Consider the following 143,418-nt stretch of genomic DNA (forward strand, 5'->3'; position numbering starts at 1 on the left):
TATCCTTCCCTGAATTCCTTCACCGGCTGAATATCAAGCTGAAACTTCTCCTATTCAATACCCTTTACTACTATACTGTTGCTGATGTTACTGACCTTGCATCTCACTAAATACCCTGAGCTGGGCAACATTTCCATCCTCTTCTTGGCTGTTGTATTTGTAGGTCCCTTCTGGGCATTAAAGTCATATTGAAGGGCTGGCTGTGTGAGAAGCTGCTGAAGAGCGTCTCCCTGTGACCTCTTGAGTCCTCTGTATTTTTTCCTTGGTGGCTCCAACTAGGGTACGCAACAGCTTTTTTTCATGTGTGCAGCAAGGACTTGCGGACTTGTGGAATAGGTGACATCCGTCGGGATAGGAAGGTGTCCAGCTCTTTTTGGGTGCTCCGCTCGGGGTGCCCTGAGCTCCTGAGGCACCCTGAGCACCATCACATGGGCATTTCTCAGGAGGGCTCTGAAAGACAAACCAAGATGTGGCCACTGTGCATTAAGTCACTGCCCTTGCATTCATGTGTGGTCTGTATGAAAAGAGTATTGATGCTGGAGTACTTTTGTTCTGTAGGTGTATGTGCACATAAACACAGTCAGTCACTCGGGGCCTGCATGGTGCTGTGGTTGGTGTAGAATTATACGTGTTATTTGGGTTGTGGCTTTGCCAGTTGTATGGCTTATAAGCTATATGGATTTTCCTAGAACGTAACTCAGTAGAAGTAATCAAGAACTATTTTAGACAGATTGGGAAAATATGTTGGAACTGGTTTTATCTGTTCATAAAGACAAATGCTTTACTTAAATGTTCTAATTTTTAGTGTTAAAAAGTGACCATAAAATCCCAGAAAAAGTTAAGTAACCTCATAACACTAAATGGAAGCCTCAGGACTTTCCAGGGCCCCAACTAAGTCCTTTCTGCTTCCTGGAAAAACTGAAAATTCCACATGTCCTTTGTCACAGAGCTTTTATTTCAGTGTTGGTAGGATGGGAGAAGAGGAAACTACCAAAAAGTCCTGATTCTTGGGCCGTAGGGTAGGCAGCTTATTTAGAGCAAGAAGGAGAGCAGCTTTACCAGGTTGATTTATAAACCACTGCTATTTGGAGTTACCTGTAGAATTGGGATGTGTTATCCTATAAATCGTAGAGATAGATGACTAGACAGAGGACAGGGGAAACCGCAGGAGAGATTCACTTATTAAAAATCTCTACGATTTATTGTGCGGTGATCCCAGCTAACCTGATGGACATCATGGTAGCAAGGGTCACATAATATACAACTGAAAGGTTCCTGCAAATCTGCAAGGGACTGTTACTAGCCATTTTCCTCTCTGATTTACAAACATTTGCTCAAGAAAAGGAAGTAAAGCTCTATTAAGTGAAGTCCTTTTATCTGTAGCAAAATATTTTAAGAAAACCTGTTTGGAGCAAATGCTGTTCTAAATCTCTCTGGGTTATTTTCTTTCTTTTGTGAGATGATTTTATTATCTTCCTGGGTTTTTTATCAGTATAATGGTTGTGGTTGGTGTGAAGGAAGGGTCTTATGGTTAATATTTTATTCTGGCAAAGATCAGATCAATACATTGTGCTCTTTTTAAAAAATTTAATTTCATATAGGCAGCTGCTTTTCCAGAGTTGGCAATTTACTCCACAACCTTTCTGCCTGCAGGTCTTTGAAACTGATGTGAATTTGTCTCTCTCAACTTTTGACTTAATATTGATGTTGTGACTCAGAACAAGAGCTCCAGGAGAGGGCACGATGAGGTGTCCAGCCTTTATTTTCTGTGCAGCCTTTTTTGGCCTGTGAGTCTCAGCTCTCATAAATTATGTAGACTCAGGCTTGAGCCCAGCTTGTCAGGAAAGCTGTAACCTTCCTGCACCTCGTCATCACCTCGAAGAATACTCAGGAGGAAACACAAGTAGGGAAAGAGAGTAAGAAATCTTTGAAGGGCACAAACACGTGACCTAGTTTTCACTGCCTTTTGGTGAAAAGTGTGTGTCTGACTTCTATTTCTAAGTTCATAATACTTTTTTCCATTAAATAATGGTCCAAATCGTGTTACAGAAAAACCCTTTTCCTGATGCCTGCTTGTACATCTACCTGGTGGAAAACTTTCTGTTGTGGTGTTCAGGTGACAAACTGAAACGTTTCACAGAAACATGTATTGGCTCCATTGACAATTTCATTTCAGATATATTATATTCCATTCATTTACGTAAAAGTCAAAAAGTTAATGATTTTATCCAAACAGTCCTTTTGGGCTTTCCAAAAAGCATTCAAATGAAATATTTATAGAGGATTTTGTTTCATAAAATATTTGGAAGTTTTGACTTTGAAAAGTTTTTAAAAGGTTTTGGTTTTTTCCTTGAATCAAATCTAGAAGTTGGTATCTTGGAATTTATTGCATGATGGAAAATTCATCTTTTAATTAGCTATATTTGTAATGAGGAAATTTCCCATCTCTTTTTCATACGAATAATAGTGCTCCCTCCAGCTAAATGACTAAATTCTACTCTGCATCTTTCAGGTTGTGAGAAGTATTAATTGAATGTGACATTCTTCTTTGCTTTTTGACCTATGATTACGCGTAGTCAAACAACAGTGTTGTTTTGCCCTGGAGTTGAATGCATTTTAATTCCAGATTAAATGAGTCATTCTACATGGTGACACAGAAATGTTTGTATTCTATAGGTGTTAATAATACTGGTATACTAAAATGCAGAGCTGTGTAATTATGTGCATTTATCCTGCACCATTAAATACCTGACTTTTACTCAGTCTGAAATTGCTAGTTCTCTCAAGAATCCCTGAATATCCAGAGCAAGAGCTAGAAATGGAAGTGTAATACTGCTGAAAAGCAGAGCTTACCAGCATTACAACATGCTGTACAGCTTTTGATTCACACTAGAAGATTCTGAAATTAAAACGTCTTTTGGCTCATTTTTTGTGATGTTTCTTTAATTATCTCCCTTTTGCTCCTTCTAAGATCTGTAAGTTGGTACAAGCAGCATGTTTCAGAAATCATCCTAGTAAAACAAAAGCGATACTCTAAAAAACTTGTTTAGGTTAGTTCTTACAGTTACGTATCTGCAATGTGTGTATAAATTGAGGTGCAGCTTAAAAGTTTGGGCAATTGTTTGGGGTCCCCTTCCTAATGGGTTGCACTCCTGGTGAGAAACAGGATCAGATATCATAAACTGATTGCCAATAACATTTTTCTGAGATTCTTGGTCTTGGGGACCACTACTACCGGCCTCATGCAATGACAACCCTCTGGCCCTCTACTTTGTGCTACAAAAAGAAGGGATACAGTGGGTTTCCCTTTTGCTGGGAAGGTACCACTGAAGAGAATCCCAATGTGAAAAAAAAAAAAAAAAAGACGCTTTCTACAACTCTAAGGAGTGTGGCTGAAGGGATTGGTAAGCTCTCAGGAATGTAGTTCTTGAGAGCTTGTGTGTTTTTCCATCATGAAGAACAGCTTTGTAGTTTTCAGAGGACGACCTGCATGCAAGCAGATGTCAAAAACTGGCAAATGTTTGCCTGTGACCTTCCTAGCTAAACGTCAGGCTGGGCTTCTGCCTCTGATTCTGAAATAGACTCTGCTGGAAGATGAGCCAAAGGACTCTGCTTCTCTTCCTGATTTTTATCTCCTTTTGCTGGTTTTGTCATATGAGGATCTTTCACGCAGATTGCACTGCCTTGCTGCACCTCAGTGTAGCAGGAAGACCAGGGCAGGTCTCAGATGTAGGCTGCTACTCATCTTGCGCCTTTGTCTCCTCAGAGCTTTGAGGAGCAGCCTAAGAATGCCCACAGAATGTCTGTGGCTTCATCCATGTGAGGACCTGTGTTGCATAGACAAGCTGATGAGATTTTTAAATAAATGAAGTAAATATGGGTAATGATTGTTATATTTTAGCTTCTGAAGACCATGAAGGTAAGAGCAAGATGCAAGCATCAACAGTTTTAAAATATGCATACTCTAAAAGAGCACAGGTATTTGTGTGCTGAAAGGAACCGGAAACTTATATGTTCACTGGTATCCTAAATATCCCTTGTAAGGTTATAAATTACTTAACTGGAATGGACCCTGATCCTTGGCTGTCACTGACTTCCCTGGAAGCAGGTTTGGGCTTCTGATCCGGAACAATATGCAAGGTGGGCTTTTAAGCCAGCGATAAACTGCAAATTTATCAATTTCTTAGTTTCTCCCCCCCCCCCCCCCCCCCCCCATGCATAGGCTGTCCCTCCCACCTCTGGCAACATTAGGAGCCCACTGAAGGCTGGTCCTCTTTCAAGTCATCCAGTAAACACAGGGGTTGTTCACTAGAAATCCCATTCCCCACCTCTCCCTCCCAGTGGATTGCATGCTGCACTCCAGTAGGAAATACCTCACTCTTCTAGGTCAAGTGGGATCCTATCATTCTCATGCACGTGGCCAGGCTCTGCCCTTTGCTTTACTATTGCCTTCCACAGCACATCAGTGAGGTGCACGAGGGTGGCCTTTCTTTTGTTGAATTTATGAGTGATAGCATGATTTTACTAATAACTCTGTATGGTAACTCAGCCTGGAGTTGGTTCATTGTTTCAGTACTTACTCTTTCCCTGCCAGTTTGGATAGTCTGACAACATATTTTGGTGGTCTGTCATACAGACTCTTTTTTGTGTTTGCTCAGTGGGCTAGGCATTTATTGATTTGTTTGGGGTTTATCACAACAACCAGGGAAAAATATTTTGAACGGTATTTTGGACAATGTCTGCCTGAAAAGCTGTACAGATTGGCAAGGGGAATGAAGAGACCTGAAATAACTTTTAACTCTATTATCAGGATATGTCCTAAACTGACGGAATATTCATTTAGACAGACTTGTGAAATCAGGAGAGGAGATTGAATTCTTTTTTGTTTATAAGTAGGACTCACTGTCAATAAAGATATGCAGCCTCTGACTTGACTGTGCATTGCTTAAGTTGGACTGAGAAGGACATAAAGGAAAAATGAGACTATAGATGTGGGCATCAGTAAAGTCTTCAAGATTCCCTTTTACATGCCTGGTAAGAATAGGAGTCCTAATGATAATGAGCAGAGAGAGAAAAATCAAGGCCAGGAAGAAAGTATATATGAGACTATTAAGAAGAAGCAGGCTTGAGAAAAGGTGAATTTGTTGATTTACAAAGGAGACAGTCTTTTTACTGAATGACGATAATATTTTGGGGTTGTTTTGAAGATTGGGGTGGGGAAATAGAGGATCAATCTACATTTATCTCTTTTTATTAATGTTATGTTTTTGTAAGGATATATAGAGATTTCTTTCTTATAATAGGCATTCTGTATTACTTGGAAAACAATCAAGAAAGGATTCCCTGCATAGAGAAAACACTTACTTTCCAAACTCAAGGTTCACTTGGCAAGGAGAGAGAATCAACTGGTGCTGTAATGACTTCCTGATTCTGAAAAAAAATTGGAAGGGCATGGTGAACAAAGAAAGAAATGTTCATAAATCCAAGGTGTCCTTGAGGGAAACAAGGCTTCTAAGGCTTAGAAGATAAAGCAGCAAGCTCTGAGACTCACGGGGGAAGAAATTAATGGCAAACAGGAAAAGAATTAAAAGGCTTCAATCGTTAGTAGTTTCAAAGGAACTGTTTCCTTTGTTTTCCTTGCCTTAAACGGAGGCTGATGTGGATCCTGGAGAACTAGGCTTAACCTTGATGCAGAGTCTGAAAAGAAGTTTGAAAGAAACATTTGTGGCTGTTGATCCAAATGATATCGTAACATTGAGCACGGTGTTGCACAGAACTGATGTCAGCCCCAGAGACTAGTGCTGAATATGACCTTATGGTCTTCACAACCTCCTGGGGACACCAGAAATCAGATCCCCTTTCCCCACCCACTCCCCCTAACTTGAAAGTGATAATGGAAAGGACAGGACATCTGGGCTTCCAGAGGAGTGAAGCTCTCTATCAGTCAGTCAGTCTCTGTCTTTCAGATCTTTATTACTCATGCTCTAAGGTGGTACTGCCAAACTGTAGCTATCTGAATGTTCAGCTTCTCATCTTAGAGCTTGCTGCCTCATCTCCTACTCACTATAAGGTGATGCATTCCTCCCCTTTCTGGCATACCTGAATACAGTGGGATGAAGAGCCCTCTGGAGCTGTCTCTCTCCATTTACTGCAGAGAAAGCAGAGACAACTGATTTGATTTAGGCTATATCAAACTCTCAGCTGGCTGTGGTGAGAGAAGTATCCAACCCTAGCTCACTGGGGATAGGTCTGAGTATGACAAAGAAAGAAAAAGAAAGAGTGAGGGCTGCAGTGAAGGTGGGTGAGAAGAAGCTAAGTGGAAATAAAGATGACAAATCCTTACTGCAGGCTTTGTGAGGTAAAATGTGATGTGTGGATGTGACTGGGTTAATGGCACTTGCTATGATACCATTGCCTGCTGAAGCCTGGCTATCCCAGAGGACAGTTACAACTGGTGCAGGAGTTACTCAAGGGGCTAGCAGAGGATGATATGAATGGTCACCACATCTCATTCCCTGGTGTCACTGGCTGTGGTGAGCTCCTGGATGTGCCTCAGAGAAAGGAGAGTTGTGGGCAAAGAGGAGACAAGAGGTCTGTGCTGACCAGGAGGGTGGACAGGATGAGAGATGGCAGGGTGAGGAAGTGTCCAGTGAAGTCAGGGAAGGAAAAGGGTCCAGCCTTCCTGAGGAAGCCTTCTTCCAGCAGCGAAGTTTAGGCATGTCCAGCTGAGGGGAACCATGTTTATGTCTTGTATCAGGCCCAAAAACTGACTTCATGAAAGAGAGGAACAAGATATCAAAGATTTTCAGAATGATGTAGTGTTGAGAACTGGGTCATTGGGCTGCGGTGCAAAGAACTGAGAAACGCCAGGAGAAAGCAGGAGGTCTCTGGCTTCAAGTTCCTGCTCTCTTCGCAAGGGTTGCAAAATAAAGGGAGGACAGTATTTCTCCCTAGGAGAAGCAAAATTTGGCTAACCACGTACCTTGATGCCCTCTTAATTTCTGTCTTTTTTTTTTTTGCTTGTGACCTCTTCAGACAGTTACCACCTGGAACATGTTGTGCTGCCATTCCATTAACTTTCTTTCCATGGAGGGGGAAGCTGTGCAAAGCCTGTTGAAGAATACATGCATTCCAGAGCTTTAGGTAACACTTGTGAGTTCTTTGATAATTTTTTTAATTTCTGAATATATCTACTTTTGCAACCATTCTACAAACTGAGAGAAATGTCTATAATTCTCAACCAGGGAGGTGGGGTAGCCACAAGATCTTCACAGAGTTCACATCATATTGAAACAGGCCAGTGGGAGGCTATGCTGGGGATGTCTAGCAGTTTCCATTCTAATTTAGAAACAGCCTCTCCGTATAACTGATTGCTCTGGTCCTAAGCTATTACCTTGGACCAGAACCGAGATGGCTGGTGATCCAACATCAGCTGCATCTATATGAGTGGAAAAAGTAGATGAGGGTGGTTTGGGCATAGTGATCCCTGAATGCTAATGAAAAGAGAAACATATTTGGCACCATTAGAAGTCAGGCACTCTGAGGATTTCAAAATTGTGTCTTTTTTTACGAAAACAAGTTTGTTAGTTATGTGGGGAAACACTGTGAAAAATGAATGACTTTTACTGCATTCAGAGCCATTGCTCCAAATCCAGTGAGATAATGGCCAATAAAACTTTGAGCTGGGAGGTTGAGTTCTGAATTGCTAAAGCCTTCATTATGGGTGGTTTTAGCAAATGTACACGTGCCAGAGTGTCTCATTGTTCTTTTGCTGTTTTATTATTTTGTCAGTATGAAGTGGCTCTGATTCCAGATATGAAATGCAAGTTTAGCTTGTATTGATCCTGCTGTCCATGTATAGGTCCTTAGCAGCTTTGTGGGATGCTGTTGAGAGCAGTTAGGTTTTATTTGCAGTTGAATCATACCATACTTTGTTCCCTATTGAAACAAATTGCATCTCAGTCCAAATGTACTTGATTTTCTTTTTTTTTTTTTCATTGTAGAGGGTTGTAATTGAGATCCCCTAATTTTTTTGAACGCTTAGACGGAGTCAAGAGCCAACCTACTTGGGTATCCCAAGGCAGGGAATGTGACTTTGCGGTTCCCAGAACTGCATTTTTACATGGCAATCTCTGCTCTGGGCCCATAGTGTAGCATCCATAGTCTGACCAGACTACTCTTGTCTTTATGGTATAGGCCAGATTCTTCATTACATGTTAGGCTGAAGCTCACCATTAGGTTATCTGTTGCAGCTTCTAGGATAACTCGTGTTTCCTTTACATCTTTGACAAATCCAGTAACTCCTTGTTTGACCAAAGTTTATATTTGGTCTCGCTGGAATAAAATTAGGAGCTCTTCTATAACCAGGTTCTGTTTTCAGCACTCAATGAATGTACTTCATCTCCTGAGAAGTTAACATCTAAATCTGTAGGTACGTCACATTACCAGTCCACTTGTTGGTTCTTTAAATGTTATAAATCCAATTCACAGCAACAACACTTCCCATGTAGTGTCTTTTTTTTCCTAACTGGTGTACAGTTTAAAAAATGATCTATACGCTAGCACCCTTCTTCACATCCTTGGAGGGATGGCGTTACAGACACAATGACTTCAAACAGCATTGAAATACTGCAGCCTTTAGGGTGGGATATGTGAGGTCTTTTTGTGTGCTAGAAAAAAAGTAACACCTCAGACTGGAACAAAGCCAACAGACAAGGGCGTGTGCTTGCATAAAAACCCTACCTAGACAAATTACAGAATATTTAAAAATAGAAGAATGAAGTGGTACCTAAGAAATGAATGAAGAGATTGTAGGTTTAGCGTAAACCAGGCAATGTTCTGGCAACACCAAGGGTCTTGTGAAAGATTACAAGGACTGTGTATTAGTGCAGCATCATTGATATATCTCATCAGATCCAAACTGAACTCCTTGAGGGGCTGTGTCATGTGTTTTCTCAGCATAGATGGATAAATGCTTGATGAAATGATGCTTATAAACAGTATTGAGCCTTTGCAGGGGAAACTGGGCACAAAGCACATTAAGACCTTACCATTTAAAACACTATGCTGGCAGGAGAGTTGGGTATGGGCTGGCTCCTGCCATGTTCTGCTCCAAAGGACACCCTTCTGGGAGGGCAGCAGTGTGTTGGTTGTGGGTCCCCTCTTTGGGTAAGGAAAGCTCAGTGCTGACAGTCTGTCTGCCAGAGGATCAGAGAACGGAAATTGTTATTCTCCACTACCTCTTTCCTATCTCTGACACATTGTCTGTAGTACAGAGTTTTAGCACAGTACTATCCCATGCTTCTGTCTGGGGCTGTGTAATGGGTGTGCTGTACCAAAAGGGTGTAGAGAGATTTGCTGTTCCTCATAGCAGGTTACAGCACAGACGTACCACTAGGAAAACTCTTCCTGAAGTCACCTGACCAGATTTTGTTGCTGGTCATATACATTTGGAGAAATGCCATAGCATTCAGTACTGTCCCTTGGATTGTATACAGGCAATGGTGGGGAATCAGGCACTTCTTTTTATCTAAGGAGACAGAGGCAATTGCAGTCAGAGGATTTTAAAGGAGAGATCTGAAATCAGACAATTACTTTAGTTTGATTTTAAAGACAGAAATTAAGGTTTTGAATTTGTTCTATCTGGCCATCAGATGCAGTCAGGTTTACCATGGTTAATTTTAGAGAACTCAAATAGAAAACAAAATCACTTAAAACCAGAACCAACTTCCATCCTTTCCCAGCCAGTGTGTTTGTAAACAATACTGTATTACAAAACATACTTCTAATTGTGTGTTACAGTTTCCTCAGTAAGGATGAGCAAACATTTGCACCCATGGGGAGCAGTGTTCCACTAAATATTTGGAGATTAGCTGCAAGCCACAGAAAGAGGTCCAGATGGTTCCCTGACATCCATATGCTTTTGATAACCCAGTACTCTTTCTCCTCTGCAACCAGGGAACTCTTTCCTCAGTCCTCCGCTCCTTCTCCTACTGCTGGCCAGCAGGCTATAAACCAAGTAACCCCTTCCAGTTCACTTTGTGTTTGCTGAAACTTTGCTAAGTCCACTTGGGCCAAGTGCTGCCAAACGTCGTCTTCTCCCTCCTCGCCCCCTCATTCCTGTACTCTTTTCTGAGGACAAACACAGGCACTTAAAGGACTTCAGTTGCCTGCTACTGTGGCTTGCCACGTTGTATAGTCCTGGTCAGGAAACAGCATCTGTAGAAGAGTGCCACTGAAGTCCTGTCAGACGTTTTTGGCAAAGCAGCAAAGGAGAAGGCTCAGTTTGAGCGTGGGAGGTTTAAAGCTTCTGTGCTGGTCTCCAAAGTCTCCCTGGGGCCAGGGCACTTGAATGGGAGCCTTACGTGAGGTGGGTGGGTTTGGGTCTGCACCAAGTCACCGGACTGAAAGGTGGGAAGATGGAGGGGTTGCAGCTCAGGGCACGCATCTTCCATAGCTCACTTATTTTCTGATGGGAGGTGAAATGTTCAGCCCCTCTCCTTTTCTCTTTTTGGAATTGCTTTGCCCACTGCTAATTTACATCTTAGGTATGAAAGAAATCTTTGTGTTCAAATGAAAAACATAAAGCTTCACTCTAGAGGTGATTAAAAATGAACAGACAAAGTATTATAATATCCTGAACAATATTCAAATGTTTTTTAACTTTTTCCAGAAAAATATGTCTGCAGATCTGTATGTCATTGCAGAGATTAGTCTAGAGGGATTTCATCCATCAAACAGAACAGAATATAATGACTTTTGATCTTTACTGAAGTGGTGAGAGAATGGAAATAAGAAAAAAAAGAAGGAAAGCAGCACAGAAGGTAGAAATTGTGGAGAATACACCAGGAATTTCTGGAACATTTTACGCTTCAAAAATATGCACATGTGGATTGTGAACTGCTTCATAATTGTTCTAGGACCTGCCTCAAAAAGTCTGTCAGAAATGCCAGGGGGCCCAGGCCCTCATTTCTTTCTAGACCAGACTCTGACAGTAAAGCAAACCCAACAGAAAGGTCCCCACGAGTGTTTTATAGACATGGTGGCCACACAATGCAGAGCACTGGTGCCATAAGTATCATTCGGGTGTCTCCAGGTAAGGTTCAAATGTCCAAAGACTGTCTGAGGTTGGAAATGGCAGTGACAAATTTTATGCTGGAGCAGATATTACCTGTATCTCCGGTACTATGACTAGCCTGATAGAAATGCAGTCTTCTGCCCAGATCCAGTCCTGATCAAACTTGTCCTGCTGAGTGGTCTGCTGGTGGAGAGACCCAGAGCCTGTGGCTGTGAAACCCTAGTAAGATACTCTGTTTTACCCCTCTTCTCCCAGTATCGAATATCCTAGTTTTATGTCACGTACAATATATGGCACAACAGAAAGAAAGAGCTGATGGTTCCCTATCTATCACCTGAAAGTTGTCTATGTAGCCTAGGGATAGTTCTGAAAGATAGGCTTCTTGCTTTTCTTATGGCCCATCCTTTACAGAGAAAGGATTTATTAAAACAAATAGAAGAGAAGTAGGAGGGCGGGGGGGGGGAGGGGAGCTACGGGGATGGGGTAACTTTCTCTTGAAATAGTGCAATTAGGTTGTGTTATGATCAGACTCTGTCATGGAAAATTAGCCCTGAAGAGGACTTTAAGAGATCATTAAACCACCTTTCCTTCTGAAGTTGAGTGCAACTATATCAACATCATCCCTGACAGATGTGTGTCTAACTCCTCTTTAAAGGTATCCAGAGGTGGAGGCTTGAAGTTGAGGGCTCAAAGATTCAATAAGCATTAACAGGCTATAGAAATGAACAGCTGTGATTAGTAGAATTAAGCCTGTATTCTAAGGAGCTGGGAAAATTAATCATCGTTTTAAAATATCAGTGTGTGGGCTAATTAGCCAAGCCGCAAAGCTAATTCGAAATTAAGCTCTGGAGAAAGGTGAGACAGTAAATATCCTGGTCTTGCTTTCCTGCTCCCCCCAGCCCCTTCAAATTTGAGCTTTTATGATACTGATTTGACTGAAGATTCATAAACTTCTTAATACCTTTTGGTAGTGTGGAAGGAGGGAGGAATGCAGTCAGAATTGAAGGAATTCAGTCTGGTTTTAACTGTGAGTTACCTTCTGCCTTCATTTCACATGGAGTGGAGGTAAGCAGGTGGTGTGTGGTAAGGAAGTAACTAGTTAAGACACTCCAACTTCTTACCTGCCTTGACTTAGGAGCTGCTAAGCTCCCCTCTATGGGTTTGCAAAAACTGCTGCTGAAAATCTGTATTTATTACTAACTTGTGTTTATCTGGTTTAAATATCTAGCCAACTGTTTTTGTCTCTTTTGTGCTTACTATGGCCTTCTTTTAGCACCCTTTCTCTCCAAAATTGCTGAGGGATGTGTGGTTAAAATTATCTGTGAACTGTAGTCTTGATTTCAGAATTGGGTCATGAGTTATTGTCTCAGAATTTGGTCCTTAAAACTAAGCTGTCAGCAGGAATCATTGAAATTGCTAGGTAATACACTGTTAAAAAATTCAGCTTGTTTTTACCTGCACAACTTCTTACCAAGCTCTGTGGGGATTTGATACCAAGCCCAGTACAGCCAGAGGAGACCACTGTTTGTACTTCAGCAAGGCTGGGATTTGGACATAAGTTAGGCTTGCTTCATAGCACAGACTTAATTCTGTCACATACCTTCATCCCTTTCCAATATTTCGCTCCAGAGCCCATGTAGTTAAGGCTACAGGATTTTGAGCTGAGTGCATCCTTTACCCATACAAATCCCTTTTCTAAAACAGGAAAACGAGAAGTATATTGTGACTGACAGCTCAATCTGAGCTTTGCATCTAAGCAAAACCCCAGTCCTTGTGTGAGGCAGGAAGTGAATTGCAGAGCTTCAGAAATAGCACAGAAACCTACATTTTGCTTGCAAATGCACTGTTCATAGCTCCCGCAGGGGCTGTAGCTCAGCCCCCTGCAACAAAGGCAGCAATCCAGGTGTGGAATAGCACGTAAAAAGCTATGTTATGATGTATACTCACAATAAGGCTGCCTTACAGCAGGTAGGAAATCTTCTAATTGCTTGGAGTATGTGTTGGAAGGTTGCCTTAATGCAGAGGGTTTGCGTGGAAATGGAGCTGAATGCAGCAGAGGGGGACTTTGAAGGTTCAGTCTGGTCCCATGAAGCTGCAGTTAGGTCAGGCTTGGTGCATGCTAAGGGGAAGTGATCCAAAATCCAGCACCTTCAGCTGAGCAGGGGAAGCGAGACCTGGCATTTACGGCTAATGAGAGGTGTCAAAGTAGCTCTAGGCAGGCTGGCCTCCATCCAACAGTGTCTGCTTTGCTTTGGGTTTGTTTCTCTTACAGTGGGTTTAAATTACAGTGGGTCTGTGGAGTGAAGTCTGACTCTTTTAAAATGACCCAGAAAAGAGGTTCCGCTGACCCTGCATGCTTCTTCCCAGCTGTCAGGGCTGTCACTTCCTTTCTTTGCAGAATTCTGTCATTTCTAAGGCATAGTGTGGGCAAGAATACACACATACACGATGTGCATAAATGCATGCCCACAGATTACTCTGGTAGTGGTGGCATCCCAGTATGGGACAGGGCATGGGAAGGGCCAAGGTGAAAGCAAACCAGCTGTCAAATCCTGCCGTCCCCACGCCAGTGCATGATTAAGATCACAAGCTGGATTATGCCTGCATGGTCTGGCGAGGGAATTGGCGTGGAGCAGCGACGTGCTGGCTGCAGCTGTGGGAGGCCTGCTGGCGTCGTGGGGATGAGCACAAGCCCAGCATCCCTGTTCAGCTGCTGCGTAGGATCCAGGGCGTACCCAAAATATTATGCAGGGCACAGTCTAGCCACACATGCCTGTCATCCGTGTCCGGTGCATTGCCTCTGGAGATCAGTGGGAAGGCAGAGTCCAAGTGCCCTCACCAGGCTGTTGGTGGTGGGAAAGGATGGGAGGGGTGGTAGAAAGCCGTGTCCCAATTCCACCAGTGAGGCACAGGTTGTTTTTTTGTACCACTGACGTAGTTCGCTGCATCCACAGGCTGCTGAATCTACCAGCTTCTATCCAGGGAGTGTTAAGACCACAGAGGATTGAATTGCTTTTTTGGAAGGCATGAGTTTCTAGCACTTACTGAAAACTTGCAGATGAAATCCTAAAAATCCTGAAATTTCTAGAGAAGCAGTGAGAAACAAAAGATATAGGCACATTTGTGCTGGGGTATTCTGTCATCACGTTTAATGCAGTTCATAGTAAATGCATGTGTCTGTGTGTAAATAGATATATACGCATATGTTTGTTAAGTAGTTTCTCTCCCTACTTATGATTCTAGGACTTTTTCTTATAAAAACGAAGAAAATATGTGGTTTCATATAACCTATATTTGCAATCCCATTGTAGAAGAAAAGTTTTGTGGTAGCTTTTGTTAGTGCGTCTCAAGAACAAATATCTGCATCTGGTTTATTCAGATATGCTAAACACACTTGGTTGCAACGATGGAAATTATAAAACCTTCTAGAATGTCATTTTTTATTTGCCTGAATGGAAAATAAACAAGCCCCTTGTTCATTCCCACCTCAAAGAATAATAATCTGGAAACTGTTTTAAATGCTGGAAAACACCCATAGGAGACACAAAATGGAGAAAGAGAATTGTCAACTTTCCCGAATGATTAATTCTGGATTTTAAACTAGATGAACAACATTTCATCTCGAACAATAATTTTCAGAAAATCACGACTAAATGAGAGGACAGCTTTCCATTGGCCCAGCTGAGTTTATTTTCATCTATACTGCATGGTATCCTTTTCCGTGATTAATCCCATGGGAGAACTCAATGTGAAGCAGGTTATGGGAAAGCAGTCTAATGAAAGTAGTTCTGCAACTTTAAAAACACAGCCGTTCCCAGGATGCTTGGCTTTGCTATTCAGAGTGAAGGGAAGGAGACAAGCGCAGGATGCTTGAGGGCTCACCTGCACCCCCCCCATCAGCACCTCCTTGTGTGCTGTGTACTACTGCCATGCAACGGCAGACCTATAGGTTTGGGGGGCTGGTGCTACCACCCTTACTTTGCTAGAGCCATGCAAAGATATGTCTACAGCCCAGGCTACAAACAGGAATAACTTGCCATCAGCCATTTGCATCAGTAGGAGAAGTTTTGTATTTCTTTTCTTACTGCGCGTAACAGTTTTCTCTGCCAAACAGCTTCGCTGATCAAAGTATAAATGAAGGTAGGGAGCTAACATTTGCTGTCCTCTCCACAGACAGAGGAGTGCTGGCTCTGCAACCTCATGAATGAAGGAAAAAAATGAAATCACCTTGCTCCTCTTCTGCAGAGCAGTCATTAACCTCGCTAACGGGGAAGGAGGTAGCTTTTTTAAACCCCATGCCTGGGAGATTACACATGCAACTACTCTTAATGCCAGCATTGATGTTTCTGAGTAAGTATGTACCCTCCTGAAAACAGAACCCAGGCAAGCAGAGGTTCTGACTGTGCAGATTTATCCCAAGGGGGTGGAGGAGAACAGGGGTTACAAAATAAAGGCCCAAACCAGCCCTGTTTATGATAAAGAAATATCTACATGTTTTCATTTGTGAATGTGAATTTCAAGGAATAAATATATATAATATTCAGTGTGAAAAAGAAAAGGCTATTCACTAATGTTTTAATATTGTGCCTTCATAAAATTACACTTTCCAGAGACAGTCATGACTTTAAGCCAGATCATGGCTAAAAAATATTAAGGGAAGGATCACCACAGCAACAATCACATTGCTTCCTTCCTGCAGAGGAAATGGAAAAACACTCAAACCTTGCCAATCTGAATAAATTATCCAGATTATCAGAACTGTTAGGAAAGCTGTATGTAATCAGCTCCACGTGTGTGTACCTGTGAGTGTCCACACATGTGTTAACTGGTTTGCAGCCCGTTAAATACAGATGTCAAAGGGGAGAGTTCTGAAAATATGCTCGAGAAGAAAATTACCATAGTTGTACCTTACTTGGCCAGCAGATACCATGCACAGCGTGGTGCTCACTGCAGCGCTGGGGGACTCCAATCCAGCTGCTGGGCTGTGCTCTCCTGCCTGTGGTGGCCTGGAGATGGGATGGAGGGCACCAGTGCTCTCTTGGTCTTGCTTCAGCGTGAAGCTGGGAAATGGCTAGTTTGCTTACCCTGATTTGGGAGCACAGATGCACTCTTATTCCAGTCTGGCAGTTGTTTTTATGTGTTGGGTGCGGTTTGCTTTGCTAAAGAAAATCATATCGTTAGCCAGGGAGGGAAGAGCAGGGGTGGAAGGGTTGGGGTCTGGAGCAATATTGTCACTGCTTGACATTAAGCACCTTGTGCAGGAGTCTGCACTGGAAGCCTCCTCTTACCAGGCTGCCCATATGGTCAGTGGAAAGAGGCTGGCTCTTTTAGAGGCAGCACAAGGAAAGGATGTGACTTAGAATAGTGGTAACGATGTCAAGATCTTTGGCAAATTCAGGATGCATCACAGGCTCCAAAATCACATTAGGGAGGCCCAAAAGCACATGGTTTTCAAGCACAGGAAGACAAGGTTAGGCTTGGAGTGCAAAGTCTGTGAGTTCCCATTCCTGCTTCTCTTGCTGTTAGGAAGAGCACTTATTTAGCTGTTGTTTGGTCCAGTACTAAACCCTGGATTGTTGGCTGGGCAGTGGGCTGCCGTTGTTTTCTGGCTTGGATTTCTAGCTAGAAACATCCCTCAGTTTTTCTGGGATCACACATTTTAAATAAATGGTGCGTGACTGGTCTGTGTCTTTAGCCTCTTATACTTTCCAGGCTCACAGATGTTTTGCAAAGGAGGTGTGTGCTCCTGCTGAACAAATTTAAGCCTACTGATAACAGACTTGCTTTTCTTTATTTGCTTTTATGCAGGCCAGTGCAGACTTGGGCTTGGCTAGATAAGCTAAGTAATGCCAGTGGTATCCTGGCCCCATTTGGAATATCTACTGAATGATGGGTCCAGTATATCGAATAATGTTGATGCAGACTGAACGCCAGTCATCACCCATACCTGACGGTAACGTGGCTGGAAACCGATTAAGATGGCTGCAGTCAGAAGTGTATGGGGCTTTCTCCTGACTTGCAGTACGTGCTGTTCAGGGCCCTCAGGTACCAGTGGCAGAGGGGTACATGAGCAAGCCAGGGGTTTCAGTTTGATCACGGCTGCAGAGCCTCTCTGGCTTTCACTGCCGTTACCTCCAGCTTGTTGTAAAAAGCAGTTGATGGCAAAATTGGTTCTGCAATATTCTGCTTTTCAGTTTTTAAGGTGCAAATTTTAAAATTTGCTTGCCAATTAATTTAGAGAACTCTATGGGCCCATCCACCCCTTGCTCTCTTTTCTGTCCTTTGATATCTGCCACCTTGCCGTGCCCACGGTGGCTCCAAGGCTGGGAACCTGCTGAACTGCAGAGCCTTGCCACACGGCACGTGCTTTTGGGCAGGATTTTATGCTGGCTGGTAGTGATACTGAACCATTGCAGTGGGGAAAAGCTAACAGCGGCAGCTGGAGTTACTGAATCCTACACCACCCTGGAACAGGGACGGGAGTCCCAGAGCTCAGGGGGTTTTCATGGAGGTCTGCTGCAACCTTGATGTGCAGGTGACTGGAGGAGATGAAAACGCATCTGGATGGACTAAGGAATACATATGCACTTGAATTTTTTTTGCATTATATTTAATTCAGTGCTTGCTCATTAGGGTTTTTTTACCATCTCTTTTTAAAGTTTGCTTGTTTTTCTGGGTAAGGAAAGATATGAGTGGTGCATATGGTTAGATGAATGTCTACTATGATTCTGTTATTGTGTGCTGGACCTTTAAAAATAAAGTGTTCCCCAGGCTGTAGTCTAGGAGGAATTGCTATGCATCAATGCAAGATGGCCCTTACAGTGAGTTACATGCTTGTTTTTCTCATGTGTAGTTGTTATTTCTCTCCTTGCTTGTTTGATTTAATTTGAAACAAAAGCTATTCTGGTTGTAGACAATTTTGATTTAGGTGTTCAGGAAATGGAACAGGATTAGGTCTGTGGAAAACATCACTGAGGATATCCTACAAAAACAACACGTCGCTTCACCCACCATCCTGTCAAAGCCAGGTCTGGTCAGGATGTCTCCTCTGTACCATCCCAACCTACCTGTCAGGAGGACAGATTCTGAACTAGATGATAATCCACACTGATTTTCTTTCCCCTTCAAACTCCCTCCCTCCAAACTAAGGTCCATATATTATAACCAACACCCTGATCTAGAAAGCTGAATGGATTCCCAGCTGCAAAACTTGTATCTGGGTTCCTGATAAGGAAATAATATCTAAAAAGCCACCAGTTTCTTTCACCCAGATCTACTGGATGGATGTCCCAAATATCAGGGGTGTATCTAGACCAGCTGTGGGTCAGATGCTTCTGCTGCGTATGTATTTTTGTTGCAGAATCAGCTTGCTTGCATTATAGTTTGGGAATGAGAGACTCAGCAGCCTCTAAGCTGAACTCAGCCTCACAGAGTGCCTTCCTGGGGGGGCTATTTTATTCTCTTTGTTGTACCTTCCTGTCAAGTATGATGGGAAATCAATGATGAATAGGAGGTCCCTAATCTCTGTGGATGCTTGTCCCTGCATGGTGTCAAAATCTGAGTTGGCTGTTTATTTTCTTATATTTTACATGTGACTAATTTACTTAGGAAGGGGAAGTGAAAGAAGGAGGTTATTTGGGGTTGAAGTAAAAAATGAGAGAAAGGAAAGTTGGCAGTGGTTCTCAACTGGAGCTGCTGGGAGGCCTCCAAAAGCCTGTTTCATACCTGCATCCCCTGAGCTTGTCATCAGCTCTCATGCTTTGTTCTTTGCTCTCAGCGGTGTCTCAAGGGAACACAGCTGCTGCAGCTGCTCATAGACCAAAAGGTGACCTTTTGAGTAGCTGAGGAATAATGCATTATTTAGTGCATTCCTGGCTAAAATGGAGATGAAATGATTTCATGAGCAGAATGGTTTGTTTGTCCTTTCACTTGGATGCATCCTCTTTGCACCACACAACAGTGTGGCGTGCACACTACTCCTCCTGGTTTCTTCTGGGTAAGGTTTTTGATAAGACAGGTATTGCGCTTTGAAAAACACTGACTGTTAACTAGAAAGACCCTACTAGCTAAATGTCATAAACTTCAGTTTAGAGGTACTAAGTTTGCAAAAAACAGCTTCTATTTAAATAATGTGTAGGAGTGAAAGTTTCCTGGTGAAGTGTATGTCTCTAGATTATCAGCTGATACCGGTAAGTATCCGAACCAGCTGTTATTTCAACATGAAGTATTTTATTTATTTCAGTTAATCAAGACTCTCTTGGGAGGTGCCATAGCAGGACATTCATTATGGGAATGTCTAATGAATAGAATATTTGTCATTCACATAGACAGAAGCTTCAGCAACTCCCTCCCAGTGATCTGTGATAGCCAGGTACTTAGGCACTCTGCATATCTGTTGGGTGAAGGAGGGGAGGCAGATGGGAACAATTCTTCACAATGTCTAACTTTAAATTTCCTATGTGGTCTTCCAGAGATTCAAAGAACCTGAGGCTGGAGCCTACCTCTCCTGCTAACTGTGAATGAAGACTGCAGTATACTCTGGTACAAGTCCATCTGCTCTTGAACTTCATAAATACCTTTTCAAAGGTCTAATAGTGTTCTTCCTTTGAGGTTTCTAACACCATTTTTGAAGCCTTGAAAGCGGTATTATTCATGTGTTTCAGCTGAAGAGAGCTGAATTATCAAGGTAACAACTGATTTGAGAATGGCCACTTTTCTCCGAGATGTGCTCATGGAGGGACTTGGGGGAAGATCCAGTGCTTACCAGGGATTTCACTGAGCTTAACAAGCCCTGAAATGTAGGAAGGAGAAGAAACCTGCACAAATGAAGAGGTGCCCAGCAGACCATGCTATCTCATTGGAGAACCTAGTGGAAAAAATTCTTCATGAAATGATAGGTATCTGCTGCTATGGGATTATTTTTATTAGTAAAAGATTAGATAGAGTGAGGCCAGTAAACATGGATTCTGTAGATGACAAGTGTTTCACTTGCCTGTTTGGCATTGTCTTAATTGTTATAACAAACAGCACAAGATGATGAAAAATGACCACCTTTCTACTCAGAAGATAAACTGCCTTTAAAAAGAAAGGAATGAAACCCAGCTTTATGATTTCTAGGATCCCAGTTAATTAAAATGGACATGACTGGAGAAGCATAAACACCTGAGCAGCTTTCAAGACATTTCTCTGGCATGTTCTTACTGACTCTGAGCCCTTATTTCCAACCACAGTGTCTGCTCATCCTATTTCAGCACCATTCAAACCAGCCTCCCCCAAAGGATCCAGCAAACGTGGTCTGAGAGGAGAGCTGAGCACAAGCTGGTAAGCATTCACTGCAGGGAGTTCTAAGTGCTGTGGGATTTAGTCAAACAGCAAAGTACAAGCTTCTACTATGACTCATCTGGTGTAAAACTAGTGCTAAGTATTGTACATAATTAAGACAACATTATTACAGTGAGATAGCACTTCTTTTTTTGGCATGGTTAAAGTCTTAAAAAGGTGTAATGTTTTCATCCTTCAGAGCTGTGAAGAAGATGAAGAATTCTGATGGGAGTTCATTTGAAAAGATATCATGGCTACAGTGAGTTTAGATCACAATTTGCGTTATTCCTGAAGCTCTGCGTGTATGTTTCAGTTGCCTTCATGAAAAGCCGTGGTTTTTTGTGAGAATAAACACAATCTTAAAGTAGTATTCATTAGATAAGACTCGCAACAGTGGCCTCTCTAGACATGCCAAGGGTTTGCTGATTTTTATGCCCACAAATCACGTATTTTATTTTGAGCCATATTTCTTAAAGAGGTACTATTGGTATTTCAAGAAACAGACACAAAAAAATATATTTACTGTTGAATGCAATAGAAAACGTTGGCAACAGTGCTGTAGATTCAACATTTGAATACTGACTGTCAGTAGTTATGGAACAGAAATATTAGTCAGCCAATGGCCCTACCTATGGGAAAACTTAAACAAGTAGGTCATTACAATTTGCCTACTTGCCCCAACTTTTTCCTTCAGAGGTCCACAGATCAACTTTTCTTTTTATGAATGCATGTTCTTGATTAAAATTTATTGTGGTACAATGCAAACAAATACAGCTTATTCGTTTTTCAAAAGCCATTTATTCAGGTTACTTACTTCTCATTATCCTTAACTAGTAACTGCTCTTTATGGTGTTATGATATTGTTCCTGTTCATTGATTAACTGTCTGACTTGCAAGCAAGAGGTGGGAAATCAGACTGCAAGATGGTGACATGGACCGTTTTAAGGGATAGGGCTTTGAATGAATCCATTTCCATCTGTGTATTCCAGTGGATGCCTTTGAAGCATGTTTCTACTCTTACTTGAAAATACATTGGCTACTTCTTCAAACTAATGTTACCACCACTTTTCTTATCATTTCCTAATGTGCTGCTTTTACCCCATTTTCATGCACATGTACAGGGAATTATCCAAGTAAGTTACAGGGACTACAGAGTTTCAGGAGAAATCCCAGGCAAACAAGGCACTTGGGTCAAGACATCTGAGCCACAGCCAGTGAGCCCCTTCTTTTTGTATGAGTTGAACAAACTATAATTTTTTACAAGTCTGAAGATTAAGAATTCCAAGGGCCTTTCTGAGAAAAAGATCGTTTAATATAAAAGATAGATCAATTCCTATTTTATTTGCACTGCTGTTTTCCGGATGAGTTTCCAATCTATCAGTGAAGTAGTAAATGTCCCCCCTAGCAACCAACCAACCATTGATGTTTTGAAAGGAAATCAAAGCAGTGTAAGGTTGTTGAAGAAAATGGCTTGAAAGGAAAAGAATGAAAGATCGTATCATTCCTGTGATATGTTTGTGAAGTTTGTGAAGATTACAGCTGAGAGAGAGATGGGCCAGAGAGAGATCAAGGAGTCAAGGGGAAGGTATCTACCTGCAGAGCTTTATCTTAGCATGCCTTCTTGCAGGTTCACAGCCTAAAACTTTGTAGAGGTTCTGTTAGGGGCGCGCAACCAGAGGTGGAATTGCAGGAGAGGATGGATAAGCCTCAAATGGAGAGGGCATCTGTTGACTGTGGTTGTTGCCTTGGACTTTGTATGGCTTTGACAGGATTTCCACAGCTTCTGGACACAAGAGAAATACTGCACATACCTTTTCTTCGTAACATAGGGGTTGAACATTAGCTGAGAAGCCAGGGACCTTGCTGTGGGTGCATGCCGGAGTTGACTTCCTGATGCAGTGTCTCTCAGCTGATCTGACTTTTATCTTTACTCCAACGATAAGCTCAGTACGAGCATAAAGGGAAAAGTATTTGTATTCTACTGTGCACATTGACAGTAATTTTGTGGATGCAGCACAGCACTATAGAAAGAGACAGGTATATGGAGCATTTAGAAGGCATTAATTTCTTCTTAGGTTCTTTTTCAAACCATGCTGCAAAAGTTTATAGTAGGAATAGCAAAGGAAAGAAATTGCAGACTTCACAAAAACCAAAGCCTACAGCTTGTGCTGGACGGGTATATTTGGCACACATCTGTGATTATGAAATGACTTTTAAATTGCTTTTGAACTTCATCTGGATAATGATTCATCCTTTCAATTTCCTTTCTTCCTCCAGAACATCCGCCATTAACAAACCAACCAGTTGTGATGTTTTACAATCCACATTTGAACCTACTTCTCAAAACATTGCACACTTCCTTAAATAAGCAATTACTTAGCTCATTTGCACAAAGATAAGGTCAGTCTTGGGGCTGAAAGATGGTTCAACAACCCACTTCGGTAACCATCTTTGAAAGGAGTCAAGAAGCAGTTGCACTAGAGACTTGTTAAACTGCAGTGTCATGTTGCAGAAATGCAACATCAACAGGCAGCATGTTTCTGTACAAACAGATATTATACAGCCTTGATTTGGTTGATCTGAGCCCATTACAGGATTTAGGCATATGCCTAAAGATGGAATTACTTACATGACTGAAGTTAAGATGTGCTTAAGTGTTTTGTTGTGTATGGGCCTACACACTACATCTGTGTTTGTATTAAGAGGAAAAGCTGTTCTACAAGACATTCGGGCGTTTAAAAATGTATTTTTGTTCTGAACTGGAACAGGAAGTTTTACCCTGAAATGAAATTTAGGAAATCTTTAATTCCAGAAATCTTGTAATTGAGTGTACTTGAAACAGTGTGTGTCAGTAATGTTGAAAAGCTTTGTGACATTAAGACTGAAACATTGCGTGTCCACATATGTTACTAAATTAATTAGAAACAACTGTCAACTAAGCATGCTGGGTTTGCCTGGGTTGTGCATTACCCACCCCCTGGATGCAGGAAGAGCTCTGGTCTGATCTAGCTTCTTGGCTGAGGTGCAGTACTCCATGACCACTGTTGTTCAACCTAGTACTAAACCAAGGATGTTCTTCTGTGCATGATGTAGAGCTGGACCTACTAAACCCTGCTCAGCCCAAATGGCTTTATGTAGGGACATCTCAAGTGTCTTGTACCAGGTCTTTGGCATGAGTGCTTCAGGGACGAAGGGCACAGCCCCTGTGCTTCTGCTTATAGGTTGTTTGGGTCTTCCTTGGCTTATCGGTTCTGGCCTGGATGTATCCAAGATGACTCCACACTGTCCAGAAGCCATGGTAGTTTGGGCACAGCACAAATGGATGACCCTCATTTGCATCTGATGCTGTATGTGACAAGTGAGCCCCTGTGGAGCTGAGGGCTGCAGCTCTGCAGCAGCCAGTCTGGGTGCAGGACTGAGCTGCAGCTACTTACACGCAAGCTGGGTCTTTGCAGAAACTTCAAGGTTCCCTTCCCTGACCTCCCCAAGCCTGTCCTGCCATAGACATCCCAGTACCTGGGGACTGCAGCCTGGCTGTAAACTTAAAAGCTAAAATGACCAACTCAAAGCTAAGCATGTTTTGGTAACTTCTTACTAACTGTTTTACCTTAATCAATTGTTATTTTCTTGAAAATGTTTCAGTGTTGTGGAATCAGCATTCCCTATAAGGAGAGTGATGCATTGGAAAAAATTCAAGCAGCTCTCTGTGTATAGCAAGAATGATAGACAAAGTCTTACCAGACTGAATATATTGTTTGCTCTGCCTGACCCTAGATACAATGCCTGTTCAATAGGGAGTATCTGTCAATAATCTCTGAAAGGGAATCATACAAATCATCTGTTTCCACTGCTCTTGAAGTTACAGTCCCTCTTCTCAGTCTCATTGCCTGATGGACCAAGTAGGGTTGATCCCTAGGCCAAGAGCTTCTCTTTGGGTATGTGGGGTTAAGAAGACAAAGTGGTACTGAGGTGGCTGCTTTAGAAAAGTCTCTTTCTTTGGCCCAAACATGCGGCATGTGTGATGAAATTTACTCAGACAAATGTTTTATCTAAAATGGCTTTCCCTGCTTAAGTCTCTGGGTAGTTATGGCTTTGGTTTGATGTCCTGTCCTTTTCTTTTGGGTTTGAAATAAAAATCTAAGGTCCACAGCCTTTGTGTCTCTATCAGCTTCTGGGTCAGTTGGCCACAGCAGAGAAGTTATCCAATCCCATTTTTGAGAGATGTTCTTTAATCCTTTAAGGCCTCAATTCCAGTGAAACATAAGCCAGTAAACTTAGCTGGAGCCTGTGAATATCGTCTCTTATGAAAGACCCCTTTGCCCTAGCTTGGCTTCTCCCTTGCTCTTCCTGTAAGAAACAAAGGCAGACCCTAGTACTCGACCAACTGAATGCTTTGGATTCAGATGTCAGTAAGAATAGGAGTGGGAACCTGGATTGTATGTTCATAACAGACAGGATGATTGTTTTCTTATTTTATTGCAGTTACCACACCTACAGTTATAGTTCTGTCTGAGGAAGCAAGATGCCTTCAAAGATGAGTACAAAAAGATGCATGTATTTTCCCAAGCCTGAACTCATGAGTTTGTATGTACTTTACTGTAATCTGACGCTTATTGTAAAAAATATATTTTACATAATTGGCAGTGGCAGCCACATATTCTGAGAGAAAAAAGTGTATTGAACTGTGTACTGTGTATCACTGATACTGATTTGCAGTAGTATCTTCCATAAAAGTAAAGGATAATTTAGCACTTGAAGGCCAGGCCTCAAAACCAAAATAAAATCCTTTTCTTTTTCTGTGCCTAAGCTAGGATTCATCTCACCTCACTATAGGCATTGGCAATGTAGACACATATGGTAGGACCCATCACCCCAAGCTCCCTTTGCAGTCAATATAGGGAACAGGCACTTTTAGGCCATGATTCATCTGACCTATTTACATGTCTGCTGTAGGAGGAGATGAATCACTGCCTAGACTAGATCTGTGCGGAGGATAAAGGGAGCCTAAGATGGCCAGCTCAGATGTAGATGCTTATGCAGATCTACAGTTTGAATTTAGACTTGCAGTTTGAAACAACAATTTTTCAGAGAAGAGTTAAATTTCCTAAGCCACATTTTCCCATCAGACTATGTACACGAATGTGTGTGTATATATATATACACACACGGTTTTTTTCTTCCTGTAACAGAAACATTTGCAACAATATCTTTTGAAAACTGGCCCTATATCCCCTTGTCCAAATGTTCCACTAACTCAAGAGCTGCCATTTTATCTCTCTCTGCCTCTGCCCCTCTTTCACACAGACACAGACATGTGTACACGTGTCATGTTTCAGAGCTGGGCCTTCTGAATTTTCAGCATTAACTCAAAATATACTCCTCTGTGTGTGGTAGCCAGAGGTGTTACATGCAGACAGATATATTAACTGCTTTTGTTTTTTAAAAAACCCAAAGCAAATGTGCAAACAAAACCACCAAATGAACATTTCTGAAATTTGCTTCTGTTTAAAAAGAACATTTTTTATTCATATTTTCTGCTACAATCTGCTCTACTCTGCCTGCAGCCTTGGTGAGGCAGGGCATCGTAGGAAGAGGAACATCAGTTTCTGGGAGACAAGTACTGATGCAGAGGAAGGGGGAAGACAGACCTGATCATCTAAGAAAGGGTGCAAGTTCCCGAGTGAAGCTCTGAGAAGACAAGAGAGAGGTAATGTTGTGTTATTATGTATAAAAGATCAGAGTTGAGAGAGTCTGGTTTATGGCGAGTGACGGTGATGTACTCACAGGTACACTTGTGCACATGCTGTAGTAATCATGTCCCAGTGCATCTGAACACCCACCTAGACTGAAAATGGCATGAGGGTAATATTTTAAAAAAAGAAGAAAGGAAGTCACCCTGTTGCAGAGCTTGACAATGCTCAGCTGCTGCCGAGGAGTGCTTGGTGTAGCTACAGTAGTGGTAGGGAAAATATCTCTCCCATCCAGCCATTGGCACACAGCACAACAACCCATTTATGTGAGCACCTGGTTGATCAGTTTGCTTGTGACAGATCTTGGCACGCCCTCTCCTCTGGCTGTAAAGCTTTACTGACTCTTGTGTTTTGCGGGATTTTTTTTTCCCCCACAAACTTATCTGGCATGGGAGGACTTGGAACAGAGTGACATTGGCTCTGACGACAACAGGAAACTGCATTTTGGATAACTCTTTATGGTGCAAGCTTTGCAGCCGTTTAAGGGGTTTTCTGGGGGGAGCAGGAGGAAGGGCTGTCCATCATCCAAAGTCTATTGTAGTGGGAAGGGTGCCCGTGGCTCCAAAGGTCTTTGGCAAAGGCCACGGGCATCTGAAGGCTGCCTCTGAGAAATGGGCATGGGCTCGTGGTTCCCCACAGGGTGCAGTGCAGAAGCGGCTTCAGGAAGAGAGAGTGCTCTTTGACCAGTCATCCCAGTGCATCATTCATTAAACATAAGGCCCTACAGGAAAACCAGGGCTTCGTGTTCTCTGTGCCCCCTCCTGCATCAGCCCTGACGTCAGTAGTTTCGAACCATGGAAGTTAAATTAAGGCCAGCGCAGTCTAATAGGCAAGGGAGAGCAAATGCTAAGAAGTCAAGGTAATGAGAAAATACCTGCCATCTGGAGCTGTCATAAGCACAAATTTACATTACTCCCCACAAAATAAATAAATTACAGCCCGCGGAACGTTACTCTCCCTGGATGCAAAGCCCCACTCCTGCTGCTACCGCCAAAAATTTTGGCCTCCCCCTTTTCCGTGTGATCGTTGGCTTTTGCGGAAAGCCCTGGAGAGATGTGCATGGGCACGGGGAGACATCTGCAACCGCTGGCTGTTTAAGTGCAACGGCTGTAGTGGGATCTGTTCGGCTGCATCCGCTCGCTCCCTTCCTCGCTCTGACAGAAAGTTTTCCTCCCGGCTCTGACAGCACCGCGGCCACTTGGGGAAGCACATGACTTCCTCGGGAGATGGCGTTTCTTATTTGTGTTGCAGGCCTCCAGCAGGCATGGCACCGAGGCAATATTTATATCAGTTTTTGTAACGTCGTCGCACCAGCTGCAATTTTGGGAACTGAAGCGCTGGCTGGAAGTGGAGAGAGAGAGAGAGGCACAAAGCACACCGTGCCATGTAGAAATCAGAGTGGAAGGTGAAGGAAAAAAAAAAAAAAAATCGGCAACCGGCCTCCTTCCCTGGAAAGCTTGTTGTGTTCCTGGGTGCCAGGGGTGCTGCTTGCCCTCCAGATGGTTGTCGCAGGGCCCATCTGTGTGAAAGTGAGTCAATGGAAATTGCAGCTTGAGATGCCAGTGTTGGGACCAGATCTGTCCCCGCAGGGTGCTTGTGCTCCTGGGGGAGCAGGACAGGGGAAGGGGAGTCCCCTGGCTAGGAAGCTTTCTTTGCTACATGCCTAACAGCCTGCTGCGGGAGGCAGGAGAGAGCTCAAGCCCTTTGGCTATGAGACAGCGTAGTGCAAAGCTGGGGTGCGGATGGCGAGGCTGCCTCCAAAACTGCTGCAGCCTGGTGTGGTACCTCGGCAATCAGCCCTAGCAGGCTCGTTAGCCCGGCTACAACGCTGCGCTGGTGCAGCCACGCTGCTCCCAGGTCCCCAGCTGGCATCTCTGCCCCGTGCCGTGCAGGTGTCCTGGCTTATGTGGAACTAAATCGCTGTGGCTGGGAAATCCCCAGGGAGCTAGGATGGGAGTCCTGTCTTCCAGATGATTTACTTGCTGCTTCCTGTTACAGGAATGTGACCGGATTCTCTCTTCTTCTGCCTTCTGGCTTGATTTCAGTGGTGTTAAGCCAGCAGAGGTTTGAGGCTTCACTGATGCTATGGGCCTGGAAGTCATAGCTGGCTGAGTGGAGTCCTCTTCACTGTGTCTCCTCGCTCCTTCATCCACCCTGCAACTGAGGCAAATAAGTGGTGTCAGAGGGGCTCTCCACTGTCCATGCATGCTCTTAGTAGGTGACTTGTACCTCTGCTGCCAAACAGCAGCAGCTGGCAGGACAGTGAGCCTGAATTCTTCCCTGTACACTGCTTTTTCTCCATGTAACTCCACTGCTCTGTGGAGTTATGCCTGACAGAGGAGGTGTCACGCAGTGTCCAGTTATCTTGGAGCTTGGTGGAACTGAACAAAGTTGACGTGGAGCTAAAATGCTTCCACCAGGTACTGCCCTAGACCCTGGTTGTTAGGTGATGCACATTTTATCATGAGCAAGAGCTGAAGGTCATTTGCCCCAAACACAGCTGTTTGGTGCAAAATACCTTCACTTTCCTGAACTGCATAGGTTCTCAAGAAAAAGGTCCTCTCCACTGGGCCACCAACAAGGTCTCCATGTCCACATGCCCCACAGTCCTCTGAAAGGACTGCCGTGAGGCAACCAGGCAGGGGAACCTGGTCACTGCGTCTGCCTGGGAGTACTCTGAAAACCACCACCTGAAGTTGCATTGTGGGCATCCTGAGGTAGAGACACCATTAAAGACTGGCAACATAGTGAGCATGGGTTCTGGGGCTGTGTCCCTCAGAAAATCCCCTCCATTCTCCCGCTACATATGCCCTTGTGCTATGAGCAGTTCTAGTCCAATGCGCTAAGAACTGAAACTTAAGTGCCCAAGATGTTTCCTTAGCCCAAGCACTCTGAAATGCTCCTGGTGAGCAGAGCTGGGGTAAGATAGGCAGGGAGAGGGAGGGAGTAAGCAAAGCCGTGCCAGCAGTGGTGGCAGATCCTCAGAGGTGGTGTGGGGAGGGCTTGGCAACCCTTTCAGCACTGTCCTATTGCAACAGGAGGGAGGAGGATATACAGAGGTTACTTAAAAACCCCCAACTTTTTCCAGGCTTCCATTGCTCTTCAGAAATTCTGCAAGGGAGAAGAAAAAAAAAGACTATCTGAAAAGAAGGTATCCTTGCTAACTAAAAAACTTCCGTTAAGAGCTTACTGCTATTAAAAAATTGCTACATTTTGAATTGCTGTTTTCAGGAGCTTTGGGAAGAAGTCGTGTTTTCAGCCACTAATATTTTCTTAGAAGGATAGCATGGCTTTTTCATTGCTACATGCTTACACTGAAATAGATGTGAAAGCAGTTTTGACTAGCTCAAAGAGAAGTCTCTGATCAGCCTACATCTGAGACTTCCCTTAAGGTCATTAGTGGGAGAGAAATAAGTGGATAAGTGCTTTTTTCTGTTCTTTTTTTTCCCTTCCCCCCCGCCTCTTTTTTTTATCCTCTTTCTCAGAAGTGGATTGTCTGGGTGCGGGAGTTAGCCCTTTAAATATTGGGTGTTTGCATGCATAGGGACAAAAATACAATTCTCTAGTAATCATCCACAGACTTTTGTAGGCTGTAGTATTTGGGATGATTGCAGCATAACTTAAAATGTCATTTTTATTAGGGGGAGGTAGTGTGTGATGCACTTTCTGGAAATATAATTTGCTATTTTGGATTCAATAATGCTGTTTTGGAGGGTGGGAGAGTGAATGATTTTCCAGTTCTTTTACCTGAAACTCCCTAATGTTTTTAATGCCCTGCTTCTCCTAGGCAAATACTCCTGTGTTAGGCTTCCCTCTCCTTCTCCCGCCCCCCTTCTTCTCTTATTCATATGTTTTGACAAACACAAAATGCCTTCCAATCCTTAGAGAGCTGTACTCCATCATTAGACTGATGTTTTCTGCCTCTCAGTTTTTATTTATGTGAGTCTAAAAATGTGTAGCTCACTGGCACCCCACACTGTTTTTGGTTTCTCCCATCTTATATGTGCCATGCTGGCTCATGTTTGCTTTTTCCTTGCGCTCTTTCTTTCTTTCAGGTTATTACAACATTTTTAATATAGGTTGTCTGAAACAATGAGCACCAACGAGAAGAAGAAACCTCCTCTGAATGGGAGAAGAGCCCTCCCATCAAACAACTCCAATGATGAAGAAAATGAGGTCCCTGAGATGGAGGCTTTTGGAATGATACCTAGAGGATTTAATCCAAAAGGTACAGTGTACAGTTAAGCCATGAGTCTATTTTTACATCTTCCATGCTCACCTCTACCCAGGTCTGTGAATTAAAACCAAATCACTTTTTTCTTTACATGTTTTGATCTCAGATAGCTTTTATTGCTGCTCATGAAAAAACTTGATAAAAACACCCATGTGCATGGAAATGCTACTGCAGGTCATGGGTAGGGAAATTGAGGAGTGGAGAAGCTGAGTGACCAGTTTTCGGCTTGAAATGTGGGAGTGGTTAAAAAAAGGCAAGAATGGGTTTTCCCAGTTTGATCACCATCACAGAGTCACTTTTGAACCTGATGGCTTCAGGCATGGCTGTGGCAGCACTGGGGTGAAGGGGGCCCAGGGGACCCTCCCCTCTTAATAGCCCTTCTGGTTTGTATGGCCTTAAACTGACTGTGAAACTACTGCAAAATGCCGGCTGGCAGGGAAAACTTTTGCTAGATATTCAGCTCATTCATAAAAATGAATGCAAAACTAAAAGGAATCCCCATATTTTTAATTATTCTCCTGTGAAAAGTGTTTCAATCATTTGGCTGGGGAGACAAAACAATATCATGGTAGGGGATGGGGAAATCAAACCACATCCTCAGTGCCAACTCTTTGGAGTGAATCTGAAAAAAAATTAGGTAGGATTTGGTTTAAAAGAAATCAGGATTGGTTCCTGAATGAGTCACCAACCAAATGACGTTAATTTTTTGGCCTATTTGAAATGAACAGCAGAACTTGTTGAACGTGGCAACTCAGGGTAGCCAGATGTAATAATACTTAATGCTTGTATGGGACTTTTCATCCAGGTTGAAAGAGTGCTTAATAAATGTGGACAAACATTAATTACTGCATTTTACACACTAGGAAACAGGCAAAGCGATTTTATGCGACAAGTTCAAATTTTTATTGCAAAGCATTATTTCTGTAATCCTAATCACGTGCCTTAACAACATGTCGTCATCCCTCCCCCCCTGTTTTAATACACACACATATCTTTAAAAAGCATTTCTTTTAAGAAATGCCTGAGCAAACCAACTGGCACGTTAAGATTGTAGAAACTTTGCGTGAACCTATTCAAACAACCCTGTAGCTCTGGGGCAAGTAGATGTGTTTAAATTGTCAAATGTAACACAGTACAGGTCCTGACTAGACATTGTTTCAAACCCAATATGCTCACAGAAGCTGGAGATGTGTAAGAGTGTGGGATACCTTAGAAGGAATGCAGCCTGTAGCTAAAGCCCGCCAGTACCAGGAGAAAGATTCCTACTGCTTTTTGATGTGCTTCACATCAGGGTCTGAATGAAGTATGGTGCTGGTGGGCGGGAGCCTCTCGCTTTTCAGAAATGCAATGGAAACTTAGGAATGTCAGGTCAAGTGAGTTGAGGCAGGAACGCAACATGTGCTTAAGGCGATACTACTAGTGAGAAAAACAGCCCTTGTCCAAAGCAAGAGTTTTTGTGGCCGTAGGATATACCTGGGACTGGTATGGCTGAAAAATAAATCTGTGTGTAACAGCAAAACTCTTTTTGTACAGCTGGATCAGCTCTGCTGTGCAGTTCAGCTCTGCGATGCCTGTAGCAACAACATGCAAGGGCTAACCTGAAGGGAAAGGACTGCAGCAGCATTCCTGTTTCAGTGCACATTAGCTGTGATCTAAGCCTGTGATGCCACCTGATATAAGTGTGGTCCCTGGACACGCTGTTTTGCGGTAGGATGCTTAAGTCACCTGTCAGACCATGTTAAAGGTTTAGAGCCCAATGGAGCTCAGACTGGGAGCTGAGCCTGCCCAGAGCCCTCACAGTGTTGTTCTTGGGGGATAAAGTGAGCGTCTGCAGGCAGAGCAGGAGTGGCACAGTACGACAGGGCTCTAGCACCGCGAGCACATCCTTGCAGACGACTGCTTGTGCCACCTCATTCTCCTTCTCCTGCACACCTCTATGCTTCTGGGTTGTCCAAATTTTCTGTAGTGGTTCCCACATTTCATTGCCATAACACACTGAAAAAAGCATGCCAATGCTTTTATCCCTGCTGTTACAACTGAGGTGTTTTCTAGCCTTTGGGGTGGGATTGGACACCTGCTATAAACATCTAAACTTCAGTGTCTTCACCTGTGTCAGATTATAGTCAACACAGAGCCATCTATGAGTGGAGGTGAGGGCACAGGCTGTCCAGAGAGGCAGTGGGTGTCCCTTTCAGGGTGATCTGTACCCTTCTCTCAGCTCCACTGGCTGCAGCAACCAGCCACCAACTGGCTGTAATAAGAGGTTACATACCAGGCTCACATCATTTGGGTGCCTAAATTTAACTGAATCCTGCCCTTGATCTGTGCAGTGTAGGTGTCTACAGCTGAGCTAGTCACCCTCGTTTTCCTTGACAGCCAACAGAGAGAAACAGGCATTTTTAGGGTGTGATTCATTTGACCTATTTTAGCTACTACTCTAGGATGAGGTAAAACCCTGTGCTTGACTAGCTCTCTGCTGACACCCACTTCTACTCCGCTGAATCACAGCCGGAGCGAGCGGCCGAGGCTGCCAGGGATGGCTGCCTCCCAGCCCGGTCAATGGGCTCCTGCTGCGGGACCCCCGCTTGCTTGCAGGAGGGATGCTCAGTGAGGAGGACACACAGCCCCCTCCGAGTGCTTCTTCAGCAAGAAGCCTGTGTCTCCGTGAACACGGCTGTGCCGCGTCCTCCCCCTGGCTCTTGCTAGCCAGCTCATCTCACCGCAGCGTGTTACGAGTGGGCCTGGCACTTACAGCCGCTCGGTGGGAGGACACAGCCCTGCGGCCCCGCTGTCTGCAAGCTCCCCACGCACCCTCCTTTGCAAAGTGCGGCGACTCGCCAGGGAATCGTGCTTCCCCTGGGCACCTCCTTTGGAAACTCACGCTATTCTCTTTGTAATCCAGAGCCCTTTCTCTCTGGTCCTCCAAGAAAACCTAATGTTTGAAGGCTATTCTTGTTATTCGAAAAACAGCTCAAGCTTGTGCTCATTTATTTCCATGCAAGCTTAACATTGCAAAAGCTTTAAGAAAGCATCAGACTGCTGCCTCTCGAGCAGCGAACCTTCTTGCACTAAACAGCAGACCAGGCTATGGGCAAACCGTCAGATGGACCTGACTTCAAAGGACGCCTCGATGGCCACCTGTGGCTCACGAGCAGATGAGCAGTGATGTGCGCTCGCCTGGAGCCTTCCTTTTGATCCCACCCTGGTGATGGTGTTAGCACATCCCATTACCCTGCTCATGTTTTGTCCTCCGTAATTACCATTACTGTAATTAATGCAGGCTCCAGTCACAGGTTATATTCATCTGGCAAGCTCAAGGTACGTTTTAACACTGAGAGTGAAAGCGAAATGTGTTTTCTGCAGATGTGTATGGCTGTGTTTTGATGGGAGCCATGTAAAGTCCTGAGATAAAATGAAGCAAATGCTGAACTGACGGCCCAGGGTGGCTTAGCTTTACAGTTCCTTGAAGGGGCTAACATGCAAAGGAAGGGCAGGGTCACTCACTGTTGCCTTTTATTTCAGAACACAAGATGAAAACACAGCAAACCCTCAACTCCATTTTTAAGCCTCCTTGGAAGGAGAGAGAAGCTGAGCCAAACTTACTGATAACATCACCCCTCACAGAGCCCCAAGATATGTGGCTTTTACATGCAGTGCTTTCAGCCTGGGAGGGGTTGGGAGAGATGATGGGAGAGCCTCTCCTCTGCCCCCACTTTACCCCCTCTCCAGGAAATTCCTGCCTCATGTAATTCAGTTGTGAGCTTTGTCGGCATTATTGTGAGTGGGCATTGGTAAGTTTTGCAGGGAGGGAGGCAAAGACATGCCCCACTTCACAGAGGGGCAATGAGAATGATTTCTGAGCAAAATGCCTTTAAAGTTTCACACAAAAACCATCTCTGTAACCTTAGCCAGTGCTAAAGCCAGTGGGGATCTACAGAAGTTACTCCAGAAGCCTGGCAAATTGAGCAGAGAGTAACAATAACATTGCCATGGGACTTTAAGCCTGCCTCAGCATTGAGCAGGGTATTCCAGCCTTTCCACAGATTAGGGTTAGCAGGAGGTGAATGGTTTTGGGTTCAGTTGTCCAGGGCTTTTCCATGAAAGGATCCTTATCTTGCTGTGTCCTCAGGCAGTTTCCTTTCCTCCTGTTGCCTGAAGGGCAGGGCTAGGCAGCTCATGATGACAATGCAGGAGCGGGACCTGCTCCTGCTGCCTTTATTTCCCCCTCTCCCATTAGCTGTCACCCAGAGCCCAGGCTGGGTGGCTTGGCTGGGGCAGGAGAAGGACCATGCTGGTGTCCAGGGGAGTTGCTGCCTGCAGGGCTCTGCTGATGTCTCGAACACATCCCTGCAGAGGTGCATGGCTAATGCACAGGCTGCTGTAAGCCTGGGGGCTGCACATCCAAGAGGGAGCTGCTCTGCTGCTTGTCCAGAGCTGGCTGCTATGCAGTGTATCCTTGCCTTCAAGGAAAAGCGGTGTGCAAAGCTGTTGTCTGAGCTGTTGTCTGTGAAGTGGGCTGCGTTCAGCCCTCAGTGACTTGAATACCCGACTCAGTCGCTGAGCACATCATTCCTGCTCACGGTGTTCTCAGCAGCAGGCCAAATTAGCCACCATCACGAGTACACACAGCTCTACCAGCTGCTGTAAATGTGCACGTCTTTTTGCCAGACGTGAGTTTGGCTCTGTCACTGTCAGTATAAAATGCAGAAATTAGCTAGTTTCTAACTGTCAGCACCTGGAAAGACAAGCTGAGAGCTGCAAATCAAGCTTTACTCTTCTGTCTCTCTCCTGGTGGTGAGGACCAGCAATGGTCCTCCTGGCAGAGGTTTCGTGATTACCTGCCCAAGCATGCAGGCAAAAGAACAATGTCCAGTTCATTTTCATGTGGTTGCTCATTGTGTGAGAAAACTCCTGTTGCGAAGATTCCCGGTATCGTACAGTCATGTAGCTCGTGGTGACTGCAAATGCCTTTGGCTATCTCAGTGCCACCCCACATCGATCATTAGCTGAGCAAACTAACTTCCAGCAGCGGTAGGCTATAACCCTTTAGACAGCCCTAATTTGAAGGGAGCGAAGCTTTGCCCATGCATGTTATAGATACCTACTGCTGTTTGCCTATAACTCTATGCTGTAATTATATACTGTAATGTTATATTTAGTTTTCATAAGAAGACACTAATAGCAGTGGAGGTGTACTGAGAAGCTGAGTCTAGACACATACAGTACACCAAAACCTTATTTAATACAGACAATCCAAGCTCTCAGCTGAATGCAAGATCATTAAATGCCTCTCAGGCTCTTCAGCACTCAATAGTAGTAGTGCTTTGCAAACATTAACGTAATTAAGCATCACAAAACCCCTGTGAATTTGCATTTTACAAATGGAGGGCTGCAAGAAGGGAGATATGAAGCCACAGCTGTCAAAGGCCCACTGATTGCACTGGTAAACTTGTGAGAGTGAGGCCCAGAGTTGCAGAAAGCTGGTACCAAAGGAAAGGTGGAGCCCAACTCTCCTCGGGGACATTCAGCTTTCCACCCATAGCAACCTACTCTTTCTGCAATTGCTTTCACCATACACTAGAAGCCTTACAGCCTCTGTGAAAATGGCAGGTGGACAGAGAAGTGTCAGTCCGTAAGTCCATGCTCAGCCAGGAGGATGTAAGCCCCAAACAGATCCAGCATGCTCCATTGCATGGTGTTCCTCAATGAGGCAATGCTGGGGAAGGGGAGGACAGGGTCTCTAATGATGTTGAGATCAATATTGGCATTCCAACATACTGACTTCTTACTTCTGCGTTCATTTATGTGTCCCTGCAGATTACCTGCATGTTGTGGACGTTCATATGTTCAAGGAGCCCCATGAGATCAACAAGCAGCAGCACCACACTGACAAGTACTACAGCCCCAAGCTGATAGTGCGTCGGGGACAGCCTTTCCAAATCCAGATTGACTTCAACCGACCCTACAAGCCAGAGACGGACCAATTCTGGCTGGAGTATTTGATAGGTAAGTGCCTGGCAAAGGCTGTGTTGTATCAGCAAAGTAAGGCTGAAGAGTCTCTTGTAAACAGGAACACAACAGTACTTAATGGCTGGGTTTTTTCCTGTTATGATTGATAAACCATAAAAACAGTCTTAACCATAGGCAAGGAAGTGCTTCTCTAAACAGGGTCAGAATTGCTTGTGAGAGAAGGAGCAGTATTTGGGCTTTCTGTTTAGCAAGAAGTTGTACTTTATTGAGCTTTCAGAGTTATTTCTGTTTAATGCTGTATGGCAATGCTGAAAGGTAGGTGGAATGGGAAACATCTTTTATTAGTGTTTAGGAGATGCAGCGAGGAGGGGTCTGTTTTTTGAGGTGGGAGAGATGACTATGTATGAACTGGGATAAAAAAACGTTGAGTACGCAAGGGGGGAAATTACGCAGGGTGGAAGAACAGGAGGCCTTGCAACTTTGCAGCCTGCATTTATAGCCAACTTGGTAACAAGGGAGAAGGTTCAGAGATTATAGCTTTGGACCAGAAACTTACTCAGGGCCACATCAGAGGCTTTCTTGATTTACTGCAAAAAGAGCAAGAAAGCATTTTTCCTCTCACTCAGAGACCTTCATCAAAGACTCAGCTCCTAATGCACCTGTTGACTTATTGAAGGTACAGGACCAGAGAAGGGCATGACCTTGCTAGAGAAGGGGAAAAGCAAGCAACAGAGCAGGGCTTCCTGCTGTGTGCCAAAGATGGCCCCAACGAATGCTGCTCCCTACATCACAGCTCTGGGAAAGCCCCAGCTTCATCTAGAGTGATCTGGGAGTTTCTGTGTTAAGACGTCAATGTTCCCCTTATAAACTGTTTAAAGTAGGTTTGAATTGATGTTTTAATTTACTTTCCTGAGAGATGCAGTTCAGAAATTTGTAACATTGATTTTTTTTCCACCATTGAGTTATGATGATGTGGCCATTTATTAGATTTGTTGCCTTTTAAAGCTAGATGGGCGTTTATCTCTTAAACATATGTGCAATGAAAAGGTTACTGTCTGCACGTTTTTTTTCATGGGTCTCTTCTTTCTAATTTAAATTAGGGTTGGGAGGCATGTTATGACAGTCCAGTGAATGATTGGCTGAACAGCCACAAGTGCCTTTAAAAATTTAATATGCATAAATATCATTAGTTCTTTGGGGATTTAATTAAATTCAAGACTGTTCCCTTAATCTTTATACATTTAAAACAAACAGCTGTAGCAAGAAGAAGTGGAAAATGGAACATTTGTTTTTTATTGCATCGTGTGCAGTTTGCATTTGTTTTAATCAGATATTCTATATTGGAAGAAGAAATTTAACACTTCTTTTGACATTGCACAGTCCACTTAAGAGAATGTATTCACTTATTTTCCTGTTGCTCCTTCCTAACACATCTGTCCATGGTTTGTACCTTGAATCCCTAAGCATGGATAAAAATCCCCTCATCCTCAGCCAAGGTAGGAATGGGGTTAAACACAGCCTGAGCCAGGGGAGACTTTGCAAAAACTCAGCTCTGAATTATTACTTTGGAGTCAGCCCTGAGTCTGTGGTTGACTTCACCTTCTCATTCTTCACTGTTATTGTCCTTTCTGTGAAATGGGAATGGTAATGCTGATGTCCTGTGTGTGGTGGCTGGCAATCAGCTGAAGGAAAGTGCTGCATATACAGGATAATATAAAATGCTAATGCCCTCCCCTGCTTTTTTAAGAGTCTGCTTCTGTGAGCACCACTGCCCTCTTGCTACGAGGAATTTAGCTCACAGAGATTGAATTGGGAGAAGAGATGTTCAAGCTCCTCTTCTAGGAACTGGTTAATATTCAGTGCTCCACAAATCTTTCTTTTTATGCACATGTGGTGAAAATACAGTACGTTTGTTCTCAGAGGCTAGCAACAGAAAGCAAAACAAAAACAGTCCACAAAGGGGAAGGAAATTATTCAGAGATGATCTGCTTGGTTCTTGTTAATTGTCCTTCTTGTGGCAAGTCCAGTGTTTAATGCCCTGACAAGGAGAAAGAGATTTCTTGTACTTAGGAAAGGGCACTGAGTGCTCAAGGTTTCAGTGCTGTGCTCTCAAACTTTTTGTCACAGGGAGACATGGCAATTTTCATCCAGTTGTTTTCTGTTTGTCTGCCTGAAGAGCGGGCATTCACCTCTTGTAATGTCAGCTGCCTGAAAACCAGAGCCCAGTCCAAAAGCTGCTGCCTAGACTGCCTCTGTGCTCAGAGGAGGGAGGCAGGCAGCTCCAGGTGGCAGTTTAGCCCTGCTGTCTTAAAATGGGATGAACTCCCTTCTGGAGTTTTTGTCTTCCTCCGTTGACTCTCCCCCATGGACCAGGCTCTGATTTAAGATCACCGAAGACAGGGGAGGTGCGTCCTACCCCTGCCCTTCGGTACTGTCGGGCAGAAGCTACACCGAGGGACTGGCTCAGACAACAGCCGTACAGCAGGGGCAGCTTGAGCTCAGGGAAGCTTTTTGCACTGTACCAAGGGATACGCTTCCTAGGAAAGTGCTGAGTTCGAGAGATTAAAGTGATGGACGCACAGAAATATTTGCAGGTTGTTGTAGAATGACCTTTCCGAGGAGCTCTCTGTGTGCTAGTGCAGTAGATTTCAAACAGTGCAGCAAACCTATAAAATACCCTAGGTTGGAGGGACCTCTGGAGGTCTCCTGTCCAAGCCCTTGCTCAGAGCAGGTCCAGCTTGCTCCGGCTGCTCAGGGTCTTGCCCTAGAGACAGTTTTGAGTATGTCCAAGGGTCGGGAGGTTACCCCAAGCAATGTGAACCAGGCTATCCGGAGCTGTAGAATCTTTTGGGTGTTTCAAGGTGCTGTTCTCATAGGGTACAAAGATACTTTTGGTAGGGTCGGCTGGCCTTTGCTCCCAGGGAATTCAGCTGGAGCTGGGAAAACTCAACGTCTCTTTTTGCAGGGCTGCGCCTACAGTGAGGGCTGTTTATACAACAGCACCGTATAAAGCTATTCAGAAATGATTAGTTCCTAGCACTGGAAATTTCCCAGCATTTATGTTAATCCATCACAGAATTTTTATCCATTAAAGACTAATTTTGCTCTTGAAAAATGTGACAATGGTAATGACTTGATCCTGTGTATGTGAAGAACTATTCTATTTCCTTTATTCCCTAAAATTTAGTTTTACTTTTCTTTTTTGCTCCTATTTTTGCTTCTTTTGCATCATTAAAAAGATGATTAATGAAGCAAGTAAAGCAAGTAGAAACTGCTTAATCCTTCTAATTGATAATGAATCAAGGATACCTGGGACAAATGCTTCTTGCGTCATGTCAAACTAGGTCTGAAACACTCACAGAACAATACTTAATAACAATCTTTTTTAATCTACAGTCCATTTAAAGACCATTCACACAGAGTCTAGAATTCACACAGAGTCTAGAATGGGCTAAATTGTATAAACAAATATAGATAAATATATAAATATTTCACCCTAATCTTTTGAAAGTCATTTTTACTGAAATTCTTCTGCGATGGTTCCTTATGACTAAAGTCCTTTTTGCTTTAGCAGACTGTTTCCTGTAGAGTCACCATCGGTGAAACTAGCTGAAGTGCTAACATGTGAATTATTATAATTCAGTTTTGCACATAATGCTTCAGTAAATTAGGACCATACTTGTCTGCCAAAGTATGGAAAACAATGAATGTGCCAAAAAATCCACATGGAAAAATATCCACTTATAAAGAGTAATGGGATGTTATCCCAGTTCTCGTGCTGGACTGCAGCCCTGCCTCCGTACCTGTGGTTTGGGAGCTGCTCCATCACCACATATTTCCTTCCTCTCAGCCCACTTCCTGGCTTTAATGAGAGGAAAGGTGAGCATCACCCCTTGGGAAATACTCATTTTATTGGCCTGGGGTTGAGATGAAAGAGCCACAAGAGAAGTGTAGATGCTGTGCTTACATCCAGTTTCCCACAGCGGGAACAATTTCAGTTTGCTTGGAGCCCCAGGGAGCCCAGAGGAGCCAGTGACTCCTTCACCCATCCGTCTTGATCTCTCCTGACTACTGCCTTCATGGTGATGGGGATACTTCGTGTTGCTCTTGGCTTTCCACAGTGTGTTGGGCTCAGCCTGGCTAAGCACGGCTCCCACACCTGTGGCAGCCAGTTTGGCATGAGTGCTGCAAAGTTTCCACAGTCACTGCTGCACTGGCGGTGATTCCTCTGAAAAGCAGATGTATGATTAGATGGGCTTATATGGCATTCAATCTTGCTTTTAGTAGTAGTTTCCTGTACATGGCTGTAAATCCTAGAGTGGTTGATGAGTTTATATAGTGCATCCTTACTCTAATGATATATTTCCCCACATCCTCATAAATTGTTGTCTATTTGTATTTTTCTTAAATGGCTTCATAAATCCATATATATTGGTCTAGCCCTAAATATAATTATGAACGTTTTATTCATTGGCAGACTTCTGGAATGATCATAAATCCCAGTCCTCCAGGCTACTATCACCTTTCCACATGTGTGCACGCGTGGACACCCACTCACCCGCCCATATGCACTCCTCAGGCTTCTATAAATCATTGGCTTTTGGCCTGAGATGAGAGCAGAGACTTACTGCTCCTTTTTCTACAGTCTTCCCAGGCCTGCTCCAGAGGAATACTTATAAACACATGAAAGCAGCTAAGAACATAAAGATGTTAGAGCTAATCCCGTAGGGCTTATTTAGGTGACACCAAATTCCCACTTATAGTCAGCATACAACTAAACAACCAGGGGTCCGATTCAGCACACCCATGCCAGAATCAGTGGTGCTCTTCATGCTGTCCTACAGTGTCCACAGCCTTTTCCTAATTTCACAGCAGTGTTGGGACATGGGTTATTCCAGGAGGGTTAAGGTTTTGTTCCTTTCGTCAGGCAGTAAATCTGTCTTAGTTGGAAGTATTGCTACCCCTGCTGTCATTTGTCCTCAGCAGCTCTGGGGCAGGGCAGGTGGTAGCTAATGGAGTGGCTGGGACATGAGGTGTCCCCTGGCACCTCAGAAGGGATGTTGAGCTGAGTTCTGCCTCTGGGAAAAAGTTGCTTGTTGGAAAAAGTTGGATCTTGAGTTTTTTAGGAGCCTTCTTGGCATTATACAAAGGTAACTAACTGTGGTGCTGGGGGCAAACACTTTTGGTGTTGGTACATAACCCAACATTGAGAGTTTATTAAATCACTATATGCTTGTTTAATAAAAAACTACAAAAATTGAGCAAAGATACAGAAACACCTGATGGACTAAATATGAAGTCCCATTCTGGGGGAGAAAGAATAATTTATTAGCAGTGGAACACATTTCCCAGAGACTGACTCCAGACAGAGAAGAGACCTGTCTGCCAGCTCTTAGCAAACAACAAACCTTTCCACTTTCTGAACAAAGACATTGGGGTATTTTTTTCCTCCCCTCTGGAATTCCCAGCCAGGCCCCAGAGGAGCAGAGAGGAGGGAGTCCCTCGAGGTACTCCATGAATGCAGTATTTAATGCAAAGGAATCTTTATCTTTATTATGCTCTCCTTTTGCACTGCTGCAGCAGCATCAAGTGGCACATAAAATCTAGCTGTATTTTTTAATGGTTTTAATAGCTAAGGTGGGTGACTCTGATGTGTGTTTTACAACTGTAAAGTACTAGAAACATTCACTCCTGGGAAAGAGTGGTCAGATGTTAAGGATTCCTATCTAGAGCCATGAGTAACAATTATCTCAAGATATTCCGATTTCCTACATTACCAAGTTTGTATGCAGCACTTGTGAAGGCAATGGAATTTGAGGGTGGGAGGGACCCAGATGTGATATTAAAGCAGAGGTTTAAGGACACTACTGTTTTTTACAAAAATTTGTTTCTCCTTCTTGCTTGTTTTGATTGTTTGGGATTTTATTAGAGCATCTATTCTCTTTCTTTTTTCTTTGTTTTACTTTTTCTTCTTTTTTTCTGTTTTTTTCTCTTCTCTCTCTGCCTTCCTTCTCTTCCTCCTTCTCCTCCTTCTTTTGTCCTCCTTTTCTCCTCCTCCTTCTCTTCTTCTTTGTCCTCTTTCTCTTCTTCCTTCTCTTCCTTTCTCTCCTTTCTCTCCTTTTTCCTTTCCTGACATTTGTTGTAGTTACAGTGATTCCTAAGGCATGGTCCTAGTATGCTAACACCCATCCCCAGGCTGCTTGCTACAATAAGGCTTACCTCTGCTACACAGCTATTGTGCTTGGGGCTTCCAGCTTAAATTTGTTTATCAACCTGTCACAATTATTATACTTCCAGGGCTGGTATTGAAATAGATTCTTTACCCTTTGTATGAAAGAGTGTATCTAGGTAAAACAAATGAACCCAACAACAAAATTGTTAACCTTCCTGTGTGTAATGTATATCCCAAAGGGAGACAGATTCCTTAACTCCTTTAAAAAACAATCTTCTAAGGAGGGTTCCAAAAAGACTATTAAGAAATAGCTTTGTTCACTTCCCTCTCTTCTGAAGTATCCTACTTCCATCAGGAAGGAAACGTCCTCTGAAGCTCACTATACTTCTAATCTCCGTGCTACCAAATTTTCCCTCCTCCCTGCCAAAAGTAAAACATGTACTCACTTGTGTAGGGCCTATCCAAGAGCACCCATCAGTCCCTCCGCTGGCTGTGCTACCAGCACCGTGCTAACTCAGCAGCGGCATTTAAGAGCTGTGTAATGCACGCACATGTACAGCAATGTGTATGTCCACTGGAGATCAAGGGAGAAACTAAACTAGATGGAGATAGGGACTTCTAGGGACTGGCCAGGGGAGGAGAAGGAGAAGGAGTATCATCTGAGGAAGGCCTGGTCCCTGTTAGTTACTTGTAAGGAACAGCAGCAGAATTGGATAACCGGAGGAGGAGCGCTCGTGTTTTGCCAGCTGAACTTGCTGTACCTATCTCTCGGTCTCCCTCTGTTGCTGTAAATCCCTCCCTGGTGTGGCAGTTTTACCCAGAATTAAATATAGCTTGTCTCTATGCCTGATGGGCCTGGAGATGACATGCTAAGGAGCTAAAGCATATGTTAAAAATAACTCACTTTGAATGCATGTGTGTGTGGCCACAGTTCTGTGGTTTAGACGGCCCATTCTTTTGCTGCTGCGTAAATAGACTTTGGCAAGCTTTAAGGAACACTGCACTCTGCTTTTTGCCCCTGTAAAGTGTGTGTGTGTGGCAGGGGGCATCCCATACATACCCACATCCACACACGCTTCAGTCAGGGTACATTTTGCCATGCAGACCTTCACTCATGTTTATTTGCTTTCAAAGCCTTGTGATACAGCACTGAGGGAGACCTGAGCTCCTTTTATAGGGACAACAGCTATTTTGCTTCTCTTTTCCTGCGTGCCTGGAAACCCCAGGAGATGTAGAGCTCAGCTGAACTGTAACTGAAGTGAGCAGGAGCTTTAGGAGCCGAGCTTGGATAGCTACAGAAACCAAGGTGGGATAAGAAAAGATAAGAAAGACGTATCAAAGGGTTGCAGGCCAGTGCGGTGTGCAGCAGGGGAAATAGGTATGTTTGTGCCATTAAACCTTCTGTACAAGGGAGGTTTCTGTAAAAATAGTCTTCTGGCAGTTTCATAGCTCAGTACCTAGTATTGAAATGGAGAGAATTAGAGGCCCATGAAAGAGGGTCACTGTGAATTCTCTCCCGTCCTCTCCTGCCTTGAAGGCAGGATAGTCAGCAGCCCTCGTTCAGTGCCTGATATCTTCTAAGCTGCAAAAGGAACCCATAAAAAGTTCACCCTGTGCCTGGTGGTAACAGTGCAGCGACCTCCAGGATTTCTGAGTCCTCAGGCTGGATTTTCCCATTTCCGTGTGCTGTTAGAGCAGACAGGGACGTCCCAACAGCATGATGTCATGCAACGACTTTGTCTTTCACGGAGCAATTGGCTGTGAAATGTCCTCCTGTGAGGGCCAGGGCCTCTTACACCCAAAGCAGACGTGAGCATCGGGGAGTGAGGCAACCACAAAGAACTGGCTGTGGAGCGTGGTTCAGGCTGCCAACTCCTGGAGCAAATCAGAGCAGGAGAGATCCTGAGCCAGCTGATGCTGCTGGCAGAAGCACCCTCCTGTCAGCATAAAAAGAGTTTATCTTATCTTCTCTACATGGCTCCTGGTCCTGACATGCACCCAAACACCCTCCTGCCTCTCTGTGGGTTGGGTTAACACCAGAGACCCTGCAGAGAGCGCTCTGCCAGGCATTCACAGGCTTTTGATAATGAGTCTTTGGGTAACATTGAATCTTCTTCCGTAGAGACTCTAACCCAGAGAATGAAATCACCACTGCATGTCATCCCTTCTGAGATATCTATCTTACAGATATCCCAGCTATGAGCCCAAATGGGCCCTACTTTTCCACTGCAGCTAGAAATACGTGCTCAAGATGTAGATAAAAGTCAAATGGCCAAGCCATCCTGAGAGGACTTCCCTACAATGTTGATAAACATTGTACTGAACCTATGTAAGGATTATTTTGCCAGCAACCTTACCATGTAATGCCAAAGTTACTCAGCTTTATAGCGCTCTATTATCAAGACAACAGATGTGCATATATGAGACTAGTGTGGCTGGTGCTGTCAGATGTCTAGATGTGCCATTACAATTCAGCTCCGCAAGCTCCTGTCAGAAGTAACAATTCCCTTGCTCTTCCATTTGCATTTCAGTTTTTGTTTCAGAAGATTAGGGAACCTGTCCTCTCTTCATATAAAACACTGGAAGTTGCTCACTATGCTCTTGAGGGCTCTGCCCATCTTCCCAGGCTTCCTCGTGGGTTCAGGCTTTATGCAACCATTAGCGAGCACTGAACCGTACTCACTGTCAGAAGCAAACAATGTTCTCTTGTGTTTATTGTTTATAACATCTGCAAATTATCCTGACTTCTAGGATATTCCTTCCCTGGCATCTCTGCTCTGCCTGCAGGGATGCAGGCAATACCCCAGAGCACCTTCTCCTCATGGGTGAGCAAGATAATGCAGTGACCTCTCTCTCGTACAGCGTGGGAGCAGCTGTGTGGGCCATGCAAGGGCTCTGGGCTTAAAGGACCTTGTATACTCCTCAGCAGCAGCTACAGGTTCTCCCTTGACAAGCGACAGGCACATTAGGGTGTCTTGTGGCTTTGCATGCAAAAGGGACCCCTGTTTGGAAGGGTAAATGGAATTTTGCAAGTTAGGGCTTCAGAAAAGTGAGAATACCAGAGGGCTGGTACTTTGCCAAACCTGCTATGAGGTGGCAGTGATGGGGTTTCCATAAGGATGTCTTGTAAAGGCCTCACAGCCTCTTTGAGATCCTATCTGGTTCCTACAGGCAGGTTTACTGGGGAGTGGTTCTGCAGCCTCCCCACGTGCATGTGGTGTGCAGGGACATGGTGGTGCCAAGTTCCTGCCAGAGCACAGCTCCTTCTGTCCCCGACAGGCTCCTACACTGATGTGCACCTTCCAGTGAAGATAACAATGTCAGTTCCTAACCACATTAAAATAGTAATTTCTCCCTCCTCCCGCTTTTCTGAAGGAGGCAAGGGAGGTATTTTTAAAAGTAGCACTTGTTAATGGTTTTCAGGGATGTCAGTTCAATTACTTGGTTTGCTCTGCTGCTTTGTTTGCATGGACTGCTTTTTTAAAAAACAATTATGTCAAAACTAGAGGTAAAATATCAACAGTAGAGGCAAGCTGGGTCATACCCAGTTGCACAACAAAGAACAAGAATCCGTTCAGCTCTCAGATCGCAATTGTTAGCAGGCGCAAGACTCTCATCTCTGTTACCTCTATAGGCTTTTCTCTCTAGACTGGCTTTCCTTTGATGGCTTATATTTGAAGTGTCCAGTGCTTTATCTTCTAGTGTTTTCTATTGATTTTGCTCTCTTATTCTAGTCCTATCTTCTTCTGCAGGTCTTTCCCTTCTGTTGCAGCCCTCACTGATCTGAATGGATTTCATGGGTTACAGCAACCCTGGCCAACAAAGTGGGCCATTTATGTGCGCTGAACATCTGCAAAACGGAAATTCATGTGCACCAAGCACAATAGCTCCAGATTTCTTAGAAACACGGATGTCGTGGCAGCTCACAAGCTTCAGATTCAAAGCTGGAGTTGTCCTTTCCCAAAATGTAGCAGTGTTCAGATCTGGGATTATCTCTACATCAGCTGTATAAAAATAAGCAAGCAGGAAAATCAACGCCCTTGTGAGTTTAATTTTGTTCTTAAACAGTAGGAATGAAAAATATAGAAGTCTGTCTCTCTGTCTGCCATCGTTGCTTTTCATTACCCTATTTTTGAAAGAGAGAGTCTGACTTTCAGCCTAAAATATAAAACAAAGAATAGATTTGAGAATGAGATAAGGAACTCAGCCTTCTCACAAGTGTCTTTTCTGTCTATACTGCTGGTTGGCTTCCAGATACAGTTTGGCTCTACATCAGGCTCAAAGGGTGGATCCTCACATATAACTTTGAATCCTGGCAGTGTACATGTTTACATGTAGCCTATCTGTCTAGATGCTTTTTACAGTTGGCAGAGTAAAACAGGCTTCTCTGGGCTATGATTTGTCTTACTATGAGGTAGACTATTACGTGCAATGCTTTGGAGGTGTGTCATACTTTGGGACCCATTGCTTGCAGAGGAGGTTTGGTTATCCAGCCCAGATATGCTCATCTATACTTTGGATATCCAGAGCTGGTTCCCACTCTGTCCATGAGGAGTGGACGCATGGGAAGAACTGAGCGTAGGTATCTGTGGGTGGACCTGACTTGTATTTCCTCCATCTGTGTGAGCTTGCATGAAAGAGTGCTTGGTCTCTGCTTGTCAGCACAGTAGTGCAGTGAGAAGAACAAGGTTCTGCTCTGCTAAAGAGCCCCGAAACCCATGTCTGTGCCCCAGTGGGCACTTGCATGCTAGCGACGAGGGTGGTGGGTGCATCTGAACTGCGGAAGGGGCTCTTACCTAAACTTAACAACAACGTAGCTGTCACCAAGGCAAGGAGCAAGGACAGCCCCTGCTCATGCTGCCCGGGCTACACTCCTGGCAGTGCCCAAGCCAGCGGGACTGAAGCTTTCCGGAGTGAGACAGGTTGGGGTGTCTGCACAGGCTGCCTGCCGGGAGGTGTTGCATGTATTTGTGTGGCTGTACTGTCAAGCGACCAGGCACTGTGTGTAGCAATGAGGGAGGGAGGTGGTTTCTGCCCACTAAAAACTTGCCACCTCTGTTGAAAATAAGACAAAGGAATAGAGGACTGTCAGGAAATGAAGAAACGGTCAAAACAAGGTGAACCTCTTCACCTCTCTCTCCAGGTCGCTACCCACAGCAAAACAAAGGCACCTACATCCCGATCCTAGTAGGTGATGTGCTGAAACCTGGCGAGTGGGGAGCCAAGGTTACCCACAAGGAGAACAACTCCATCCGCTTGTCCATCATGTCCTCTGCCACCTGCATCGTTGGGAAGTTTCGCCTGTATGTTGCTGTCTGGACTCCCTTTGGCATCCTCCGGACACACAGAAACTCCGCGACTGACACTTATATCCTGTTCAATCCCTGGTGCCAGCGTAAGTACCTTCTCAGAGTCAAAGGTTCACATTTTCTGCTGGTGGGCTCGTCGGATTTTGGGAGGGCGTGGGCCAGGAAGCGGAGCTTGGTAGCGAGGAGGTTGGAGGCAGGCCAGTTTGGATCTGGAAATTGCATAGTAACTCTGCCAAAAGGCAAGTCTTTCAGGCTGGGGAATAGCCCTGCGTGAGTGGGACTCCATGCTGCAGACCTGTGCCTGTGCTGTAGCTGCAGTCCGCAGTTTTATGAGACCAAGCCTGTTTACCAGCTCAGGCAGCATGATAATGCTCCGTTTCTAGTAGTAAATATACTCCGAGGCTTTGCTTCGACTTCAGTGGGCATCAGTGTGAGCCTCCTGCCTGCGTGTGTGTGCCTTAAACTGACAAGTCAATACGGGCATGGTTTTTTCCAGGATTTGGTGTGCGGCAGGATGTGGCAGCATCCCATACTCTGTTGAGTTACATTGCTGATTGCCACATTTAGGATTGAACATCTGCAGCCGAAAGCCTCCAGGAATTCAATGGGAGCTGCTGCTCCTGCACAGGTTGGGTGGCATCAGCCGCTGTGGCATCACTGGTGGTGCCTTCCCGCTGCTACACGATATTTGCCCTTATAACTACCCCTTTAGTGGTGACTAATCACCAGCAACCCTGTCCTCTGTGAGGAACAGAACATTTTGCAAATAAGCCTTTTTTTATAATCCAGTGGGTTGAAGAACAATTTATTTTTTTTAAATCTCCCTGGATCCTGGGTAAAATCAGCGCTTATGCTGGCAGAATTGTATTTTACCTAATGAACTCCATGTGTGGCTTTAAGGAGAGCGCAAGGAGAACCAGAGATGTTTGGCTCAGCCTATTGACAGGCTATAGCACTGTGTCTGAGCTTCTGACACTTGTAAGGCTCCAAGTCATACATATTGCTATATATTTAGGTCACCAGTTAACTTTAATATTCTCCCACTACCCTCCTTCATCTTTCAATTTTTTTTACCAGAGTATTTGCATCAAATAATCCCATATGAAAGAAGGGCCATCCTATCGAGTGACGAGTAAGTTTAGTGTTATTAATAGAGCCCATTATTCAGCTGCACTACTGTCAGTACATCGAATGATTTGTGCTGAATTCATTACTTGCCCCTGGTCCAAGGGAATATAAGCAATGATTAGCTTATGCATTATTTAGGAAGATATATGTTAATGCTGAGTAAAGCAGAGTTAGTTAAGCAGGAACAGGAGGGAAGGGCAGGGCCCAAGGCCCCACAACACAGTGAGATACTTCTGAAGGCAGTATAGAGGTAGGTACATCAGAGCAGCACGCTAAGAGTTTAGTCTGGGAGAGGAGGGAGAGTGTGTAACAGAAAGAGGAGAATCATTGCCAAAGATATGACCCACTGGTGAGCAGACAAAACTGCTCAAGGTTTGTGAAGGCATCATCGGTCTGTCACAGCACCAGCTAGGGAGGTGCGATTCTCCGCCCCAAGGTAGAGCATCCCTTGGCTTTAGTCCTGAGTATCGTAACAGCCAGTTTGTTAGCCAGCACAGTGACTGTAGTGGCTCAGCACCTCCTTGGAAAGGGATAAACCCCCCCAAAAAAGCTTTTTAAATTGCTTCAGGTTGCCTCATGACTAGCACACAACTAGCTAGGGCTGCATGCAGCCCTAATGTGGAGAAAAAATGCAATGTGGGGGCTTGACTACCCCACTGTGGTGTGACTGGGACTACACAGGCTGGTGCTGGTCAGGGAGTGGGAAGGGGAAAATCAATCCCTTCTTCACACCTCCTTCTGCACTAGCCCAGTGTGCTGACTGATCTGTCTCTGTTCATGGCACACGGGTGCTGCGCTCTCCTGTGCCCTCCCTCCCTCCCACCTGAGCTGAATGGAGCCAAAAGCCAGCAAGATTAAAACCACAGCATGGGAGCAAACCTGCAGGGAGCAAGACATGCAGCAGTTGCCTCTGACAGCAGCCATCGGCAAGGCCGATGGAAAAGCTCTGCTTCAGGAAAGCAAAAGAGAGTCCCTGGGCAGCAGGGATGTGCTGTGTGCCCCCAGTCCCAGGGGAGGCAACTCGGGGTCGCCCCTGGAGAAACACATTTCTGTCTCCAGCTTACATGTTCAGGTGTGTCTCAATGACTTCAGGTCCTGTCCCTTGCTGACTATTGTAGTTTTCGTTTTCTCCATGTTTCATTTGGATTTGGATTTATTCTCATTTCTTGCCCCTACTTTTACTCCTAGGTAGTTTGGGCTAATTGGCTCCTATATCTGCCTTTTCGCCCTTTCCTTGTGTTAGAAAACCAGGGACTGTTTCTGCATGCGTTATCCCCTGGCTAGAAAAAATTGTTCAGTGGAATGACAAAAGGGTATAAAAACTGAGGCAGTTAAAGTGCAGAGAAAACAATAGTTTGAAAATCTCCTAGACTTGTTTGCTGGGTTAATAGCTAAGCAGAAAAGTCTGAGTGAAAAGCCTCATTAAAAAGAGAGAAGGCTGATGCTGGGAATGAATGGGGATTGTTATAGCAGGGAGCAGAGTATGGGTTCTGTCAGTGTCTAGCGCAGATTTCCGACTCATCATTTTGGAGAAACATCAATGTGTCAGTATCAGCTTTTCTTTAAGACAGAGGCATTTATGCCCTTTCTTATTACTCCTTTTTTCACTGTAGTTCAGTTTTGACATATCTTCCCAGCCAGGTATGCGGGTTTTTTTCTGCTGTTTCAGAACAAGTTTGAATACTTTACCAGTCAAGCTACAGAGTACTTTGCTTCCAAAATCATCAGGTGCTTTTACGTGTTTTAGTCCCCTTAGCTACCTTTAAGGCTGATCACCAAGAAAACTTTAGATGTAGGGCCTGATCCTGCAAAATGACATACACCAGTCCCAAACATCTGGGAATCCAGCAAGCTAGTGGATTGAGGTTTCAGATACTCAGGTGAAATTTGCATTACTTAATAAGCAAGGTAAAGCCTGTGAGGAGAGGCAACATCCTTTCTTCCGCCAGCTGACATAGTTGGGAAAAACAGATGTGCTTTTGGGCATGCAGAGCCCTCTTCAGTTCTGAAACAGAAGATACAAATGGCAAGTAGTTACAGATAACTTCTTGGAATTTAACTTAACTCTTAGCAGTATCAGACTACATGAAAGCAGAGAAGGGCCCCTTTGATCTGGATATTGTGAGCTCTTTCTGAGGAGGTGCTGAGTCCCAGCAACATTCTGCTGGGGAACATTCAGTGCTTAGCAGGAAAAGACCTTGCGTTGGCTTGTGTGGCTCTGTCACAGGTGGAGATGCACAGTGTATCCGAGTGAGCTACAGACTCTGTGGGCTGAGGTGTGTGTTTCATTCGCCCAAGCCTCCTGCAAAGTGCATTGTATTTAAGCAATTGAATATATTGCAACTTTACCGAGTCAGTTGCACATTTCTCCTGCTTAAATGTCCTAATATGGTTTGAGGATTAGTAAAATGTAGTTGACTTTGGACTCCTCTCACATGTTCCTAGTCATCCAAATTTGGCCCAGTAATATTTTCTTGCGTTTATAGCTAAATCTTAAATTTGATCTATTGTATCGCAGATTCACGTGTGTAAAATTCACACAGAGCTTCATCCTTTTTCTACATTAATGTAGGCAAGCACTAGTAGTTGCAAGGCAGCATGGTGATCTTGGTCCTGGATGGAGTGGGTTTTGTAGATAACCGTATTTAGCTCTTGCAGCTCTGGGTTTGCCACAATGCTGTCCTCTACCCAGCTAGAGCCCTGGGAATTTTGTGGTTCCAGCATTCCTGGATTCCCACAGGAGTGCACTGAAGGGAGGCTGGGTGCTCAGGGCAAGCCTGCTGCTTCCACCTCCACCCATCTGCTGGTGCTGCTGTGCTCAGCGGTCACCGTCTGCATGAAGAAATAGCATTTCCAACTCCAGGCAGTTGCTGTGCTGGCGATGGGGTCCCCCCATACTGGGTAGGGTCCTCTCATGCTTATTCACCTTCCCAAATTGAAAGGGCGGCTCTGCACTCCTCAACTCTGTTACAAGGAGCCTGTGTTCAGTGGGATTCCTCACCTGGAGTACTGTCTTCATGCGGAGTGTATTTTCACCTTATCCATCTTCAAACAGAGAAGCATAGAGGCTAATTTGCTTCTTTGTAGCATTGCTAGTGTCTTAGTAATTTCCCAGGATAAAAGAAGTGAGCAAAAAAACCCCCTAAACTGCTAGAGAAAAAGAACAAACAAACCCAGCACATTTCTGTGGAATTCTTCTGTTTGTCAGATGTGAGCCTCCACTTGCACAAAATAATTAGGAGTTGTACTATGTAGAGCATGCTTAGCATCAAAGTAGTCACAAATGCCTCGTATTTTCTTCTAAACAGTCTCAAGGGTAGTGAAAGCTGTCAAAAATCAAAACAGCTGGCTTCTCTGTGAAACGCAGAAGCCCTTTTTACTTTCTCAAAAACCACAAATATTTTAAAATAATTGACAGAGAAGTTAATCAATTTTCATCTGATTTAGCAAAGATCATGCAGTCTCGAAATAACATAAGCATCTCAATTGATACCAACCAGATCAATATTGGTATTTTTAATCCCCGAAAGAAAACAACAGCTGTCAAGAAGGCATATGTACACACTCCACTGAATGCGTAACTGTACAGAAGAAGGTGTGAATTCTTCTTTAAATGAGTTCTCTGTACCATTTGTATGGACATGCTTTAATAAAATCCAAAGCTCAGTGAGAAAATGCATATAATTGTTCAATCAGCAAATCGGGCAGATCCAGCCTAATGAAACAGAGCCTAGATGATCTGTAACATCTGCAACATTTTTAGTGGGATGTTACACAGAACTTGTTTTGAGCTGGGAGTTGGATCTCAAAAAAGTCATGTAATATACAGTTTTGTAAGTATGAGAGTCCCTGCTGGCATAAATAACTGCAGCTTTTTGATTCACTGTCAAGTTTTAACGCTCTCTTGCACCTGGTAGTCTCTGAATATAATAAACTTGTGATCTTCCGCTTTGTGCCTGGGTGCAGGTTGACTAGGTCATGGGTAGTGACAAGCCTATGAAGAAACTTCTGGATGGCCCAGCCCTCAGAAACTGGGTGAATACCAGCACCCCACCAAATGCAAGAGAGGGTCTCAGACCTGCCTGCCTTAGGGAAAACCCAATAAAACCTGCCGCTTCTTTATTTGCTCAGATTCGGAGGTAGTCTGCAGCGCCTGTACAGCAACCCTGTCAAAAGCATAATTAGCAAGCACTGATGTCCTCAAATGCAATAAAAGTTTCTTGCATCTAACACCTGCTCCCTACCATTCCTTGCACACCAGTGTGGAGGTCATTATGTCACATACCTATGCATAATCCCTTCTGTATGTATAGACATAGAGATATAAATATATCTTCATAGAAAACAAAACTTCCAGCAGGGTCAGGTGCATAGACTGGCAGAACCCTTCACCTAGCTGAAGCCAGTGTGAGTTTTGCCATTGTTTTTTTCAGAGGGCTCCTATTTGAGCTTATTTTCAGCCAAATTGCAGTTTTATGGGCAAATGAAGAAGCTTTTGAGGATGATGTTTACAAGGAAGTACAAATCTGATTTGCATTTCAACAAAATATAACAAATCAATAGGCTTTTAAAAGTGAAATGATCCTATAGTAATTTGTAGTGGGATGCTGAAAAAATCTGCTATGGCAGTAGTGAGTGGTAGTTTTGTACTTGCTCATATCAAACTATTAGAGGTTATTGCTTCCCTTTAATTTGCTATCTGGTACCACATTACTGATTTCCTCAAATTAATCAGTTCCCAGACTATTAATGGTTAAGCAGTATCTCTTAGTCTCCAAATACAAGTATTGGCACAAGAAAGAAATCCTCAACTATTCTAGCGTCACAGAATCACGACCTACTTCATACTTACCTATGAATATCTGAATAGTTTCATGTCATTCAGGGTTATTTATAAATACTAATAATGGGTTATTTATGTATGTGAATCATGTTTGCAGGGTAAGGGTCCACGCATACGCTCTTGACTCTTGATATAAAACTAATCTAGGATATACCCTTTGTATATATTTTGATAAAGATGTCTTCCATTTACTTACAGTTTTCACTTGGACACTTGAATGTCTCCTCATGTTAGCTGGCCAGTCAAGATACATGGAGGAGGCATACTCCAGTCAATAACTTATGTACAGAAAAAGCAATCAAACCCTTCTGTTAATACACTATAAAAACTGTATTCCTTTTTTTTAGTGCACTACAGATTTTTCTTTGACTTGAGCTGTTTTCCATTAACATTAATAGGTTTGAAATTGTTCTTTGATCTGTTTGTATGGATGCAGAATTGCGTCATGGTGCTCCAACTTTTAAATTAGTGGTACACGGTAATCATAAAATTCTTGATAAGACGTGACATTTTAATCGTACTTTACAGATCCTGAGAAAACAGGCAGGAGTTGTCAGCATTTTTGTATCTTGCATGCTTTTAAGTTGTGTATCATATTCCTAACTGAGGTCACTACCTCCTTATTCTTCTACTCTGTTGAAGCAAGTAATGCTTTGTTTGATGGAAGAGGGGTAATTTTCATCAGATGACTGTATTATATGCTAAGATTTTTTTTATCTGTCCTATATGAAAACTAAGCAACTGTGTTAACATTTATTTTTGGAAAACTGATGCAGAGGATGCCGTGTACCTGGATGATGAGAAGGAAAGAGAAGAATATGTCCTGAATGATGTTGGTATTGTTTTCCATGGAAACATCAACGAGATAAAAGTGAGAAGCTGGAGTTATGGTCAGGTGAGCTATTTAGACCTTCTCTGGCTGCTCCCAGTAGGACAGCAAGTGAGTTTAATTGACACCAGACTGTGGTTGAGACTGTGGGCTCTGAAGTGCATTATTGGTGTCTCCTTCAGAAAGACGAGGGGCATAATTTTAAAATTGTATGAAGTGGGTATATGCCTAATCCAGAAAAGCAATGTTATAATAGCTAGTATTTAAAGGTTTTGTTTTAGGAGCATATTTCAGATACTAAGAGGCTGCCTGTTGAAAGTTCTAATCATTAGCTGAGGTTTCCACAGTGCAACAGTATTTCTGATGCTATGTTGTTGCTACTTCAGGACCAAACCAATTTGGTGAAAGAGTGAAGATTATTTTTTTTCTTTCCATTTTTCGGCAATAGGTGGTATTGCTTTTTGATGCTTCCTTTTAGTTTTAGCAGCTTGGTGGAAAGAATGCTGATCTTCCTGGGGGTCAGCTCGTCACAGGGTTGGTTCCTATGACAAACTGGGATTTAATACCAGAGTTTTAAATTTCCTCACCACAGTGACAAAGGGGGGAAACCCCTCCCTTTGCTGCCTGGACTTGACAACATCAGTCTCCAGTGGCCTCTTGCAGGCAGTGGGAAACACCCCGCGCCAGGCTGGTGTGCGGTACTGGTGTGCCTTCAATAACATCAGACTTACTGCTTGCTTATTTTACCTCAATCTGTTCGTAAGCACTAACCAGCCTGCAAATCCCTACGGGATGAAAGAGTTAAGTTGTTGTGTGAGAACAGGAAAAAGGCATTAACAAGCAGAATCAAAATGAGCAAAGCTAACCCTGGCTGTCACTCAGAGGTGCTCCAACGGACAGTTATTGGACACGGTGAACTCTGCTCAGCTCACCTCTTGGATTTTCACAGCAGCACAATTAAGAACGTATTGAAGTATTTCCTTAATGCTATGGTGACGGATCCATTCAGTTTTCTTGGCACCTCCCCAGCGCAGCCTTGCAGAAGGGGCCTTCTTGCTTTGCTTTCTTTCCCTCAGCTAAAGACAGTCTCAGAGGTTGAGCTGGATGGATTGCCAGTGTGCTTGCCCTGGAGAGCTCTTTGAACTCACGTCTCTCTTGTTTCCTTATTTAAGGGTACAATTTCATCTTTTTTTTCCTGCGGCAGCACTGCCTTAGGGAGTTCCTGCCTCTGCACCATTCCTTTGGTTGTGTCAGTGCCGTTGTTTGCGGGGTCTGACTGTCATCCTGACTGAGACAAAAATAACCCTTAAATAAGGGGTGGGGGAAGGGGGGAGGAGGGGAGCAATGCCACAAGCTGATGGTGCCTCTGATATAAGAGATGTGGAACCAGATCCGGAGGCCAAAGCTGGGTGTGCATTTAAGTTGACCAAAAATGCCCCCTCCTGGTCCTTCCTTCCCCCTGCAAGTGCTTGTGCAGCCATGCAGTGAATCAGACTGGAGAGCTGATCTAGCTGAATAAGCATCTCCTTGGTTGGGTTTTTTTTTCCCCTCCCGGGTTATTTTTTGGGCTTGCTCTGTTCCTAGATTTAGGATTCATTCCGTGACAGATGTAAGGGGGAGGGAGAGAGGGGAATGAGTGGCTGGAGGTGGAAGGTGCTGCTTAAACCAGCTGCTGGATTTATGTTCTAAGATGCTAAATTAATGGCCTATGGTGGCTTGGCCTGAGGTGCTTATATTCTGCAAATCTGGCACCTTCCTGACACAAACACCAGCCTCCCTTGAGAAACTGCATTATTTATTTGGTTTTGCTAGGAGGTAGTTCTGTCTGGGAGGTTAGGGCTGTTCCATAGCCCTTTGTCAAGTACTTTATTCCTGTGTTGTCTGAAATTGGAGGACCTGATTTCCACACTGTACTGTGGTGCACCTTCTGCTATCACTTGCCTGTGTGAAAACTGAGTGTGGCAGATGTATCTAAGGGGGCCCAAGCTAAGAGTTTTAATGGAATCAATCATTTTGTATGGGTGTAACAGACATCTCAAACTGCAAAGCAATGGAGAAATATTCTTCTGGTTCCCTCACTTCCAGTGAGATGGAAGACATGATGTTCCTGATCTTACCCTGACAATTTCCAACCATTAAAAACATGCACCTCCCTCATTTTCAGCAATTCCAGATGTTAAGAATAAGAGCATTGCTGTGAATGAGTAAAAATACTAGCAGCAAGGCCTATATTATGTATTTGGTTTTTATGATATATAGCCCTGTACAACAGTGTAAGTAAAAAGTATAAGGCCACATACAGTCATAGAGGTGAAAGGTATATGGTCATATAAAAAAATACAGATAGACTTGTGCACGGTAATAAACTTAGGCTAAAAAATTGCCTTGAACAATGACAGCTGGAAGCTTTAACTCAGGTTCTAAATTAAAAAGGAACATACAGTTCAAAACTGGGTTACTAGTGGGAGATGATTCTCACAGCTGCTGTCTTTAATGAGCAGCATCAACATGAGAGGAGGAAAGGCAAGAAAAATGGACCAAGGAAGAAAAAAACAACAGACCAGTTGAAACATAGCTGTAATGAATGAGGATGGAGGTGTTCCTTGTAACATGACTGTGATTCCTTTCTTCTAAGAAAGCGTAAATAGCCAGTCACTCACAAAAGCCCACAGGGGATTCAGGGGAAGTCTGACTTTGGAAGAAATCTAGGCACATAGGAATTCTCTAGCTGAGAAAGATCAGAAGTTGAATGCTATATTGATCACTTAACATTGGGTTTTTATGAGAAAAATAAAATAAAACAGGTGGGCATAGAGTTCTTGTTGCCGTCCTGAGTTGTCTCATGTCCACATGTTGAGCTGCATTAGCTTTGCAGCCCGCTGTGCAAATGTAATTTTAGCACGTGCATTTGGTCAGATCAGACTGTAGGCAACGTGAGATCACATCTGCCTGCAACTGACTGTGAGAAATACAGCCCTAATTCAACTGGTGCAAAAGGTGATACAGCCCCTCTTACTTTGATTTAAATGGAAGGTCATCTATTAGAAACAGGTTAGCATGAAAGAGGATGCCCACTGAAGGCCAACCCATCTGAACGTATTGCTCTGTAACACAACGCACATCTGTGGGCAGACAGAATCTCTGCCTGTGTGTTTTCTCATGCCTTGTTTTCCACCTGCAGTCTTTCCCAGGTGGCTCTGCCAAAGTTTCTTGGTCCTGAATTTGGTTTATTTCCATTTCACCTTGTGATGGGCAGGCAGTGCCTGAGCCTGGCCCAAGTTCACTCCCCTGTCCTGGCTGCCTGCTGCTGCTCTGGTTCGCCTGACATTTCAAGGGTGTCCAGCCTTACAAGTGCTATGTTTCTATTCCACTTCCTTCTAGATAGCATTTTCATGCCAATACAAGAACAGGACACTGATTTAGTTTGATTTAATGGTTTTAAATCCCTGGATAGTGAAGAAGGGCAAAACTGGCTTTAGAGTTAAGGCTATCGTACATACACTACTGCAGCAGCATAAGGCAGCTAGACTTTACAGTTTGTCCTATCTCTTCTTCTGTTAATCCAGTTATTTCACAAGCGTTCATGTCATTTTGTAAATGCTGAGGTGGAAGGTAACAACCCTGACAGCAATTTCTTTCCTCTTTATTCTTTCTGTATATGCTGGCAAGATCGACGGTGTCTCATAAACTGTAGATGAGAAAGATTTAATTTGCAGGGTAAACTTCTTATTGATTTAACTCAGGTCTTGGGCACTGCTGATGACTTAAACTGCAGAAAGCAGATTTTGATCCTGGTGAAAGTGATAAATCATTGGGCCAGATCAGAAGAAAAGTGAACTTGAAGCAGAAAGGACGGCTATGAGGGCCCGGAGTTTACATTATCTGTTGTGAGCATTCTCCTTGAGAAGGAGGGTCTCCACAGCATGGTTATTCACCCAAGATTATTTACATCACATACCAGTGGAGTGGACTGGAGAGTCTACCATGCAATTATTCAGCTTCCCAGGGATGATACAATATTAGGAGTAGGTCTCTGGGAAACACTGATGCCTCTTTCCCTATTTGCCCAAACACCATGAATTCAGTTTTGCTCAGACTATAAGGTGTTACTCACTAGTGAATGTCTGCTCCAGAGAAAGTAATCCAATGCAAGTGTGGGTGATGAGAAGAGAGGTGTGCTGCCTTGGCGGATGTTTGCTGAAAAGGATCCATACGGCTGTGGTACCCTGAGCAATGAGAGACAGGCAGGCTTGAGACAGAGGCAAAGAAAAGGACTTTCCCTGGCCAGGACATGGCTGAGAGTGGTGAAACACAGTGGTGCCTCTGCTTTCTTGGCTTCTGCCAAAGCTTGGCTGCTGCCTGGGATGTCACCCCCATCCCTCCCATCTTCCTTGCAGCATCAGCAGCAGTCTTGACTCTTTGGGGCTTCCTTTTCAGCTCTCTGGCCTCACTCTTCCTTCTCCTCTGCCTCTCCCCGGGCTGCCAAAGCAGCAGCTTGGGCTGGGCTCTTGCTCACTTTCTTCAGGAGGCAAAACTCAGATTGCCCTTGTCTGCCAAGGAGGCCTAAGCCAGGCTGGAGACAGTTGCAAAATCAATCCAACTCTAGTAGCACCATGAGAGCAAAAATCCTGTTAGCGTGAATCGTATCTTTACGGATGCAAGTGTAGAACATAACACCTAACATGGCAAGGGGACAAGCTCCGTGGAGTTTCTGTCACAGCCTTGAATGTTAATATAAGATTGTGTATCTAGAAGATACTAATTTTATTTTCTTTTTTAGTTTTATTACTGTGCGTTTCCCTGTCTCCTACTGTTTTCCAGGGGACAGAGGTATTTTCCTTTGCTATGCAGTTTCTCCTAAGGAAAATGAAATACATTGCAGGGCAAGTTCTGTGACAAATAATTTCTGGTCTATTTAGGCACCTCTGCCCTCAATTCATTCTTGTGCTTGTTCATGCTGGATCGAAGAAATTGTACCTTTTCACTATTTTTGAAGAAGACTACTTTAGGTCACTTGGTATTTTTGATGTCTAAGTTTTGTAGACCAGGATTAATCAGTATAGTCAGCTTTTGGCTTGTCAATTTTAGACAGATTTAAAAATTAATTTTAAAATGTAAGTGTCTTCAAATTAACGTTGGCAAACCACTTATTGTTCAACTTCCCAGCATTGCATTGGCTGTGTCAGAGAAGTCCTGAAATTAACAGGTCTGGAATCTGTGAAGGACATGAAGTCCTTCACGAGCAGACTAGCTTCTTGTAGTTATTATTATACTATCTTCCTATTATATACTTGTTAGCACTTAAAATTTTATGTCCTGTCAGAAAGGCTGTGTTGTCATTTCAACCTTCTGGAAACTGGACTGAGATTGAACTGAAAATTACACTCTCTTTTCCCTCACAACCACTCACTTTTTTTTACCATACATGAGCAATTATTCTAGAACAAAACTTGTATTTTTAAATGTGGAACTTTGACTTGACCAGCTAATTTTGAAGCTGATCAGCTATTATAACAGTAACGAAAGATAACTTTGCCTTTGCTTTCCAGAATAAAAAGTGACTCAATTTTCCCTCTGTTTCCCTTTTTATTTTCTTTTATCTAGTTTGAAGAAGACATTCTGGATGCTTGCCTGTTCCTGATGGACAAGGCAGAACTGGAGCTCTCTGGGCGTGGAAACCCAATCAAAATCTGCCGTGTTGCCTCTGCAGTGGTATGTAATGGATGCCTAATATGTGTCAGAAGCAACTCATAAATCAAAGGCAGGCTTATTTAACTGGCCCTCTTGCCCCAATGTGCTCACTCCAACAGGTGCCAGATCAATTGTCCATTCTGACCTCTGGGGTCTGGTATTTTATTTCACTCGGCTAAAGGTGAAATACTTATGTCTGCTCATCGCCTTTTCCTGAGAATGGTACCTCACTGGTAGTAAAACTGCTTTTAGACATTGCACTCCAGGCATGGTAGCATTTCTTGTGACACTGTGCTCACTTTCTAGTAGCTGAGATAGCTAAGAAAGCTATTTCTGCCATGGACAGTAAGGCAGCATAATGAGTGGAATTTTGGATGGGGAACTGAGAAACTTCATGTGGACTCCAGCACTAACCTCAATGGGTCTTAAGACACTGCAATGGTGGGTGTTACTGTGTCTGATTTTTAAGCCCTGAATGGCCTAATCAGGCTGAGAATATTTATGTGAGCTACCTTGGCCCCAGAAGAAAACACTGTGAGAGCTGTCCTAAACATGGAGTCCACAAAACTTACCCCATTCAGAATGGAAGTACCTAAAATAACCAGAAGCAAAGAGTAAGGAGAAGACTTTCCATATCTCTACATTCTTTGCAGCTGCTAGGCACCAGGAGTCATGCTGTGGGTACAAGAGCAACCCCATCCCTAATATTCAAGATGGACATCTCATCCAGGATGAGGAAGGCAGAGGCTGAGTCCACTCCTCTGCCTTATAGATGTCTGAATTGATGCCTTCCACTTCCCAGAATAATACTCCAGTCATTGAGCTAGTGTCATTAGATGTTCTCCCAAGTCAGCTACTAAAATAGACTGTCCACAAAAAATGGCTGCTGGAGACAGATGATCCTTTAACCCACTTGTTACAGCATTTTCCCAGGCTTTACAAGAATGAGCTCTTTGTCTTAGATGACATTGAAATGGGATCTCCAGCCTCTCAGTGCCACATGCTGAACATTGCATACCATCACATTAAATAGAATAGCTTCCGCAAGAAGTATTGAGAACACCCCCACTTCTCTTCCTCTTTTAACCTTTTGGTTAGTTCTTTCACCCAAGACATTAGAAATGTGACTTCAGACCTTCAGACAGAAGTGAGAATTGAATGTGGTTCCTCATTGCTGGGCTAGTAGGTGTAAAAGGTCCCTCATGCAGGGACCATGGAAGCCTTAAGGCAGAATAGCACAAAGTTTATGAACTCAAAGAGGGCTTGGATATTACTTAGGTTTTGAGCCACTCAATCATTCTAGGGAAGTGGAGAAATTCACCATTGGAAGTCCAGGAGTCAATGGACTTTAGGTCTAATCTGCAGGACTAGGCCATAGGGTGGGAATTTTGGCCGTCTGAAATCTGGACCTCAGTAAGAAGTGGCCAAGAGGTGTTTAAGTCCCATCTGTGTTCTTTACCCTCATTCTTTCTCAAGTTGAAATGTGGTAGAGCTGAGTTTGTCTGAGGAGGTGCCCCCGTTCTGGGATCATTCTAAGGTTTCCTGACATTGCAGAACAGTTAGAGTTGCCCCCTTCTTCCTCTCTTTACAGCCAGAGGAGAGCCTGAAGGTCAACACGCTGCCTTGTCCTTGAAGTGCCTCTTTTCTTGGCATGTCTCCTACAACAGTGAGATGGGCACAACCCCTTAACCCTTTGGTTATGACTCTGAATACTTATCTTTATTCAGTCCTAGGGTTCACAGGAAGTCGATTTTCTAATTATAAAACAGTAGTTAATCTAGCCAAAAGCTTTTAAATGAGAATTGTGATTTATTTGGCTGGTGTGTAGCTGTTCCACATTAGCATAATTAAAAGATACAGGGCGAATGAGCTTTTTGCACAGCCTCGACTGGTTTGGTTCAAATTGCTGCTAGGAGATGTATTGCTCGTTAATGCCTATCAGTATAGCCATTAGTCAGCAAAACTCCTTGCTTTGTATAATCTTACCAGGAGAAAACTTACACAGCAAATTCCTTCTTGTTTTCGTGTGTGCTGGACTGGAGAAATTAGTTTCTACTCTAAAAATAACAGTGGACTGGTTCTCCTCTCAATCTGCTGTAAATCAAGAGTGATTTTATTAAAATCTCTGGGCTGATACAGACAGAAAAACAGACGATGTTAGGAAAGAATCTAGCTTAATATTTCTGAGGCTTGCTTATCAGTGTGTAACTGATCACGTTTATTAAAAATACATAGTAGTAAGCATGTTTAATGTTAATAAAACTTACTAAACTGGCAACATGGATACTCATTGTGGTGATTTTATCTCTCCATTATTTTTAAGTGTCTGACCTTCATTCAAAGTTGTTCAGTGATGGAGAATCCTTGGCCCTTAGCAAGATTGTTCTGTTCATCTGCCTTCTTAATTAAATATTTCTGTCTGTCTTTTAGCCTAAACTTGGCTATATTCAGTCTCTCCCATCCTATCTTTGTCTGCTGTGTTAAAGAGCTCTTTATTATTCAGTCTCTGACATCCCTAATGCTCATTTCCTTTGTCTTTAGATCAACTCCAGGGATGATAACGGTGTGATTGCTGGATCCTGGGACAATACGTACTCTTACGGTGTCGCACCTTCAGCCTGGACGGGAAGCGTGGACATTCTCTTGGAGTATTACAGTTCTAAGCAACCCGTGCGATACGGCCAGTGCTGGGTCTTTGCTGGTGTCTTCAACACATGTAGGTACCAGTGAGAAAAGCTCCACGCTGCTATGCAATTCTTGCCTAACAAGGGAGAGCTTTTAGGTTAAACTGACTAAAATACTTCCTGGCTCTGTAGTGTTCAGGAGTAAATAGTAAAGATACTTAAAAATACATGGCTAAAATAGATGGTCTTTAAATAAACCTTTGGCATCTCCTTCAGTTCGACTGCTCTTTCACACAAATCTGTTAACTGTTTATTGGTTCAGTAAAACATATTCACTGACTCACGAGGGTAAGTTTGGGAGAGAGAAAGTTAGTCTTTTGGCACAGTCCACATTTCTGTTAGGAAATCGGAGATGAACAGGGGGTTTGTCATCTAGACCTGCAACATGAAACTGTTACCCAGTATGGGATATGTGGTGGTGTTTCTGCTCCAGAAAGGCCAAATCACACCTACTGAGGATTGTTCCTAGCAAAATTGATGTGTGCTGTCCCAGCACCTGTCTACTGAGCACTGTTAACACTTTCTATGGAGTTTGTGAGCGAGAACAATGAGGAAAATGCTGGCTTGGTTTATGAATTGTCTAGCACTACAAGGCTAAGTCTGAACACACTTGCTCAAACTAGAGTTCCAATGTTGCCACAAACAGGATGTTGCGTGTTGTAAAACCCAGTAGGAAAAGCAATGTTGGATTGGTCCCATTTTTTACTGTCTAGCACTTTCTAACAACATCATCTGCTAATACACTGGAACACACTGCAGTCAAGAAAGACTCTGGGAGCGTAAAAAATGTGCATTATACAGATAATGGGGACCAGACATTGGAAGCCGTGCTTATGTCAAGTGCTAATCTAGAGCCAGTCAAGCAGTTTCTATACTTATGGCACTGGCCAATAGAAGAAGCTGAACAGAAAGTAAAGGTAAGTGTCTTTCTTAAGCCCAGATGATCTTTGTTAGAAGCACTTACACCATATGCATTTAAGTATCAAACCTGGGAGGACCAGATCAGCTTAGGACCAGGGGGATACAACAGGTATTTCTGCAGGCTTGGAGCCTACTTTGCATCAAGTACTTTTCAGCCACAGTTGAAGGTCTAAGCTTTCGTGCTTGTATTTAAGATGTGAAAAGGAAATTACAGTAAAAGTCTTTGTGAAACTTTTCTCTTTTTTATCTGTCTCAATACCATCACATGTTGCTGTCTCAAGGAATAGCATTATACTTCTCTTTACATTATACTTCTATCAAATATGAAGGATATTAATCACGCATTTTCTGCAACAAACATCGAAATTGAATAATTAATGACAAGTTACAAGACTGGTTCTTCATGCTCAGGCAGCCCTGGACATCTCTACGTTTTCACTTTATTTTTGCCTGTTCTGTACATGTATGTTTCATTTTGTACATAATTTTCCTCCAATCTGGATAATTGAATTTCATAACTCATTTTGGTTACTTGAGGTAGTTCAAAAGCTATTCAAAACAGTGAGGACCTTGGAAATAAAGCTGTCTTCTGACCACCTAGCCTTCTTCTGGCACACACTTGTCACATTGCAATGGGGGATGCAGTTTCAGGTTTCTCTGCTTCTCTTTCATATATCTGGAGAGGTACCTGTTTTGATTTGGGGAGGTGCTGGCAGGTGCTCTGTCCTTTGACGCATGAAATAGTTCATTTTATTCCTGGTGCAGTGGGATAATGAGCAATCACTCACATCCAAAAAACCTGAGAGATGTCTACTTCCTTCACTGCCTGAGGTTGTATGGTCTGTACTTGACGCTCCTCAGCCTCTGCACAACACAATGGATTCAAAAAGGCTCTTGCAAATGTTTCCTATGGATGCAATTCCTTGCAGCAACTTCCACGGGCTGCTTTGTCTTCTCTGCCCATTGCCTCATCTGGATTTCTCTAGATCACAGGCAGACGCACACACCATTTCTCCCACCTTCCTCCCGCACTGGCCCCAAATCACCACTATGCAGTATTTTGCCTGCAGGCCACTGTGAAACTGGGGCGACGCAGCAGAGGCCCAGAGCCTGCTGTGTTAAATGGAGAGGCGTATTTATCTGGGGCAAAACTAGACTTGGTTTGCTGACTAAGTTAGTCAAGTCAGAGACCTGGCACTTTGTACTGCTGCAAGGATTGCTGAAGTATAAAGTTTGTTGAGCATTATGAAATGAAAATGTTGTCCAGTGGCTGATCTGATACAAAGCCACCGACATGTCCAGCTGCTGACCACTGCACAGAGAGGACAGCAAAGGTCCAAACAGCCGCGTGCAACTAAAAGGGTTCTTTTGAGCTGAGTTTCAGTCTTTCTCAGAGGTGCCAATGTTTTATCATTGTGACCAGCCCAGCTTTCCAAGGTTACTATATTGTACACTCTGGATAGTCATCTGTTAAAAATGCTAAAACGTTCTGAAAAATGGTCATTAATCTTGAAATTGTCAGACAAATTATTTTCAATGAGCCCTGATGGCTCATGTGCTGGAAGCCTGGGAGGGCACTTGAATTAAGTTTAATCAATAGGTACATATGGTATTGGATGCATCCAGGTAATTTGTCATCCAGGAACTTGAAATGAATGTGCAGTGTTACACTTTATTGGGAGTCACAGTAGTGACACTAATGAATATACAAAACCCAGCAGTAGCAGCAAGGGCTGTTCAACACTGCAGCATTGGAACTATTTTTAAATAGAATTTTCAATAAAAATGTTTTCCCTTTCCAAAAAAACCCCTGTTTTCTGCAGAACCATGTTGGCTCCTAAATTGGAAAACGGGAACTTTTTTTGGCTGAGAGACAAAATATTTCATCTGGAGAAGCTGAGATGATGTGTCACCCTGCAGCCCCGCACCTCTCTCGGGGCCATGCTCCATGCCTATTTATCAGCCAGGGTGCACCACAAACACAGAAGCCTAATGATGCACTAATGCACTGCAGACGTAGCCATAGCATTTTCACATTTCCCGAACTTACCACTTGTCAAATGGGGAGAAGAGCCATCAGTGCTACATTGTGACGGTCTGAGATTTAGGGGTAGGGGCTTTTTTTTTTTGATCCTTCTTTTAAGATCCTTTATGGGAAAGAACTATTGACTCCAAAATACTATTACTTAGCAATCAATACAAATTATGTAATGCATTTTGTTCAGACTCTCTAACTCTGACATTTCACTTGCAAATAATGTAGCTTTTCTCCCTTGTTAGCAATAATTTTCTGCTTCATTCTTTGTGTTCTCCAGATCTCTTCTGACAGCAGATATCAAACAGGAAAACTCCAAATCAGCCAAAAGGAGATACTTTCTATTCATTTTCTTTTTAGCACAGACTCATGATTCTCTTGGGTTCCTGATACTAGGAGACCTAATATATTTTCTATTTCTTACAAGCTTAAACTTACTTTTCTTTGTACCACATTTGGTCATGCAGTTGACCCACTGCACCCAGATTTGCCCTGAAAAGCTACGGTGTGGTCACTATGCAAGACAGTTCTAAAACTATCGGTAATCAGCTGCTTAGGTTATAACCATTGTACCACTACATATCTTGAATGCTCATCATTTTGGGACCAAATAAAATATTTAACATATTCTATATAAAGGCAGATAGGAGAAATGATTTGGGTTGTTTTGACTGAGTTTTCCCATTTTATTCTAGTTATTAATAGTTTCTCTCCTCTCATCCTGTCATCCATGAGCACAGCCTTCATATTTGTCCTTCTCATCACACTTCTCTCTTTGCCACAGTTCTGAGGTGCTTGGGGATACCTGCAAGACTCGTTACCAACTATTCTTCTGCCCATGATAACAATGCCAACTTACAGTTGGACTTCTTTCTGGATGACGAAGGGCAAGTGGACACCAAAATTACAAAAGACTCTGTCTGGTGAGTTCTCCTGGCAAATGCCTTTAATGTGTCAACTGTATAGGTAGTAAAAAACATGACAGTAATGTCTGTGGTTTATTTATTTCTCTGTGCATTAAAGAACACTGCTAGCTTATGTAAAATGGAATGAATGGTTTGTTAGTAGACGGACTTATATGAAGCACTTGTCATGTAAAGAGACAAACCCTAGGGGATCCCACTACTAATGTTACCATACGGTGCACATTTAAGCACACTGGAGAAAAGCTGGAATGGGTTTGTGCTCCTTAGGGCCAGGCTGTTTCTAAAAATAGAAAGGGATAGAATGGGCACTTCCATCAGTCTAGAGCCAGGCTCAAAGGGATACTTCAATATCTATGGAAAAACACCTTTCTTGTTCTGCTTCTGCCCAGTTCCCAAACTTGTAGGCTGGTTTTACATTGTGATCATGCAGTCACTGTTGCAAGTAGGTACTTTCTGAAATAAATCCAGTTCAGCTGAAAAAGAAATGAGCCAAGGTATCAAGCAACTTACTGAAATGATATTGCCAGATTTATAAAAAGAAAACTCCCTAGGAATGAGAAATGGAGTCTACATATTCTTTTGGATAAGACGGTCCTCTAACTTGCTCCTCGAATTCTTACTGTCTCCTGTCTGACAGGAGAAGTGTAGCAGATATTGATTATATGCCCTGTTCAGTAAAAATTATGTGTGGGTTATTGGGCCTCAAGCCTCTCCTCCTCAGAGTGAAGCAGTGAATGTGACCTCTATATTCCTACATTCAGGAGATACTTGTCCTATTCAGTGTTAATACACCTGATTTGTGTCAATATCTTCAACTCATCAGCATAGCTGCTCATCAGCATGTTTCATTAATAACGTAATCTCTGGAAGTCTTTATATTAAAACTGTAATAAACCCATTCTGTGGTGGAGGAAATGGCTGTACCTGTTGCTGTAACCTCTTTTATGTGATTTCTGTAATCTGTTACCAAGAGGGAATCTAAGGAAAATAATTAGGTTCATTTACATCTGAAGCTTGTATCACAGCATCACAGAATAGTTGAGACTAGAAGGGGCCCCTGGAAGTTATCCAACTCCCCTGCTCAAAGCAGGGTCAGCTAGAGCAGGTTTCTCAGGACTGTGTCTAGTTGTGTTTTCAATATCTCCAACGATGGACACTCCACAACCTCTCTGGGAAATTTCTGCCAGTGGTCAACCATTCTCACCGTAAAAAAAGTGTTTCCTGATGTTCAGACAGAATTTTCTGTATTTCAGTTTGTGCCCCATTGCTTCTTGTCCTGTCATTGGGGGCCACTGAGAAGAGTCTGGCTCTGTCTTCTTCCCCCCAACTCCCTAACCAGGTATTTATACACTTGGATAAGAGCCTATTGAGCCTTCCTATCTGCAGGCTGAAGAGTCTCAGCTTTCTTAGCCTCTCCTCATGTACAGCCTCTGGTGTATCAGCCATTCCTTCCAGTTTTCTATATGGGCAAACTTGCTGAGGGTGTAGTAGGTCTCATCATCCAGGTCATTAATGAAGGTGTTAAACAGTATTGGACCTAGTATCGACCCCTGGGGTGCACAACTAGTGACTAGGCTCCAGATCAGTTCACACCACTGATCACAACCCTGTGATCTAGGCAGTTCAGCCAGTTTTCAATACACCTTACTGTCGTCCACTTATCTAGTCTATACTTCAATGGTTTGTCTCTGAGGATGTTCTGGGAGATGGTCCTAAAGTCAAAAGAGTAACCAACCCCCATGCACTGGTCTCCCCTTGTCCACTCAGTCATTCATTTCATCAGAGAAGGCTATTAGGTTGGTCAGGCACAGCTGGCCCCTTGTAAATCCATGCCGACTACTGCCAATTAACTTGTCCTTAATATGTTTGGAAATGTTTTCCAGAAGAATTTGCTCTATAACCTTCCAGGGATCAAGGTGAGGCTGACAAGTCTGTAGTTCCCCTGGTACTCCTTCTTTCTTGAAGAAGAACAGGCTACAGGCTTGGGGAAGAGTGGCTGGAAAAAGGCCCAGCGGAAAAGGACCTGGAGGTGCTGGTCAACAGCCGGCTGAATATGAGCCAGCAGTGTGCCCAGGTGGCCAAGGCAGCCAACGGCATCCTGGCTTGTATCAGAAATAGTGTGGCCAGCAGGACTAGGGAAGTGATCGTCCCCCTGTACTCAGCACTGGTGAGGCCACACTTCGAATACTGTGTTCAGTTTTGGGCCCCTTGCTAAAGGAAAGACATTGAGGTGCTGGAGCATGTCCAGAGAAGGGCAACGAAGCTGGTGAAGGATCTAGAGAACAAGTCTTATGAGGAGCGGCTGAGGGAACTGGGGTTGTTTAGCCTGGAGAAACGAAGGCTCAGGGGAGACCTTATCACTCTCTACAACTACCTGAGAGAAGGTTGTAGTGAGATGGGTATAGGTCTCCTCTCCCAAGTTACAAGCGATAGGACAAGAAGAAATGGCCTCAAGTTGTGCCAGGGGAAGTTTAGTTTGGATATTAGGAAAAATTTCTTCACTGAAAGAGTTGTCAAGCATTGGAACAGGCTGCCCAGGGAAGTGGTTGAGTCACTATCCCTGGAGGTATTTAAAGGACGTCTAGATGTGGTGCTTAGGGACATGGTTTAGTGGTGGACTTGGCAGTGCTACATTAACAGTTGGACTTGATGATCTTATAGGTCTTTTCCTATATTCCTATTCTATGACTCTAAGGAAGGAGTGATATTTGCTTTCTTCCAGTCCTCAGGAACCTCCCCCAATCACCACGACCTTTCAATGATAGATATGAGTGGTCTTACAATGATATTGGCCAGCTCCCTCAGCACTTTTGGGTTCACCCCATCAGATCTATTGGACTTTTGTGTGTCCAGTTTGTTTAAATATTCTCTGACTTGTCCCTCTTCTACAGATGGTAAATTTCCATTACTCCAAACTTCCACACTGGTCTCAGGGGCTGTGATTCCTGAGGGCAAATCTTAGCAGTAAAACCAAGGCAAAGAAGACATTGAATACTCTGGCCTTTTCTTACTCCTTTGCCACCAGGTCCCCTGCCCTATTCAGCAGCAGATCCACATTTTCCATAGTCTTCCTTTTGTTACTGATGTTCTTGCCTTTCCTACTGCTCTTCACATCCCTTGACATACTCTGTTTGATCTGGGGTTTGACTTTCCTAAACCTGTCCCTGCATGCTCAGACAGTGTCTCCATATTCCTCCTGGTCACCTGTCCCTGCTTCCACCTCTTGTGTACTTTATTGTTATGTTTAAGTTCAACTGGGACCACCTTGTTCACCATGTGGGCCTTGTGCCACTTTTGGTTGATTTCCTGCACACAGCCACGGACCATTCTTAAGCTTGGAGGGGGACCAACCAGCTCTCCTGGACCATCTGCTATCTAGAACTGCCTCCCATGGGATTCTTCCAAGCAGGACCTTAAACAGGCCAAAGCCTCCTCTCCTGAAGTCCAGGGTTTTGGTCCTGCTATTTGCCGTGTTCCCTCCTGTTAGGATCCTTGGTGTTCCCAGCTTGCTAAGCTGCATATGGTCTGTGTGACAGCAGGACCTCAGTACATCTCATGGGGCTGGTCCTTCTATGGCTCACAGAGCTGTAAAGGAACAGTCACTCTTCTGAAACCCCGTCTGCCTATAAATGATGTAAAACAAGACCCAATGACTGGCTGCCTCACTGCTCAGTCCATATACAGCCAGTAATGGATCATTGCTATGCTTCAGACTTTTCTCTTCTTCTCCCCTTCTCCTAACCTGATCTATGAAACACCTCTCCCCCACCTTTGACATTTCCTTTTATTTCCCTACCTCTCCTTTTCCCAGCTGTTTCCCAAGACTTCTTAATTCAGTCCTGGTTTTTTCCATTCTTTTGGGACAGGGCCAGATCATCCAAAATCATCCTTGCTCCACTGAAATCTATACGCAACTTCACACTAGCATTTCATCCATCCTACGTTTGGTTTTTTTGGCTTGATTACTTTTTGAACTGCCTTGTTCATCCTTTTATCCTCCTGCTGCATTTATTAGTACATGGTGCACAGAACCCTTTGGGCATGACTTAATATATTACACACCTCTTTTCATTTCTCCTCTGTGTCCTTTCTCTTCATTACTCTGTAACACTCCATGGTAGCCCACATGCCGACTTTAAATGACTTGTGTCTTAACCTTGATTTTATTTTTAATGTCTCTTTTATTTCTTTTCTTTTTTTTTTTTTTTTTAAGAGGACAAGCTCAAGGTATTTATATAATGATTTTTTTAAATGTATTTCTCACTTTTATTTATAATCTCCTGAAAACTGGAAGCAAAGCTTTTTTTCTTTATTAATATATCATTTCTATTGCCTTGTACTGCTGGAGCTGATCTGTCTTCAGGTTTTAAATACTCTTAGACTTCAGGGATACTTGGAGCCAGGATTTTTAGTCCAATCAATCTCTGAGTGTGGGGCTCCCTCTGAATTTTATCTGACATTTATTTATTTTTATTAAAGATCATCTTCTCCCTCAGGATAGGAAACAACGACAACAACAAAACAGATATACAAAATTACACAGACTTTGCAAAAAGTTATTTTTATAAAGCTGGCCGGATTTGGGCCCATCAGTACTGCCTCTGTCCCCTTACTTTGTTCTCCTTGTCTTTCTTAATGATGATATAAAGACACTTACAGAATATTTCTTTTGGATAGGAATCAAGACTCACTCCTCCTGTGAGGTCCAAGCAGACCCACATCAGTACCTCAGCAGAAACTTGCTCGAAGTCACCCAGCCCCATGGGGGTTCATCCATGGCCAGGCCTGTGGAGAAAACCCTTCTGAGACCTCTGCTCTCCCATTCACTTCCAGCTCACTTTTCACCAGTTTCTCAATAATGTTACCAGTGGCTCCCTCAACCCCAGTGCCTGAGCTTATTAGCTAATGAAAGGGCAGCAGCTGTTTCTAGCATGTGCCTGTCTCATAAGCAATATGAAGTACCCTTCTTAAATTGTCTTCCAGGCATAAACCCCACCTGATCATCTTTTATTAATTTCCCCATCGCTTAGTTTAGTCTATTCGTAATTATCTCTGTAAATATTTAATGGTCGCTACATTGATCTGTATAGCCATTCTTGCTTTCTTTAATGTCTCAGGCTTGCTGTAGAATACAAGAACTATAGAATCAGTTTAACAAATTATGGCTGCGGAGCCAGTTCCTTGGCTGTGCTCACTTCTACCAAAGAGAAGTTTCTGCTGCGTTTCAGAGAAGCAAATGTTCCCCTTATCCTCCTTTCCTTAATGCTCATGTGCTTTACGAGCAACGTCTTTCTGACCATTCACTTTCAATATCCTTAAATGTCTTTGTTATTTGCATGGTAGCAGACATTAAGAAATTGGCATCCTGTTGCGCTCAACATTACACCAATGGAAACCAGTAAGAAAGGTCCTCTCCCATAGGATGAGTATAGAAAAAAATATAGAAAAAAACTGCATTACCTAATTACAGAATTGAAGCAGAGCTGCCATTTTCCACACTGTTATCCCCCCCTTGGTTTTATCATCCTTCCCTCCTGCCTGCTCTTAAGGTTCTTCGTTTGCAGAACACAAAGCTAATGACACATCTGAGTTTGATTCAAAGTGAACTAGAGAAGGCTTCAGGGCAGGGATTGTCTCTGCCACATGTTGGCATAACAGTTTTCAAAAACCCACCTACCACAAAGTGCGTCCTCATTCTCTGGTAGCCCTCAGCAAAGCTCTGTGAGCATGATTCAGCATTGACTACTCTCAGCAGCATCAAAAATTCTCTGAGTGTGCGTCATTTTCCTTGAATAATTCCTTTTCTGTAGTGCTGCTTCATTAACTCTCCTAACTGACAAGTTTTACCCTGATCCAGGCTTTCATTTCCACTTTGAAATGTCTTGTTAGACAAGCCTCAGATCCTTCTGACTCTGCTCCATGGCTGGTTTTCACCTATTATTAATGAAATGGTCAGAGTTTAACAAACCCCATTTTGGTTGCTAATATCATTGCGTGTACTATGGGCTGTATCAGCAGCTACATGGATGTAATTTCATTCATATCTGCTGTAGGATATGTACAATTTGCAAGCAAAATTGCCCCTTTCTCTATTCCTTCCTTCTTTTATTTTTTGCAGTAATGAAATTCAAACACTTTGCTGGCTTTACTGCAAGACCCTCTTCCTAGATTATTTTTTTCTTGCTTGTGCTCTCTCCCTTGAGCACCGATAGCATTGCAGAAGTTACAAGATCTCTCTTTCTTTTCTGCTCATCTTTGAAACATTCTGGGCGGACTGTGTTGGTGCTGTAGTGTTTTTTTTCTTTTCCCGAGAATCCAGCCAAGTGAGGGCATTCCAACCCTGAGTGCCTAGATGAACGGCTCTCAGAAATTCACCTTTCAGCATCCTGTCCTGGGCCCTAAAGGCAAGACTTGGCACACAGTGGTTGTAGATGGGTTTTATGAAAGCTGTATATTCTGGGAGATCTGATCTCCCTCATTGGCGTGACACACTGGGAAGACCTTATAAGGAATCCACAATGAGGATAGTCTTATAAAGCCTATGCAGGGTCTTTTTCTCAACCAACATGGAAACCAGCTAAGCATGTTTGTTTTGAGCCATGAAAACAAAGCTACGCACTGTATGTTATGGAGTTGATCCTGAAATCTCTTCAGAAGAAATGCCAAAGCTTCAGTCTTAATAGTTATAAAGCAGACCATGCTTCAATGGCTTGAAGAAGATTCAAAGCTTGCTTTAGCAAGCAGACTGAAGTGGAGGTGTCTGGCTGGAAAGGGATTGTAGTTTGTGTAGCATTTCATATACCCCAACAACCTCCAAGCACTGGAAAGTTTTCTGAGACATTTGCATTCAGAACACACTAGAAGAATCAAAAAAGCTTCTTCAACTTGCAGTCAAGAAACTACAATAAAGGATTGTGGCCTTCAGATTTTAACAGATAGGTTAACAAACTTCTAGACCTAAAAATCTGTTCTCTAAAAAGAGCCAACTTTTTCACCGTTAAATTGGCGGATGTTGTTATTGAAGCAATGGCAGGACATAAATACACAAGTTTATTTTGGTTTGTATGTTTCTTTCCAAGAATTTAATATTCTGGTCTCATCTCTTTTCTAAGGAACTATCATTGCTGGAATGAAGCTTGGATGACCAGACCTGATCTTCCTGTTGGTTTTGGAGGATGGCAGGTTGTTGATGGGACACCCCAAGAAACCAGTGATGGTAATATTGCTTGAAATCCTCCTTAGCTCTCTTTCCCATGCTTGGGTTCTTTGTGGCACACAATGAGCTGATGATAACTGAGCCACTGGCACCGTATGGCCAGTGACAATTTCTTGCACCAGATAACCACACTCACCTGTGCTCAGGGCCTTCTTCTGATTTGTTTTGAGCTCTAAAATAAATCTGTCCTTATTATAACACTTGCTCATGATGCATGTGCACAAAATTCTGCATGAGAAGGGCCCTGCTTGCTACAGAATAGATGTAGTCCTGTTGCCAAAAGATAGCTTCTAAAATTTTAGAGAGCCTATACAGGAAATTGATCAAATTAATTCTCCTTCATTTTATGTCTGCAGCCCTTACTAAACTTCCTAAGCAGGCAGTAGGCGGGGGAGAAAATGTGAAAAGCCACTGCTATTTCTTCCCAGTCCTTAATTTTCCAGTTCTTAAAAGACATTCTTAGCAAATGTGCATTGAGATCTTTTTCAGTCTGTGGTCTAACTGAGCCCTCCCAAAATTATCTGCTTTAACCAAAGCCAGCTGTAACTCCATTTTAAGCACTTGAGACTTACAGTAGACTTTACAGTGCCATTAAGGTACCAAACCTTTAGGTTGTTTCAGACTTGAGTCTGTGTTGTTTAGAGGGCTGGTAACAGAAATTAAACTTTTCACTTCTTGGTCAGGAGTTCCTGTAAACTATTGAAAGAGTTCACAAAACCCCCAAGAATTCTTTTTCTTTGAGAAAATAGAACATTTTGACATGTTTTTTATTTAATTTAGTCTCTCACTTTATCTCTTTTCTCCCCATAGGTATGTACAGGTGTGGCCCAGCCTCAGTTCAAGCTATTAAACATGGTCACGTTTGCTTCCAGTTTGATGCTCCTTTTGTCTATGCTGAGGTACATACCTGAAAATTTTTAGTGCATTGAGCGATATCAGTGGGACCATAGGTGAGACAGAAGATAAGGCCCCGCTGCAATATATGGATTGAGAAGTTACTTCACGTATACTCCATATCAAAGAAAAATCTCATAATTATATTTTGACGTGCAGGCCAGTAGGTGTGATACAGCTCTAACGAATGACAGAGATTTCTCTAATCTGTGCTCACCAATGTAATAAGCAGAAAAAGCTACTCTGGCTCCGATGAAACTTCAGGCTGTGGTCATTCATCCTTCCCAGATTCCAGCTATGCTAGCAAATAAGTCACTAGCTCTAGCTGCTCATCTTCATCCCTTGTTAGCTGTTCCCTCCTTGTCAGGCTTGCCAGCAAAGCTGCTTATGTTGTGGCTCCCTTGCTTATTTCAGTCAAAATGGATGCAGTGATTTTAAAGAAGTCTTTGCTCACCACATTCCTTTTGGCTGCAGTGGGTCAAGGAGAGCTCACATGGGTGGTTTGACTGGCAGATCTGAGAGGGAAATATCTCCATGAGGAGCAAGAGGGCCTGGTCTGGAGTTTTAACCTCTTGCACCACCAGAGCTGGTGTGCCCAGAATTGCAGCAGCTGCAGAGCAAGTCTCTCTCTAATTGAATTGTATACAGCTTAGGACAGAAAAGATATTTTATCTATGAAGCATTCACCTCTCTATGGTCTAAAGCTTTTTGGTGCAAGGAATGTGTAATCACGCTCCCCAAGTCCGACCAGTATCTCTGTAGCCTACTCAAGTTTACACCATCTGTTGTTCTGGAACTGCAAATAGTAAAATGCATCTGGTCATTATTGTAGTATATGAGTAATTTTAAACATGGGACTTCCTTGCGAGTAATTAGTGGGTCTTCAAGTCAACATGTCATCGGTTTGAGGGGAAATAGGCTGGCTTCCCTTCCTCTCTGTACTTCCACGTATCTCAATCCTTTTTCATTTAATTTTATAGGTGAATAGTGATATTGTTTACTCAAGAAGGCAGAAAAATGGAACGCAAGTGATAGAAAAAATTGACACAACCCATATTGGGCAGTTGATTGTGACCAAGGAAGTTGGGGGTGATGGAATGATGGAGATTACTGAGGAGTACAAGTTCCCAGAAGGTAACCTGAAATGGGGTGGGATCATACTGATGTAGATTTACCTGAGTCAGATCTTGGATGGCGGATTTACGAACCTCTGGCACTGAGGGAGCTTCACGAAAAGCTGCCAAGGTGCCCTCTGGAACTCTTTATTTGTAACTCCATCCCAGAAACACTGCAGATGCCTTGATGAGAGCACAAACTTTGCTACTTGGAAATGCTTTGGACTGAGTAAGCTGTAGTGAAAACAAAGGGTAGTCAAGGAGGAACCCAAAGCATTCAAAACAATTCAAGGCTTTCCGTACAGCTGTTTAGACATTTCTTACTCGGGCCGGATGTTCACACAGAGTAAATCAGTGTAGCTCCATTAATATCAATTAAGCTACATCAATTTATCTGGTATGTCTTGAATCTTTAACACTAGCTCACTTGGAAGCTGTGAAGTTCTAATATTAACTTTACCACAGGAAGGTTTGCTGTCCTGATCTGTTCATTTCAGCTACCACAGACTATGGAAGAGGCACCTTGTGATCGGTGAGTGGGCTAATGCAGTACCCCTTTTTCTTTTCTAAATTTGATTTTCATTCATTTCTAGGCTCAGCGGAGGAGAGACTGGCTCTTGAGACTGCTGTGATGTATGGCGTTAAAAAGCAAACTACCCAAGATACCACTTATCAGCCACAAATGGATGTTGACATGGACTTCCAAGTGCAGAAGGCAGTCCTTGGCAGTGACTTTAAAGTCACTATAACTTTCAGGAACAAAAGTCGCAACTACTACACTGCTACTACCTACCTTTCAGGCAACATAGTCTTTTATACAGGAGTCCCAAAAAATGAATTCAAGAAACACTCTTTCAGTGCAAAACTGGAGCCCTCTTCATGTAAGACTTGCGTAGTTGTTTTCAAACCTGCTAGCTTTTTTTTCTGTGTCATTAACTGTCCCCAATGTCTCTACCCATGGGTAGAGACAATTCTAGTAGCTAGGGGTAGGATATTGTATGGGGTATCAGGAGGCTCCACTCCCAAGTCTGGCCCTTCTACCAGTGCCATTTAGAGCTGAGACTGTTTTCTTCAGGCTGTTGCTCCCTGCATAATGCTCTCTTTCACTGAGCTGCATGTCTGAGAACTGTTAATTTTTCTTATTTAGTACAAAAGAAAGCAAAGGAGTACACGTATTAAGCAGCAAGGTATTGTTTTCCATACCTTTAGTCTTCTAGCAGTATCTCAGCAAGTGGAAGAAAAGTTCTGGTTCCTCAGGGTGTCATTTACAGGGACAAAAAGGTGAATATCTTGTCTTACCTGGTAGAAGCTGACAAGCTCTGAGAGGGTTCAGGTGCACATCTGGCTTTGGAGGACTGGGAAGATTTTGTTTACAGTGATCTAAAAAGCTGATGTGTAACTAGAATGTGCCACTATAGAGCAGGAGCATTTGTCAGCTGGGCAGGTACCTCAAAGGTGAGTTATCTTTAGAGATGCAGCATTTGCTTTTCCTAGTGCCCTCTGGACTGCAGTGGGGAGATCCTGCCTCCCTCTTCTCATGAGAAAAGCAGTTCCTGGCAGCCTAGCTCAGGCAGCTGAGGGCAGGATTTTGCATTGCTCCAAGCAGGGAAGAGGGAAGTTCTTCTTTTTTATTTTGGACATAACTAATCTGTTTCCTATCAGCCATGGCAGCCCCATTCAGAAAACATTCAGCAAGTGTTGAGGACCTGCTGTACTCCAAAGTGGTGTGGAGCAGGCTGGTTGTAGATCCCTAGCTCCTCCAGCGACAAGTGACTGCCAATCACTTGTTCTCCTGACAGGTCTGTGCTCTTGGGTCAGTGCCTCCAGCTCAGCAAAAGTGATGAGAACGTGTTCTTATGGAGGCTAAGTCGGAGGATCCTCCACTTGAGTTCCCTAGTGAGAGAGTCAGGAGCAATGATTTTGCCTTCTTGATCCTACTACTGGGCAAAAGCAATCTCTGCTGAGCACAGCAGGAGTGGCAGGACTTTGGGAGGCCAAAGGATGGGCCTTCGGATCTGGATCTGGTGCTGGATCACAGCAACCCTTGCTGTCCTCTGAGGTTTCTCCTCTGTCTTGTCTATCTCATCCCAGCTCAAGAGACACTGTGAGCCCTCTCTCCTCAAAGAGGATGGGTTTTATCTCAGTGAGAAGCATCCATGGAACCACAGTTCCTGCCATGCCGTGAAAAAAAATCCTCTGCTTTCTTCCTCACTTTGAGCATCATCTAAAGCTGCACATTTTTATTTGGAGCTGATTAATCTCCATAAAATAAGAGTCCACTTACAGGGATCTACAGGTGAAGGTTAATAAAAATTCTACCTCTGGTCTATAACAAAGCTCTGACAGCTGCTTGCTGGTTCTTTCTAATTCCCCAACTCTTTTGCTGGGTGTCTGGAAATGGGCTTTGGATTGTTCTAACACAGTCTATCAAAACACAGTGTGGGGGTTTACAGTGGCTTGCATCAGTTACTAAATATTTGATCTGAAATACTGCAAAACTTTTGGAGACTTGGCTAGGTACAGTAAAAAAATCAATTTCAACTGCTCGGTCTAAATTCTGTGATGCTTCTTAGACGGGGGGAAACTCAGTGATCTTGTAGGAGATGTGCAAATACCTGTTACACTTTCTGGCTGTGATTTGTGCTTGGATCCAGGACTTACATCTGCTCTCGCATCAAAGGTCTGTCTAAGGTATTATAACCTAAAACACAGCTTCTGCAGTGCTTTGAGGCTCATCTGGCTTTGTGCAAAAAATGAAAGGAATAGATGTTTAAGCATCAGTGAGCCTCATAATTCATTTCTTCTAAGTTAAGTAAATGGTTTGTAAAAAGCTTCTTGAAACCATGCTGGAAACACTGAATTGACTGATGGTGAGTGAACACAGAGCAGAGAGAGGCACCTGAGAGAACAGTACATGGATTTTTTTGCATGTGTAGCAAAAGTATGTCCCCATCACTGCTTCTGGCCAAGAAGACGGGTTTTAAGGTGTTACCACCTTTCAGTGTGTAAATTAGCTCATAACTGAGCTACAGTCATCGACTTGTGGAGCACTTTGTCCCGTAACAGGACAAAAAACCCACACAAGTTATGCCATCTCTCAAGGTGATACATAAAACTTGAGCACTAATTCTTCCACCTTTGCCTTGGAAAGGACTACACGTGCAATCAGGAACAATGTCTGAGCAGATGGGCACTGTGAAGGGAGGCAGCATGATCATTTGCAACTGCATGAGAATACTCCATCAGGGGTGTGATGGGAGGATACCTTCCGAGGCACTCAAGCAGAATTTGTAGGCTTCATTCATGGCAAGAAGTGTACATATATGTCTGGAAGTAACAAAAAATTACAATACAATAAAAATGTGTCAAAGGCATTCTTCCAGCCCATGCTGCTGAAAGAATGAAGCAAACCAAGTTTTCAAACAGGAAGCGAATGCATGGTTTTCAGAATAATGATTAAAGGAATTGTGTGGGTTGAAAACATCTTTGAGGATTTGAATAGCTTAAACCTTCCAGTGCCTTCAAAGGTGCTCTTGCATCTACTCAGTTATATTTAGTTTTCTCTATTTTTTTGAAAGGCTGTAAGGCAGCTCAGTGTTGTGTCTCCCTTGGCTTTCCTAGGTGCAGTAAGTGGTACTGGCAATTTACCAGCGCAGCCAGTGCTAAGAGAATGGAAGTCTATTATTCTTTTTTTTCCTGTGGTGATTAAATTTAAACAGAAGAGTTCGTCTTTCCTTCCACTGTAAAGTAAAATTCTCTTCAATTGTAACTAATTTATTTGTTTATTTATTTACTTTACACAGATGAGAAATACCTTGCCTGATTTATAATTTACAGCTTGGGGCATTATGGGAAATTCTTTTACAACAGATACAGAGTGAAAGGGAGGGAGAGAGGGAGGGAGGGGGAGGACATCAAGTAAATTTAAGGCTGGCCTGGTAAATCCGGGTCAGGTGGTCACCAAGGGAATAGCTTTGAAACCAAATCAAGAAACTGGTTTTGAAGTGAGCGGATCAAAAGAGTGAAAAGGGGTGAATGTCGTTCACCCAATTGAGTTCAATTATCTCAGTGTGTACAGTGTATGTCACAAATACAATACAAATAATGGATAACAGTAATAATCATAGTTAACAGATGGGAGATCTTGATATGTTTACTGGGGTTATAATGAATGTTTATAGATGCAAGAGCTCCAGGTCTATATATTCTGCCTGGTCACTTAGTTAGCAGGTCTGCTTCTCTGCATCACATTCTCACACCCTTGTTGGCCTGGGAATTGCAGTTCGATATGGTTAAAATTAATGATTCCCTGCATCTGAACCGTCTAGCCTAGGGGGACTTGTTCCTTCCAATAATTATTGTCAGGGAGCACGTGAAAGCTCTCTGGAGGGCATGCTGGCGACAGGAGGACCTTCTTGCTAAATTTTGCAGGCAAATCCAGTGTAGGACAAAGGCAGATATCCAGACATGTCCTGGAGAGCAGGTGGTCTCCCAGCTATGAGTTCACACCCACCAGTGGCTGCTCTGGTGGCATCCCTGGTGGCATCCCTCTGCCAGGAAGAGAGGCAGAGAAAACGCAGGAATAAAGTGAAAGAGCAAACATTTACAGGGGGGACACTCAAAAGCTGGTTTGGACCTTTGTGCCCAGTAGCTATTTCTTGCCAGTCTTGGTTCTCACTTAATTTGTGGTAGTGCCTAGAAACCTTCAACAGTGACCTGGGCCCATGCTGACGGGCACTGGGCAGAGGCTGTGCACAAACCCAGCCCTTGCCCCAGGGAACTCACAGCCTAAATGGAAAGAGGGCAAGATAAGAGGGGGAGTGGTGAGGTAAAGAAATGGAGATAGTTTGGGCAAAAAAATCAAAGCCATTCTTTGGTCGTGGGCCACCTTTTTTCCAGGGCATTTGTGTAACTGGCACTAGCCATGATGGGAGGAGTAATTAGCCATTAGATTGCTTCAGATGCATTTTTTCTTTCCTGTTTCTCCTTTCAGCTAGCACTTTTGATGTTCTGATCAAATCGAGCGAGTACCTGAGTGACCTGCTGGACCAAGCCGCCTTTCATTTCTTTGTGACAGCACGGATCACTGAAACAGGGAAGATTCTGGCCATGCAGAAGGCAACAGTCCTGGAAATTCCCACGCTGCGGATCAAGGTAGCTCAAGGCTGCGGTGGAGGGGAGCGACCACCACGCTGCGTGCGGGCTGTTCTCTACAAAGCTGTCACATTCACTTCTGGGACAGAAGGATGTATGTGTGTGTGCACGTTAGGCTTTCAATCTAACATGGACCTTATAAAGCAGCAGCTGGCTGGGGGGTGTGAGGGTGTATAGGTACGTTATACATTGTACTGAGTATCCCTACACTGAAGTCTGAGGCTGACGGCATCACTGGTAGTGGAAAGCTGGAGTGATCTCAGTGGAGGAAGGAGGGGAAAGATCTGAGAAAGCTGGAGAAACTCAAAGGGTAGGAGAGATTACTCACTCAAGTCACTCAGGTCTTTAACTACTTCACAAGTCCATTATATTTAAAACAACACAGCACAGAGGCCTCTTGCTGACGAATGAAGGACACTGCTATTGAGGTGAATTTGCTTGGAAAGTTCCTGCAGGTGTTGTGGAAAGTTTCTTCAAACTCAGACAGGCAGCATCAATTTGGGACAGTGCTTTCAGGATTTCAGTGCTTTGTTGTTCTGCGAGTGTACTGTCAGCAGAGTTCCCTGAAAGCTCAAGCATTTCTGCAGAGGGTGGCATGGTACCTATGACAATGTAGAAGTGTAATGTTTGTGATAGGGCAAGGACCCTACATTGTATGGCAAAGGCAGGGCTGAGATTTAGAGTTCTCAATTCATAACTGGGCATCCAAATAAATGGCCTTATTTTTAAAAGTGCTGAGCCTTCATCTGCTTTGAACGATGTCATTTGGATCTGCTTTTTTCCTAATACAAAAAAACCCAACAACAGAACACCTGTTCAGGAAGCTTTATATAAACATGAGTGCAGCTCCCTAAAATTCAGGACCTTGAAAGAAATCTAAGTTTATAGACCTTTTTCCTCCTGTATGTTTATTTGAACCAATGTTCAGGTTTCCGTATAATAATTTACGTAGTAACCACAGCCTTCTGCAGAAAAAGCTTTTTAAAGAACGTAGATCAAAACTACAGTGAAGTTTGCAAAAAAATCTACCCCATTTCATGGTCTGTAGAAATGTCATGATTATCTGCTCAGATTATTGGTATTTTCAAACAAAAGTTTTTTGGTTTACTGAGCATTCTAGAAAGGAGGTAAACAAGGCAGATAAACTCTACTTCAAATACCTGTCTTCAATAACCAAATTTTAAAAGTAGAGAGTTCTTTCAATTCAATACTTAAACAGAACATCTTATACAGCATCCCCAATTTCAGCTTCAAAATAGTTTATCCTTCTTGCTGTTATGAAGAAAGGATGTTTAGTATATAGGATAGGTTGTTGTCCAATAACCATGTTTTCTGATAAAACTGAGTTTGTCTCTGCTTCTTTGTGATGTGTAAAAATATGCTGAAATTTTAATAGCTGGATTTTTTAAGAGAGTGTGTGTGCATGCATGTGTATATACCTATATATTTATATAGCAAACTTTGCTTTATTGCTTTTTAAAGAAATCTGAGGAAGCGTATCTCCCTAGTTTTCTTGTCAGATTTCTCCATTGAATGTGACTGGCTGACTGGAGTCCTTAATGTGAGAGTAAGAGAGAAGAATGAAAAAGCTTATTTCCCCTTATGTCTTTGGATACACCTTTGATCTTTGTCTGGTGGTCTAAGATTGTCGGAGTTAACAGCTGAGGAGATTACACCATATTCTAATTTAGCTTGAGACCAGGTTACAAAAATGAGCTCAGCAAATACGTATCATGGTCTCAGTTGCATGTGTGGGAGTTCAGGGTGATTTTGAATCCTCCCATGTAACAGTGATCTTAAATGGGCAATTGAAATAAGGAGGACATAAGACCTCCAACTGGGCTAGGACTTCTGAAAATGCCACTGATGTCTTTTTGCAAATTCAGGTGGTCAAATGCTGTTGAGAGCTTACCTGCGAGTATCTCATCCTTTACTCTAGTCAATATATTGGTATTTGGTACAGAGCAATCCCTTAGACCGGAGTGTTTCCAGCTTTTTGCAACTGTCATACTCCTTAGAAATTCGCAGTAGGGCTGCAGACCCCAGCAGAGCACTTTAAATTTATTGACAAAATACTTGTTTTTCTTAGTTACCTTTCTCAAGGCCCTTTAAAGTAGTTCATGGACCAGCTGGGATCTGCCAGCCGTAAGCTGAAAACCCTTGCCTGAGCCTTTTATATTCTGTGAGAAATGTTGTGTTCCTAGGGGGAAAAAAACCCAAATCTCCATGCATGTAGTCTGTATAAAACCACCTTCATTTGGAGGTGTTTTCCAGGCAGCTGTACTACCGGCACTGATCTGAAGGGACAGACAGATCCCTTCAGCTGTGTACTGTAATACCTGTGGAAGTCAATGCAATCTCTGTTCATTAGTCTCACAGTTTAATATTTTCCAGTGCAAAATGTATTGCTTTTTTGCTGTGTAAGGGTATTGCAGGACAACTGGCTCTCAGGTCTACATAGAGCACATGCGCAGGGTTGGAAACCCTTCAGAGCACAACAGGCGGTTGCAAGGCAGGGGGGAGATAGGCACAACACTTTTGGGGGGGTGAAGAAATGTGACCCAATGTTTCTAATTTAGGGTAATAAGATCTGCCCTTCTCTTTCTGGAGTTTATGACCTGAGCAGGCCGTGCACTTCAGTGCTGGTGGGCAGGGGGGAGAGAGGCCCCCTCAGCTGGACTCGGCTGCAGTTGGACACTCAGCTCCGGGACTGTGCATGCAGATTTCTGGTTTTTCTATGCAAATGAAAGCCTGCCTCTTGACCTGCCATGTGGCTTGAGGGAAAATTGCAATGGGTTGAAAAATCTGCAGTGGTACCTAAGGGCCCATCCAACAGTTTTCTACTGACTAGGCTTTCTCTGCCTCATGCTGTTTTGCTGTGTGCTCCATTCCCCCTCCTCTCCTTCCTTGCAAGTACTGTGCATTTTACCCTACAGATTTCAGCTTGGGGCATTTTATTATTATCAGCTTGTGGAGCGTTGTCCTTTCCTTGTCTTGCAGACCCAAGGTGAGATGGTAGCTGGTAGAGAAATGTCTGTGACTGTGGAATTCACCAATCCTCTGAAACAAACCCTGGAGAACGTCACGCTCCGCCTCGAGGGACCCGGCGTGCTGAGAACGATGAAAAAGGAGTTCGGGTAGGGAAGAAAGCACAACTAGCGGGGAGTTCGTCCCCTGCTTGCTTAGAGGAGGAAGCTCACAAGAGACACTTAACTAATGCTGCACTGAGTAATTCAGTTCAGACACTCTGTCCTTACTTTAAAATTCAATGCACAGGGGGGCTATAGGTCTCAATAGTCAGAAGTCAGGCTGTCCAGAGAGACTGTGAGAGCATTTCGTCTGTTCAGTACCAGTGTTGGAGGAAGAGGTAGTGGTTGTGGGTAGTTGCTAATGCAGCCTGAGTTTACTTTTTCACTGTATTACATTATTTTTAGCGCTTGACAATAGCACCTACGAGCTGCTATCACAGAAAGACAGACAGATTTATCCCACACATCAAGTGTTTACTGCCGCTTGCTCAGTATGTGCAAATCAAGTCCTGTGCTGTTTTTCAAAAAGGGCTTTTCTCCACTCGTTGATCATGATTATACAAGACTTTCAGGTACCTCAGATGATCTTTGCAAGCTTATGTCAAGACACGAAATGTGTGTCGGATGCAGCAGAGCCCGCTGGGATGGCTGCAGTGTGTGTGCGAGCACACAGCTCCCCCCAGTAACACCACTGCGCAGGTCTGCTCTGGCACAGAGGCGTGTTCCCAACACAGGGTGCTCCCAAGCCTGACGAAGAGGAAAGCCACCTTCACTACACTCAGAGTTGCACCTCACGCTGACACAGTGGTACCCATACGCTAAGCACGTTTTTTCCTAAACCCTCTTTCCATTTGAGTTCAGTGTTATAAGCTCAGCATTAGCCAGTTCCACGATATATAACTGACACCCTTGGAAAATTTTTCAGCCATTGCTTAGTCTTGGGCAGCCAAAGCAATGTTATCTATCATTACCTGAGCTTATGGTCCCCAGGTGTGTGCAAAAGGAGTTTGAAAAATTGCCTGTGCTTCAGCAGCTGCATAAAATGTCAGCATTTTCTGCAGCCAGTAGGGGAGGTCTGAGCCTGATTGCACCTGGGCCAGTGATAAAAAGATCAAAACCAGTCTCCAGAGTGGAGCCGGATAGAAAAATGACTGTGAAAGGGCATCACACTGTGCTTGCTTTGTGCACGTGGTATGTCACAAACTCTGCTGAACATGACTCAGCACGGTCCACATGAGTTACACAAGTTGCAGCGACAGCCCTCCTTGCTACCCAGCTGTGCCAGCCTCCCCTGTTGTTCTGCATCCTTCTCGATCCAAAAGCTGCCATGGGCTGCTCTCACCTTCAAGGACGCAGAAGTTGTCAGGTGCATCAAAGGCACAGGAGTTAGGGAGAAAAATGACTCATGGAACAGACATCGTTTTCCTTCAAGTCACCATGTTTTCCCCTTTTCAGTAGTGCCTTTGGCATCATTTAAAATGGAAATGGATCAGCTTAGTCATTTTAAGATTTAACTTCTCTGAGATGAATGAAGGCTGCAGGTTATACACACAGAGGACAGAGCAGGGGGCAGTTGTAGTTTATTTAAATAATAATCACATTTGCCTCCATGCATTCAGGGTGATAAATGGCTCTGGTGTTGTGATGGCTCAGCATATTTACACAGAACCATTCATCACTGAATTCTCTCCCAGGAAAAACAGATTAGGGTGGCTTTACTCCATTTGCAAAGAGAATTAAACCTATTCCAGGCCTTCCCCACCCTTCCACTGCTTCCCTGTCCATCAGGAACTGTCACACATGGGATGTGGCTTTTGCAGTTCTTTGTGGGGATGAGACTTTTGACCTCTCTGTATTTTAAGGTAGCTTTTCTGTATCACTTGGGTGACTCCACAAAACAGGTATGTGTGATCCAGCTGATACAACATTATTCTGGGAATGAAGTGGCTTGGGGGCTTCCGCCTTGATCATTCATAAAGAAGAGGGGGCTGGGGCTGGGATTTGGCTATTAGCCTCAGACAGATAAGAAGCATGATTTATGGAAAAACCTTTAGCAGCAGCAATTCCTACATGGGGCATAGTCATTGCATGACAGATGAGAATTAACCAGGCAGTGATGGATAGTGTCAAAAGGATTTTAGCCAAGCATGCATTCAGACTAGCAGGTATGTCACTTCGGGTGTTTCTACATGTCAGAGCTCAGCTAGTATTAGTATTTGCAGAGAGAAGCAAGTTGGTTTAGAAGCAGGACAGTAGAGAAACAGGAAAAGGTGGGTTCAGATTCCCAGCACAGCTGTTGTCTTCCTGCACACACACAAATATATAAATGTATATATATGTCTGCAGAGATGATAACACTATAAATCAGAGGTGGTAGTGCTACCCCCTCTCACTGGAACACTGTGAAGATGTGGTCTGGAAACCTTCAATCCTTAGAGACTCTGTCCCCCAAGTGCTCAAGAAAGTAGACTGAACCTTGCTGCACAGCAGACTTGTATAATATCTTCTTCACTTTCTATACAGCTAATCCCTTGCAGATCATTCCCATAAACTCTAAATTTAAAAAGGTATTTAACCTTGTGCAGCAATTAAAGTCATTGGTTTATCTTGCTACCATTTTAGTGGGCATTTGGTGGAGCAGGCAGGCCAGCTGAAGGGAACAGAATAACTCTCATTAAGAGCAAAGATAAAAAGAGGGAAAACACTTGCTGGAAGCAGTCTGCACATGCTCACACCAAAAATATGATCTTCTGCTTTTTCTTTTCTAAAACTATGTACATGCCCCAGGATACCTATAACTGTATATGCAAAATGGAATGCAGTGCCATGTAGAGATACCTAAGCTAACCTCTAAGGAGCTAGAACACCTCCCATTTTAGCAGGGGCAGACTTGCACTGAAACAAATATTCAGGTGGGAGGATCCCAGGCTAGCTCATTTAGAGCTAATTAAGGTTTCTTGTCTTGTGGCAACTTGTGCTAAGCCTGGGCAGTCATTTCTGTCCTGACCCCGGCAATCGACATGGCATTTGAGAGCCAAATCCTACCAGATGAGAATTTGAAAGAGTGACTAAGGTTTAGGCTTACTTTATTCTGACTTTGTTCAGTTGTTTGCAGGATACCATAGTCATGTGAGATGAGAACACTGGCTAAATTCATAATCGTCTTTCATAATGCTGAGGAAAAGAACATTCATTTTTACAAATAGCTCCCCACTATGCTACCTTCTCCATTGGTTCCTTTGGAGCAGCTGTATCCTGACATGCCTCAAACATAATCAATCAATCAATCAGTCTATCAATCAATCAATATCAGCCTTCAAAATCTGCACACAGAATGTAGTGAAAGTACTAAGAAAACACAGAAACCCAATACTTGAGGGTCTCTGTGCATCTTAATTGTAGCAAAAATTGAAAATCAAGAGCAGCACAGAATACAGTTTCTTTATAGTATGAGTTATCAAGAGTCATACATAATGTAAAAGAGTAACTGCTAACAGCAGGACTCCCAAGAACACTTTGACTTGTTTGTCTGGACGTGAAGAAGTCATCTAAAGTGGCCAGTGAGGAGATCTGCTGATGTTACAACCATGGCAGTGTGGTTCAGGGTAGGAGCTGGTGGAGGGCCTCAGTGTCTCATCAGCACTGCGTCAGGTTTGCATGAGAATGCTCTAGATGCTTCATAACAAGGGCTTATTTAACCATTTAAGGAATCATCAACAGGCTATAGGCTATAATAAATGGGTAAAATGGAACTATAAAGTAGGAAAAATATGTTAGCTATAAAGAAGATCATTCTGAAAGTGATTGTGAGAGGAAGTGACAGGGGGCAGAAGAAAATGGATTCATTTTGGAAATTTAAAATTAGCCTGGAGGAAAGGCTAGAAAAGGCTTTGACAGAGTCAGTTCTGAGAGGAATAGAAGATGGAGGGAATAATTTATAGGACACTTATGAGAATGAGTGAAACATAAAAAAATTGAGAGGCATTATACTGTCCACCTGCAGTTTCTCCAGTTGTGGGTCAGATTGAGAGCACTGGCTGACTGATCACAATATTTTTATCTTTCCTTTTTCCCTACAGGCAAATCCCAGTGAACTCTACCTTGATCTGGGAAGTAAAATGCACCCCAAAACGACCAGGGTTACGAAAGTTGATTGCAAGCCTGAATTGTGATGCTTTGAGGCATGTCTATGGTGAGCTGAACGTCCAGATTCAGAAACCATGAGCCAAGGTGCTGCCTTCATCTCTTATTTAGCTGTATTTCAAAATATCACATTGCGGGGAGCAGGGAGGGGGGAAAGGTAGAAATCTGCTTATTGTTATTTTGGTTAACCTTGTGCTGAAAAAAATTTGATAAAGAAAACTAATTGGTAAGACTGGGGAGAGCATGAAAAAGCACCTGGATAGTGAATGATTTAAAATTAGATACATGTAATTAAAAGCAATTCTAGGCCATATTATTCCTGTAGTTCACTTGTATTTATGGTCTTTTGCATTAGTGCTGCAAGGGAATCTGAAAAGCTCCGTTCACCAAAGTAGTCTGAACTTTAGTTTTAATTAAGGCCTGATATTTCACTGAAAAGGAAAAAAAAAGAAAACCCAGTGTTATAAATTCTTAGACTGAATTACACAACCCTACGGTAGATCATTCAGGCTGCAATAAAAACAGGTGTTTCTAGCTAAAGGGACTGCTTTATCCTACAATGTTATAATTTTCCAGTTCATGGAGAGCTTGCTTTGCTAGAAACATCTTTCAGGATGTGTTATTTCCAGAATATTCCCAGCTCCTTGTTTCCTCTTGCTGCTTCCCTATGCTTTTTCCTCTACTCTTTCATGTGTGCAGGCACCCACACATACTCCTGTATTTCATGCCCTCATTCCACCCCGTATGCCATAGATATGCTGTTCCTCTCCTTTGTTTGATGAAAATCCAGAGTTTTTCATGCCCCTGCTCAGAGTTCATCACACCAAACTTGCATTTTCTGCCCACATCTCGTGTATGATGTGTTCTCTCTTCATCCTTTTCTGCCTTTTCTTCTCTCCTGAACCCACCCCGTAGCCCTATTTCCCATGCATGTGTGTGTCGGGCGGGTTTGCTGCCCCAGAGCAGTCCAGGCTCTGCCAGCTGGTAAATGGGGTGAAAGAGAGAGGAGTGGAGGGAGCAGCCTGATGGTCTTCTCCTGCCAGCCCACAAGCCTAGCAAATATCCTGCGCTGGAGCTGGGGGTGAGGTTAGATAAAACAATGCCTGAAAGTTCCCGGGAATTGTGGCTAACGCAGAATGAAGTCCTGTTACTTGAGCAACCCCAGGAGTATGCAAGGACAGAAGCTTAGCTGGAAAAGGAATAAAAATGTATCCTGAAATTCAGAAACTCTGCAAGCTGGATATGCTTTCTGCCTTCCTCGCAGCGTATTCCTCTGTGAGGTGCAGTGGAGCCTCCCAGGGCATCGCTCCTCCCTTGAGGACCTGGCCCAGAAGCTGCTCTGAATCGATGGTTTCCATTAGTCCTCCATGCAGGGCACTGCTCTGTCCTAAGCCATGGACCCCATTGCGCTAGGGCAGCAGGTGTGTGAGTGTGTTCATTTCTCATCTCCCCTGAAATCCTTCGCGGGATCTTTTTCCACAAGGCAAAGTTGCACGTGCCACAGGCTGTGGCAACGCCTCTCCGCTGGCCACAGTGAGTAAGAGCATGTCCCATACTAACAGCACAGGTGAGCTCACTGAGCTTCCAAAAAAAGTTAAAAAGAGCCTCGTGCTTGTTAAACACTGGGGCTTCATTGTACTTTGTATGGCCATGTCATTTTGTAGTCTCATTAGTGAGAAAGCAAGGGAGATGACTTGCCTTTTGCTCCTCTTCTTGCCACACATTGCCTCCTGCAAAACCTGTGACCAGCTATTAAAAATAAGCAAGGCCTGGGAGGGGAGAAATGCAGGCTGCTCTTTTGCTAAAGTATGTGGAACAAAGCGAAGATTCATACCACCTCATATGCTCAGTGAGTACCCCTGGATCCAGGGACACCAGACTTCTGGGGGCTTTCACTTCAGGCATGGGCACACACTCATTTTGTACAGCTTATGTGACCACATTAGAAGCTCTGCAATGTCAAAGTCTCCTATATAAGTCCTCTGGGGTACAAGGGACTGAACAGTGTGTTGTAAATGCAAGGTGACAATCTCTGTTAAGTAATTAAGCAGTCCTACCAGAATCTACATCTTTTAATAAAATTATCCATTTTTTGCTCTTGCATATAAACCTGCTTTCCATTCCAGCTTTTTTATAACTACAGTGTAATAAGAATTTAAAATAAAGCATATCTGAATGCACTTGTGTCTCGTGTTCTGTATTTTGATCAATCACTTCTTCTACATAGTGGCACTATAGACACCACTTGCTGCACCTTAATTGCAAAAGTTAAAAAATTCACTTCTGAGCCATGCTAATAAAGGTGCCTTTTTTTTTTTTTTTGGTGCTGAGGAGAAAAGCCTATCTTTATTTAAATGAACAAAAAAAACCCAAACCCAGGCTCACTTTAACTATTTGTCTTTGGTTTTCCTTCTGTTTTAACAAGTGACTACCTAATACATAGGAAAAGGTGATAATTTCCAGAGCACATCACAGTGCCAGCAAAGAGAATCCCCAGATTCCCCTGGAAATTGCTTTAACATGTCAGAGCCCATTAAGTGGCCAGTATGATCCTAATGAAACCTTACCTACATCCCACTTCTAAAGTGTGCTTCTCTCAGCTAAATATTTCAAGGCATTTTACTAAGTCGTTAAGCTGAATGATGTTCACCAGGAGACAGGAAGTATTTTTATTGATAGTTTATGGAGGGGTATATTGAAGTAAAGAGAAATGATGACTGGGAATAGAGGCCAGGGATGTCAACAGCCATTGGCATCACCAGCCCGCTCACTCTGTACAGAGTTGCTCACAAAAACTAAGGACAAAACAAGGATGGCCTCTAGGATTTCAGCCACTCATCACCCTGTGGATGGGCTGTTGCATGAATCATGGGTAAAATCTGACTGAAGAAGCAGTGAGTGCTGTGATAGCACTATATGTATGCATAGGAAATAATCAATCAATAATAAGGTCAGATTGGCAACCCCAGATCTGGAGGATCTTTGAACCTGACAAGAGTTGGAGTTCAAACTCTTCAGCTGAGGGTCTCTTTTGAGTGAGGTGAACCTGTGTCCTCAACCCAACCATCATGTGTTGGAAATGGACTGGGGAGGAGAATGTCCAAAACCAAACCCCTGCCTCCACAGATGCCACACACCAGCAGCTCAGAGAAGCACGAACAAAAGTGTGTGTGCTCCTGAAAGCACACCTCATTTGTTACCAACTTATTACATACAAGCTACAGAGCAGGTTGCTTCAATTCACATTAATTTGTCACATTCAAAATCTTGTTATGATCAGAACAAAAAAAGCCTTAGAGACAGATCTAGGAACAATATTAGTCTTTTTAAAAATAGTCTAATCAAAGAACTATTATTAGCTGAGATAATTAGGATGGAATTATATTCTTCTATTTTTATTACGATGATGGTAACACTTATAGTCCAAATTATATCAGGTAAAACTGATACAAACTTTCTAGCATACTCCCCTTTCTCTGCTGTTGTATGCACCACTACACTGCCCCTCTGATGTCTTCAGTTTAGAATGCTTACTAATACACTCCACATCTCATTCTTTCTTCATTGGTTCACAGCTTCACAGTAGATCCAAATTTGCTATATGTGATGCATTTTGCAAGTGTTGGGTACTTGTTGTTTGTTCTCCTTTGTTACATCTAAAATTTGTCTTACCTGCCTGCTAATGTTGCACCCTTTGATGACCGCTAATTAACCACTGGTGAGTAACTTGTAGCCTGAGGCCTCCAACATCATCCTACACCTGTACTGCCAGGGCCCCTGTTAGCATCTCATGCTAATGAACCTTTATGCTGCATTTTATTTGGGGGTCATAGTTCATTCTACAGAGAATAACTACCTGCTATTGCTATCTACGAGTTACAAAAAGACATATAACAGCAAACATTTCACCAAGCAATTAGATAAAGCAAAGCAAAGCTAAAACAAAGTCAGTAGTAGACATGAAGTCATTAGATAATTGCTCCTACAGCTAAACAAAGCACGGAAAAAGCTTGACAAGTCCTGATGCCTGTGCTGCTAGCTTATCACCAAGCTGTGACCTTTCACAAGCAATGGCAGCATCTTATTTGTGGAACAAAATCAGAGAATGTGACTGAGCATTGGCTTTTCTAGTGACTGTTACTACCAGTGATAATTGGTTTGAACTGAAACTAATCAATAAATGCTCTGCCAAATGGGTGACACACCTGGCCCCCTGCCCTTTTCTCCTGCTGGGGACTTACAGGCTGCCCTTTCATCAGCATATTGCTTTTATGTTTGTCCTTGTTTTCCCTGAGGAGGAGACGGCAGCAGAGGCTGCTGGTGCTAGCTTCAGAATTTGAGTGATGGTGCAATGGAGGAAGATGACCAGGTCAGAGGGGGTGGGAAAAGTGTCTGAGCTAGTTCAAACTAAAATTAATAGCCCCATTATGAAAGAGAAAGTCAAAGTATACTCAGAGCTTTGATGGAAGGAGAGGGATTGTCCTATATATTGGAGCTGGCATGACAGCTTGTGCTGAGTAGGGATGCGATATGTACATTAGAGAAATTTATATTGGAGTAGCACCTGTAATGGAAGACAGTGCCTGAGAGAAGCTAGGAGGTTTTGACATGCAGGTGAGAGGGATTTACTCAGTGCTTAAAGGCAAAGTTGAAAAAGCTGAGTTGAATATTGAAGAAAGACAGTAAGGACTGTTTGCTAAAGAGGGAAAACATGGCCAAAATGATGCAAAGGGAAGATTCGTGGGGGGAAGAGGAAGCTGGAAGAGAGGAAGGCTCCCAAGGCTGTGTTGCCTAACGTGGGGAAGCGACAGGAGACACTGGCACTGGTGGCAGAAGGCAGACCTCCTGGCTGTCACTGGAGCTGGACGTGGGCTGGCAGCACAGGGATTCAATTTTTCCACAGGTAGGCCAGTAAGCCTATGCTGAGGGCCATGGCTAGGCTCAGGAGCAAGCTTTGTCTGCAAGGCTGGCAAATCATGGGGAAAGGAAAGTCAGAAGGTGGGTTGGGTGGTGGGAACCTGGGCACTGCGAGGCAGTCAACAGTTGCAAACCAACTGCATGGCTGAGCGTGTGCCACGAGGAGGTCCGGGCTGGGCTCAGCATTTTCTTTAAGTCACCCGCAGCCCAGCCCAAATGTGGTTGCATTTATCTGGCCTCTGCGGTATTAGTCTGGGAATAAAAAGGACCCCTCGTGACTGCTCACTCACCTCCTGCTCGAGGTTTGGCTAACACACAGCTCGTGCTGGGGCCCGATGTGTGCTGGGATCAGCACCATGAGGTCAAAACTAGAGCAACTCGTAGGCAGGATGCGATGGGCAGGCGGGGTGGAGGTCGTTATGCAGCTGCTCTCACCTCCAGATTGCTGTCTCCTGCAGCCATAATGCTTGTGTATTCATTGTTTGACAGTTTCTTCAGAATCCGGTAACTTATGGAAATGGTGTAGATCAAACTTCCAAGCTGGAAGTTATAAATACATCAGCGGATCCAAAAAGCGTTTGCAGCAGATCCGACAGCAGCCAGGCTGCTGAGGCTTTTGTGCTTCCAGGTGTCATACAGGGAACACCCACAAGGTGACAGAGGAGGAAGAATGAGCATTCTCACTGTCGACTAGGTAATTATTTTGCTTATAACTGCACGAGTTGTGAGTTTTGAATTAGAGAACTTGTGAGTTAGAAACATCATGAATTAAACGATGAATCAGTGAATTTGCATGTTAGGCTAGTCTGTACAAAGGGGATTTAGACCTTGTTTGAAGTGTTTGTTTTCTTTCCTAGTGTGTTCATGAAATAGTTTAATTTACAGAGTACATTGTCCTGTAAATTTGGGTGATCCGAATGCATCATGATACCCCTGATTGTGAGAAGTAGGAAGTGTGAGACCTGTAGTAGCAATAAGTGGCGTTGCAGATGCAGGTATTTTGCTTATGCTACAGGAGCTTCCCTATTGGGCATAAATGCCCTGTAGTCTCTCTGGTAGCTTTGGCTTTTTGTTTTGTGAACTTTTGCGGCTTTGTTAGCTTTTAGCATCTACCAAATGCTTGGGCAAGGAGTTCCCCAGTGTGCTACCAAAAGATATGAAGAAACATCTCACATTTACTTTGAACCTCATTTTCCTATTGACCTCCTTTGACACCAAGTATCTCTGGTACTGGAAGAATCAGGGAAAACTTCTTCCCTCTCCAACATGTGGTCTGTAATTTCAGAGATTTCTGTACTGTATTTCCCCCAAATCACATCTTTTTCAGACTTAGGAGTCCTACCTTAGTCACTTTGTGCATGGAAACTGTTCCATGCCTGTAATCAGTCTTGTTTCACTCCTCTGAACTTCTCCCAATATTATGTCACTTTAAGTACCATCTAAAGTCAATACAGCTGTTTTAAGCATCTGTATTTTGAAAGGACGTTGCTAATGAGTGAGCGGCCTACCTGTGTGGGGACAATATGTTTCACTTGGGATCCAGATTCATTAGGTTAAACCTGGACCCAACTGTGACTGAAACAGATTCAAAACCTGCCCTGGTTACAAGCTCTGTACAGTCGAGGTTGAACATATTTTATTCTTTTGCATGCATTGTTTCATGAAATCTCTCACTCAACTACCAGTGTGACTGCCCTTGAGAAGACCATGGATCATCTTTCTACAACAATTTACTGATAAGGAGTTGGATATCAATATTTGAAAACCAGCTGATTTTTTTCATCACTATGTAGATTCATAGGGTTCTGAGGTGCTCTTAAATGTTATCTGCATTCTGCTCTTCTTCAAAGTAAATATGTCTCAGTATCACAGTGGTTATGTGATGCCCTTCAGGTTGTTTTATCTGATTACAAAATTCAGAAATAGCCTGTCTGGAAATAGCCTGCAGAATAATAGAGAAATGCTGCTGTGAACTTCAGAAAACTGAACAGCCAAAACCTCCTGGAGTAAGGGGTAAGTCTAGTGAACTGTAACTCAATTTTAGTATTCTTCAGCTACATTTGCATTAGTAAGTTTAGCAGGAGCAGATCTGTAGAGTGAAATGGCTGGTGTCGAGTACCCAATAGCTATACTGTCTTTTGGAGGGTTCATATTGAACTTGCCCCTCTCTGGTCTGAAGGGCTATGAGCACTTGCAGAGCCTTTAGTGCACTCTTCAATCTGCTCTCAGACAAAACTGAGCTGGAAAAATGTGCGCTCCAAGACCACTCTGATGTGAACCAAAGCGCTGTAAGCTGTTGATTCAAAAACTTGTTCCTGGTCAGGAGATGTGAGCGATGGTCAAGAGCTCAGCATCTGTGAGAGCTGCATGGCAAAGATCTGCCTGGGCAATGCGATCTGAGAGCATTGAAGCATTCAGTATTTCCCTTTGTAGACGTACTGGTACAAAAGCATTCACACCACTACTGCTTGCTCCTATAGGAGGCATAAAATAGACTGTACTCTGTAAGCAACAGTCAAAATGTATCTCTCAATAGTCCAACTTTAAGAAAAAATATCTCTGGTCTCCCACAGGTCTGGTTTCTTACCAGCAGGAATTCCTGGTGCCCTCTACAGAGCGGCATGCTCTGATCCAGTTTGATCACTGAAAGTATCTTTACACTAATCTAGCTGTATCTGTGCTTGTGATTGTACAAGATGCATGTTTGGGGGACTCATTTCCTTTTAATTAAATGCAGTATACTTTATTAGTGATGTACACTGGCTCCAAATCTCCTTTGCAGCTGTGAAAGTTTACCCTGCTGTTTGCATAAAAGTTTGTTGGGTTTGTTGTCCTTTATAAAGCAAACAACTTGAGCTAATTTGGGGACTGTTATAAAGATGATGTTCCAAAGGCTCTGCTGCCTAAACAGTTTAGTTTATAGGAAGATATTTTCCTGCACTAAGATAAGCTTTGCAGAGGGCCATTATAAACCCCACTGCAACATGCTAGTGAATTATTTTCTGCCTTTCAACTGGTTAAGTAAGGTAGCCACTGTTTTTGCATTATAAAACAACACTTTGTGCTCCGATCAGCTAGCTCTGGAAGAGCTTTTAACTAATAAAACCTATTCCCAAAGCTCTGTTGGCCTCATCAGCATTACTGGTGCCCAAGAAAAAAATGCCTCTGTGTTCAGAGACACTTAGCATTGGGGAAGTGTCATCATCAAGCTGCAAATTAACTTGCATCCAACTGTGGTTACAACTGAAGGTGTGAGGTTAGGCAAATGGGAAAAGCCATCATTTTGAGAAAAAAGGGAGGGGGGGAATAAAAGCAGACTTCAGACTGTGGGGGGTCAGGAATATAAGAAAGTAAAATAAATATTAAGTGTCTTATTGCTGTCTTTCTAGTGAAGCTGTGTAATATCAGGATGTTCTTGTAAGACATCAGTTTTTCTGGGAAACAGCATTTAGTTTGTTCAGCCTTTTGTTAGCTGGACTTCTAAAAACCCACCGAGCTAATGGACCAGGTGAAGACACTGTATTAATCTTTGCAGTACTTTGACTTTTTACTAGTGCAGACAAAGATACCAGCTGCTGCTTTCTCCATCATCAAGTTTTCCACAGCTCCCTCCATCCCTAGTTTGCCTCTTCAGTGTGGCCCCAAGGCCCCCCACCCTGTGCCGTGTTTGCCCTGGAGCACGGTGGGCTGGGGGTGTCCTGGGTGCTAGTGCACCCACCTACACTTCCTCACGGTTTTACAGCTATTCTTAGAGAAGCATACCTCAACGCTTCATAGAAGAAGGAGATCCTTCTCACTGCCTTTTTGCCAGTAATCAATTTCTGACTGTCACCATATGCTAATCTGTAGTCCCAACTAGATCCCTCCATGACCAGTCAATGTTTAAAGTCCTAAGAAAACAGTTTGTGTTGTAGGCTAGTTGTTGACATGTATGTTTCTTATATTTGGCGGTTTGGCTGTTACAGCCTATCGGGCACAATGCTGAAAATCCCTGCATGTGATTTTTAAGTATTATACATAGATTGCCAGAGAGCAAATACAACAACTAGGGACAATAATGAGGGAGAGGGGCAGAAGAGGCTGTACCTAGAACAACATAGATATACCAGCAGGCAAACTGGTTATGCAGTTTTCTTTCTGAAGTGTGTAATTCCTGTCATCAAGTGGATCTTGGTTCCTTTACGTCACTGCTCAAACAAAGAGTGGTTGAATACCTCTCTCCCTGGAGCAAGAAAGGGACTTTGTGGCTTACATCCCTTCTTGTGTAGCAAGAACATCTCTGTTGCCTTCTGCTCCGTGCAGTCCATCCTTTCTTCAAAATGCTGTAATAAGTGCTTTATACAGATGACGTTATGGGTTTTGACTAGGAATGATAAGAGATTCTGTCTTTCCCTCCAGTCTTCTGAAAATGCCTAGGAAGTTATCCACCCTGGCACTATCATTCTTCTCCTTGGTCAGAGCTGGAGCTCCCCTCTAAGGAGAGGTACTAGGCAGCTGCCAGGACAAAAGCTCTGATATCAAGGAATTTATGGGATTCATATTTCTGGAGATCAGTGTGGGGATTAGCTTCAACGGCTCTGCGGTCATTGGAGCTGCCCAGACTCCTCTACAGAGATATTTTCCTCTCCTGGGAAGGGCTGGTTTAGATTCATTGCAGCCAGAAGTGAGCTATGCTTTGAGAAGTCCCAAATCATTGCACGGCTGGCAACTTGGATGCCTGTTTGGGACAGATGCAGAAATCCTGTTTCACCTGTTTCAGAAGGTATAACTTCTGGCCGTCCTAAATTAGACACAAATCTTTTAAGAACAGTTTTCTCTAAGTAACTCGTATGGGGACAAATTGTATTAAGGTGAATGCTGTTTCATTTTATTTCTTGTTTCTCATACTTTGTGCTGAACCAATGTCACAACAGTGACAATATCACAGCAGAGTAACAAAACACATGGAATGGGCTTGCTTTGCTTTCAAGCAGATCAGCTGCAAGCTCTTGGGCAGATACCATTACCAATAGCTTGAGCATTTTAGTGTGTTAGAGCAGTGTGAATTTGTTCTATCACATCTTCTGTATGGAACACAGAATGGACATTACCCAGCCTCTAATCAAATACTGCCGAGAGGCCGCTCTGGCTGTTGGAGCAAGTGCAGCACTATACAATTGATGAGAAGCACACACAGCAGTACCTGTGGTATCACATCTTAGTAGGCTAATCTGGATTGAAAAGAAAGTGGGGTTTATTTTTCTTCATATGTCTATATGAATGCCTTTCCTTGACAACAATAATTTTACATAGCTTTTCTTTAGCTACTTTTCGTAATTCTAAGCAGGTCTGTGTTTGGGAACTCCTGTAACAGATTGCATCATTTCTGCTTCTGATTTTTTTTCTGGTTTTTCTGCTTCTGATCTGGTTTTGCCACTATGTCAAAGAAACTGTTGAGAGCCCAGCTTGTACCTGCCAATCAGGATGGCACTGTGCACTTTACTCAGTGGGTTGATTTGTCAAATAAGGTGCTGTTTGATCATAGCAACTTAGAGCAGTGGTGGCCAAGATGGGAAAGTGACACATCTTGCAGTGCCAGAGGAGGGCTGGGTACAAGGTGGCACCCCTCCTTCCCAGATCACCCAAAAGCCTTCTGTCCTCTCCACTGCCTCAGAGGTACTTCATATGAGCTTAGTGCCAGAACTGAAAGGTCTTCAAAAAGGTGATATTTGAAGAGGCTTTCAGCCACTACAATTCGTTCAGCCTATAGGTCTGTTTTGCACAAAACATGTTCCTACAAATTGGCGCTTAGAAAGAAACCATGGACTAAAATAATAGTGCGGGCGGACCACATTCTGCCTGCTCAGCTGCAGGCTAAAGCTGCAGCCTTTCCAAGATTTTAGCAGCTGCATTCCCCCTGATGCTGTCTGTTTTGTGCATGGTTGGCAGCTCTGACTGGCAGGTCCAAGCATGTAAAGACAAACTGGGGCATTTGCCCTTCCTAGGGACTCACCTTACCCTACTCTTGTTGGGTCTGCGTAGGAGACATTAACAGGTCACAAAGTCAAGTGCTCAGAAACAGGAGTGCATGACTGATATGAAGTCAGCCCTTTAGCAGGGCAGTCATCACCCTTGTTTATACCAATTACACACTTTTTCCCACACGAATAGTCCCTCCCTTGGCCAGGATGGATGATGTGGTGGGGCAGGAAGGAGGACTGTGAGGTGAGTGCAACCCCTGCCTGCTGGATCCCAGTCTCATCTCCTGCAGGAGTGGGGGAAAATGTAGCGGATAAGGAAAGGGATTAGCAGAAGAACAAGATGAGGGTCTTGACTGTTTAGGCTCAGTGGCATTGCACTTCTCTGGTGGTGGGCTGGTGAGTCCATCTGGGATGAGTGATTAGGTGTTTGCAGCTCTGGATGATTGATTGCTGGCACAGGGCTCCTGTGTGCAGAGGCAGCACGCTCATTGCTGCGGGAGAAGTTAATGCAGGTCACACGCTAAATCCATAAAATGCGGCAGGAAGTCTAACTCCTCTCAAAAATCAGCTGTTAATTGAGTATCCCAATTTTCCAAGTAACTTTTGGCCTCTCGCCACTCTGTGCATTAGGGGCTTATCAGGAAAACGCAGTCATGTTGTACAACAGAAAGCCCGTGGAGAAAGAGTAACTCTGCTTTCTAAGCAGGGCTTGAATAGCCAGTGGGGAGGAAAAGCAGGGCAAGCTGGGGCTTGTGGTGCTCCTCGACCTTTTCCTCCAGCCCTTGCTGAGGCTCCCTCTCTCCTTCCTTGGCCTTACTGAATTTAGGGCAGAAACTTCAGACACATTGTAGTGCCCGTGAAAAAAAATCAAAGGAGGGGGTGTCATAGAGCTGAAGGGCAGAGGGCAAAACTCCTGGCCAAGGTGCAGGGTATCCGTGGACATCGTACTGGTGGTGGGATCCCATCTTTCAGCCCTGAACATATGTGGTGATACATGCTTGGGGTATGCTGTCTGTACTAGCGCTTGAGAGTGGGAGTATCCCATGCTGCTTTCGGTAGGACATTAGTGACTGAAACGACGGGCCACTGCAATAACTAACTTTGCAAGGACTTCACTGTCCAGTTCTTATATTGTTTTGTTTTAATGATTTCTTATACTAATTGATGTTACCTATCCAGACGGATGAATGCTTTTATCTGCCAGTAGGATCAGGGCTTTCAGGCAAATCCTGGCCTGGTGAGCTTCCCTAGGGAAAGTCACCACCATCAAGGCTGCTGGACTTGCACAGTCTGCATGAGCATGACACTGTCCAGAGGCTGTCAGTCCTTCAGCCCCACAGTGAGCCTACCAGCTTGGGGCTTTGGTGCAACACAAACTCAAGGTGATGGAGTTGAAGCCTGGACTTAACAGTTAATGTGGCTGGGAGATAACTGAGATTAGTCTGGCAAGTGCCTGTAGCAGCAGAGATCAGAAATCCATTCCACTCCCCTTTGCTTGGCCATGAAGACCCATCGCAGTGATCAGTGAGGGAAGAGAGAGATATTTGACTTTGTGCTTCCCTCTCTGTCCCTTGAAAATAAATAAGAAACATGTGAAAACACCAAATAATTAAAAGACAACTGGTTTTCCTCTTTCTTTTTTATTTCCTGTGCTTTGTGAATTTTGAGGCATATTGTTGATGTCTGGCTGGGTTACAGTAGATCCATTCACTATTGCAATCCACCCTACTAGGCTCCTGGTAAAGGGAGCAATGAAGTCATGGGGCAATGAAGCCAGCTCCAGGAGCAGAACTAATCTTCCTAGTGCGCACCAGAATAGATAAACAATAACACAAGAGCTGGTAAAACAACTTCTTCAGAAGTCTGACTGTTGCTTCTCTTCTCACATGTATTGACTTTAGGGGATTTCCAAAAATTAACAGCAAAATCAAGGGGAAAATCAATAATGGGAATAAAATCAGAGAACCTGAACAGGGACTATAGCTTCATACAATAGGAAAGAACTGAACCCACTGCTTAAGCCAGAGAAAGGGGGAAACATTTCTGCTAATCATTTGCCAAGGGAGGCAATGAGGCCAATCAGACAGAGCTGGAAGGTACTTCAGGATAAATTAGCTCTGCAGCTTATTTTTGGGCATCCTTTTGCAAGTCAGTTCTCTGCTTTGTGTCCTGGTTTTGCAGCTGGGAAGGGGTCATACTGCTTGCAAGCATTGCCTGGAGCCAAGGACCAATGCTGAGCCACAGACTCCAGAAAGAGATCCTCAGAACAACCACTGCTGGTTTTTTTTACAAAAACTTCACACTTCCAGGGAAATAAAAAATGGGGAGAAATAATAAGAATAAACAAACTTTCAATGCATAGGCTAATTCTTACTTGGCTCAAATAAAAATCTGTGTGATGGTCAGAAGGTTGGGGGTTTTTTCACAAAGACTTACATGGGCTGTGGATTTTAAAAAGTCTTAGAAACATGGTATTATTACACTAGATTATTATAAATCCTGTATATAATGTAGAAGTAGGTAGAGGAGTTAAAGTTATCCTATCTCCAGCAACAAATGCCCCAGATGGTTGCTTTTGGTGAGGGCTGATTTGCAGGTCTGTTTTTTCAAGGTATTAAGTAAAAAGTGCTCGTCTCCCACTGACTTCAGTGAAAGCACATGGCCCCTCTCAGGAAGAGATGTGTCTTACCAGAATGCATACAAGAACATTGATAATGTGCCAGCTTTTAAAAGAATCAATATTAACTATGTTTTGTTGTGTTGTAAAGACAGGAAAAATTAATGCCAAAAGCATCTGTTTTGTCAGAGTTGGACTAGCTTACATCAGGTCTTGGTTTGGCTTTGTCCTCTTTATTGACTAAGAGGTAGTATTTGATGGCAACAGAGATTTACTTTTAATTAGCCCAGGTTGGATGCTTGTATCCTGAGTCTTTGATAAACCTAATGTGGTACTAGTGCAAACACTGAACTCGACACTGCTGTGTCATCTTTGACTCAGAAATTTCTCTTGAGAAATGTCTCAATTGAGCATTGCTGTGTGACAAGCACAGTGAAACAACATCTCCATACTCCAGCCAGGTTTTCTTTTTTCATCAGAGACCAAAACTTTTACTACTGTGTTAGACTTGGAAACACTTTTCACCTGTTTCCTCTCTCAACACATTTGCAAGTCATCTTAAGTGTCTCACTACACTGAAGGCTGGTCCAGAGTGGCTCAGAGTGATATGGAGCAACACAGTTATGCAATTTTTTTGGCACCCTAGAAGAACACCCAGTGATGTTTTGATGCCTTTCATTCAAAATTAACCACAGCTATATCTCCATAAAAGCTTGTTTCATTCTATTGCTACAGCCTTGATGGTTTTCTACTGCTTTTGAGTCAGTGACTTCAGTTGACATTGATTCTAAAGCATTATCAATTGCTTTCCCTTTAAACTGACCTACTGATTTTTGAAATATTAACACATATATAGACTGTTGACGTGAAAATGAACCAACTTTGTGGTAAAGTACATTATATATCCTGTAGCTTAAATGGTAGCCTAGTCCTCTGGAGGTTTGACAGGAAGGTTTGTAATACCTCTGAGCTCTGAGCCTGGCTCTGTTTGACTCAGTAGCCTTGAGTACGTTACTGAGTTCCCAAACAACTCAGAAATCAGGGACTGAGATGTGAGGGCAACGGCACCAGAAGCCCAAGGGTCAGTGCTTCTCACCTGCCATCTGTCCATTGCCAAAACTGCTCCCCTGCATTCGTTTTATCCTAGGCAGTCTTTCAAGTCATTCCGGTTAAATGTTTGGACACCATCTACCAAAATGCTCTCAAGGTGTCCACGCACATGAATTACACACACATACATGCATGCTCATCTTCAGGCACCTCTGAAGCACTCAGATGTCCAATGGTGTTGAACCCTGGCCCTTTAGGATGTCACAAGTTGGTAAAAAAGCAACTTACATTTTTTTATGTCTCTTCATAAACATGCAAAGGGCTATTCAAGAGCTACTGCTAAGAAATAATCTAATTTAACACACGGCAATTATCAGGCTAGGTGCTCATAGAAGTAATTCCAGGATCTGACCACCTACTGCAGGGTTAAATTTATTCTGTTAACTCCAGTCTATACCACGGGCTTTGCTGATCATTATTCCTCTTTCTCTGCAGTGCAGTTGTCACAGACGTCCCTGTCCAATCTCTCCATGTGGCCCCAGGGGTACACTTAAATACCCCTTGCATGAGAATTATCATCTGGGATGGAGCCCTTTGGGTTTGGTGCTCATTTGCTGGATTCCCTGTGCTAGTGAATGTAATACACAGAATGCTTGCCTGTGTCTCAAAGACCTGCTTACATCTTAAAAATAACTTTTTAGGAAACAATTCTCCTTTACCTTCTCCCCTAAGCCAGACAATTCACTCATGTCCTGAGTTATAGATATCGCTTTTCCTCATGCTTTCCTAATAATGGCAATGGTATTTTTCTGGGAAAAGCTCCTTGTTTATTAACCATTCCTCTTTTCCTGCAGCTTATTTTCTCATTGGGATCATAATTCTCTGCAATATCTTCATTGATTTCTTCTGGAAATGTTAATAAAACTTAGTTCTTTATGCATAGTGATCTGTAAACGTAAACTGTCAGGATTTTTGAAAGTGACTAGCGATTTTTGCAAGTTCAAACTGAGATGCTGCAAGAAAGCTTGTTTTTCCAGAGAATGTTCCTCTGCCTTCTGAAAATAAGTTTTGCCCCTCTAAAGTGGTTCAGGTTGGATGCCCATAATGAAGTTACCAAGAAAATGGATGCCTGCTACCAAGTAACTACCACTCACTGGCCTATGGGACTGAGCGTGGAGCCTCGTATCCAACTCAGCATGCTGGAAATACCCCCAGCAGTCCCTACCAAGGCTGTGCCCCCGGTCCCTTCCACTGCTGGCATGATTGCTGCATGAGTCTTTGCAAAGCTACCACCCCAACCTGCTCCCCACACACACACACACACCCCTTCTCATCCTCCCATACAAAGCCTTTAACACGTAACTTTCAGCTGGTGAACCTGCCAGCAAGGTTCCCAAACAGATGGCAAGTCTCACGCATGAGGAAAATTTCTATTTCTAGCCCCATTTTGCAGAACACAAGAGCTCTGGAAGAGGTTTGCTCATGGCCTCGCCGTGAAATCACGGAGCTGCGATGAGCAGCCGGGTGCTCGGACCTCTGGAGCACCTTCCTCCAGCCTCAAGGCCAGGGTGGGACCTGCCTTCTTCCCAAGAGCCCTGCTGCTCTTTCAACCACTGCTAGCCAGCCACCCTGGGAGTCCAGGGCTTTGGGCAAGCCAATGGTCACGCCTTAAAAAATTGAGTGGCCACAAGCCATGAGAGATGAATTTTCAGGCTGTGTCTGACCTTCAGCCCTGGGTTTCATACCCTGCATAAGACCACAAACATGCAGCATAAAGGAATAAAGAGTGACCAGAGAGTACAACCGAGTACATGCGGTCTGAAGTGGAGAGCTGGGATCTCCTCAGATTTTCAGGCTTTTCTTTTGTTTTAATCTGGCTCTCTGACACATCGAGAAGGTCTTGCTGTCAGGAGCAGTGGTCTCCTTCCCTCTTGGAAAGGGAAAGGTTGTGGGCACTGCACAGCAGAGTGACAGCTTCATGCTGTCTCCATTGCCTGGAAGGTTGTTTTGTGTGGAGATGGTCAACTTTGTCAGCCAGGCTGGAAACCAGTGAGAGCAGGTCCTTGGTTCAAGGTATCACTGAGACCCTCAAAAGAAAGGTAGATGTCTTTGGCCTCCCTGTATAGCCTGAGTGGGGTGAGAGAAAGCAAAATGCCATACCAGAGCTGGGAGAGGCTGTCCTACAGACCAACTGAGACATCTTCCATTTCTTCAGACAGAGAGCACCACAACGTAGATCTGGAAAGGAGGGTGGATTTAGAGTTGCAGGTGCAAGAAGCTGTTGGGAGAGCCTAGAACTGAGCTGTTAAAGATCTCTTGGGTAAGCAATACACACGCACTGTTGATTGCTTTGGCCACCACAGGTGAATGGGTCTACTGGTTGGACAGTCTGAGCGTGGGAACTATTCCCTTGCATGTAAAGCAACACACCTGTACCACGGTGGTTTTGAAGCAGGTGTCTTGTGGGAGTGGATCCTTCACAAGTGAGTTTTTCCTAGGCTGTTTTAATAAATCAAGAAAGAAAGCATATTCTGACCAGCAATTCCTTGTTATTATTTCAGCTAACTGCGAACTCTGCTACTATTTTGGCTCAACCACCTGCTCACAAATCTTAGTTTGTTGCTAAGTGTCAAAATACCCTAAATCAGAACTGGTGTCTCAGCTAGCAACCAAGCAGCAGTAACACTAATGAGTCTGCAACACGATTTACATACAAGATCTCAGTGCCTGCTACTATAAGAAGAGCAACTATAGAGACTAGTAGGTCTGCATGAGCATAGACATAAAAATCTATCACGATTCTGGTCACTTTTTTTAAAAAAATACATATTCAGGGGATTTAGAACATTTTAGCATCATATATCCCCTGCTGAATTACTGAAACTTTATATTCATGCTATGTAGGAAGTCCTAACTCAAGTCACTATGTTTCAGGCATATTACAGAAATAGTTTTCAGACTTTGTAGGGCTTTTTGTTTTTCTAGTTTTGACTAGAAATTAGTATTTTGACACAGGATAAAGCAAAGGTACAGGTAATTTTGAAGTATTTTGTCTCTAGAAGTGTTATGGCCAGCAGGTGAGCATTTGGGTATCAGGATGTTTGGATTATGGCAGCATGCTACTTTGCTCCCACTTGGTTTGCTCTGCTTGGCTCTGGGTATGCTCTAGTCAGCAACGACTGGTTGCGAAGCTCATTAACGTTGCTGGAAAACGTTCATGTGTGCAAGGGGATGAGGCTCCAAACATCTGAACACTCATCAGCAGTGACTCAGAGACCAGAAGACATTAACTCATAACAATGCAAACCATGAGGCTGATGCTCCCAAATGCAGTTTGAAGCCTGGGGTGGCTGGGGGGATTCATTACATAAACTAGCCACAGTGGGCCAGCACTGCTGTGAGTTGAGGAGTGGGACCGGCAGGGTGCATGGGACATCTGGAGACTTTCCCCTGGGGTTCCTTTCCCTGGCGACACTTGATAACGCTCACAGGAAATGCCGGCATTCCGTTTTGACCTTCACTATTTGAAAGCACAGAGGGAGAACCAGGGAAAAAAAAGGATAATAATCTCTTTCCCTTTCTTTTCCTTTTCAAGCCAACAGGCCTGACCCAGCAGGCTGCCAAACAGTACAAGCCTGCTTTTCCTCTTCTCTCTCTGCCCCAGTGGGAACCATCAATACCTCAAACTGTGCCGTGGTGGGAGCCCTGTCTGGCAAGTCAGCTGCTCAGCAGCTGGGAAGTTGCAGGTATTCGCAGTCAATGGGCCTGATTCAGAGAGGCTGGCGGAGCTGCCGGAGACTGGCGGGATCAAGGCAGAAGGGGCAGAGGGACTCAATCTAGGAAGGAGGGATGACAGATCAGAGCAGGGAAGAGTAATTTGCAGCACCCAGAACCGGCTTGCTGGTACTCTAGCAGAGGAAAAGCCACATCTCATAGGGACACCTGATGCTTCAGTTCTAAAACTACATCTGGTTCTGGTTCAGCAAAGCATGAGAGCACTTGATGATGTCTACAAATGAAGTAATCGGATGTACGCTAACAGGGTGAAGCATGTTCATCATGCCAGGTGTATATTGAAGAAACAAGGCCTCCTAGGAGGAAAACTTGACACCTGCAATAATAATTCTGCTATTTCCCTGCTGGATGGGAAAAGAAAGGAAAGGAAGGAAGGAAAGGGAGAGAGGAAGGAAGGAAGGAAAATAAAGAAAGAGAGAAGGAAAGAAATCCTTTGGGATGGAAAAGCAGTTTCAAGAACTGGAAACAGTGTGACTTTCATCTGAGAATGGCTTTTGTGGAGGTTCTCCCAGTCTGAGATCATTTCCCATGAAGGAATCAAAAGGCGGCCAACACATTGTTTAAATCCATTAGGGGTGGTGGAAGTAAGTCACACATCAGTATTGCACTTACCCTCTGCACAGAGGAAAGGGGAATGCATAGCCAGGCAATTAAAGCCTAAGTGCAGTTTGTCTTCAAGTTTAGGCAAGCAAAAAAGCCCAAATAGTTGTCGTGGTTTAACCCCAGCCGGCAACTAAGCACCAAGCAGTGGTTTGCTCACTCCTCCCCTCCTCCCGGTGGGATGGGGAGGAGAATCGGAAAAAAAGTAAAACTCGTGGGTTGAGATAAGAACACTTTAATAATTGAGATATAATAATAATAACAACAACAACAACAACAAGGAAGATAACAAAAAGAGAGAGATGCACAATGCAATTGCTCACTACTGACTGACTGATGCCCAGCCAGTCCCTGAGCAGCGATCTGCCTCTCCCGGCCAACTCCTCCCAGTTTATATACTGAACATGATGTCACATCGTATGGAATATCCCTTTGGCTAGTTTGAGTCAGCTGTGTTCCCTCCCAGCTTCTTGTGCACCTGCTTTCAGGCAAAGAATGGGAAACTGAAAAATCCTTGGCTTAGGATAAGCACTACTTAGCAACACATTAGTGTGTTATCAACATTAGTCTCATACTAAATCCAAAATACAGTACTGTACCAGCTACTAGGAAGAAAATTAACTCTGTCCCAGACAAAACCAGGACAACAATTAAAACCCACACAAATCATAGAGCTCTGGAGGAAGAAAACAAGGAAGGAGAGCAATATAGAGTCACTCTCCTAGGAAAGCTCCTCGCTTGCACAAGGAGCCCAGAAGGTTTAGCTCCTCTAAGCAGTACTGATCAACATAAGGAGATACTCAAGGAGAAATCCTGTTCCCACTGAAGTCAACTTCACTGCTGCTTTGGACTTCAATGACACCACAACTTCATGTGTTCCATTGTAAAAGAAGTGCATGAAAATTCAGTGTATAAATCCTACCACAAGAGAATGGGCTGAGAGTATGGAGGGCCCACTCCTCATCCCTTTCTAAAACTGGACACTCTGCACTGCAGAAACACAGATAAGTACATTTTTGGCATGGTGCTCAGAAAGATAGCTTCAGATATAGCCATCAGTGAAATAAAGACTATTAATAATGCCAACTCTCTTATCCATAAAAAGCCTTACTGTAAGAACAGGAAGCTAAATAAAATACATCTACTACCTCCTTTCTCCAGCACCACATGATGTACAGTACAAACGTATTTAAAACAGCTATAATTGGATATAGTGTAGCTTGAAAAACTCCTGAAAGGGCACATTTACAATAATCAATGCAATAATGTGGGATAAGACCTTGTATTATAACTAGACCTGCACCTTGATTCAAAGGATTTTCTCTCTAAAGCAGAGCCCCGAAATCCACATTGGTTTGCTTTCTGAAGCTATGGCTGATAAGCATGTGAAGCAGCAGTCCCTCCATCACTGCTCCATTTCAGATGCTGAAGTCTGGCCCCCTGTCAGACCCACATGCAGCCTCAGGTGTTCTGGTGAGGAGCTGGAGAATGTGCATGGACTTCCTCAACAGAGCACTGTTCATTCATAACAAAGTCATCTGTACTACCCACATCCATTAGATAGAGTTTGTAACACCAGGCAGAAAAGAAACTGTCTAAAATTTTCATGAACTGAGATATTGGTCCTTGAGACATGAATGGAAAGAGAATCAGAAATGTGCTTGTGATGATGACTCATGGGTTTAAAGGGATGCTGCCAGGTAAATATTTCTTTTCAGCCTTCCTCATTCTATTACTGGCACAACAGCTTGTCTTGCTACCCCAGTGAAAACCTGCAGGGCTAGATCCTTGCCTGGCAAGTGCCAGCTGAGCACCCCAACCTACCATTCCCCATTTCACTGTTTTAAACAGACAGGAGAGCCTCCTCGTTGCTCTCGGTCAGGCCTTGGTCCAGCAGTATTGGTCAGCCATGGCGAGTCACCCGTCACCCGCGCAGGACAGTCTTCAAGCTCGGCGGGAGTGAGGGAGGTGAGGCATTCGCTGGCACAAAGCCTAAACGGTCACACCAGGATCAGGACCGCAGCATTGCCTTTAATGAAAAGGATACTTCACCACCAGTCGAGTGGTGCTCAGCTGTTCTGGCTGGGCACGCCACACACCTTGTTCCAGTGGTGGCAGAAGGGCACCCATCCACCAGCTGCCCAAAGACTGGAGAGTACGGAGGCGTCATGGCCCGTGAAGGGTCCGTTTTAAGGAGGGACTTCTACACCGAAGCATGGGTTGGCCCTGCAAGCACTCCTTTCATGGCATGAGCTTGTAGCAAAGCAAGGAATGCTTCAACAAAGGTCCAAGAGAACAAACGACATGTAAAGCTACCTAGGTTTCTGGAAGTATCTGTATTAAGACATACGCAGAAATTCATGCAATTGTCTAATCAGCTACCCACCAGTGATGGAGGCTGTATGAAGGAGCCAAACTGCCCAGTTTCCTGCTCATCCTTGCTCTGGAGTACCTACATGAAGGGGACCAAACCTACATTTGGAAGTGTCGGCTGGCGAGAGAGATCTTTGGATGTCCCAGTCAGTCAACAGTAAGAACTTTCTAGAGGTAAGGTGGTGTGTGATCCCTAACCTTGGCGCAATGAGAGTGCCAACAAGAAGGCTGCAGCTAACATTGGCTTTGTAGCCTGCAACTGTCAGAGGGACCTTCCTCCCACAACAAGTGCAGAGATCTTTAGAAATATCTCGCCCCGCCCCTCATCACGGCATCCATGCAGGCCTTGATAACAAAGAATTTTCTTTATTTTGGAGTTCTGTGATAATTCAAGGGAAGAGATTTTGTCATACCCTTTGCACGAGTCACAGTACCACTGTATTCTCCAAAACATTGTGCATAGCTGTGTGAATGTCCAGCTATGTCCAGTTCAACAGATGATCTGTTGAACAACATGATGTGTTGGGCACCACCAACGCTGTGCAGCATAAAGGCCTATTCTCTCAGTGTCATTAGACCATGGCACGATCAAGGGACCCTGAGCCATTATACAGCAGTCAGGCTGTGGCTGACAGGGGGACATGAGATTTACAAGGCTGCTACTTGAGGTAATCTCTGAAGACTCTGCTACAACCTGCAGCTGTCTCCAGATGATGCGCAGAAGATGGTAGAAAGTAGACAAGCACATTAACTAGGACTGTTGAGCAGGCCTTCAAATCTGGGAGGTCAAGAATTTATATTCTGTTATCCTGGTGCTGGGCTAGTCCCTCCCCTCACCACATTCAGCCTTGACCAGGCCAAAAGCTTAGTTGTGACTTGATCATACTAGCTTGAGGTAGAAGGTCAGATCACATTTGATTATGTCTGGATGATTCAAGCAGATTCTGTCCCCCTTGACATGGACCTTTATGTGGCAGTGAAACACTTCCAGATCATGGCAAACTGTCAGGCATGTCCTCCAGGATGGGTACCATGGAGCCTTTTTTAAGGAGTGTGAGGGAGGGGAGGGCAGCTGGTCCTCACACCGTGGAGCTACTCCTCCTGTTTCAGACAAGGAAGAGTCTGAAAAAGCATTAACAGCCACAACTTGTGGCTTGACCAGCCAGTACATGGCTTTGCAGATCTCTGCAAAGTTCACCTGCACTTGGATCCAGAAGAGGACATGAATACATATACTTACTTCCCAAAGTGGAAACCACAAGAACCTCTGAAGGCAACCTTTCACATCCAAACATCAGTGGGCCACTGTTAGGATGCATGATCCTGCAGATGCAAGGTGCTCATTACCGAGCATCGGGATGGTGTAGCAGGTGATAACAAAGGTCTAGGTGCCCCCACATCCTATCTCCAGCAGTGACCCACGGATACCTAAGGAATGCGTGTGGCCAGGGCAAATGCATATATTTTCTACTGACACCTCCCCAGGATTCAACTATTTTTTGCTCACGGCCTTTCTGAGCTGGAGTTTTCTATGTATATTTAGTAACCTCCAATAGTTATTAAATGGTTACCTTGATCTTTCACGAACTCATGTAAACCATAAGGAGCTTCAGCTTCCTTTGACGAAGAGTCCCCCAGGTCTAGTCACTGCTGCGTGAAGAACTGCCCCTGCTTGTTTTGACTCTGATTCCCACCTGCTTCGCTGGTGCCCCTCACGTCTCTCTGGTGGAATCTGCATGCCCACAGCTGTCAAGGCACAGTGGGTATCAGCCACCTAACGCCAAGCAGACACCGTCCAGAGCCTGCACGTTAATGCTGTGGTAGCGGTGGGCACGCTGAGGGGCAGCATCCAGGCCTGGTACTATAGGGAGGTTTCCAGAAGTGGTGTAGCCCAGGGCAGGGGCCTCCCCAGCACCTGCATCTTGTGACGGGCAGCGTGGATGCACTTGGGGCAGACAGCTCCTGAGGGGTGAGGACACAGGCAGAGCGGTGACAGCGGGCAGCCCTGTGTAGAGCAGTGCTGGGATGGTTACGTCGACCCCTGTAGTCATTTAGTTCACTGTTCCCTGCCAACATAGTTCCATAGTTCCCCTGCCTGCCAACAACCATGCATTCTCTCCCATCGTCTGTTGAGACAGCAGGTTCCTGGGATTGGGACCCCCTTCATGAACTGTGTTTTGTTCAATATTCAGCACCTAGTTTGTGCTCCTTGACTTCTTGCTGGGAGACAAGTGGAGCTGCAAGGCTCCATCACCGAATGGTAGCTCAGCATAGATTAAGGGGCAGGGGGGAGGGGGAAGCGTTTGAAAATATGGATGTCACAGCCCTCCCCTCTTCCTCAGGTTCTGTTTTTACTCTAGCTCCCTAATAAAAACATTAATCTAAAAATAATATAATAAAGAAGCCTTCCACATTGACATGTGAAACAATCTTTGCTCAAAAGCTGCGAGATATCATCAGCTCGTGGAGCCTGTCAGCAGGTCAGCACTGTGACTGAAGTTTATTAGCAGGGCTGACAAGGTTGTGCCGGTCTGTCTGTGCCAGCAGCAAATCACACGGTTTCTAATTCAGAGCCTCTTATTAACAACAGTCCCTGTTCCTTGTTTTTATTTGTAGGACTGATTGAGGGCACTGTAAATCTGTAAGTGAGCAGTCCAAGGACTTGAGTTAGAGTCCGGGGGTCAGTCTCAGAGGAGAACAGCTTTATAAGTATGTGCGCTGCCCGAGATTCCCCTGGTTTACTGTGATAGAAGCTCCGATAAAAAGAGCGTGAGAGCTAATACACAAGAGAAGTAGGTTGCCCATGAGTTACTGGTATTCTTGTGCTCTCTTGCCTCTAGAGAGTGGCACTCTTGGAAATACACAGCAGTCATGCAGACCTTATCAGATAAAAGGCAGTTTGCCTGCAAAAAAAAAAAAAAAAGAAAGAAAATTGCTTTATTTATTGAATTCTGGTGCTTTGTACCAGATGACTCATTGTCACACTTCTTTTCTCTCTTCTCACTGAACTAGAATCGTGTAGCACGTTACTTTCATCCATTGTGGCTTGTGATAAGATGAAAGGACACATTTTAAACTTTCAGATTTTTTTCTTATCCTATCAGGAGCATTAAATTTTTCCCTCTGGTCAGCTGGTTGGCATTTGGAGCTGAGGATTGCCGTTTAGTATTAGTGGCCTCAGACCTGAAATTTAAATATTTTATAGAGTACTTTGCATTGGTTCTGGGACCCTCAAAGTGGGGGAACGAAGGTCATTTGAAGTCACCAGCTATGCTTGTTGGATTTTAGCTAAGGACATTTGCATAAATATCTTCCGTAGGTATTATATTAAAAAATCACACAAATTACAGTTTCCCAGAGTCTGAGCTAACTCTCTAGGAAGCTGGCAAGAATATTCTTTGATTTTAATGGGAATTGGATAAAGACTCAGAATACAATGGACCAGCTATTCATTTAGCGTGAAGTCAACAGAGCACAATTGGCTTCAGTAAAGATGTGCCAATTTACAGCACGTGAAGAACTGGCCACATATTGTTCCTTAACAGCTACAAAATACACTAACTTTACAATCATAGGTTGATGTCAGGATTTTGGTGTCAAAACATCTGGGTTTGAGCCATTTGGGGCAACAGATGGGGTGAATAATGAAAACCAAGTGAATATTTTTTCTTAATATGTAGTTCCACATCTGTTATTCTTTCATCTTAACTGTCAAAATCCCAAATATTTGCTTATTAGACATTTTGGGGTGTGCTAATCTGAAAGGAACACAATCTAGCACAGACTTTTTAGTAGAGTATATCCCCCAGCTTTTAGACCAGGAGCAGAAATATAAGTGTATTTGGCAGATTATAAAAGCTAGACAGACAAATAGACCAAGCCCTTAATTACCTGTCCTGGAGAATTTCTAGATCCTGTTAAATTGCTTTATTCTATTTTTACTAAATGAGAAAAAGGTCCACATGTGGAAGGCTGAATTTGTATAGAAATAAGATGGAAGATTAAGACAAGAGCACTACTTCATTACTTATAGCTGCTTTCCTTATGAAAAAAAAAGGTAATTAGTTAAATTAACTACTTTAGTTATACAGACCCATTATAATAGCTTTTGATCATGTTAAATAATGACACAATGCTTATGAGGTAAAGTTCACCCAAGAAGAGTCAACACGGGTAGCCATTTGGGCTCAAAGGGGTGGCTGCAGTTAGTGCACAGCACAATTTTATGTAGATAGAATTAGGATGAAGAAAATTGATTTTTAACCAACCATGAGGACCACAGAAAGAAATTACCGCACTCCCTGAGGGAACAGAAGTGCAGTCGCCCCCATGGGAAGAGAACTAGACTTAATTTCTCAATGAAGCTGAAATTCACCAAGATTCAGTAATTAAACTGCTTTCTTTAACATTCAGGATATTTGCAGCCAAATGAATCTTTCTTCCTGCTTAATTGATAGGAAGGCACATTTGCATTCAATGCTCGCCAGGACTAAATTACAGCTGCGTCATGCCGTTGTCTACTTCAAGGCCAAAGACCGTGGAGATGAATCTGAGTGCTTGACAGAAGCCGTGGGTCAAACCCCACCACCTCCACTCGTGTTGAACCCTAGTGCCTGTTCCTCAAACAGTGCCATTAATCGCAGCGAGCCCTACTCGACACTAGCTATTCTCGTCAACTGAAGGGAAATTTTGAGTTAGAAATGGCAACTCCTTCATGGTTATGTGTTTCACAGGCAGCTTATCTGTATTAAGTTACACCAGTGTATGTTGAAGAAAACATTTGCCTTGGGCTCTGAGCCAGTTTGATCTCAGTTATTAGGGCCTGGACAAGGTGTCACAGGGAATGGACCACTGTCACACGACAGCTGTGTGTCACAGGGGTGTTACGAGGCGCTACAATGAGTGAGGGGTTGGAGACATTCAAGATGATTGCTTGGGATTCACCCAGAATTTACAGCATCCTCCACGCGATCCAAAGGCAATCTCTGCGATGCTCCTTTCCTCCAGGTGTTAGGAATTAAAAACAGACCATGTCATCTGCACTGGGCTCTGCCCCACCGCCACCACCACCAAACCTCTGAGCTGTCGCCAGCTGGCTTCTTCTGGGACACAAAGAATTTGGTCCCGAAGAGGACAGCGGCTGCAATGCCAACCACCACCTGGGGCTGGCTGCCATCGCCGCCTGCAGCACCCCAAGCTCCCAGCGCAGAGCAGAGCCACTGGTTTAAGCCCCAGTTGCACCACACAACAGGGCTGATCAGCCCACCGCTGCCCACAGAGCAGAGGCGACAAGTCTTGAGGAGAGGAGGGAGGAGAGATGAAACAGCAAAGGCTGGGAAAAGGAGTGAATCTGAGGAGAGAGAAAGAGAAGAGGAAGGAAAGGAGTAAGGAAGGATGTGAGCCAGTTATTATGGCATTTCGGTGGGTCAGTAAGGATGAGAAAAAGGCGTCTGGGAAGAATTATATTTGCTCACTGCTTTCTAAATTAAGACTTGTAAACTAAAGTGAAGAAAATAATTGGGAGAAACAAGATGCAGGTGCAAAGCAGGAGGCAAAGTGTGGCTGGTAATGAGGAATAGGATTCTCCTTCGTCACGCGGAGGAAACACCAGGGCAATGACGGAAGAAGATGCTGCTTTCTGGCAGCTTGAGTGAAAAGTAATGTCAGGAAAGTCAGGAAGGGACAAGACTTCCCATTTTTTATGTTTTTTTTCAGTCCCCATAATGGCCTTTTTTATCAGATTACAAGATTATTTGAACTGGAGAAAAGAGTGAAAATTGATGTCTTGCAGCTTGTGTGTGTGGAGGACAGCAGAGCAGCAGCCAAGTGGAGGGACTCTGAGGGCTCCCAACTGGAGACAGAAACACAGTGGTGTGAAGAGAAATGCCAAATGCACTCCCACAGCTTGTGTACAAGCAAAATTGCTCCTTACCTTCTCAAGAACCCTTGAAAATTTGAAACACTGGAAAATTATTTTCTGTAAGAGAAACAAGGAGGCTAGTTCCCAAATGGGAATCTTCATGGAAACAGTCTTTAGACCGCTGCTTAAAGGAATGTTTCCTTCAAAACTTTCATTTATTATAAGATTATGTGAAGGGATTGTAAGTTTTGTTATTCCTTCAGAAATGCCTTGAGCTGTATGAGGGGACTTGCAGCTCCTCTAGGTCTTCCTGCCCCATGCTCACACCTAATAAAGCAGTGATTGACAGATGTTGTGATGAGAAGGTTATTTTATAGCCCGTGAGGCAACAGAGAATTAGGTATTAGCCCAGCTTCAATTGCAAAGCACCACCATGACACCTACTGGACCCGTGGCTGGAATAGCCACCAGCTGGTCTTGGCAATGAGAGGTGAAGCAGCTAACTTGTAGCTGCAAATTCAGACTCTGATGATGTCCTGTCGGTCCAGCTGCTCGAGCTTCCACACAGACTCAAGGCAGTGGCACGTACAGAGGTGGCAATTACTTTTGCATAGAAGCTGTCCAAAGCTTTTTTGTGGCAAAGCTTGTATTGGAAAGCTTGCCATGGAGCTGCCTATGTTGTCTCTCTGTTTACTCATGATATTGCTGTGTTCAAGGGCAAAAAGTCACTCACCTCCGTTTCACCATAGATCACAAGGGAGACAGCTGAGACCCCAGCTTTGGGAAGGAGCAACACTGACTGGTTGGACACAAATTGGATGAATCCTCAGGTCATGGAGGACCGACGTTGCCTGCAGACATCAAGATTATCTGCAGAAAGGAAGAACTTTATCACTGAAGAGGGGAGGCTGTGGAGACATAACTTATCTTAAAATGCTGCATCTTTGGTTTTAGTCTGGGCCTTACTGTCTAACACTGTCCTCAGTGGAGCTCTCTGCATGTGGGTATATGCTTATGAAGAAGACAGTTCTCAAAGTAATGAAAGTTAAATTGAGTCTGATACATGACAATATTTAAAAAAAAAACAGTGGTGACAAAATACATCACTGTAAAGTGGACTTTTAAAGACACCGCCAATCAGACAACACCCTCCTGGGCTTGCCAACATCAGGGCTTGACATGAGTCAGAAATTCTGAATGTATGCATTGATTATATTAATGGGATGAAGCTGCAACTTTCTCGCAGGAGCATTATTTATTTTAAGGCCACTGAAAAGAACAGCGTGGCCTTCTCCAAAAAGCGATCACCACCACCCTGGCTGCATCTTCCAGCAGTCATCAAGACATGGCTACATCAAATTGGCAGTACCACCTGCAGCGGCAGCAGCCAGAATATGGCTCAATGATTTCCGCAGCCACTGTCTCCCTCCTACGTCATTTTCATTCACTGCCTTATTTCTCTTCTTTTATGTATTGCTTTTTGTGCTTGTTAGCTAATAACCGGCTAAGACGAAGTCATCTTTTATCATGTGTGATCCAAAAAACATCCTAAAAGTAATACCCAGAGCAGTGAAACATAGTTAGCAGCTTGCCAGATCCTGGAGCAGCTGTTATGAATCTGTGTTTCTCCAGACAGGTTGTTAGAAAAAAAATCAGTGCTGAAGACAGTAACCTCCGTGATGGGATTTACTCTGTTTTATCTCACTTTGTATGTCATTTGCATGTTGTGTCTTTAAAAGAGTAATCAGAATGATGAGCCACTTCCATAGGTCAGGAAGGATTCCCAACTCTCCCTCTCCCCCAAAGTAGGACAGTGCAAGACCACCCCTAAAATCATCAACAATATAATAAAATTTAAAATTTTCCTTCTAATTGGTAAGGGAGCAGGAAAAAAGATACCAATACAATAAAATTTACTGCCTTATATTTCAAGTGCTTTAACCACTTGCCCCTCCCTTTTTGTGTCTTCAATAAGAAGCTGAAAAGTTCTTTAATGGTGGCTGTTACTACAAAAGCAACTCAACAATCACTTGCTATAAAACCCTGAATCAAAGTTGATTGTTTAATCTTGTAGCAGTAAACCCAAGCCTTTACATGAGATGTAAACCTGATTCCTTCTTTAGCCCAAGACACTCCTTTATCATCAACGCATATGCATCAAGAGGCAAAATTTAGCCTGGAGTATCTCTTCTTTTATGATCTTCCCTGCAAATATTACTTTTCTATCCCCCGAGGCCATCCAGATATCCTGAAGAAATTAGAGACAAAGTTAGTGCAATTCTCAGCTTGAGGGATTAAATCAGCTTGTTGGAAACCCAGGATCAAGGAAGAGCATTTCCTTCCTAAGTCTCTGAGCTCCTGGTGAGCTCAGTTCTGGGGCAGGAATGAGCTGCTGCCCAAGTCCTTAATCACAACTCCTGAGAGGTGGCAGATGTGTTGTCTGCTGTGTTGTAGAGTGGTACAGATCCCAGTTACAAAAGTCCAGACTAGTTTTCTCCTAAGTTTATCAGACTAATTTAGATTGCGCTAATTTAGATCTCACTTTAAAAAAAAAAATGCACCCCCCGTGTGCCATGACTTTACACAATTTACTTCCCTTTAAGAAAAAAGAGTATGTTAACGATTCAGCTGGTGCAAATTTCACTTAGTGTCTGAAATATTCAGAATGTATTTCAAAATAAATTCTTTACTTCTGCCTAATTTTCCCCAGACCTGAAGAATAATGAACAGTTTTATGTCCCCCACCAGCTCTGTGGCTTCTCCGTGGAATTTTCTCTCCAGCTTTCCAAGTTCAGTCACTTTCTCAGGATGCAATTTCACTAATAAGACTAATAGTTCTGTGCCTAGCAGTCCTCTGCAATCAAGGACCTGGAACAGGATACACAGGAGAGATGTTTGGGTTGGGCTGGGGGGGGGGCATTTGCCTCTTGTGGCAAGTGCCATCATAGCCTCAGAATTTTCTTGGGTTTGTGAAACTATTCTTGGGGTTTGTTACACTGCTGTCTTCTAAGTCTGTGCACCTACAGTATCTTCACCCTTATACACTTTGTGGAGCTCATTATGTTAATTGTTTGACCTTTCCTATAATGAAGTGAACGTCCTGCTGCTTGCACTACTGTCCTTTCTGTGTGACGTTTCTAGATCTATGGCGCGAAAGCAGATGCTGTTGGAAGAGCTATCAAATGGAGTCCCACATGGAGAGAGATCCCACGTGGATTCCTGTGAGTGGTAGCAGATGCCCTGCTCTGGTCCAGTCAGCCCACCAGTGAAAGGACACGAGGGACCTCTGATAGGTAGCAGCTGCTGCCGTAAGGAAGTGTAATACTCTGAAAAGTCAAGCTGAAGAGGGTTCCTTAAAAACCTGTAAGTGATAAAAAACAATTAATAAATCATAAACAGAGCCACTATTTTCAACCCTACTAATTTAAAAAATATTGCTGTGATTGATGTGAGATTGGGGGTCTCTTGGCCTGAAAGTCACACTGGGTTTAGCAGAGCAGAGTTTAAGCTCCATCCTGGAGAGAGGTGGCTGAAACAACCTGGGTCATCACCCAAAATACAGACTGCACACTGTGGCCACATGGTGTGGCTGACAGTGCTTTATAAAGTGCATTTTGATGAAGTGAACAGAAGCAGTAAGAAAATAGGAAGAGGAAAGGAAGACAATATCCTAAGTGTTGGAAAAGAAGCACAGGAAAGAAAGGGGCTTAAGTAAGCAAAACCCTTTATTTTAAAGTAAATTTCTGAGTGGAAAACAAACAAACAAACAAAAAGACAACACAGAGCAGAAAAACAGAAACATTATTTCCTGTTGATGGATTCTTACTGGTCAAGGGAAAACGATACGTATTCCCACAGTGGACATCTGTTGGATCACATCAGAGAAACAACCTGCTCCATCAACCATTCTTCTAACAGGCTGAAATCTGGGATGAAGCAGGTAACAGAAAGAACCAGGGTGATATCCAGGGAGACTGTTTTTTAAAGCCCAGGAGCTGCAAAGGCAAGAAATACGAAGTTAAATGTAGACCAGCTACAGAGCCGGAGGAGTCCCCAGTGAGCAGGGCATGGGCTAGGATTTGAAAAATCTGATAGCGCTTCAGATTTATCTTCCACTTCAACTTCACTGTGCTACATTTTAGTCCCACAGATGTGAAATAGAGCTCTTTCCTACCTACCAGAGTAAGCAATGAGAAATAAAGTAATTTAGCACTCTAGTGATACTGGCGTGGTTTGCTGTATATCAGTTGGGTGATGAGTTATCACATAAGTGACAAATCTAAAGAAACTCTCTTTATCAAACATCTTCAAAAAAAAAAAAAGGAGAAAAAATCCAACCCCCAAAACCCATCTGAAATAATCTGTTGGTAGCCTTTGGAAGCTGCTAGTTAAACAATAGCTGAACACCAAGAAGGAAAGGTCAGCTAGGTTTTCATTTTATCTGGGACTTCTCTGCTTGGATAGCACCTGCAAACCTCCTGCTACTTACAGCTCTTGAGCCCGGATATACGTGCAATGCCAGACCTGAGTGGCACCGGAGCTGTTAGGAGTGTGGTCACCTGGGCAGGCACTGAGATGAAACAAGCCATAAGGTGCTGCTGGTGCGGTGCCATTAGGTGATGCTGGTGATAGTAGTGCCAAGCCATCACCAGCCCAGCACTGTGCCTGCACCGACGGCTTCTAGCAACAGGTATGGCAATCAATAAAATGTATAACTAAATTATTTAGTTAAGTAATAGATAAACTAGATAATTTATTATATAGATTATAAAAATAAATAATAAATATATAATAAATTAAATTTATTATCTAAATTATATAAATAAAACATGAATTTGACTGTCCAAAGGAGCAGTGGAGGTCAACTCCCCTTCTCAGCCATGTTCCAGAAGCACCAAGACACAGCTCATGTTCCTCACAGGTTTCAGGGGAGGGAAAGTTTCCTCAGTCATCCACAGAGAGGAGACAATGACATTTCGTCTGTGGTCTCTTCACGGGGGGGCCTGGCTGCATCTGACACAGGACCTCACGACAATCTGATGATAACAGCCCCAGCAGCCCTTGCTGGCTGGCATCATCCCACCACCAGCAACACTGAAAATACCAGCATCCCCCCTGCACAAACTACAGAAAGTAGTAAGAGAAAGAAACAAATATGGATCTTCTAGGAGGTTTTAAGCTGCTTGCCCAGCTTTCCCTAATTTGCCTAAGGTTTTCTTTTCATTCACAAAATTCTGGTACAGACAGAAGAGGGTTTCCCAGCCTGCTTTGCTTGTAAAGGCACAGCACCTTAGCAGGTAGGTAAACTTGTTGTTTAAATAAAAGCATAGGTTGCTGCTGACGTGCAGCAGATTAAAAGCAGAGATATGTGTTAAAATGATTACACTGCAGAATTCTTTGAATTAAACAATGCCCTTGTTAAAATATTTATAGGAGAATAATTTTTCAGGGGAGAAAGCTAAATAATCACATTAAAGGCTTCCACACCTTGAGTTTTGAGATAGGATGCTTTAAAATAAAATTTTAAAAACCCCTGAAAATCCTGTACCAACAGGAAACCCTAGTCTCAATTTTCAGGCTCATATCTCTGAGATTCCTTGTCAGATTAACATCAGACTTTACACACACACAAATCCTCCTCTGGCTAGAGAAAGTAGTTGAAAAATTGCAAAGAGAAAGCAGCTTTTTTTCAGAAAGTCAGAAAAATGAAGCTTAGCATGTAGAACTAGGCATAATCTTCACAGTGGAATCACTGGAGGCTTCTTAATATATGAAATATTTTTGGTTTTAAGTTCTATACCTCATAGTCTCACTGTATTGTATTTATAGACTATCAGACTGCTAGACTTCCTATTGTTTTTCCTGATACTTTTTTTCTCTGTTTGGAGACCTTCTTTTGAAGAACAGCAGAATCCAAAAGCAATACAGCTGTAGTAGGTGAACAGCTGTCTGACTTTTGAGATGCAGCGTGGCTCTGCCCTCTAATGTGCCCAGTCCTGACTGATGCAAGACATTCCCCAGGTGTTCACATCCAACCGCCAATCTCTCAGCAGCTTCATCACTGGGGGACAAGGGCATTAGTGGTGGGACTGGGCTGGTGGGTCTGCCATAGCCTTCACCTGAAGGTCTTGCTGGCAAAAGATGCACTGAGCCACAACCACTGCTATGAGCTGTGGCGAATGGTTCTGCTTTTGTTTTCACAGAGAGAAGCCCAGTCCCACCCAGCTCTTCCCAATAGTTTGTGAGTATTTCCCTGGTGCTTCTGGTCTTGGCTGGCTTCTTCAACCTACTCAGCTTGTTAGAGGCTTCCCTTTATCAGAAGTGCACAAATATCACTTGTTCCCTTCCAATGTCAAAACCGGCTTCTTGTCACTCTGGTGCAGGCTTGGCAGAGGTGAAATCCACGGCCTTCCCTGCCGAGCTCGGAGGTGAGTTTGCAAAGTGTGGACGGTTAGCAGGAGAGGTGTGTCGGAGGTTTGCCCGAGCAGGTCACAGGCATGCTAACCCAAAATATTGCCATTTCCTTGAGTTTCATTTCTTAGGCTACCCAGCTCAGCCCCTGCTTTCCGTAACAGCAATTCTTGGATGTATTTTTCCCCATTAGACAGAGCGCTTGGATGCCGGTAACTTCGTTATATGTATCATATTGCAACACAACACACTGCTTTAGTTCTTGTACGACGTTCAGCGCTTTCATGAATTATATCGATTCTAGAAGAGTCTAATCCTGCTGTTATTGAAGTCAATGACAGGACTTCCATGAAACCCAATACATGCTCACTATCCATTTAATCGCTCCTCAGAAAGCAATGAAAATATCAAGTGGCAAGGAGGCAGGCGAGAGAAACACGTTGCACTGACTCTGCAGCGGCCAGTTCTTGAGATCAGCCCCAGCGATAAAGCTGATCACAGCCCCAAAATGCTGTTTTGGCAGCCGGGAACAACAGCATGGTGTGCTGGCTGTGCTCCCTTCCCCCTGGCAGCTCTCTGCAAGGGGTCACTTTTTCCACCCCACCAGGGATTTCAGCCAGGAGGTCAGTTTTGCCGTCCCCTCGCCCTGAGACACAGCTCACCACACACACGCAGCCAGCTTAGCATGTAGTAACAAGTCACCGCCGGCCAGCTGAGCTACGCGGACTAACTTTGTTCGTTCCACCCCTCCCATTTCCAATATAAGATCAAATTGATCTGGAGTCCAGTACCTGATACCAGGGATACATGTTTATTAAGGGCAGAAGCTGATCTCATCATGATATCTGGCATGCAGTGCTCTACCTAGTGCTGTGCACCTAAATTTCCCTTAGCCATCCTTCCCTCCCCTGCTCAGCCTGGCAATCTCAGCTGAAGAATTCCCCTCAAGAGCAAAACAAGCTGTGCATTGCAGGGAACCCAGTTATGATACCGGAGCTGGGATCTGGACGCTGCCTAAGACTGCCAGCATGAATTTGCTAGAGAATTTCCCAGATACCTTCATAATGTATTTTTTCAATGTTTTGGGGGAAGTAGTGAGGAGAGGCACTGGAAAATAGGCTGTCCTGGTTTCGGCTGGGATAGAGTTAATTTTCTTCCTAGTAGCTGGTATAGTGTTATGTTTTGGGTTCAGTATGAGAAGAATGATGGTAACACACTGATGTCAGTTGTTGCTAAGTAGTGTTTAGACTAAGTCAGTCAAGGATTTTTCAGCTTCTCATGCCTAGCTAGCAAGAAGGCTGGAGGGGCACAAGAAGTTGGAAGGGGACATAGCTAGGACAGCTGACCCAAACTGGCCAAAGGGGTATTCCATACCGTGTGACGTCATGACCAGTATATAAACTGGGGGGAGTTGGCCTGGAGAGTTACTGCTGCTTGGGAACTAACTGGGCCTCAGTTGGTGAGGGGTGAGCAATTGCACTGTGCATTACTTGTTCTGTATATTCCAATCCTTTTATCATTATTATTATTATTGTTATTTTAGTATTGTTATTACTATCATTATTAGTTTCTTCCTTTCTGTTCTATTAAACTGTTCTTATCTCAACCCACGAGCTTTACCTTTTTCCTTCCAATTTTCTCCCCCATCCCACTGGGTGGGGGGGAGTGAGTGAGCAGCTGCGTGGTGCTTAGTTGCTGGCTGGGGTTAAACCATGACATACGAATTCCCCTCATACAGTTCTAAGTAAGAGTAAACACCCAGGTATGTTCACTGATATGTTTAACAGGTTATATAGGAAATTGCTAGCTGTTCAAACATGTAATTATATGTTAACATGCCTGCCTAACAGGGCAAAAAATAGCAATGATTCAATAATTGGAGTATGGAGTGCTTTTCTTCCTTGATTCCCTGCAGATTGGAGGCAGCTTATGCACCTTTATCTGTCTAAGTTTAAAAAAAAAAAAAAAAAAAAAAAAAAAGATCTTTTAGGAGCCCTTCAGCAGCTTGCCAATTGTGCCATGCTAGTTCTTTCAACAGTCAGACAAACTGAAGAACAATGTTATTTCCTGGCCAGGGGAGTATAAAGTAAGCTACAGTTTCTCACATAACCTGCTTCCTTGTGCTCCTGAAACTTATACAAAGCATACAGGCAATGCTTTTCCCCGATGACAATTCAAAGCCTAGAGAGCTTTGGGTTTTACCATATTTAAAAATAAATACATGCTAATTATAGGACAAAAATAAAAAATCTCCATTCTACTGTGCTGTGCATTTCTGCTACTTGGCATGGGCAGAGAGTTCAGTGCACTGTTGCTGTGAGCAATGGGGAGGGCTGAAAAGGAAAAATCAATGCCATTTCTTGTTCAATTAAGTTCATTGTGATTCAGAACCACCTCCTCACACTGCAGAGCCTGCAAGAGATCAGTGCTGCAATCACTACCTTTTAGCAGCTTGCTTTCTCCGCCTGGACCTGCACAAGCCACTCACTGGCAGGGCATCACACTTTGCTCTGAGAAAAAGAAAGAATGGGAAAAAAAACCCTGTCCTTACGGGACCCTCTGAAATACATGGTCATAAATTACGGGTCTTTGGGTGGGCATGTCACAGAGGGGGAGACAGGGCAGTTTCCTCAATGAGTCATTTTATTTAGATTTCAGAACTACTGCTGTCTTTTTACCCTTCAGTAAAATGTTCACTCTCCTTGCTCCCTTGCCGAGAAATATCTGCAATACATATCTTGCTGCTTGGTCTCGCTCAGGCTAAGCAGTGTGATGGTCTGACTCAAAGTCTTTTGGAAGTCAACAGAAAGATGCTGGCAGACTCTGCTGGACTACAGATCAGGTCAGACACCCATACGCCCGCGAATCAGGGGTTAGTAGTCACGGCTATCAAGAGGTCACGACAAAGGATTTTTAGGGTCCCTCTCACCCCCTCGCCCACTTTAGCTACTCTACGGCAGTTGTAAAACAAAAAAAAAATACGCGTTTGCAGTAGAGTAGGGTAACCTGGAGAGTTCCTGGTCCCGAGGCTCAGCCTGCTGAGGATGCCAAGGTCTACCATGGTGCACGGTGCCCTCTCAGTGCCAGCACCAGCCCCAGCACCCCACAGGCCTGCTCAGCACCTCCCGAAAGAGGAGCCCAGGATGCTTGTGAGCATGTCTCACTCTAGTGACAGGACAGACAAACTACAACAGCCTGCCACTTTCCAGTCTGCCTTTAATGGCTACTGCCTGCTCCACAGGTGGAGGGGGCTTGTCCAAGGCCCTTGGGGTTCGGTCCCAAATTACTAGGGTCTAGCAAAGCAAATAGGTCATTACAAAACCCAAAGGCCAGAATGATCAGGGGTGGCACAGGCAAAGAACAACATGAGAAAGAGACGTAGCTCCTTACCGTTACTAGGCAAAGGCCTTTGATGCTCACAAAGGTGGTTTTAGATCCTGGATGTGTGTTAGCTAATGGCAATGGCTAAGTGGTGGGTGAAATATCTTAGTCCACAGCTATCCACATCACTTTCCAGCTTCTTTATTGCACTGCTGGATCATGCTGAGGAGCGAGACAAGTCCTCAAGGAGGCTGCAGCCTGTTTAGTTGCTCCATGCACCTATGAACAGCAGCCGTGGAACTGCTCTTGACTTTTCCAGCTGCAGTCATCTGCATGGCAGCTGACACATGACAATGCTATTTGAATTAATTATGCCAATTGTGGCACACACAAGACAAATGTGGCCCAAATGCAGGTTCTGAAGAAGAATGGTTTTTAATGAATGTATACTTCTGCTCAAGTCATGCCTTTGTGAAACTAGTTCACATCAAGAAGAAGTTTTCTACTCAAATTCACAGGACTTATCTCTGACCTTTCCCAGTTTCTGGTGTCATAAATATGTTCCTAAAGCTAGTAGTGGAGAAAGAGGGGGATGAAGAAGTTGCATGTCCTCAGCATCTCTGCAGATCAGATTGCAGATGCATGTACAGATTCATTGTGCTTTTCCTTCTCACAGAGCCCTTTTCACCTTTGTACACATTCTTCCTCCCAGATTTCATCCTTCCTAGGAAAGTGAGATCTCACTTGAAGTTCTTGCAATGCACATGTGACTGGCAGAACATCTGCCCTGGCAATGTTCTCATCAGCCCACAATTAATTAACACATTGTTTTCCAGCTCCCTAAATCCCCACGTTCCCCCGAAACTTTGGTTTTCGTGACTAAGGATTGATGAAAACAAATTGAAATGTAGAATCGATATCTTCCCATGATAGCTGGAAATCTGATATGGCTGTTTTTTTAAATATATATTTATGTTTTCTTCTAGAACGAATCATATTGACTGTTATAAAGAAAACTCAGAGTGGTATTTCAGTTATTGAAGTCCTACTGTAACTGAAGGTTAATAGCTGTTGTGGCAGTAGATACTCTATAAATCAATGGAAGAAAGACGTGAATCAAAATATCACCCCACTGATGAATGTCCCATCTCACTGTGGTCAATAGAAGTTGTGGTGCCGACGTCCATGGAAGCAGGAAACGTTCACGTGCCAGCAACATCTAGGACTAGTTATTGATACATACCAAAAGGTTCTGTGCAGCCAGTTTGTGTTCTGGCAATGGCGTTGTTATTCCAGACTTGGAGCTTAGTTCTGAACCAAGATCCAGAACTTGGCTACTGGCATTTGCAACCAGAGAAACTGAAATTATTTTAATACCATGGGAGTGCATTCGAGGTATTCTCATGCACTCAGGATGACTGGTATCTGGACCAAGGTGTTTATTAAGGACCTCAGAGAGTGATCAACAGCTCTGGCATGGTACATACAGCTCATCACAAACTTTCCAATTCTTTACGCAGTGTGGATTTCACCATAATGAAGCAATCACTGGAACAACCTCCCCAGGGATGTGGAGGAGTCCCCAGCACTGGAGGTTTTCAAGACGTGACCGGACAAGGTGCTAGATAGATAGCCTCATCTAGGCCCCCTTTTCCACAAAAGGTTGAACCGGATGATCCCTGGAGCTCCCTTCCAACCTGGGCTGTTCTATGGTTCTGTGTTCTATGACAATAGTAAGCCTGGATGCCAGGAAATCCACCAATACCAGCCTTTTCAAAGCCATTTTCCAGGTCTATATAATTCCCTCCAGCCTATGATGACAAGTGTACAGACTGGCCTTAGGTTTATGTTTCTTGAAGGAAAATTTCAGTGGTAAAGATGCGAAGGATTGATACCGCTTTCTTCTGAGACTGCTTTACTGAAACCATCCTACTCTTTGAAACATCCACAGGCATCTTAAGCAAATCATGTGTTGCAAACATAATTGTAGTGGGTGTGAACTCCATCTGGCTAGAGCAGTGCAGGCTCACATACCTCTCCTCAGCTTGCCTGGGCTCCGCAGCAATGCCAGTGCCACAATCGGATATAAAGGGGTCATGCTAATAAGATGCAGCATTTCAAGTGCACACACAGGCACCCTCCTAAAAATATATCTCTGAGGAGTGCGGTTAAATGCAAACACTACTGTTTCTGTAATAGATAGTGCTTTCCTTACTGGATTGGCTGGCATGAGCTGATCATGGTCAAGTGACATCTTGTTTTTTTAAGACTGCTTTTTAAAAGAGAAAATTACTGAAGAACGAACATAGAGGCTGAGCTTTTCAAATTAACCTAGTGAAGTCTGGCATTCTGGTTTTCCCCTTTGAAAATCCCAGAAGCTGAGACTGAAGATTACATTATTCTAATCACTTTCTAAGTTTATATCAGATCGTTGTTTTCTGTGTCAAATAGGTTACAAATACCTTACCCAGCATTTTCCATTTTTTAAAGATTTGGTATCGAGCAATCACATCCCTTTTACATCCACTCAGCCATATATTTTTTTTCTTTCCCAATTTTATATTTGGAACCACAACAACAGTTTATATTTTCAGAAATATATTTTCGCAGACATCAAATGACAATGATGTTCATGGTGAACAACAAGCACTATTTTAGTACTAATTTCTAGGCAGATGTGGGGCAAATTCTGCCCTTGGGTGCATAACTGCAGGTTTTTTCTGCTCAGCTGAAGTCAGAAACATCCGGCTAGTAATGAAGCCAGATATCTAATGAACAAGGGCACCCAAAAAAGCTTTAGAAGCCTGGCCATTATTGAAAGGTATTTCTTTAATCCTACCTGTCACATTTTCGGTGTGTTCTCATTATTTTTCTACTTAAATAAAATCTTGGAGGATCATACTGTGAACAGCTATTCATTTATCAGCTAGGTGTGATATTTGCATGTATTTTTCTGGCTGGCCACCTTCCTCTAGGGAAAGTAGCAGCTGAGGGCTGGGAGCCACAGCACAAGCAAAACCAGCCCCCTCTGCAGGACTGTAAAGCTGTCAGTCTGTCCCCCCTTCTCAGGGGGCCTGCGAGACGGGCAGGTACGCAGACACAAGTCACTGGCTCCCGTTTAATCTCAGCTTCACTAGGGCCAGATCTCAGGCTGATGATGAGGGAGAGTAAAAGCAAACAGTCACCTCCTGGTAGAGGCGATGTTACTGCAGGATGAGCTAAGAGCGAATACATTTCTCACACACGCATAGGAGGGACTTTTAAATATCATTGTGACTGGACCCTCCCCTCCAACCTAAGCCCATGCTTAGAATAAATCAGTCTCTGACTAGCAGCACCAAAGATTCAGTTTTTATCCCTATTACTAGCCCGCAACCGTCAACTGAGGAGCCTGTGGTGTGAGCTGTTTGAAGAGATATTTTACATTTTAAAAAAAAAAAAAAACCAGGATGAAGGGGAAAAGAAACGCAGAGATGCAGCGAGCTTTGCCAGGGAAAGCAGCTCTCTCTGCTACCTTGAGCCGGCTGCCTCTTTTGAGGTTCAGCCATGACAGTCAGCCGAAAGCTAAATGAGAAACACAGCCGCTAAACCCGGTGGGTACCCTCGCGGTGGATGATTTAGATGGAGCTGAGCTCGCTTTAAATCAGCTGCCCAGCAGGCTGCTCTCCGCCTGGCAGTGACAGCGCGGGGCTGCCCACCCAAATACTCACCCAGCCACTCCGGCACACGGCGCAGCCCACGCTGCGCTCGCCGACGCTATCTCTGGCAGAGCTATATCTGGCCAGCAGCCGTGGGCTCTGTCCGTCTGCCTCCGCCACGGCAGCGATCACATGCGGCCGCGGGATGATACTGCCGCCAACCCGAACAAGCGGAGCACGAGGCTGCCGTGAGGACAGAGCCCTTTTTCTTATAAACAAGGGCAAAATCGTGCTGATGAGCAAATTGTCCTAACAGGGACGGAGGAAGGCACCGGCAGAAGCGCCTCTTCTGAAACGTACGCGGATGTCTCTTAGAGACGGGCTGATATTCAAGCACCTTCTAATACCGTGTTGAAGAAAAAAAAAGGGTAGTTTGATAAACAACTGTCCCCACTTCATCCTGCTCCCTGGCTCCCAGCAGAGCTGAGAGTGCTGCTATTTGAGATGGCCTGAAACCGCTGGCTTTTGTTCAGAATCTATAGTGCGACGGGCCCCTTCCTGGGGCAGGGAAGTTGGTAAGGCTGGAGCCGGGCTTGAATTTCAGACAGAGCTGGACTGCCCCAGCAGTCAAGAACATTTAGAGGAATTTGGCCAGGCCCTTTTTGCCTCCGTAATTGATGCCTCTAGCTGTCAGATCTTTTTTTGGTGTTGTTTGGCCAGAAATCCCCCAGAAATGCCTGTTCTTATAAGATTTGTGGCCAAATTGCCAGAGGCTGCAGTCATTTCAGCAGTGATGGACGTACCAAAAGCCAGATATTAAACTCTTCCTGATTGTGCACTGGAAACTGCCCTGAAGTTCATTCCAAAGAAGATTTACATAGCGTAACGTCAAAATCATGTCCAACGCAAGCCTCTTGGAGCCAGCCCAACCTTTAACCTGAAGCTGTAGCTTATCTGCCCTCAGAAGAAAAGGAGCAGACAAAACCATAGCAGATATGACTGTATAAATAAACCAATACAGTTATCAATAGGGCAGAAGAATGAAATGAGAAACTCCTCTTGTTGCAGCCTCCACAACCTGGTGCTCCTGCAAGGGTGCCTTGTCCTTCTTAACAGCAAACGCAGCCACAAGTGGCCGAGCTGCTAAGAGCTGGTAGATTCAATGTTTACATCTGTGTACCTCAACCCACACTCCTTTCATCCTCTTCCTTTTTTATGCTGATAATGCACTGACTGTGAGACATAAAAGATCTTTCGGGCTATCTAACCTATCCCTCCCAGGAAAAGGACAGGGCTCCACATTTTGATATCCACTTCAGTGTCTCTGTTGCATTACAAAAGCACCCATTACCACAGCAGCAAAGAGCTGGGTAAAAGTATTTTACCTTTGCTTCAGCTTAAACTTTTCATTCCTTTGAACAAGTCCAAAGCTTAGCCTTAGCCTCCTTGCTGCCACCAATGTCTTCAGGAGTGTGTAAAAGACAACTCTAATATGGGCTGCAGCTTCATGGCCGAGTGAATTGAAGGGCAAGCTGCCAGGGGACACGGCACCCACTGCCTGTGCTTTGCACTGCGTTCACTACTGCGTGTCCACATGCTGAGCTGGCTCTGGGAGCTGCCTGAAAATGAGCCTTTTTTTTTTTTTAATTCCTCGGATTAGTTTTCAGCCAGCTCTGTCCTCTAATCTGGCTCACTGTCCATAGTGGAGATCTATAAATAGGAAGAAAAGGTGGAACAAAAAGGAATAGTGGGAAGGTGCAGAGGAGACAAGCCAGCGTTTTTCACCTGCAGGCCCCAGCTGACTGCTAGCATAGTTACCCAACATCATACCTGCTTTCCAATTGAAGAAACAGAGGTTGGGGTTTCATGATGGCTTTAAGAGGACGCCTCTGCACACATTAGGTAGACCTAAAGAGGCAATGGCATTCACTGGCACTATTTTGTGAATGGAGCTCTCAGCAAGAAAGCTTTTCATCTTGCCCTCCAGTTTCCTCACTTCCAGTTGCACTGATTCATTGAACCCCACACAATCCCTGTCCTTGCCTGGTGGGCTTCAGGCGTTTGCAGCCCATGGGGATCATGAGGACCCAGCCTGGCAGCTGCTGTCCCTTTGTCATTGAGGTCTGAGGGTTGTCACGGGGGGGTTGTAAAAGCAAGGGACCAACTGGTAGCCCAGCTGGTCCAGGGCTCCACAGCACGGCCAGCACAGTGGGGTTGCAGGGTGGGGTGGGACCTGGGACCAGGAGGAGCGAAGGGCAACAGTAGTTCTCCCTCCGACCAGTCCCCCTGCGGCTCCTGGAGATGCTCCAGATGGCTGGTGAGGGTCAGGGCTGAGCTGGGGTGCGGGGAATAACTTTGCAGTGGCAGAGCCGGAGGGGAAGGCCGCAGGATGGGGTTTTTGGCTGGTTCCTTTGCACCAGGAGAACTCCACGCCGGCGCCTTTAGGTTCCTCTCACGCTGCTGGAGGCGATGGCCTTGAGGAGGGTCCCGGGAGGGGGTCAGGCTGCAGGAGCACCCCAAACCAAACCCTGTCCCAGGTAGGGCTCCGCGTAGCCTCGGCCGCCACCATCCCTTCCACCCAGCCCTGCCGCACCTCTAGCCTTGTCCCCAGAGGATGGGATGCGGTGAGCCCTAGCCGCAGCTCTCCCCCACAGCGGCTCCCCACAGCTACCCCACGCGTGAGCCCTTTCCCCCACGGCCCCCTCTGCAGTCCCACGGCCGGGATTGCTGCCGCCGGCATCGAGCAGAGGCAGTAGGGCCGGGAGAGACCAGCTCCCCTCACACACCTCCCCGTTTCTCCCCCCCCCCCAGCTTAGCCTGGGGGTGACGTCATGGTGGGGGAGGGGCGGGCAGGGGGAGGGGACCCCCGCCCCTCCCTTTCCTCTTCCCCGCTCCGCAGCGCGGGGGCCGGGCCGGCCAGCCCCGACGGGGCGGCCCGGGGGCGGGGGGGGGGGGGTGTTCTGCCGTGCTATCCCCACCCCCGGGGGGGCGGCTCCTCCGTCTGCGTGTGTCTGTGTGTGTGTGTCTCTGTGTGTGTGTCTGTGTGTTTCCCCCCCCCCCCCGCCCCCGCATCCCTCCCGCCCCGGGGGGACGGTCCCGGCTGCCACCCCCCCACTCCCCCCCCGCCACCACACGGAGCTGGAGGAGCGCGGCGCGGGTGGGAGGGGGGGGGGGAGTTTCTCGGCGATTAATGGGGCGGGGGGGACACGGGGAGAGCGGAGAAATCCAGCCTGTGATGCCTATAAATGGCGTTTCTCTTCCAAGGTGCACACTGGAAAAAAAAAAAAAGAAGAAGAAGGGGAAAAAAAAAAAAAAACCGGTCCGTGTCATCCCCCCGCGTCAGGGCCGGTGGTGGGCGTGAGGCTGTACTTCCTCCGCCCCCTCCTAATGGAGCGAACCATTCCCAGCTAGTCTTCCTCGCCCTCTCCCTCTGCCTCCCTCTTTCTCTCCTTCTCCTCTTGTCTCCCCCCCTTGTCTGCAAAGTCCTCCGCTGCTCGGAACTTGTTGGCAATGCCTATTTTTCAGCTTTCCCCCACGTTCTCCAAAGTAACTATTTAAAGATCTGCAGCCGCAAATGGTTTTACTAAATGTAGGATGGGACTTAAGTTGAACGGCAGATATATTTCTCTGATCCTTGCTGTGCAGATAGGTAAGTGGACTGCCAAATTCGGTATCAAGTTGTGCGCACCAAAGCCCGGCCGATGCATGCAGAAGCGGAATGTCGAACTAAGCTGCGCCGACGGCGGCGGGTCGGGGCGGCGGAGGGACCCCCCGCGCCCCGCTCCCCGCTCCCGCCGCCTCCTTCCCGGGGGCATCGTCGCCGTTCTTCGCGCTGGCAAGGCAGGGGGGATCCGCAGGAAAGGGAGCCGATTTCTTAGTCCTCTTAACTCACTTTTGGTGCTCGTTTTCCTAAATCAGTGCATGCTCGTTCATACTTCGCTTCTCCCCCCTTAGTCTTCCTCCTTTTTTCCCCTCCCGTTCTCTCCGTCCCCACGAACGACTGCATCTGTATCTGCTTTTCGGATATCCCCTGCATTCCTTTCCACCGATAATTTGGGAACTTCAGCCCTAAGAAATCCACACACACCCCCTCCCCGAGGGACGGAGAAATAAGAACCGGCACAAAATGGCTTGCGAGAGATCTAGCTGGAAAGTTTTTTTGCAGAAAATTAGGGGGACAAGTGAAGGGCTCCCTTTGGGAACTTGGAGGCTTTCCCATTTGCAGAGCAGCCTAAACCCAAACAAAACCCATCACTAACTTAAAAAAAAAAAATAATCCACCCTAATGCGGGGATTAAGCAAATAAAAATTATTTAAAAACCGCAAAGTCCCACCGCCCGATCGTTAATTTTGCGCTCGGAGAACGGCTGTCAAAAAACGAGCGGGTCCAAAAATTTCTATATATGCTAAGTTACTTAAAATAGAACAGGTTTCCCTCCACGCCGGTATGTGTTTTTGTGTGCTCGTTGCTGGTTTTGTTTAGTACCTTGGGTTTGTTGCTGGTTCTTTTTGTTGGTTTGCTCTCAGGTTCATTTTATTCAACATTTCTTTGCTGAAAATTTTTTTGCGTTATAGTCATTAAACAATCTCCAAGTTAATGACCACTTTGGTCCTGTACAGGCAAATTTTAAAGATTATATCTTGAATATGTATATTCCCGAGCATGATCCAAAACTGGGCTTCAAGGAAAGGGCGATTAAAGCGCGTCTTTTATTATCCAGATTGTCAGGTGTGAAGAGACCTTTGAAAATATTTGCCTGCAAAGGAATTCTGCTACAATTAAAAAAAATGCTCGGCATTGCTATTTAGAGATCCTTTTGCTCGGTCACCCTCCTCTCCAGACAATCTCTGCAGCGTTTTGTGGGTACCAAAAGAAAGAAGAGAAGAGGAAAAAAAAAAAAAAGAGGGGGGAGAACAAGAAAGGGAGGAAAGAAGGAGGTAAAATGCCTTGAACGTTTCCTCATCGAGAAAAGAAAAAATAAGAAATATTGCGATGAAATGTTGACCTCTGGAAAATGTGGATATACGATGCAAACCCCTCCATTCGTATTACCATTCCATTTTAAATGAGGCTGAACTCTTCAGAAGGCCATTTTCTGTACTGTCAGAGAAAGAAGGGGGAAGGCGTTATTTGGATGTTATCCTTAATTTCAGTCCTTACATTTTTTGCTTGTTTGTTCGTTTGGAGGAGGAGGATTTTCCCTCATTTGTGTTTATTTGACTCAACCGAGGGAGGATTTTATTCATGGCGAAATTTCAAAAGGTAGCTAGAGTGACTGGGAATCGCCGTTCCCGGGCTGGCGTGAGCATGAGCAGTCATTTGGAAAGTTACCCCCAAATATTGCTGCACACCGCGGAGATGGTGGCGGTGCGGTGGCTTTGCGGTGCCCTGGGAGAGGACGGCTTTGAAGCTCCTGGAGGGCTTTTCTCCTCTCTGCTCCTCCTTCGGTATTTCGGGTAACCTTCCCCCCCCCCCCCACTCCCCCCGAAATCAGCTTCTGGTTGTCGGTGTGGGGTTTGTAAAGGGCCGTTTGCCTTTGCCCCGGCCCCCGGTAACGGTTCGTGTGAAATGGATGTTCGGCTCGTTCCCAAAATGTCTATGCACCGGGGCTTAAAAAAAAAAAAAAAAAAGAATAGAAAAGAAAAATTTATTTATTTATTTATTTATTTATCTATTTATTTATTTATTTATTGGAGCTGTCCGAAATCCCCTGACATTTTGGGAGGTGACGGGGAGGGGGGGGTTGGGGACTGAGTCTCCGCGGCAGGCGCCCAGGGACAGGGGGGATGGACGAGGCGCAGCTAAAGGGCAGGCGGCCTGAGAGGACGGGGAGAGGGTTTCGGGAGGGGGCACGATCCGTTATGGATGGCTCCTGCGGTCCTGCTGCATTGCAAATTGCTGCACACTCCTGGCTTTGAAGGGGGGGGGGGGGAAGCGAGGAGGTCGGGGCTACGGCAAAGCACAAGCGACCTAGTTCAAGCGAAATCCCGCTGTCGTTTAACCGGGCAAGACCCTCGTCTGTCCGTTATTGCTGCTTTTTTTTTTTTTTTTTTTTTTTTTTTTCGGAGGGGGGGTGTTTAGGGCGGCTTTGGACCGGGGGTGCCCTGTGCGGAGGGACCGGCGCGGGCCAGGCCGCCCCTCGGAGGGGCTGGATGCTCTGAGCCCCGCCGGTCCCAAACCTGACCCTCTCCCCCAGCCCGGCCCGGGGCAGGGCTCCGCTTCGGACCCCGTCTTTTCATCGCAGCCCGTCACGTTTTTTGGAAAAATTCGTGGCAACTTCCCCTCCCCTTTCCCCCTGTAGCTGCCGGAGCGGGATGGCGCGGGGCTGATAGGACACGGTCGCACCCCCGGGATGGTCCTCCGTTCTTCTCTATTTGTTTCCCTGGTTTTTTTTCCTAACGTAGCCAACGTCTGTAGCCTGCTGGGGGTTTGATGTGACGGCTGGTGCTGGGGGGGGGGGGGGGATGTGTGTGTGTGTGTGTGTAGAGGGGAGTGGCCACCAAGTCGTGTTAGCGATGAATCAAACGCCAAGAGGGGGATCTGGGTTGAAACAGTCTCTTTTGGAGTCAGCCATTTAGCTTGGAACCGGTGCCCGGCAAACAAACACACAGGACACGGCCTCGGGAGGGGACCCCCACCCCACCCATCCCACCCCACCCCGGCGCTGTGGGCGGCCGGGGGCTCCTCCGAACTAGAGGGGGGGGGAAGGCTCCGAAAGGGAGCTGCGCTGCCCGGGGTCGAGCCCGGGCCTAGGGGACACGGCGGCGTCCCTTAACCCTCCGCCAGTGCCAGGTTTCGGGATCAGCATACACCCCCCCCCCCGCACCCCCTCCCCGTGCCCCGGTCCCCCAGCCCGCCGGCTGCGCCTGCCTGGGCGCGGTGCTGAGCGGCTGCACAGGCCGGGGCCTGAGCCCTGCGGGCCGCCTCATGCAGCAGCGGTGTCCCGGCCTCTCCTGGCTCGTCCCCCCGTCCCTGGCCCGGCCCGGCCCCCCGCGGGGTCTGCCCCGGCAGCCGCGGACACGCGGGGATAGGGGGGGGGGCATCTCACCCCGCACGCCGTAATTCGTTTTCTTTCCCGGCGGGCGGGCGGGTTGTTCATGGGTTTGTTACCGTTGTATGGAACCGAGTGCCGTTCCCTAGCGCAATCCCGAAGGATGCCCGAGGCAGCGGGATCCATCCCTGCCCCTCCCGCCCCGCTGCCCCCAGCCCGGGCAGGCGCGGGGCCGGCGCCCCCCGCAGCTGCGTGTGTGGCTTTGGGGTACCTCCTTTCCGTGCCTTTATCGCAGCTCTTCCTAGTGATTTATTATTATTAATTTATTTTTTTTTTCCTGCTGCGTCTTGCACGGTATTTGCCGAGCGACCTGGGCGATTAAGGAGCCGTGTGTGCGTGCCAGTGTTTGTACCGAGAAACGCTCCTGCTGCTTCCAGGCGGAAATTTCTAACAAAGGAGCAAGTCCGGGGAGAAGCAGGCAGCGCATCCTCACCTCTCCCTCCTTCCCTCCTGCTCATCCCTCGGGAAAAAAAAAAAAAAAAAGAAAAAAAAAGACTGAAATCAACGCCGTTAGTCCACGGGCACCGAACCCCCTGGTGCTCAAAAAGCAAAGGGCGACAAGCCCCTGACTCATGTCCCCGAGTGGCCGGTGGGGACCCCGGCTCGGTCCCCCCCGCCCTCCTCCTGCCCCAGATCGCCTTTAGCAACGGGGGAGGGGGGGAGGAAGGGAAGGGGCGAGGGGGGGGCTGCGGAGGGGGGGGGGCCGGGTCGGGCGAGGAGCCGGCGGTGCTGACCTGTGCCCCTGCCCCCCCCCAGCGTACCTGGTGCAGGCGGTGAGAGCGGCGGGGCGGTGCGATGCGGTCTTTAGGGGCTTCTCGGACTGTTTGCTGCGGCTGGGCGATAACATGGCCAACTACCCGCAGGACCTGGACGACAAGAGAAACCTCCAAACGATCTGCGCGTAGGTCTTTCCTCTCTCCTTCGGGGCCGCGGGGGGGGGGGGAGGGGGGGAAGAACGGGACTAGGGGGTCACCCGGGGCTGGGCAAAGTTGGGGATGGGGGGGGGGGGGCGAGGCTGGATGGTGGCGGTGGGAAGGGAAGCAACAGAAGTAACGCGGGGTTTGGTGCTTTGGGGTTGGGTTCTCCGCTCCAGGGTCCCTCCAAGCGCGCTGCCACCGGGACAGGCCGGGCTTGGGGAACAGTGAAGTCTGGAGGGAGTTTTTACAATGTCTTTTTTAGTTTTTCCCTCCGTGAATCTGGGTGGTTTATTTTGGTGTTGGGTTTTTTGTTGTTTTTTTGTTCTTTTTTCTTCTTTTTTTTTTCCCCCGCCCTCCTTAGCTCCTCTCTTGTATTCTTCCCCTTCTCCCGCTTTGCACTGGGGTGTTGACCTCAGCTGCCCGGGGGTCGTTACCCCTTTCCCTATCGCTGCCGTTGGGACCCCCGCTCACTGGCAGGCTCCGGGGTCCCCCCGGGCGCTCAGGGCAGAGGCAGGCCGGGGGGAGGCAGCTCACCCCGGCCGGGGACAGTCGGCGCTAGGGAGGCGGTTCCTCGGAAAACAAAATGTAATTAAAAAGAAAAGAGCCCAACCACAATATTAATCGCCCAGCGGCAGCTCTCCTCCACCCCCTGGCCCTCGGGGAAAGCCCATTCGCCACCTTCCCCCATCCCCCAGTTTCGCCCCGCTCCTGGCACAGAGGGGAGGAGAAGGAAGGGGCAAAGATAAAGGGGGATAATAATAATAATAAAAAGGAAAACACCAGGAAAAAAATAATAAAGGGAGAAAAAGAGCTCCCCTTGCAAAATTGGCTCCTGCGCCCCTCCTTTTCAGTTCCTCTCCGAAGCTGGAGGAACTGGGACGGCTGGAGGAGCTCTGGATTTGGGGTAGTTTTCCCCAGAGCTCAGGGCAGCGGATCTTACCAAGGGAAGGGAAACCTGGGGCGGCTGCCGGGAGCCGGTGAGCTTTGGCGTCTCGCGTCCCGGGCAGGGAGGCAGAAATGGGCATTTTCGATACGTCTGGGGAAAAAAAAAAAAAAAAAAAAAAAAGAAAATCCGACTGCACAGGATATTCTCCCGTCTCTCCTCGTTGCTGTTTTCCCGCACAAACTCCTCCCGCCGAAAAAACCAGAACACACACACACACAAAATAGAGAAAATCGTAATTAGAAACGAGATAAGGTCCTTAGACATAAATATGTTTGGAATAGTTTTTTTCTGATTTTGCTCCACGAAAATCAGAAAACGAAGGACATGAAATGGGAAAGTAAGACGAAAAGGAAAGGGGAAAGGAAAGGAAAAGGGGAAAGGAAAGGAAAAGGGGAAAGGAAAGGAAAGGAAAAGGGGAAAGGAAAGGAAAAGGGGAAAGGAAAGGAAAGGAAAGGAAAGGAAAGGAAAGGAAAGGAAAGGAAAGGAAAGGAAAGGAAAGGAAAGGAAAGGAAAGGAAAGGAAAGGAAAGGAAAGGAAAGGAAAGGAAAGGAAAGGAAAGGAAAGGAAAGGAAAGGAAAGGAAAGGAAAGGAAGGAAGAGAGGAGAAGAGAGAGGAGAGGAGAGGAGAGGAGAGGAGAGGAGAGGAGAGGAGAGGAGAAGAGAAGAGAAGAGAAGAGAAGAGAAGAGAAGAGAAGAGAAGAGAAGAGAAGAGAAGAGAAGAGAAGAGAAAAGAGACTCTGTAACCCTCCAGTCTTCTCTTCCTACCTAGAGATTTCTGAGCCAAGCACCTACTAAGGCCGGCACCTTGCTGTAAATGCTGGGTTGCGGTTTACCTTGTGTCCTGCATGAGGAATAAATACCCAGGGGCAGCAGTGTCCTAATATGATGTCCTTTGGCCCTGGAGTGCTGGACCAGAGGTGGTCCCCACCTGCAAAAAGTACCTCTTTTCCAAGCAAGACCCTTTTCCAAGCCACCTCCCACCACCCGATTGCCTTCGCCCCGTGCCGGGATGTATATTGAGAGAAGATGGGGAAGATTTAATTTTCCTTTGGGAGATGCAATTACAGCAGAAATACTGCAGGAGAGGCACACTCTCAGACTCTGGCTTCTCAGTATCTCATTATTTATTACAAACGTAGCAAACATTGGGAGTCTACAACCAGCTTAGAGTGCTCATAAATTACAGGCTGTAGGACTACTTAAAAAAAAGAAAATAAAAAAAAAAAGAAAATCAAGATCCAAATTTGCAGGCGCCTGCCTTGAGGCAAGGAGGAAATAGGAGGCAGAGGGCAGATTCGGGGTGATTTTCGATAACCCAGAGGCGGAGAGGAAAGGTCCTCCCGCCCCCTGAGGTGGGGCAGTGGGACGGGTCCTGCCCCGGCGGCAAACCCCGGTCCAGCCTCCGCGAAGAAGGGAATTCAAAGAAAAAGGAAAAATGCGTGGGAACAGCTAGAAATTATCCTGAGGAAGGAGAAACCCTTCGCTGCCTATAGACCCCCGGCCACGGATGAGGAATCCCTCCTGCCGCTCCCCGCTCCTTCTCCTCCTCCTCCTCCTTCTCCTCCTCCTCTTCCTCCCCTCCTGCCCCTGCAGTCAGGGCCCGCTCCCGTCCCGGGGGATCCTCCCGAGGGTCTCTACCGCCGCACCGGGACCCTCCAGGACACCGCCTCCCTCCTGGGAAGAGCGATGCCTTGCCCGCCCCCATCCGCCCGCTCCCACCGGTGACGAAAAACTCTCGGGACGAGCCCGTGGGCTCCCAGGCTGGCGTCTGCCAGCCGAGGGCTGCGTGCCCTCTCCCCCTCCCCCCCGTCAGGCAAAAACCCAGCAAAGCCATTTTTTGCCCCAGCCCGGGCTGGTGCCGAAGGCGGGGTTGGGGAGGGAGCATCCCCGCAACCCCGGCCAGCGGCAGCCCACCCGGGAGCGGGCAGGGGACATGGTGCACACGGAGGGGGCTGCTGCGGGGCAGCCCGGGGAAGGCGAGGGGACGAGGATCCCTCCCAGAAACCGGTGGTTTTTGGGGCGGGGGGGGGGGTGTGGGGGGGGAAGGGGCCGGGTTTTAGGGCAGGGGAGGCGGCGGCTCCTCCCCGCCGGGCGGCAGCCGCCCTTTAAGGCATGGCCCCGCTCAGCTCCGCCGTCGGGGGGTCGGCGAGCCCAAGGGGTCGTCTCCCTCCTCACCCCCCCCACGCGGGAAGGTGGGTGCGTGCCTGTTTTGATGCCCGCTGCTCTCCCCTCCTGCAGGTACTGGGATGATTTCCACGCCTGCACCCTCACAGCGCTCACCGATTGCCAGGAAGGAGCGACAGACCTCTGGGAGAAATTGAGACGGGAATCCAAAAACCTCGATTTCCAAGGCAGCTTATTTGAACTGTGCGGAGGCGGCAGCGGCGCGGCACCGTCCCTCCTCCCGCCGGCTTTGCCCCTGCTGCTGGCGGCTCTGTGGGCCGCGCTAGTGACCTGGCTGCCTTTCTAGGGGGGGCGAGCACACTCACACCCACACCCTCTCCATGTGCCGGATCTATAGAGGAAGGGTCCATCCGTTGCTTTGGGGACGTTGTGCTTTTCTGTGGTTGATGATGATGATGATGGTGGTGGTGGTGGCTGATGATGATGATGGTGAAACACCCATGTAGGACTGTGGAAGCGTTCTCCCTTTTTTTTTTTTTTTTTTTTTTTTTTGGTGTGTTTTATTTGCCAAATGTTACCAAACAGGCAGCGGCGCGCAGCCCAAATCGGACCTCAGCTTTACTATCGCTTCGAATCAAAACTAGAGAAAAAAAATAAAACTAACAAACTCGAGCCCTCGTTGTGCAAAAGCAATCTCAGGAACGGCTCTGGGCCACCTAACGCTAAGGTTGTAATCGGCCGGGATACCTCCCGGCGGGCCACGGGCTCCTCTAAAAATGTGGCAGTGTGCGAGGCGAGAACAAAAACGCAGGCAAAAAAAGGCACTGGCGATGAATCCAAGGTAGATGTCCACGTGTGAAGCATATGGTGAATAATTCACAATCTCTCATCTTTCCTCCACAGTCGCTTGTTTTTTGGCCATTCCACTGAAAAAAGAAAAAAAAAAAAAAAAGCATTTTTCCTCAAGGGGAAAAGAGAGCGAGCAAGAGAGAGAGAGAGAGAGAAACGAACAGGGAAGGAAGGAAGGAAGGAAGGGAAGAGCGAAAGAAAGAGATGTCTAAATGTCCGGAGGAGTGAAGGAATGCTGCTAACGGATTTCTGAGAGTTTACCTTTACTTGCTGTTCGAAGGCATCTTTCCGAATTCACTGCCTTTAATTTTTTCCTCCTCTTTGTTTTAGATGTTACACATACCGGTAAAATACCTGACTATCCAACCGTAGAGATCACAAAAAAGGGGGCTTAACTGTAAACCTAAAAAAAAAAAAAACCAGAAAAAAAACCAACAACAGCAAAACGATTTTGAAAAAAAGAGCCTTGATTTTAAAAGAGAAGAAAAATGTAATTTAAACAAAAGTTTATTATAAAGTCAATTCAGCAAAAAAAAAATTTGCTACAAAGTATAGACAGAAATATAAAATAAAAATTATTGTTTGAAATGAGGGTGTCGTCCTTTTTATAAAATATGCCTAGAGTATCCTGAAAAGGACAGGGCTTTTCAGGCAAGGAAGGCTAAATCCCGAACCGATCCCTTGATGAACATGGCAATTTCAGTTCAAACAAGGACAAGGCGGCTGAATTGGTTAGTCGGAGCCTTCCTTTTTTTTTTTTTTTTTTTTTTCACCCCCACTTATTTCTTAAAAATACGCTCTAAATCCTCCCACCCTCCTCCTCCTTCTCCAGAAACTCAAACCCGCAGCACCCCCGTTCCCCAGCCGCCCGGAGCCGGCGAAGGAAACCCGGCGCAGCGGCGGGCGGCGCGGCGGTCCCGCGGGCGCGGAGCGGTGCGGAACGGCGCGGAGCCCCGGCGGAGGGAGGGCAGCAACCACCATTAAGGAGGAGGCTGCGGAGCCGGAGCCGGGGCGCAGAGGAGCCCTTTCATAATTCATAAGGCAACTCAGCCGAAGGAGCAAGGGGAAGGGGGGGACGGGGTATTGATTTCGCAGCAGAAGCTGCTCTAACCTCGGCTATTTATAGGCGCCTGATGCCTTTATAAAGAAATACACATCAAAGAGTAAACATGTCCTTTTTATTTATAAGGCGAGAGCCCAGCTGGCGACCGGGGCTGGGTGGGTGGGTGATGGGGAGGTAGGGGCCGCGAATCGGTTTGAGGTGATTTATTCCGGTGGGGAGCCGTTGCCTGCGCAAGAGCTCTCCTTTGCCAAGGTGCAGGGTGGCAGGGTCTCTCTCTCCTTCGCCCCCTCTCCCTCTTCGCCTTCCTTCCCAAGGTCCGCAATGTAATGTGTAAGCAATAGCAAATGTAACAGTTCATAAATCAAACAGTGGGTCGCAAGCCAATCTGCATTTCCCAAACGGATTGAATCCCAGCAACGAATGCGCTCAGGAGCTGGAGCCAGGCGCCTTTACCACTGGAAGCAATGTTGATTTTTTAATGATAAAATACATTATGCGTGTGTTGAGCGGGGGGGGCTTTGCAGAGCTCAGCCTCGCTTCGGCAGACACAGGTCTGCTCGCATTTCGTTTTCCTCTGCCCTCCCTCCAGACTCAATCCCCACCACCACCAAAGAAAAAGGAAAACCCTGGAGAGCAGAGCTTTGTTTAAATGGTTGGGGTTATTTTCCCTCCCCACAGAGGACCTAGACCTAAATTGATTTTTCTGCGCACATCTCTGTATTCATGAGGTCAGGCGCTGCCGGTGTGATTTCCTGCAGCACGAAATGCCAGCTGCCGAGGAGAGAGGGGAGAGAGAGCCCTTGCCTGGGGTGCGAGGGGCTCCGCAGCCTGCTACCTCCACCGGCTGGGCCCCGGGGACTTTTCGCCGGCGGCAGGCGGCCCGCTTCGCCCCGGGGCGCCGGTACCTCCCGCTGCCGGCATCCCCCGGCTGGGCGCCGGGAGCGCTCCCGCCGGCTTCCCGGCTGCTGGACGGTGCCCGTCCGTCGGAGGACGGTGGGAGGGGAGCCAGCCTCCCAGCTTTTCCTCACCCCTCGGAAGAAAGCCGAAACTCCGTAAGAAGGGAGCGATTTCCACCTGAGTGGGGGACTCGAGTTATCTTCTCCTGAGGTTGAATTACTAATGCATAATCTCTCTGTAATTAGCACACCCCCCCCCCAGTTGAGGCGAATGATAAAACGGTGGCAAACCGGGGAAAAACAGCCGAGCGGGTGGGGAGGCGGTGGTCGTGCCCGGGCCCCTTCCCTCCGCTCCCCTTCCCTCCCCTCTCCGCCGCCCCCCGCACACCTCCCGGGGAGTCTCCCGTGTCGGGCTCTTAATTGTCGGGAGCCCATCCCCGGGGCTCAGGCCGGCCACCGGGCATCCCGGGCGAGCCGGGGAGCAAGGAGGCACTTGTTGCTCAAAAACCTGGTTTGCACCCCCGGGGGTTCCCGCACAGGCGGCAGGGATGGCAGCAAACCCCGGTCCCACCGGCTCAGCTCACCCCGG

The 143,418-nt window shown here is 44.8% G+C and overlaps 2 protein-coding genes across 5 annotated transcripts; both read left to right on the forward strand.

The window, feature by feature from the left end:
• Positions 1-24,970: 24,970 nt before the first annotated feature.
• On the forward strand, positions 24,971-88,975 carry F13A1 (coagulation factor XIII A chain). Of its 4 annotated transcripts, XM_075052334.1 has the most exons (16): positions 24,972-26,105; positions 29,237-29,299; positions 30,204-30,376; positions 36,200-36,388; positions 47,668-47,919; positions 54,581-54,699; positions 60,238-60,345; positions 62,866-63,040; positions 66,749-66,887; positions 74,003-74,106; positions 74,917-75,005; positions 75,981-76,134; positions 76,709-76,996; positions 81,109-81,269; positions 84,270-84,406; positions 88,378-88,975. In XM_075052334.1, exons 3-16 carry the CDS (start codon positions 30,241-30,243, stop codon positions 88,520-88,522), a joined length of 2,196 nt encoding a protein of 731 aa, XP_074908435.1. In that variant the 5' UTR covers positions 24,972-26,105; positions 29,237-29,299; positions 30,204-30,240; the 3' UTR covers positions 88,523-88,975. The 4 variants fall into 4 exon arrangements, with proteins under 4 accessions (XP_074908436.1, XP_074908435.1, XP_074908434.1 ...); XM_075052335.1 differs by lacking the exon at positions 29,237-29,299 and having other exon boundaries at positions 24,971-26,105; XM_075052333.1 differs by lacking the exon at positions 24,972-26,105 and having other exon boundaries at positions 28,859-29,299.
• Positions 88,976-132,120: 43,145 nt separating this feature from the next.
• Positions 132,121-141,940, forward strand: NRN1 (neuritin 1). The gene is made up of 3 exons (XM_075052065.1): positions 132,121-132,632; positions 136,792-136,936; positions 140,136-141,940. Exons 1-3 carry the CDS (start codon positions 132,578-132,580, stop codon positions 140,365-140,367), a joined length of 432 nt encoding a protein of 143 aa, XP_074908166.1. The 5' UTR covers positions 132,121-132,577; the 3' UTR covers positions 140,368-141,940.
• Positions 141,941-143,418: the final 1,478 nt, after the last annotated feature.

The sequence above is a fragment of the Buteo buteo genome, chromosome 20 (assembly GCF_964188355.1).
Source record: "Buteo buteo chromosome 20, bButBut1.hap1.1, whole genome shotgun sequence".
Lineage (NCBI taxonomy): Eukaryota > Metazoa > Chordata > Aves > Accipitriformes > Accipitridae > Buteo > Buteo buteo.

Excerpts from the sequence above, each read along its gene's own strand:
- F13A1 (XM_075052335.1), top strand. The coding sequence starts at position 30,241 with ATGAGCACCAACGAGAAGAAGAAACCTCCTCTGAATGGGAGAAGAGCC. Across the intron at positions 76,135-76,708 it reads GGAGTACAAGTTCCCAGAAG|GCTCAGCGGAGGAGAGACTG; the intron begins GTAACCTGAAAT and ends ATTCATTTCTAG. Across the intron at positions 84,407-88,377 it reads ACGATGAAAAAGGAGTTCGG|GCAAATCCCAGTGAACTCTA; the intron begins GTAGGGAAGAAA and ends TTTTCCCTACAG.
- NRN1 (XM_075052065.1), top strand. The coding sequence starts at position 132,578 with ATGGGACTTAAGTTGAACGGCAGATATATTTCTCTGATCCTTGCTGTG. Across the intron at positions 132,633-136,791 it reads GATCCTTGCTGTGCAGATAG|CGTACCTGGTGCAGGCGGTG; the intron begins GTAAGTGGACTG and ends GCCCCCCCCCAG. Across the intron at positions 136,937-140,135 it reads AACCTCCAAACGATCTGCGC|GTACTGGGATGATTTCCACG; the intron begins GTAGGTCTTTCC and ends CCCCTCCTGCAG.